The sequence below is a fragment of the Nyctereutes procyonoides genome, unplaced genomic scaffold, assembly GCF_905146905.1.
Source record: "Nyctereutes procyonoides isolate TBG_1078 unplaced genomic scaffold, NYPRO_anot_genome, whole genome shotgun sequence".
Lineage (NCBI taxonomy): Eukaryota > Metazoa > Chordata > Mammalia > Carnivora > Canidae > Nyctereutes > Nyctereutes procyonoides.
This window is the reverse complement of record NW_026575141.1, coordinates 4,112,673-4,238,006: the sequence shown is the minus strand read 5'-3', so window position 1 is coordinate 4,238,006 and position 125,334 is coordinate 4,112,673. Positions and strand designations below refer to the sequence as shown.

Below are 125,334 nucleotides of genomic sequence, written 5' to 3'. Positions count from 1 at the left end.
TTTAGAGAGGGGGTAGGGGATGGGGAACAGGAACTGTGTCTACAAGGTACGAAGCTTCAAACTCTGAACCAGTACCTGTCCTCCAGGACAGGGTGGTGTGGTTTTGGTGGGAGAAGAGATGAACCAGTAGGTTAAATCTAAGCCAATAAGAATAGCAACAAAAATACTGATAATAGGTAACGTTTAGAGAATGGTTGTTATGTGCCAGGCACTGAAGTAAGCATTTTATAAGGATTAATTATCCTTCACCAGCCTGCAAAATAGATATTTTCCCAATTTTGCAGATAATGAAACTGAGATTCAGGGAAATTCAATGACATGTCCAGGGTCACACAGCTGGTGAGCATGGGGGAGGTGGGTCTTGCCATGAAGATTATGTTTTTTTTTTAAGATTTATTTATTATTCATTCATGATAGACAGAGAGAGAGAGAGAGAGAGAGAGAGAGAGAGAGCAGCAGAGACACAGGCAGAGGGAGAAGCAGGCTCCAGCCTGATGCGGAACTCGATCCTGGGATTCCAGGATCGCGCCCCGGGCCAAAGGCAGGCGCCAAACCGCCGAGCCACCCAGGGATCCCCGAAGATTATGTTTTTACCATGATGATAATATGTTATCCATGTTCTTGATGGAGAGCAATTAGGCAAGAACTTGGGAGATCCAAATTCCAAACTGAGTCCAGAGACCAGAGAAAGACTGTTAATGGAAAATGGAGCCAAGAATCAGAGATGGGAGCAGTTAAGTTGGGGAGGGTCCCCACTGTTGAGTGGAGAGGCATTATAGAATCAGCTCACCTCATCTGCGGTGGTGAGCTTGGCCAACATATAGATAGATCAGGTGGGAACTCGGGCGTCTTTTGAAGTAAAGATGTATTGGAGGACATGGAGGAACTGGAAACTTGGCTGGAAGGGCTGGTGAGGCTAGAGGAATGAGCTTTGCACAGAGTGTCCAGTGAGTAGAGCAGTGAGGTTGGTGGCCAACGATGTGAGAGGAGAGCTGGAGAGGACACTGCCAAGGAAACCAGGAGCAACCACAGCTCTTCCCAGCACCACCCCTTTCTCTCAGGATGGAATAATATCTCCCGACAGATCCCAGTGTTTTCAAAACAGCAACCCATTCATAGATTGTGGAATCAATTTAGAGGGTTGTGACTAGCATTTATTAAAAAATAAATAGAAAATAACAGCGTATGGCACATAATAAGGGTAAGTATTGTTTTTGTTTCAGTCTGTGCATACTGAGTTGCAATGCAAAATGTGTTTCTTGCTCTGGTAAGATACAAAATAAAAGCCACTGCTCTTTATAGATTTCTTTATAGATTTTCTGTATCAGCCAACTCTTCTCCCTAAGTTAGTGAAGGCAGTCCTCACTCCATGCATTCCCCACTGTTGTGTGCTAGTACTTAGTAAATCTTCGCCCATACTTGTAGGATGGGCAAATGTCTAGATTAGTGAAAAGCTTGAATTAAACTATAGTACTTTAAAAGAACTTTAGGTTTATTATTTTCAAATAGAGTAAATGGAAGCCAGCTAACCAACTGTTGCCTGGTACTTAGGGGTAGGTTTTGCCTTGATGAATAAACAAGAGTAATTTGTAATTGACATTTCAAAGAAGGCTTAGAAACAGGCCTGCCTTTGTTTAAATCATAATTACCCTGTTTGTATGTAAAAGGATACTTCTAAAGCTTTTCAAAACAACTGGCTCTTTTAAGTAGATAATTATTCCCCATTCCAATCTTGTTTACACTATTCAGAACTTCAGTGAACTCTTTTTTTTTTCCATAGATAGTACAAAGGTTAACTTTAGCCAGCCCTTCCTCAAATTATCGCAAATTCCCAATTAGTAAATTCTAAACAGCATTTCCCTGTAACAATATACCAAAGGCTTGTATGATGTGTTCTTTATTGCTTTGAATAACATCTGACAAGTTTCCAAGTACCAGGCCACCTGGATATTCTCTGTCAGGAACATGTGCTCCCAGAGGTGCTGGGGAGGGTAAGAGGAGACATGAATTATACACAAACGTGCAGGGATGGGGAAGGAGAAGGAGACAAAAGGGAGAATGTGCCATTTATCTATCTATCTATCATCTATCTATCTATCTTTAGCATCTATTACATATCAACTGAATTGTACATTTATAGGCACTGTTTAGTGTACAGGAGAGTTGCACTTTATACCTAATTTAACAAAGCTGCAAATAAAATCAGAAGACTGAGGTGTTTTTTTTTTTTTTGTTTGCAGACTGGAAGTTATTAGACCTCAAGGGGTTGGCAGAGGATGGATGTATTACGAAAAAACATGATACTTGTCCTATTTTGAATAACTTATTTCTCACTGCAGATTTCAATTCAGGGCACAAAAGGACATGCATGCATGGAATACTTAAAAAAAAAAAAAAAAACTGGGATCCCTGGGTGGCGCAGTGGTTTGGCGCCTGCCTTTGGCCCAGGGCGCGATCCTGGAGACCCGGGATCGAATCCCACGTCGGGCTTCCGGTGCATGGATCCTGCTTCTCCCTCTGCCTGTGTCTCTGCCTCTCTCTCTCTCTCTCTCTGACTGTCATAAATAAATAAAAAAATTAAAAAAAAAACTGTTCTAATTCCAGGTTGGGCTCCTTTCTAGTTCTTTCTTACCTTTTATCTCCGGCATTTGGCCTCTTTCTAGATGGTTTCTCAGGCTGCCTCATCACCAGAGCCTGTTGTCTGTTATTGTCTCCGTTCAGGAGGGCATCCTATCACCGGGAAGTTTCATGTGTTTGAAATCTTGAGTTAGCGGTGAGAATGTCAGGCTGGGAGCCAACTCTGCTACTAATTAGTATAAATCAAGAGAGGGAAGCAGGGGGATAAAAGCCAGGTCCCAGAGGAAGGGGCTGCAGCCAGAGTTAGGAAGACTTAACAGGTCAGAGACTTGGGTGTGGGACAAAGGGTTTGGAGAAATGGTCACCTTGGGCCAGGGGCTTCTGGTCTCATCTCTGACTGCACCTCTCCAGGTGCAGAAAGCATCTGTGGGAGCCTTACCTTCTTGACCCTGTTATCTTGTCCTCAGGTGGTTCATGCAGGGGCATGGAAGCTGATTCTGGAAAGGTCAGTTTGCTGGTGGGGCTTTCTGAGAAAAGATTCTTCAATCTTCTAAAGCCCAGCACAGGGGAGAAATGGTCCCTTTTCATCTGGTGGATGATGTCTAGCCTGCACTCGATGGCTGCAATGGTGACCACTACCCGTGTCCCTCATATTAGTCCAAACGTGTTGGAGCAAGAATGTGAAAGAGACAAGGTCCTGAGCTGCTGAATTAACAAATTCTGGGGATCCCTGGGTGGCGCAGCGGTTTGGCGCCTGCCTTTGGCCCAGGGCGCGATCTGGAGACTCCAGATTGAATCCCACGTCAGGCTCCCGGTGCATGGAGCCTGCTTCTCCCTCTGCCTATGTCTCTGCCTCTCTCTCTCTCTCTCTCTCTGTGTGTGTGTGACTATCATAAAATAAAAAAAAATAAAATAAAAAAATAATTAAAAAAAAACAAATTCTGGAAACATCCTACTTTTGGACTTCTTTTTGGGCAAGAAAATTACCCTTATTGGCCATTTGAACTTGTTTTTCCTGTGACTTGCAGCTAATACAAGGTCTTAGGCATCTTCTTATCTTCTATGATTCTTACAGCAGCTCCTTTTTTTTTTCTTTTAAAGACTTTATTTATTTGACAGAGAGAGCAAGAGAGCACAAGCAGGGGAATGGGGGAGAGGGAGAAGTAGCCTCTCCACTGAGCCAGGAGCCTGACACAGGGCTTGATCTCAGGACCCCTGGATCACAACCTGAGATGAAGGCAGATACTTAACCAACTGAGCCACTCAGGCGCCTCTCCGTTTTGTTTTTTTAAGAGAGAGAGAGAGTGAGAGCGTGAGTGTGCACAAGTGAGGGTGGGGGGGCAGAGGGAGAGGAAGAGAGAATCTCAAGCCAGCTCCATGCCTCAGCGCTCCATGCCCTCAAGGCAGAACTTGATCCCACTACCCTGAGATCATAACCTGAGTCGAAATCAAGAGTAGGACTCTTACCTGGCTGAGCCGATCAGGTGCCCCTTTAAGAAGCTCCTTTTCCTAGAAGAGATACAACTTCAAATAAAGTGCATGTGTTTCTTTGATGGGGCCTGGGCTTGGCCTGTGATGATGATGGTGAGAGTTATTAATCGCTGAGAAATTCCAAGAGTTTCTTTTCCCCCTGATTCTCATGCATGTTGTATGGTGTGATCCTGCCTGTTCCCATCCCAGTTTCACCCCATCCACGCATGGATTCAGTAGGACTTCCTTCCTAATCAGAATCCCTTCCTTTGATTTTGGAATTGGGGCCAGGAAAGAGATCAGTCTCCAGTGACTGGACTTACAGAAGATTTTCAGGGTTAACATTTCCCCTCATGTACATTGGGAACCAGAGAAAGGAGGTTGTCAGTGAAGGATAAGAATCAAACCAACAGAGAAGGGCAGAGAGATGTCATGGAAAGTTCTGATGGGGGATCCCTGGGTGGCACAGCGGTTTAGCGCCTGCCTTTGGCCCAGGGCATGATCCTGGAGACCCGGGATCGAATCCCACATCGGGCTCCCGGTGTATGGAGCCTGCTTCTTCCTCTGCCTGTGTCTCTGTCTCTGTCTCTGTCTCTCTCTCTCTCTCTGTGACTATCATAAGTAAATAAAAATTAAAAAAAAAAAGGAAAGTTCTGATGGTTTTCAAGTTCCTGGTTCCAGTTAATTCCTAAGACCCATTTGTTTACGCACACAGACATCATACACTTCACTAGCAGATTCTTATAATAATTTCCCCTTTTTGCTTACTCTAGCTCAAGTGGGTTTCTATTACTGGAAACCAAAAGAATCATTAAAACGGTGGTGTGCTGGTAAACGTTTAACAATCGGCTCTGATTGTTAAAAGCCCTGATTTTGTAGCACTTGCTGATTTGCATGATATAAATACTCCCACTATTGCTTATTTCAGCGACCAAAGTGGCATCAGTGAATATGGAGTTAGGAAGAGATGAGCATGTTGGCCCTGGTGGACCAGTCTGAGATGGCTCCAGCATATCGCTGCCGAAAGAATAACACATATAGCACCCTTTGCAGAAAATCCATGTTATATAGAAGATTCAAGAGTATATACTGATAGTTGCTAAATTGGGAATAATACTGGAATTAAAAGTTTTTAATTAATTTCCGATGTGCAGAGTCTTGGGGCTCAGGGAGTAGAGCAAGTAGGATTAAGTTTTTAAATAATATTGAAAACATTCTTTTTTCAGTATAATCATGATTTGGTACATGTTCACTGGGACTCAGCAGGAGGTAAGGGGCTTAGACCAAGGAAGGGAAAAAAGGCTGGGAGTGCAAGTGGAAAGATGTGGAAGAAGATGACCTGTGTGAGGGTAGGATCCAGGCCTTGACACGAAGGAGAATGTCACCTTCTGTGGGTGAGGAGTGGCATTCTGGGCAAGAAGCCAAAGCTACCTGGTATCCCAGGTCACCACCAACAAAAGACTAAATGAGGTCATTTGGCTATCTCCTGTAAAATCTCCTGATCTGTCTTGTTTTTAAGTTTAAGGAGGGGAAAGCCTTTTGTTACACAATTAAAGGTAAACAGGTATAAAATGCATATGCAGGGTTGGAGCAATACTTTTATTATGAATGAGGTCAAATTAATCAGTAAGAGTAAGTCTGACATTAGAGCCTTCCCTCCTTTGGTGAGGGGAGGTTGCAGGATGTGAGAAAGATGCTTCCAGGGCTTTACAAAGCTCCTTCCAGCCTAATGACCTTCCCACACTGACTCCTCTAGCTGAAATGCTAGTCACTACTCCAAATGTTAGAATCTTCAAATGCTAAACTCCTCCTCAGTGTTAAAACCAGTTTCAGAGATCACCACTTCAGTAACATTTTCTGTGGCTCTTCCAGGAAGACTGGGTTCCCACTGTTGAGACCTCTGCTGTAGTGTAGTCCTGATCCCATCTTACTGTAATGAACCCCCATCCTTCCTCTTATGTTTCATGGTCAAATAACTGGATTTTTTGGAAATTATGCATTGATACTCCTAAACTTCCAGAACTTGAATTTTTGTACTTGAGGTCATGAATGAACATTTCAAAGAACCGCTTGTTTACTTTCAATGGCATTGATATCTTTGTGCATCGATGTTTATACATCTATTCAAATATTTAGTCCTTGACATTTATACATGGTAAAGCGAATGTGTTGACGTTAGTGATAAGAAGAGTAGATTTTATAAGGTTAGTTCAGTTGAGACAAAGCTGGAAATCATTAGACATCCTGGAAGTGGTGGATTTTAGCATCAATCACATACTTGGACTTAAGCCTGTTGACTCTGTTCATTTGTGGGAAAAAAGAGATAAAAATTAAAGAACACATATAAAATGCTGAAAAACATATTCCTGAAGAATATATCTGAAAGGTGATGTGGACCAATTCTGTATATAAAAATTAATTCCAGATGGAATAAAATTAAAAGATAAAACAAGGAAACCACAAAAGTACTAGAAAAAAACACTAATAAAATGTTTTCTAATCTCAAAGTTGGGAAGACTTTTCCAAGCATAATATAAATAAAATCCAGAAGCCTTAACAGAAAAGACTTTACTTGGACTGCATACAAATATTTAAGCTTCTGGAGAGAGAGAGAGAGAGAGAGAGAGAGAGAGAGAGAGAATGTCAGTAAATAAAGTGAAAAGGCAAAGGGAAATTGGGAACATTTTTGGAACACAAAATTAGAGCAAGCCCTAATATTTCCAATATATAAAGAGTTTTTAAAATAAGATAAAGCCAAATAAATGGTCAGCAGAATATATGAATAGAAAGTTCACAGAAGAGGAATTCTAAATGATTCTAAATGATATGCAAAAGGATGATCAACTTCACAAATAATTAAATACAAAATAAAAAGTATTTTTCTCATTTTAGATTGGCATAGGTCTGATGTTTGATGATACCAGTATTGGGAAAAAGCTATGGTGGTAGGAAAGAAAATTGATATAGTTTCTTTGGAGAGCAACCTGATAATATAAAAAATGTTCATGCTCTGTGACCTAGCAATCTACTGTCAAGAACTGATCCAACAGAAATATCCTTTCAGATGTACACACACACAAAATAGGTACATACTTAAGGATATTCATTGTAATATCGTATCTGCTTAGATTTACCAGGTTCTCAGAATCTGCTTTTTATTTATGTTTTATTGTTATTTCTTTAAGTAGGCTCAAGAGATCAAGAGTTGCATGTTCTACTGACTGAGCCAGTCAGGTGCCACCTGGAACCTTCTTTTTAAAAATGACATTTTTAGGGCAGCCCTGGTGGCCCAGCGGTTTAGCGCCGCCTTCAGCCCAGGGTGTAATCCTGGAGACCTGGGATTGAGTCCCACATTGGGCTCCCTGCATGGAGCCTGCTTCTCCCTCTGCCATTCTCTCTCTCTCTCTGTCTGTCGAGAACAAATAAATAATAAATAAATAAACAAGACATTTTTATTGTGTTGTTTTCTGATTAGAAGTACTTGGGTACATTGTAAGAAACTCACAGAACACAGTTCTGTTAAAATAGAAAACAAGTTCCATCCTAAAGATGAGTACTGCTAACAGTTCAGAGAGTATTATTTTCAGATAATTTTTGTACATAAACATATGTAATAAGATTGACACTTGCTTTCCAAACAACAACTGAATAGATTCAGATAAATATTTTGAGATATACTTCTCCTCACCCCAACTCTTACTATTTGCTATCTGAAACTCAGGAGCTGAATACATCAAAAAACTTAATATCCTTCACTATCTGAATTCACTACCCACATTTTAACTCTTGCTCTCTGAATTTAGAAATAAATAAATTTGGATAGCCAGGGATAATTGTGCAAATATTTTTTCTCTTACAAAAATTGGATTGTAATATATATACTATTCAACAACTTACCTTTTTTGCTATATTTGTGACACTATTCCACGTTAGTTCATAAAGATCAATCTTATTTTTTTAATGTCCACATAGTATTTCACTATATAATTATATCAAAATTAATTGAGTGAATTTCTTATTGAAGATCGTTTACTGGTAACCTAAGTATATGCACATGGAAAAGTGTCTCGATAATATATTTTTTTCTCTTCTCTTCCCACTCTAAGAGTGTATGACTGTGGATCTACTTTTAATTTAGAGCTACATGGTTTAGCTCTTAATTATAAGCTAAATTATAATTATATTTTTAACGTATGCATGTTTATCTAATCTCCTCATACACTGTAAATTATGAACTTTTTAAAAAGAGGTATTATCTTCACTTCTGTGTCTTCCAAAATGTCTATAAAACTGTTGGGCACACACTTCGGCAAAGCCTCAAAAAGTTACACATAGTGTTATCCTCTGACCCAGCAATCCACTTTTTTTTTTTTTTTTGGCAATCCACTTTTTAAAAAAACAATTTTAGAATATGATTTAAAATTTCGGTCTGTTTTATATCAACTGCATTTTTTTCTTATTTTTTTTAAGATGTTATTTATTCATGAGAGACACAGAGAGAGAGGCAAAGACATAGGCAGAGAGAGAAGCAGGCTCTCTGCAGGGAGCCTGATGTGGGACTCAATCACAGGACCTCAGGATCACAACCTAAGCCAAAGACACTCAACCACTGAGCCACCCCGGTGCCCCCATCCTTTTTACCTTTTGACCTCCTTCACCCAAACAATATTTTTATGTTAAAAAGTAAGTGGGACAGTATGTATGGTCTGTCTAAAATTTTTTTTTTAAGATTTTATTTATTCATGAGGGACACAGAGAGAGACAGAGACACAGGCAGAGGGAGAAGGCTCCCTACAGGGAGCCTGCTGCAGAACTCAACCCCAGAACCCTGGGATCACAACCTGAGCCAAAGGCAGATGTTCAACCACTGAGCCCCCCAGTGCCCCTGGTCTGTCTAAAGTTTTGTAAAAAGAGAAAATAAGCTGGTTAATATAAATACAGAAATTTTTTTTGGTGAAATATATACCCCACTGGTAACAGTCATCAGAGATAAGATTGGGACAAGGGAAGGTGGGCAACATGAGAAGTAGTTACTTTTTGTGTTATAGTTTTCAATAATGTCTGAATGTTTTTACTATGCAAATATTATTTTAGAAGCAGGAAAAAGTAAAAATAAAAAATATACAAAGGGGGATCCCTGGGTGGCGCAGCGGTTTGGTGCCTGCCTTTGGCCCAGGGCGTGATCCTGGAGACCCAGGATCGAATCCCATGTCGGGCTCCTGGTGCATGGAGCCTGCTTCTCCCTCTGCCTGTATCTCTGCCTCTCTCTCTCTCTCTCTCTCTGTGTATGTGACTATCATAAATAAAAATTTAAAAAAAAATATACAAAGGTACTAAAGAATGTTCCTTCTAATATGCTTTGAAATAGTGAAAAATTGGATGCTGTAAATAATTGGCTAAATAAGTTATAATACATCCATATATTGGAATACAATTCAGCTTTCCCCAGAATACACTTATCATGTCACGCTCTCAAAAATAAGGGGCACCAGTATAGCTCACTTGGGTCCTGGGATCATGACCTGAGCCGAAAGCAGATGTTCAGGCAGCCCTGGTGGCTCAGCGGTTTAGCGTGGCCTTCAGCCCAGGGCCTGATCCTGGAGACCTAGGATCAAGTCCCGTGTCAGGCTTCCTGCATGGAGCCTGCTTCTCCCTCTGCCTATGTCTCTGCCTCTCTCTCTCTCTCTCTCTCTCTCTCAGGAATTAAAAAAAAAAAAAAAAGAAAAGGCAGATGTTCAATCACTGAGCCACCCAGGCCCCCCTTAAAGTGTGTTTAAAGGAAAAATATTTTACACTGTTTTAGTTTTTAAATTAAAATTAAAATTAATTAAAATAAAATTTAAACATTCAGTTCTCCAGTCGCACTAGTCACATTTCAAGTGGTAATTATCCTCATGTGGCTGGTGGCTGCATTATTGGACAGTGCAGATGAAGAACATTTCCATCATTATAGAAGGTCTATTGGACAGTTCTGGTCTAGACATTGACTTGAGCTCTTGGCTGATAAAATCTTATTAATCTTTGGAGCCCTATTACTAAACAGTGCTGATCATGTAGGAGATATTCCATAAATGAAGGATCCATTCGTGGATCCTGAACTGGGGTTACCATAAATGGGAACCCAATGGAGAAAGAGAGGGGTGAAAAAACAAATCTTCATAGTTTGGCATTGGGTGGCTTTGTTGACTTCCAGTTGAGGAAGGACAAATAGTTATTGTACCAGAGGTCTTTTGAGCTTGTTGTTGCAAACAGTAAATGACTTATGGAGTCTGTCTGTTCTCCCCAGCTGACTTAACATAAAAAAAGAATTTGTGTAATGCCCTTTTAGATCTAAGCAAAGGCTGTCTTTGGAAGAAGGGGGTGCCCAGTGTAAACTGGATCCTACTGGGTCCACACAATGGTTGTCTGTTGGTAGCAGGAGGGGGCAGCAGAGAGCTGCTAGGGTGGTGAGCTCTGGGGAGCCCCAAGATACTCATAGGTGAGAAAATGGAGTATTAGAGTGAACTCAAATCAGGAACTCAAGACCAAAAGGAAAGCCACCTTAGTAAGCACAGGATCAAGAGGGATGCCAAGCCAAGTTGAGAACAAGGTATAGGGAAAGATGCTGGGGTCTGTAGTTTCCCATCCCACCTCAGAGGGAAATTTGGTCTGTTCTTGCTTTCTTTTATTTAAATTTTAAGCAAAATGAAGAAAATTAAAATTCTTGTTAACCACACAGAACTTTTGGCAATTTCTGTAGCCAAATCACTAGGTTAATTTTTGAGGGTATTTCCTTCCTATATTATTTTTACTTTTCCCCTTATATAATTTGATTGTGTGTTTTGTTTTGTAAGTGGTATGTATGTATATATGTATTTATTTGTAAGTGGTTTCTAAAAAAACCTTAATATTCTGTGAATATCTTTCCATGTCTTATATATTCTTAGTATTCTTGTACAACATCATTTAAAAATTAAATTAAGGTGTGCCTGCATGGCTCAGTGGTTGAGTGTCTGCCTTCGGCTCAGGTCGTGATCCTGGGGTCCTAGGATCGAGTCCTGCATTGGGGTCACCGCAGGGAGCCTGTTTCTCCCTCTGCCTATGTCTCTGCCTTTCTCTGTGTCTCTCATAAATAAATAAATAAAATCTTAAAAAAATAAAAATTAGGGCAGCTGGGGTGGCTCAGCGGTTTAGTGCTACCTTCAGCCCAGAGCCTGATCCTGGAGACCAGGGATCAAGTCCCACGTCAGACTTCCTGCATGGAGCCTGCTTCTCCCTCTCCTTGTGTCTCTGCCTCTCTCTCTCTCTCTGTCTCTCATGAATGAATAAATAAAATCTTAAAAAAAATAAAATATTTATTTTTAAATTTTTATTATTGAAGTATAGTTGGCATACAATGTTATATTAGTTTCAAGTGTATAAAATAGTGATTTGACAATTCTCTACATTGTGCTCACCATAACTGTAGTCATCATACAATGTTATTACAATATTATTGATCATATTCTTGGGGCGTCTGGTTGGTTCAGTCAGAAGAGCATATGACCCTTGATCTCAGGGTCATAAGTTTGAATCTCACATTGGTTGAAGAAATTACTTAAAATAAATATACAATTTAAAGAAGACAGTATTATTGACTATATTCTTTAGTTGTACCTTTCATCTCAGTGACTTATCTATTTTATAATCGAAGTTTGTACCCCTTAATCCCCTTCACCTACAACATGATTTTTAATGGTCCCCTCATCTTTGGTTGGTGTGGATTTGCTCTGCCTGATTAAACCAATTGCTAATTAGAAGACATTAGGATTTTTCCAGTTTCACCATTTGAAATAATATAAATACGAGCTAAATCTTTGTGCCTATCCATAACGATCTTCTTAGAATAAATGTTAGAAGTTAGTTGGACAATTAGGTAGTCAGGGCCAGAGTCCCCAACAATAAAGTCAGGACAGCTAAAATAAAACAGCACTGACATCCTGTTTTGCAGCTTAGACAGGATCACACTAACATTCTGCTCTGCAGCCTTTGCAGAAATGACTTCTGCAAAACGTCCTAAAATAAGACAATGAACCACAAAGCATTAGTCAATATCACAGGCAAGGAGCATTTAAGACAGAAGCCCCCGGATGTCAGCAGAAAAAGACCATTGGCATGTGGATATTAACCTAAGAGGTAGACAGATATGTAACCAAAGCCCTGATTGGCACGACTCAGCACACCCAATTGCTTAAGATAGTTCCTCAAAAGAGCTCATAAAAAACCTCTAAACTTAGAAAGTCCGGGGCAACCCTCTCGGGCCCTCCTCCCTTTCTGGGAGCTTTATATTCTTGCTCAATAAACTTTGCCTTGCTGCCCACCACTCTTCATGCTCTTCATGTGGTCTGCCTCTTTGTTCTTTGAAGCAGTGTGACTGAGAACCGCAGGCACTAAAGGCAGAGAAATACTGCAATAATGCTAGGTGTAGAGGTCCAGATCTATATGTTTTTGGATTCCAATTGCCAAATCCCTCTCTTGGAAGGCTGTAAAAGTGTACACTTGTCCATCAGTACCCGTTTTCCCAAACCCTCACCAGTTCTGAGTAGTATTAAAAATTTAAGGCAGCAAACAAGCATCTACCACCACCAAAAAACCCAACAATTTTGCCAACCTGATTGCTAAAAAAACAAAACAAAACAGCATCTCATTTTTAAAAATAGCATTTCTTTGGTTACTAGAGATATTGGACATTTAAAAAAATTGGTCCCATATTTGTGTGTGTGCCTTTTTTTTGTTATTGTCCATTTTCCTTTTTTTCAGATTTTTTTTTTTAAAGTAATCTCCACATTCAGCATGGGGCTCAAACTCACAACCCCGAGATCAAGAGTTGCACCCTTGCCCAAGTGAGCCAGCCAGGACCCCCAATTTATTGTCTATTTTCTACAAGATCCTTTCTTGTAGAGTTTTCTAAGTGCTGTCTACAGAATGAGGTTATTAATCTTTTAAAATATATGCTGCAACAAATAAATAAATAGTTGGAAATATTTCCCAGTTTACATTGCCTCTTCATTGTTTTTGCATGTGACTTCCCAAAGGTTTTATTTAAAATTTTTTTTATTATTTATTTTTATTTTTAAAGATTTTATATATTTATTCATGAGACACAGAGAGGCAGAGACATAGGCAGAGGGAGAAGCAGGATCCCTACAGAAAGCCTGACACAGAACTCTATCCCAGGACCTCAGGATCATGCCTCGAGCTGAAGGCAGACACCCAACCACTGAGCAACCCAGGCGTCCCTATTTTTTTTTTTTTAATAAGCTTTTTATTTTGGAGTAATTTTTTGGGACAATTTTACATTTAAGGAAAAGTGGCTGAGACAGTATGGAGAGTTCCTATCCACCTTTCACCCAACCTGCCCCAATGTTCCCTTCTTATATAATCATGGTGTATTTGTCCAAAAAGCAATAAATACCATACGGTTTTAAAGTTGCCCGTTCATGAGTGCCAGAGAAGCAAGCAACTTGTATCGAATTCATCTTCCTCTGATGGAAAATCTGGTTGAAAGTTTGGTTGATGGACATTTGGAGCACATTTTTTTCAGACATGATAATTTTGTGTATTTCTTGGTCAGAGTCCAGAAGTCTATGTAATTTAGAATATTCTGAAATTCGTCATTAAGAGTGTACTAACAGGGATCCCTGGGTGGCGCAGCGGTTTGGCGCCTGCCTTTGGCCCAGGGCGCGATCCTGGAGACCCGAGATCGAATCCCACGTCGGGCTCCCAGTACATGGAGCCTGCTTCTCCCTCTGCCTGTGTCTCTGCCTCTCTCTCTCTCCCTCTGTGACTATCATAAATAAATAAAAAAAAAAAATTATAAAAAAAAAAAAAAGAGTGTACTAACAGAGCAGTAGGAGTCTTTTACTATGAATAGTTGTTTCTACATGCCAAAGCATTCAGAGTTTTGATTTTGAAGGACTCTGGAAACTCTGTTGGGGGTTTAATCTCCTGTGGTTCCATTTAATCCCCACTCTCCCTGCTATCAGGCCGCTCACTTCCTGGGGTTAAAGGGCAAAAGTGGGAAGTGTGCCTAACATCATCCTTAATAGGAAGTAACATGCCATTAGAGCCTTTTCTAAAGAGAGCTATCATCTTTCTCTTTCTAAATTACAGCTTCCCCACTGATAGATTGATAAAGAAGCATTTGGTCTAAAACAGTCTTTTCCTAGAGCAGAGTGGAATTACCTGGGATAGCAGGACAGGACAGTGTCAGAACGGTGACCCATGATCTGAGCATGGAGTTCCTCATGTCTGCCCCACCTCTGATCAGCCCTGATCCAGGGCTTTGTGTAAGTCACTTCCCCTCTGGCGCCTCATTTCCTCATCTGCAAAGCAAAGGGGCTTCAATGATCTCTTTCTGGTTGGAGATTTCTCAGTAATTCTCAAAAACAGATTTTATTGGGGTTGATAGATACGTTTATGATGTGGATTGCTGTGATGGTTTCCTGGATGTTTATGCCAAAATTTATCAAATGGCATATATTAAATATAGGCAGTTTATTGTTTGTCATGTATATCTCAGTATGGCTATCTAGCCTGGATTTTCTCCAGTCTGTGCTTTCTCCTTCAATTTCTTTCTTTCTTTTTTTTTTTTTTTTTAAATTACTATTTTTGGGGCACCTGGGTAGCTCAGTGGTTGAGCATCTGCCTCTGGCTCAGGTTGTGACCCCGGGGTCCTGGGATTGAGTCCCAGATCAGACTCCCTGGAGGGAGTCTGCTTCTCCCTCTGCCTATGTCTCTGCTCTCTGTGTGTGTGTGTTTCTCATAAATAAATAAATAAATAGATAAATAAATAAATAAATAAATAAATAAATAAATAAAATCTTTTAAAAATTACTATTTTCATCCATTCCAGGGAATGTTCATTCTGCTTATCGCAGGCATCATCCTTGAGTCCTCTCTCTTCTGTAGACTGTCAAGGCTGTGTGTGGGGTCCAAGCTTCTCTTGAATGCCCACTGTGGCTCTAGGTTCATTTCCAGTATCCTTTTCAGGAAGTATCTTATCTCTAATGAATGCAATTCATTGGGTAGTACTTCTTAGCAAAAATTCCTCTTTGTTCGAAGGCGTGTTGTAAGGGCGATAAAACAAATTCTCACAGTGGAGGGTTGCCTGAGTGGCTCAGTCAGTTAAGCATCTACCTTCAGCTCAGGTCTTCATCTCCGAGTCCTGAGAATGGGACTCGCATTGGTTCCCTGCTCAGCCGGGAATCTGCTTCTCTTCTCTCCCTCTACCCCTCCCCTCTGCTCATGCTCTCTTTCTCTCTCTCAAGCACATAAATAAAATCTTAAAAACAAACAACAACAACTTCTCACAGTGGAACTTCCCAGCATGACATGGGGATGAGGAGGCTGCAGGAGGCTATGTGGAGGTGGTGATTTGCCATTCCTTTAACACCCCCTGGAAAGCATCCTTTCCCTAACTTCTTCCATTCCCAGCCAGGCATCAGCCACTCAGCACAGACTCATGATTCTTCCATGGAAACACTTTTGAGCCCATCTCATGCATTCCGTCTGCTACCACCTAGTCCAGATGCACCACTTTAAATCTGGCTTTCTCCAGGAAGCTCCTTACCTGGCTCTCTGCTTAGTGTCCCTGCCTTGAGCCCACTCTACTAGATGTATCATTTTCAGTAGTGCCTTCCTCAATCACGTGCCGACTCAGCAACCTCCTGAGGTTCTCCATTTCTACCTTTCATCAGGGGTAAACTCCATTTGGACTGTGAGGCCCTCACCATCAGCCCTTCTCATATCCTCTCCTATTTCACATTTCTCGCCATGCCCAGAGGCATGTCGGTCCAAGTAGGGCATGTTTCCTCCTGGACCCAGCTGTGTGCCACATATTTCCCAGGTCTGTACCTTTCTCATCTTTCCCTACCACCAGGTTGTCCTCAGTAAATCCTACCTGTCTTAGGACTTACTCTGCTCAGACCCCATCTTTTCTGAGAAGCTTTTAACTGATTCTCCAAGTACATTCATTTCAATTCCTATGACTACTGGTTACTTGCTAGGTGCTGGGCACATGAGGATGAATTGCAGCCTCTGTCTTCTCCTGACACCCAAGAGAATGAAAAACCAAGTTAATCCAGGAGTTTTTTAAACCAGAAACACCATATATATATGTATACCTTTCCCCTTCAAGTAGGTACTTGAGAATTTTAACTCCCGGATTTAAAGTGTGTGCAGAGGAAGAATTTGACATACAGAGGACAGAAGAAAATTTTCTTGTGTCTGTTTGTGGTTGATTCTTGCTGGGCTGAACACAATGTGTGTGAATGATTAAGTCCAATAAAGTATGATTCCTAAAATTAGGTTGTTCTATCTTTCTCTTTCGCCATGGAGAACAAAGTCAGATTATGCAGATTTATGTTTATAGACAAGGAAAGATCACCTTTGCTTAAGAAACCCTTTGCTTGGGGCGGCCCAGGCGGCCCGGGTGGCTCAGTGGTTTAGCGCCACCTTCGGCTTGAGGTGTGATCCTGGGGACCTGGGATTGAGTCCCACGTCCGGCTCCCTGCATGGAGCCTGCTTCTCCCTCTGCCTGTGTCTCTGCCTCTCTCTCTGTGTGTGTCTCTCATAAATAAATAAATAAAACTTAAACACTTAAAAAAAAAAAGAAACCCTTTGCTTAAAAATCAGAATATATGGGGATCCCTGGGTGGCGCCGCGGTTTGGCGCCTGCCTTTGGCCCAGGGCGCGATCCTGGAGACCCGGGATCGAATCCCACGTCGGGCTCCCGGTGCATGGAGCCTGCTTCTCCCTCTGCCTGTGTCTCTGCCTCTCTCTCTCTCTCTCTCTCTCTGTGTGACTATCATAAAAAAAAAAAAAAATCAGAATATATGATATCGTCTAATCTTCAAGAAAAAAAGAAAAAGCTCTAAAACATAGAAAGAAATTGGTGAAAGGTATACACCAAATGATTTTCTTCAGGTGGAGGAACTCTTGGTGATTAAATAAAATGCTTCCTTTTCATCCAAACTTTCTATAACAAGCAATTTCACTGTCATAATCAGAAAGACATTTTCATTTTGGGAAAAAGCACAGAAACAAGGACATCAATTTGGTAGAAATGCAGATGGATCACTTTAGAAACAGTCCAAAATTGAATATTAAAAGGCCTTCTGTTTTGTTTTAATATAGAGTGAGGACAGGAATGGGCCACCTCTACAGGGAGATTCAGCAGATGTGGACTGGGGGGTTGTAATGTTTCAGAGTAAACATTATAAAAATAAACAAATGAGCAAACTAATGGAATGTGATAGATAGGATGCTTGCATAATTACTATAAATGCTGTGCCCTTTTTTGTTTTTTGGTTTGGGTTTTTTTTTTTTTTTTTTTTGGTCTGAGACTCATAAAGGACTTTAACCTCAGGTCTATTAATCTGGCTTTTATCATTGGTCAGAGTTATTGGCACTTTATGTTCTAAATCATAAATACATGATTTGCCCTTGGTATGCTCTAGCAATTTTGTTTTCTTTCCATCAAAGTTTGTTATCTTATTGCAGGAATGGAAAATGTACGGACTGGTGATATCACACAGGTGGGTGTCTATAGCCTTGAGAATTTGACATGCAGGTGGGAATTTTACCATGTGGGCATTCACTCGAGTTCTTACTCGGCCTACAGATCAGCCTCAGCTGTGGGCACTATAAATAAAGTTCAGGAGTGACACTGAATTCTGGACTCTGGAAAGACCCTTGACCATGAAGTTGATCCTGGTTTTTGGTGCCCTTCTGGGGCATATCTACTGTCAAGAAACATTTGTGGGGTAAGTTATACTCTCTGGTGCCTATTTGAACTTTTTTACCTGAATCACAGAGTCTCACTGGATTGTTGCAGAATAATGGGTGTAAGTGTTCAGCATTTTCAGAGAAGTTCTCTTAGGTTTAGAGAGGGGATAGTGGGAATAACAGAAACGAGTGACCCAAGAAAGAGACGAATGACATCTAAAGGAAAAAAACAAAGTGAAATCTGAACACATGTACCTTATTTCTCTCTCCCCTGATGATCAGAATGTAGGATGATAGACGTGAGTGAAAATAAAGCAGTTTGGCTGAATGTCTCAGCACATCTCAGTAACTGATGGGTTACTCTCCTACCACGTCCTCCTGACCATTCTGGGCTTCACTCTCCACATCAGTCCTTGACCTCTCCATCTTCAGATCTAGTGCTCAGGCCATGGAACCTCATGAGGCGGGAGGATCAGGGCTGCAGATTTCAGCCCAAATCCAACACTCGTGGCTTTGTAGGTACTTTGCTCCAAAGTACTTTGGTTCCAAGATTCTGTGAAAGGCTTTAGGCAGCATTTCTTGAAGAGGGTTCCAGGGAATTAAGGAAGTGGTCAAATAAATTTGGCTCAAAGAAGTGGGTGGTCAAATAAATTTGGGAATTGGAGTGTTTAACAAACTATAGGATTTCTAGTGACTTTTACTAAATTGGTATGCATTGTAAATCTATAAGAAGGGATCTAGGTTGCTGCATTTACCCTTTTTTTTTTTTGATCATCAAACTCCTCCCCACTTTTTTTTTTTTTTAATGTGCTGAGCAACTCAAAGGTCTACTATTCCTTAGAACACACACCAGGAAATATTAGCCAAAAGCAGTATTTTTCTCAATGCCTTTCCATTACAAAGGAGGGCTCCTGGGTGTCTGCACTAACTAAAAGGAATGAGACTCAAATGGAAGAATTTTCAGATCATTTGGCAGGTGGATACTTGAAGGCAGAAGAGCCTTGAAGATCTTACACTCTATTACTTACATATTTTACTAGCATTCATTGGAAATTGCATGGCACTTGGTTTCAGAAGACCTGGGTTCTGGTCCTTGTATATGGCTCTTTGAACCAATCCTTTCCCCACTGCACAAATGCTCAGGGCAGTGACTCGGGAAGTCAGCCTACTTGGAGAAAGGATAGAGGAGAAGAAACCTCTACTGCCAAGGAAGGGCTATGCAAATACAGATCTACTCCCCAACTTTTTTTCTAAGGATATGTGTTTGCTTGTTCTGCAACTTCTCTTTCCTGCCAACGTGTCCTTGATAGCCTTTACTCCTCATTATGTGTGTTTATGGGTGTGTGGAGAGTACACCATGATTTTTCAGGGTCCCAATTTTCTTTGGTATAGCCCAAGCTTGGGCCACATGAATGGGGTTTGGAGATGGAACTCTAATACATTTCAGTTAACAACAGCAAAACATCTTAGGTCTACCCAGATGTGAATTCTGTTCCTTTTACAAGCTCCAAACTAATTATTCCACTTAAAAAAAAACCAAAACAACAAACCACCTCATTTCTGAAAAGCAGGAACAGACAAGTTTTAAAAGCTATTGCTTTATGACCAGCAGGTGTTATTTTATAAATAATTATTAGCTAAAGGAAAGGTAACTTTAATGGCAAGCTTCCTGCCAGGAGTAGGTACACCTCTTAATTATTATCTAGATACCATTTCCTTGGGGGAAATAAAGCCATTCTACCAACTCCTCGTTCTGAGGATGTGGGTCAGTATACGATTTATTAGTTTCTCATTTGTCAAAGAGGTTATTAACTGCTACATTAACCTCCAACACGCTGAGAGTAACAGGGGCAGAAAGCAACAGGAAACAATGTCCAGGTTTTGCTTTTAAGGTCATGTCTGTGGTTAATATTCTTAGGGACCAGGTTCTTGAGATCACACCAAGGAATGAAGAACAAATAAAACATCTGGTGGAATTGGAGGCTGAAGAACACCTTCAGGTATCCATCCTAGAGGGAGCTTCTGTTTCCCAAAGTCACTACTCCACAGTTAGAGACACGATGATTGGGATCTCTTACTTTGGACTGTACCTCATCTTCTCTGACATAGTGTGGAACACTAACTCATGGAGCTGGGGTACAGAAAACCTGGACTCTAGTTTCAACTCTGTGACACTGGGGAAGTGACCTACCTTCCTTGTGTCTCATCATCCCGTTCAGTCTGATGAGGATAAATATGCCATTCTTCTATCTCACAAGTTTATCATAAAAGTGAAAAGAGATCTAACGTGAAAGTTTTTTTTTTTTTTTTTTTAAAAGCTGTTTTTTTTTAAATCTTTATTTTTTATTTTATTTTATTTTTTTATTATTTACGATAGTCACAGAGAGAGAGAGCGAGAGAGGCAGAGACACAGGCAGAGGGAGAAGCAGGCTCCATGCACCGGGAGCCTGACGTGGGATTCGATCCCGGGTCTCCAGGATCGCGCCCTGAGCCAAAGGCAGGCGCCAAACCGCTGCGCCACCCAGGGATCCCTCTAACGTGAAAGTTAGTTTGAAACATTGCTGAACAGCTTTAATGCATTATTTCCATCCTAAAATAATTTACAGTATTGATATTGTGTTATGAAACGGATTCCTTGAATGTCAACTGTTGAAAAAAACTGCCATAGTTTAATCTTTGCCTTTGGCCAGTTTTAATATCTATCTAACCATAGGGGGACAAACAATATAACACATATGTCCCTCTTTAGATATTTAAAAACCCTCTTGCAACATCATAGTGGTTCTACAGTGATTCTGGTCTTGTGGGCTGGAGGTAGAATAGATACAAATTGATTTCTGGAAACCTAACCATGCTGTGCTGTCCATTTTCCTGGAATGACCCACTTACTGCCTTGGCCTTTTACTCCTTCCAGCTTGATTTTTGGAAACTACCCACCATCCCCGGGGAGACAGCCCATGTCCGAGTTCCCTTTGTCAGCATCCAGGCAGTCAAAGTTTTCTTGGAGTCTCAGGGAATTGCTTATTCCACCATGATTGAAGATGTTCAGGTAATTATCCCACAGACCATTCTTCCAGAGTCTTGCTGGTCTACATGAACTGAAGGTCCAGCCTTTTTTCTCCTTGGGTACCCTCTGCCAGGGGAAAAGACCTGTGGGTGCCCCTGGGGCCTTCCTGCAGGCTCGGCTACCCCTGTAGAGAAGGTAGGGAGGCACTGTCCCTCTCTCTTTAGCACTTGATGCAAGTGAGATATGGTAATAAAAAAAACTACAGGGAAAGGGCAAAACAATCTCTGGCATGAAATATAAAGTGCAAACGGAGGGGTGTTAGTTTAAGTAAAACGTTACTCATTTAATTTTTTTTTTTTTTTAAGGATTGTATTTATTTATTCATGACAGACAGAGAGAGAGGCAGAGACACAGGCAGAGGGAGAAGCAGGCTCCATGCAGGGAGCCTGACATGGGACTCAATCCCAGGTCCCCAGGATCACACCTTAAGCCGAAGGTGGCGCTAAACCACTGAGCCACTGGGGCTGCCCACTCATTTAGTTTTTAACTGGGGGTTAACTCAGGCCCTGGGTCCCAGAAAGATAGGAGCCATAACACAACCACGGGACTGTTCGTCATGCTGTATTTGTAGCATATGACTGGCCAGGAGGCCTGTTAGTGCCTCATCTGCTTTCAGGATGCTGCCAGTATAGGGGAAAGGCATAACCCCAGAGCCTGTAGGACAGGAATAGGATGCTTGGGACTTGGGGACCTGAGTGTTAGCATTTCCTTCACAATTGTCGATGCAAATGATGAATTGTTATAGACTATTCATAAGTGTGGCTGGTTTATCTTAGGTTCTGTTGGACAAAGAGAATGAAGAAATGTTACTTAATCGGAGAAGACAACGGAATGGTAACTTCAACTTTGAGGCTTATCATACTTTGGAAGAGGTGAGTGTTTTAAAATGAACCTCTGAAAAAAAAAATAAAATGAACCTCTGAGAAATGGGCTGTTTTCTCCTCTGATGACAAGGCTTTTACTTCTACCTGGTGATTTAATGGGAAGTGTTTCTGAACTTCTCCAATCTTCTCTAGGATTTCACAGCCACTATCAGTGTCACTGCTTTAAGGCAGGACCTGAAGCCCACTTGCCCATCCCAGGGGCCATTCCATTATTTGGAATTGTCTAAGACTGTCTTAAGTGAGCACACAAACAGCCTCTCATGCTGAGGAGCCTCTCCCCTCAAGACCCCTTTGCCGATTTCTGACCTGTGTGGCCCACAAAGCCATTTGAGAGCTAGGCTTCATGGCTGCCAGTGATGATGGAATCAGGGGCACCCTGACACCTCTGACCTTCAGCAGAGGGTGGGGTCTCCCAATCTGACCAACCCTCGGAGACCGAATGGTAGTGAAGTGTTAGGAGGCCTCCGTTGTCTTTCCTGAGTTTTGTTGGTGTGAAGAATGCCCGCTTCCTCCAGCTGGGTCACACACTGCCACCTGGACATCTGGGCAGGGCTGTACTTGCCTCTTTGTGACACGGAGCTTTTCTTGGGGTTCACAGGGGTCCATCTGCACCAAATGACTTGGAGTGGGGGAAGGGAGGGGAGGGCTGAAGAGATGGGGGTTGGAGGGCCACAGGAAGAGGTGGGGGAGTAGGACAGAGCGGAGAGGAGGAGTCTGGTAGGGGCACATCCCGCACACCAGACATCCCAAACACGAAGAGGCCTGAAACTAATTTTCCCCTCTGATTTATTCGGTGGCAAAAGCTGACCTGACCTAAACTCATCTGGGGGCCAACTCTGACCTGAGCTGACTGGCTACTCATTTGTTTCACTGCCAGAGATATTAATGTGCCTGCATATGGAGCGACGCCACGTCGATAATATACAATAGATGCTTCCTCTGAGCTTTCTAAAAAAAAAGAAAAAAAGAATTTTTTTTTAAAATTTGAAATCTGTATGGCCCCTCAGGGTTTCAGCGAAGGGATCATGAGACAGTACAGGGAGTGAGGGGGAAGGGGAGTTAAGACAGCAGAGGCCGGCGGCGGCGGCAGGGGCTGCTCTCGCGCCCCGCGCTCCCGACACGCGGCCCCCGCCGCCCCCGCCGCGCCGCAGCCTGGGTGCCGGGCCTGCACCGCACTCCGTCAGCCTCGCAGCGCGGGCCGCGTGGCCGCCCACCGAGGTGCCTCAGGGGCCGGCGCCTCAGGGGCCGGCGCCCCGCGTGCCCTCAAGCAGCCCCGCTGCCCTGTGCAGCGCCGGCCTCCACAACCACCTTTGGGGGGGGGAGGGGGAGGGGGAGGGCGGAGCAGGAGGAGCCCCGCCATGTGTGTCCCTCTGGGAGTGAGGGCGAGCCGGCCTGGGGCCGGGGAAGCCGCCCCTCGGGGATGGGCTGAGGGAAGCCACAGGCAAGGCAGAGAAGTGCCATTTTGTCGGCGGCACAAAGCCGGCACGAGCCGGCTCGGCGGCCACAAAATGGCGTCCCCCCCGCAGCCCCTGTGGAGGCCCGGGGCCTCGTGGTCTCGGCCTCGATGCCCGCGTCCGCGAGCCTGCGGCGTCCCCCGTGCGTCCCCCGAGGGAATGGAAAGGGGGAGCCGGGGAGGTCACTACTGGGGGCATCACGTCGCTCACTGGCCAACGTCCCGTGTCTCCGGTCTTACACATCGCAGATTTCCCAAGAAATGGATACCCTCGTTGCTCAGCACCCTGGTCTGGTGAGCAAAGTGAACATTGGCCAGTCTTTTGAAAAGCGGCCCATGAACGTGCTCAAGGTACACCGGTGCAGCTGGGGTTCCTGTCGAGGTCTCGAAGCGGCCGCCGCCAGCCCGCCTCCGCCGCCGCCGCCGCCGCCGCCTCCGCCTCCGCCGCCGCCTCCCAGCGCTTCCGCCCCCCTGCCCCGTCTCCTCCTAACCGGTCCTCGCTGGTTTTGAGTCTCCCCCTCCCCACCACCCCCCTCCCGCTTTCTTTTTTCTTTTTCTCTTTCCTGCGCAAGCTGACGCAGGTCTGCGGGAGTGAATTAATGCTCTCATCTCGATAGATTCGCTCGTAGGGAACCAGAGGCGACCGCGCCAATAGGAACGGAGGCAGGGGGAGGCGGTGCGGCCCGGGGCGAGGGGGGCGGACGGAGGAGGTGACGGGGTCCCGGGCGGGGGGGGGGGGGAGGAAATGACGAGGGCCCCGGGGCGAGGGAGGGACGGGGGGGCGCGGGCCCGGGTGAGCGGGGGGCGGGGGGGGAGCTAATCTGTAATTAATCAAGGTAGGAGTTCTCTACCTTGTGTCCCTTGCTTTTCTTTTCTTTTCTCTCTTTTTTTTAAACCAAGAGATTAAAAAAAAAAAAAAAAGCGCCAAGGACTTGCCTGAGCTGCATTTAAAAGCAGAAGCGTTCCTGCAAGCGTGCTGGAGGGAGGGCAGGGCAACTAAACTGCATAGGCAAATGCCCAGAAAGAGAAGGCATTTGTTTTTAAAAGGTGCTAGTTTGGAAAAGGTTAGGGTTTTACTCCAGCCTGTAACCTCTGACAGCCTTGGTGCTCATAGTTGCAAGCTTTTTCACTTTGTCCAGAAAAAAAAAGAGTGAAATTTATTTACCAGGTTTCCTAGAAAGAGTTTGTGAAAGAGAAAAAAAAAAGAGAGATAATGTCACAACTCCCTACTACATTTGGAAATGTTATGGCTGAGAACCAACGGACTCATTGGGACAGATGGATTTCTCCAGAGTGTTTCTCCCAAAGCAGACTGGAGAGAAGTGGTTTGCCTACTTTATGACACGGTGCTACATTTGCTAATATTTACTACCTATTTTAAAAAAAAGAAAAATCCTCTACCCTGTTTCTGTTTCTCCCACCCTGGGGCCAGGAAATCCTAGATTGTCCTCTCCCTTGGATTGTCCTGGCCTCCTTTTCCCTGGGGTAGCTCGGGGGTGAGAATGTTACATGTTTTTGAAAGTTCCCGGCTTTTTACAATTGAGCTCTTTGAAGGAAAAGACATGAAACACTTGTAACTAAAACTCTTGAAGCCCATGAAATGTAATTTTTAGCAAGGATTTGCATTTCTCATTTACCTTATCTGCTATGTTTAGAATGCAGCACAGAGATAGAAGTTGATGGTGCAAAAATAATCTTTTCCTTCCCATTTACTGATCCAATTGGCAAAGCCACTCTTCCAAATAAAACTAAGACAGTTAGATCATAAAATTTAGACTCTGGAAAGCACATCCAGAGCCTAGCATCCTGTTTTTATGAAGGACTCAAAAGGTTATCACAAGCATTTTTATTGCAAAAATTACACAATTATTGTAAAAATCAGAAAAAAGAGAAATGAAAAAGGAAAAACATCCCCATATTCCTAATTCCATGACGATGGGGTGATAGCTGTTAATATTTTGTTGTACATCTTGCTTTCTCTCTTCGTTCCCCTCTTTCCTTTTTTATGTCTGTGTGCGTACATATATATACATACATGAGCTAGCCTTTTAAAAGAAAAAGGCATCATACTATTCTGTAACCCATTTGATAAAATTTAGAACAAACGATGAACATACTTTTCATGTCATTACATTATCTGCAACGAGTTTCTTTTTATAAACATCGCAGGAGAAAAAGCCAATGCCCTCTTGTTAGCCTGCATTTAAAGTCATATTAAAAGCAAGGGGACCAGAAAAATCACGCGAAATAAGAGTTTATCTACAGCATCACTGTCTGCACCTCTACACCTCCTCCTTCTCTCTCCATCACGTCAAGTACTGAAAGAGGGACAGATAGGCCCCAGGGGAAGAGAGGGGGGACAGGAGCCCGCAGCAGTGGGAGCTGTTCACGTTTCCCACATTGTTTTACAGTTCAGCACTGGAGGAGACAAGCCGGCCATCTGGCTGGATGCCGGGATCCACGCTCGCGAGTGGGTTACACAAGCCACTGCACTGTGGACAGCAAATAAGGTCATTTTTTCCCCCTAAAATTCCTCGATTATTTTGACTTTCTGGGGTTAGGCTCCACCTAACCACGCAAGGGTCTTTGTAGAGCCTTTCTTTGTGTAGGCAGGAAACAGGCCCATTCAACCTTTTTTGGGATTGCGGTATTGCTGCAGCCAGCACGCTGGCACTGTCCCCGGGCCTGCCGGCCACTGTGTGCTCTGTTAACAGACACAGCCAGAAGAGATTGAGAGGGTGGTAAGTAAGGACCCCAGGAGTCAGATTTCAGTATAAGAACAGAGTAGAGAAAAATTGCTTTGCTGCCTCGGGCCTTGCAGGCTGAGGGACGATGTGCTAGAAATCTGTAAAATCACCAAAGGGGCTCAGATGGAGAATATAAACAGGTGCTAGAAGACTTTCCTTTGCCCTGCAGATCTAAAGTGAAATTGGTTAAGGGTTTCTGGGTTTTTCTGAAAATTTTCCAAATCTGATTCTTAAGTCAGAGTGTCGCAATACCTTTCTTTCACATGTTCATTGGAATTAGAGTCAGGACGCTGGGCTGGGTGTGACCTAGACTGGTATTGCTTAAGTAATTCAAAAATGACACGCTATAAATCAGAATGTTAATTCATGAGCAAAGGAAATCAATCCACATCAGATCATTCAAGCATGTGCAGCCACGTGCATACTGACTGATACATTTTTCCCTTCAATTAAAATGCAGTTACCTTTAGGGTATTATGAAATGGATATTTAACAGTTGAATAATAATGCCTTAGGATGGCTGAGCACAGGAAATGAATAAATTTTAATCCAGCAGAAACTTCAACTTTACTGCAATTGATCGCAAGTAGAAATTTAATTCCCCAAATGGAATTTAACCGGTTCTCTGTAGCTTCAGAAAAGTCTCTACACATTTAAGTAATCTGTTGTTCGTTGTGAGTACTTTTGGAAAGCTAGCCTGTGTGATGATGAAGGAAAACTGAAAAAAATGTCTTTGGTTCATACATCGGTATAAGCCACATACACCTTTGCAAAATGCTTTCCCAGAATGAATAGAAAGAATTCTACTTTTGAGAGAGAATGGATAAGTGATATCTGAGTTTTACTTAATGTCAGTAAATGATTTTGACTGGAAATAAAAATATAGACTCTGGCATATTAAACATCACGGGAGACTGGGAGGTAGCCCTGGCAGGCTCTCATTGACCAGTAGTGGTATCTAGTTCATGTTTGAAAAAAACACATTACCTTAATACTCCATCCTGTGTTCCCTGGTGAAAGGGGAGTGTGAAATTGACATATATGTTGTCTCTGCTCAGATTGCCTCTGATTATGGAAATGATCCATCCATCACTTCCATTTTGGACACAATGGATATCTTCCTGCTGCCGGTCACAAATCCTGATGGATATGTGTTCTCTCAAACCAAAGTAAGCCTGTACCTTTTTCTTCTTCAACAAGAATTTATGGAGATGTGTAGGAACTTAAAAAACAAAAGTAACCTTTCTGTTCTGGATTTACCATAAGTGGGATGCGTAATTTCTCAGTAGTAGCCCTGAACTGAGGCACAGAGTGGAGTGGAATAATCACCTCTTATTCCAACACACGATGTCTTTACATATTGCCTCGGTCAGAGCCCATTTCAGCTGTGAGGCCGGGCTATTAGAGCTCAGTGTTCACCGTGAGTCACCTAGGAGATTTGTTCCAGTTCTCTCTGCATTTTTTTTTTTTTTTCCTGTGGTGGGATTGATGGAAAAGAGGAGGCGGATATTACCTGCTGACAATTAGATTGCAGTAGGATTTGGGTAGGCAGTACAACGTATTTAGCGTTTTACTTACAATCTGGAAAAGAAATCCTCTGTAATATCACTAAAAGAAATTACGTAGTATTTTTCCCCCTTTAAAATCTCATTACGGAACACCATGGTGGTAACTGTGACCCCACGTATATTCAAAGTGAATAAGAGCTTCAGGTTTATTTATGGAGAGAACTGATGACGATAGTGTTTTTCAACGTGTGTTCAGAAAGAACTTGTACTCATCTCATGAGATATCCTGTGAATAGAGGCTCCACGGTCAAGTTTGGGAAGTTCCGCCCACTGTACCCCCATCCTGGAGCAGCATTAAAGAACGCAAAAGAATAATAATAATAAAAAAACGTTAGAAGTGCTGAGGTACATTAGCCAATTTAGCTCTATATCTTCCTGAAATATTCTATTACAGAACTCTTGTTCTCTCCCCACTTTGTTGTCGTTGTTTTTATTTTTATTTTTTATTGTTAACGTTTAATAGAACTGGCGTCCTATAGAAGACGGTTTGGCAGGTATTGATCTGAGGAGATGGGGGATTATTTACTTCTCATTTCGGTGAGATGACCAAGAAGCTCCTTTCAGAACCCTGTAGGAGGACTATTTGACACCTCTGCCGGCAAGAGAGATTAGTGTAATTCCAAAGGGGCCTTCCCTGGAAGGAGCAAGGGAAATGAACAGAATTCTAAAGGGACTTTCTCATCAGGCCCAGTGACTGTCTTTCTCTTTTGTCTGTCTTCTCTTTCTGTTGGATTTTAAAGAATCGTATGTGGCGGAAGACCCGGTCCAAGGTATCAGGAAGCTTCTGTGTCGGTGTTGACCCTAACCGGAATTGGGACGCAGGTTTTGGAGGTGAGCGCAGGGACTTGCCCCCAGGGACCGCCTAAAGTTGTCTGGCCAGCTAGCTGCTTTGCAGGGCTCTGCAGTGCTGTCAGCCTGCTAAGCCCATTCAGGATTGAAGCCATTTAAAAACCTATTTGAAAAACACTTAAGTAAATTCCCTTCACAGGCACGCAGCTCTGTCACAGATCTCTGAGCAGCATTTAATATATTTTGTCTCACATCTTAGTTTTCCCACAAGCTGTAGCCCAGCTCGGCTTCACTTCTGAGTTTTCAGAGCAAAGACTTGGCGCAGTGGAGGGAGGCCTTAGGAAGGCCTGAACCAACCACTAGAGGGGGTTAGGATCTATTCAGATGAGAAACATTACATCATCTCTGGATGTTTCGAGAAAGAAAACTAAAAAGAAATACAAATAGGATTAAGGAATTGATTTTCAAAACAGATTCAAAGAGAAAATATTGGCTTGCTGCTCTGGTTTTGTTGACTTGTGCCCCTAATTTGGGGGGGGGGTTCAGTGGCAGCCTGGTTTGGGGGCTTCTTTATGCTTTTAGGGACCTGTTAAAACTCCTGTGTTTCTCTAATCACAGAATTGATATTTGTTTGTTTCTTCCTCATCAGGTCTGGTAACAGTGAGGTTATAAACTGTCTTTTTCACTGTACTATCCCTAGTATCTAGTACAGTGTCTGGAACATAGAAGGCAATCACTAAATATTTGTAAGACGAATTAATGAGTTATTGAACCAAGAAAAGACCCACTCGGGAATTGTGACAGGATATGGATGACTGGCAAGTTCATTCATTGCTTTTATAATAGTTTTTTTAGCATAGGAAAAAAAAATCAAAGCATCAGATCCAAAATACTGAACAATACTCAGGGATTCAATGTCAGATATTTTTTTCTTGAAGTGTTATTATTCTTATTAAATGATCTTGAAATAAAGTGACAGGTTGTATTCATACTTTGTCTATATCATTTAGAGACCCTGGGGAGTCCCAGCCCCTACCAGTTCCCTAGAAGTTTCTCTAGCTTTCAGAGCCCTGGCCAGGCCACAGTGGACCACTTTGGTGGTCACGAATAATTCCAGTTGCTGAGAAAATCAGGGCCAAAGGTGGCCTGTTGTCAAGTGCACTTGTGATTTCCTCACTGCAGAAAGGGTGTCAGAGGTTCCTTGCATTTATGGCTTTGTGATTTAGAAGTACAGATGCATAGAATCTTCTACTCTTGGACACTAAGAATTGGAAGAAATCCCAGAAAGAGAGCTTGCTCAACTCCCACCCAGTGCAGGAATTCCATCTATAATGTTAAATCTAGCTTTTCTTCCAACAACTCCCACAGAGAGGAGATGATCTAATTTGATAGCTTTCTGCCATATAGAAGAACCGTATTTCTAAAGAAGAGAGATGTGTCCAGAATCACTTCAGTGTGGCCTCCTGTGCCCTTAGATAGCAACTCAATCTAATGCAGGGACAGTCTTGCTGATTTTCAGAAGAGGAACTTTAGTGATGCACAGTAAATGTATCCATACAGCATCTCCTTAAAGGTCACTGTTCCTACTGGACTTCTTTTGCATCCCATCAGGGCCAGGAGCCAGCAACAATCCTTGCTCTGATTCCTACCATGGACCCCATGCCAACTCTGAAGTTGAAGTGAAATCCATAGTGGACTTCATCAAGAGTCACGGGAAAATCAAGGCCTTCATTACCCTCCACAGCTATTCCCAGCTGCTCATGTTCCCCTATGGGTATACATGTACCAAGTCAGATAATTTCGATGAACTGGTAAGTTTCTGAAATGCCATTTTAGCTCAGCCACAAAGATCCGTTGTGTTGGACAAGTAAGTTTCAATGGGGAAATCAGGTACTGAGATGATGGTGTACTAGTGACAAGTTACAAAGATGAATAGGTCCAACCACTGAGAAGACTGTGATACAAGCAGGGGCTTGAAAGACTGGTTATGGACTTTCCCAAGTGACGTTTCCTTGGGAAATAGAATTCATGAAATTACTATTGCCTTAATCTAGATGAGCAGGCGCCTAAATTTGACTATAAATTCCCAGGATGTGCTTTCTGTTGCTTAGGAAATAACTACTTGAATTTGGACCCAGGAGGGTGGGGGGTGTCTTGTTTTTTTTAAGATTTTATTTATTCATGAGAGACAGAGAGAGAGAGAGGCAAAGACACAGGCAGAGAGAGAAGCAGGCTCCATGCAGGGAGCCCAATGCAGGACTCGATCCCAGGTCTCCAGGATCACCCCCTGGACCGAAGGTGGCGCTAAACTGCTGAGCTACCCAAGCTGCCCATGGACCCAGGGGTCTTAGATCTGTAGTCAGATGCCCACAGATGCTGAATGCTAAATAATACTGTCTCCCAGTTCTTTGCCCCATACCTTCCTTGTGCTTTCTGCTCTGTGACCTGTCTTAAATGCTGCACAGGTGTGTGATGTTGGGCAACAAACACTCCCTTCCCTAACTTGCTGCCTTCCATCATCTTTCCTGTTTTGGGAATGAGCAAACTGGTGACAGTCTTAAGTCAGATGGCAACATCTCAGAGGGCTTCTTACGGTTGAACCAGAGCTATCCCCAGCTGAAGAGAATGTGCAGATATTCCCAATTTGGCTTTTAGGCTTTGTTTTTGAGACCCATGTGTTAGAGATAAATCCTGAGATGGGACCTTTTGGTCAATTTATTTTCAAACATGTTATTGTCAGCAGCTCCTGACATAAATGGAATAAATTATTCCCATTCAGGTGTATCTTTCATCTCATCTGTTGCATGTTAGCCTTATAGGGCAGATTTCAGGGTTTTGATGGTATTACCACCCAAGGTCAAATCAGGGGAAAAAAAAACCTTAGGATTGAAAAGAAACTAAAAGGTACTTTGAGTAGATCTAGATGACCTTCAGTTATCTAAACCAGATGTTCCCATCTCTGCCACATTGTCATCTAGCCTGTGTTTGTGGACAGTTTCCCACCTCCCAGGGGATTCTCTTCCATTGGGGCTGATTTGATTGTTTGAGGTCTTCCCTATAGAGAGCCAAAGCCTTCTCCTTACCTTTTTTACCTGCCAGCCCTGGTTTCTCTTCTTGCTCCACAGAGCAAGTGTATTTTCCTTTGTAAAGAAGCTAATGCATTAATCACTTGAAGACCAGTAACCTGCTTCTCCTGGGTTTTTCTGTATCCCTACTGCATACTTGGCAGTGCCTTCAAGCACTCCTAACGTAGTCCCGAGTTCCCTCACCATTCTGGTCGCTGTTTTCCGAACATGCTTTGGTTTGTCTGTGTTCTGCAAAGGCAGCTCCCAGAAGTGAACGTGAAACTTGTGTTGTGGGTTAACCAGCACAGAGCAGAGCATGACCATCACCGCCCTCATCCAGACCGTGCACTTCTGCTTAAACAGTTGAGGGTCACATTAGTTTTTTGGCAGTAGCACCATGCCGTTGACTCATGTTGGGCTCATTGACAACTGAAACCCCCAGGCTCTCTGAGGATTCTGCCGAGCCAGGTTTCCCCCATCTGGTAATTGTACAGTTGTTTTCCTGGACCCAAGTTCAAGACCTTACATTTATCCCTAGCAAGGACAGTAAAGCCTCAATCAGTCAAAATTGGAACCCTCAAATAATGGAAAATATTTTGCTGAGCTCTACTTCTTGGAAAAAGAGACAATCATAGGGAGGTAAGCCAATGTAGGGATCTATTTAAAAAAAAAATCAACTTCCCGGGTACATCCTGGGGTCAATACGTATTCTCTTTAGCCCCTACTGCCATCCTACCCCTGAACCAGGAGAGCTGGTGGCAAAATAATGACCTCAGTGTATGTTATTGCAAACACCTGGATGACTAAATAAACAACAGAGGTCTTCATGTTGTATTTTCAAAGCCAACAGAAGTGAACTAATGAAATAAAGCTTGCTTCGTGGTGAAAATGACTGAAACGAAAGAGCATTATGCTTATGTCTCAGTTAACCAGAGAGGCCCAGTTAATCAGACAGTCCCATTCTATGTTCTGCTCTTGGGAGTCCATTCTTTGAGAAGCAAATGTCATCCATCTACCTTTTCTTGGTTCTCTTACTCTAGAATGAAGTGGCCCAGAAAGCTGCCCAATCTCTGGCCAGCCTGCATGGCACCAAGTACAAAGTGGGACCTATCTGCTCAGTCATCTGTAAGTATCTAGTGTGTATTTACAAATGACCCACTAAGTGGGCACCATGCGATTTGGGGCCAGAGCCTTTTAGTGCCCTGATGTACAATGGATAGGTCTTTATGCATGGCATCCAGCCCTGCCCAGTTGCCCTCCATGAGATACTGCATGATATCTGGAACAGAGAGCTTCCTAAATATTTGAGCTATGTGTGTGCCTCTCTGCGTGTCCTGATCCCTGCAGCTCACTGTTGTTATGTGGAATCTCTTTGCCTAAAAATAAGCTTTTGTCAAGACTCAGTCCTAAGTCATTACTTTTATTAATTATTCCTTTCTTGTCTAAGAGGGGTTTACACCCTGAGTTAATGCCATGGACTGGATGCGGGGATGACTCTTTAAAAGGACCCAGATATTTCAGGGGATAGACTTTGTTGCAGCCATTTGTGCACATAGAATGTGGGGAGACACAGGGGACACAGGGGAGAACAAGTCAGGAATACCTCCAATGTCAGGAATAAAGCTAGGGAGCCTGCTCTCAGAGGCTCCCCTCTCCCACAGTGGAGGGATAGAAACAAGAAACAACTGAGTGCTGTGGGAAATTGTAATGCACCCATTCAGATTGTGAGTCTGCCAAAGGAATCTCCCCACTTCCTTATGGACAAACCCAGAAACTCAAGACACCCCAATTAAGTGCTCAGGAATCTCCTAGTGCTTCCACGCCCATGGACCCTTTGGAAACAAATGCCTCCTATAGGCACTCACTCTATTCAGCACACTTTTATTAAGCCTCTACCATGCAAAAAAAAAAAAAAAAAAAAAAAAACCCTCTACTATGTGCTAATCATTATGCCAAGTACTACAGACATAGATAAGTCACAGAAAACTCACTGTTTAATGTGGGAGATGAACAGGAAGACAAATGAACGTCAGTATGCTGTGTGCAGTTGTGGGCTATACATGGTACAAAAGTGTTAGAAAGTTAGAAGGATTTGACAGTGGCAGAATCAGGAAAAGCTACATACAGAAGAGGGCAGAATTTTGATGGTTGCTCGCCAAATAGTAACTGGAAGGGAAAAGAATGGGTCATTCTGGCTCTTTACCAGTGCGGGCAAAGGCACAGAAGTAAGAAACTGCATGATGGGCTCTGCAAACCACAAGGGGGTTTGGGACCATTGAAAGAAAGTGGGAACAAAGGGAGTGGCATTTGGGTTTTTGGATGCCATGTTAAGGTGTTTAAGATTTAACTCTAAGGATACTGGAAGCCATTGGAGTTTTCAGCAGGCAGTGAGTATGTTGAGGCATTCTGTTTTATTTTTATTTTTTTAAAGATTTTATTTATTTATTCTTAGAGAGAGAGAGAGAGAGAGAGAGAGGCAGAGACACAGGCAGAGGGAGAAGCAGGCCCCATGCATTGGAGCCCAATGTGGGACTCGATCCCGGGTGTCCAGGATCACGCCCTGGGCTGAAGGCAGTGCCAAACCACTGCTCCACCCGGGCTGCCTGAGGCATTCTGTTTTAGATGAAACACACTAGCAGCAGTGTGGAGGCTAGAGTGTGATGGGTTGGAGTACGAAAGTCCTACAGGAAAAGTAGGACTTGTTCACAGGAGGAAATGGTCATCTGTGCTAGAGCAGTGCCACTGAGGATCTAGGGAGACGTTAATCAGGGAAAACCAGAAGGCTTTTGTCACTCATTAGATGTAGAGAGTTTCTCACTGAAGGTCATCAAACAGGGCCGTTGACAGAGGGAGACCCCCCAGAAGTTGAAGGAGGGGTGACATTGGAGAGAGAGTGCGTTCAGCTCTGGGCAAGTTGAGGTTGAGATAACGGTAGTGTTTTCAAGTGGGGATGTCTCATAGGCTTTGGGCTGCATGGCCCTGGGATTTCTTGGAGAGAGAGAAAATCTTCAAAGTAGTTGACAGGATGGTTGGAAACAGGAGAGCAAGGACATCACTTGGATTGGGAGGAGTCTTGGATGGAGGAGGGGAGCAAGATGTCAGACAGCAGAAGGGGTGAGAGAGGGCCACATAGTGGGGCTGGGCAGAGGGCCCAAGAAACCAGTTGTTGGAAAGGAGGCTGTGGTTAATAATGATGAGAGGCTACAAAAAGGTCAGCTGTGACAAGGACAGAACATTTACCACTGGATTTTGCTTATTGGTGACCTTAACCAGAGCAGTTTCATAAGCATGGTGAAGAATTATTGGAGGACCACATGGGATAAGGGAGAGAGGAAGTTTGGTGACTAGACTGCTCTTTGGGGGAACCTAGATGAGAAGGGGAGGAGAGAGGAAAGGAGAGTTTTAGATGTTTGAGATGAGAGACTTACTTATTGGCTGTGGGAAAAAGACCAACAGCGAGGGAGAGGTGGAAGATGCAGGAGAGAAGAAATGAGCAAGGCAGTGCCTTTGCAGAGTTGGGGAGAGGAGGAACAAGAAAGAGTCAAGCAGAGGTGGGTAAGTCAGGCTTGAAAAGGAGGAGCAAGTCTGCAGATGCTGGAGGCACCAGCACAGCTACATCTGTAAGGAGGGTGGGAATCTAAAGGAAGGCGCCCTTATTAGTCATGGTAATCATGGTGACCTTGGAGTAATAGTTCACTTACCGTATCTATAACAACTGATGGAAATTCCTAAACTACTGATCATGAAAGTTTGGGTGTTTTCCAGATTATAGTTTTTCTTTTCTTTTCTTTTTCTGCTATTATGTTACATTTAAAATACTTGATGGAAAAAAGAATTCTAATAACCTTCATATTTTATGTTTCAGTCTCATAATTTTGTTGATGAACACAAATTTATTTATCTAGTTGTTATCAATGTCTATGTTCTATTTTGTGTCCAGCCTTTTTCAGTTAATGTTATTTCTTGTACAGTTCTATGCATTTCCATTCTAAATGTTTGTTATTCCAGTAGATAGCTCTATCCTGGTTATTGCTCTATCCTTTGTGTTATTTGCTAAATGGTGCTGCTCCATGTTGGTGCAGACATGTTGGTACAGACTTCTTTTTCTTCTAGATGACATCTTTGGTGTATATTCCCAAGGCAAGATTACCAAGTCAAATGGAATGAACAGATTTAAAGTTCTTGTTACATATTTTTTAGAATATTCTCTGGAAGGCTGATCTGCTTACAGTTGCCCCGACCTTTTAAACCATGTTCCATGTGAGATTGTCCTCCCCTTTGGCAGAGGAACCTCCAGGGAAGAGGGCCCTCTGACTGGTGGTGCCGGGGAGGAGGCCATGATGGCCACTGAAAGCGGAGGAATGCATGTTTTCTCTATTGGGCAGCCTCGAGTGGAGGCTGGAGCTCAGAATGTCAGCAGAAGGGCATTCTCTGTTCTCCACATGGGGTCTTGGCCATTTTGTTACAAGGAATCTGGTTTTCCACCTTTCTTATCTTAGGCATGTGCAAGTGAGACCTTGGGAGGCTGAGCTTTAGTGTGCTTTTCTTGGTAAGGTTATAGATATTTTTTTTTTTAAGATTTTATTTATTTATTCATGAGAGACAGAGAGAGAGAGAGGCAGAGACACAGGCAGAGGGAGAAGCAGGCTCCATGCAGGGAGCCCCATGTGGGACTTGATCCCAGGACTCCAGGATCACGCCCTCGGCCAAAGGCAGGTGCCAAACTGCTGAGCCACCTAAGGATCCCCTATAGATATTTCTTATAGGCAAATATCAGACAGATATAGGGTTTGCTGTCTGATCTTTCAGAGCCTGACCATTAATGATCAAGCAAATTCTGGCTGCATCTTGCCCAGAGCTGACTCTGTTATCCTTGATTCTGGCCTAATGGCAGCTTGGACAAGTACTGCTTCTAAGAACAAGTCCCAATTAAGTCCTTTTTGCCACCTGCCCTAGATTGGCATGTAGCTCTGGGCTGAACACCTGTTTCACTCCACCCAAGAGGTGGCTGGGCTCCTGTAGTGGGTGAGACATTTCCTGGGTAGCTTCTCACCTGGAAAGGGCTCTGAGTTGCTGCACTATGATAGGTGTTTGGTCCAGGAGAAGTTACTTGAGTTCTTTCTCTGAGAGGTAAAGGCTGCAAAAACCCAGACCTTGGGGATAGAGGCCTGGTTTTGAGTTACAGTTCTGCCACTTTGGAGCCAAGTAATATTGGGTAGGTCACCTGTCCTCCCTTGTTTTTGTTTTTTTAATCTGTGAAATGGGTTGTTGGGAGGCTCAAAACATAGGATGTAGAATAAAAGTGTTCACTAATTATAAGGCACTTTATAAATGTTGCTTGTTAGGATTACCCTCCAGGTGCCTCTTATCCTTCATGTGGTCCAACTTTTTTGATTGGATCCTAGTGGTTTATCAATAATGGTGGTTACAATCACAGCTGAAATTTATTGAATGCTTATCCTACATACTTTATCCCAGTTCCTTCACTTAATTTTTCAGAGTCTCAGTTTCCTTATCTATAAAATGGGAATAATACTGGTATCTACCTTGGGACCCATGTGGGGATTAAATCAACCAATTTAGCATAGTACTTAACACATTTAGCAAGTACTCAACAAGTGTTGGAATCATACATATAATATTCTCCCATTTAATTCTCGCTGTGAAATAAGTACGGTAGTATTATCTCTTATTGATAGATGAAGCCTTTGGGATTCAGAGAGGTAAGTGCCTTAGGTCACCCAGTTAATGAGTTGCAGAATCAGGATTCAATCTGAGGCCAGGGTTCTGTCTACCATGGACCTCTTAGTCGGGTAGGCTGTGGGCAGGTAGTGTAAGTTAGTAATTTTGGTACCCAGGAAGATTCAGTTCAAGTCAGTAATCATTTGGGTGAAGGCAAAGACACAAATCACAGGCATTTATTGCGTTAGTTTACAATATTAACCATTAATCCTACTTCTTCCTGGTACAACACCCTGGTCTCCCCTTCTGTCTGGCACCATTCTTAGGGGCTAGGTGACTTCCTTCATTTCTGCCCCATCTCTTCCACTTGACCTCTACCTGCCTTCCGTGGGAGGGGCCTCAGAACCCATCCATTGCTCAGCTCTTCTGAGTCATGATTGCCCTAAGTTTTTGTAGGCTGATGCCACCTTCCTTTATCATCTGTCACGTCAGCGGCCACATATTACACAGGTGCATATTACTTTATTGGTGTAACCCATCATGTATAAGTGCTGGGTATATTATTTGATATCAGAATAAAACCTACTCCACCCTTATGCTGAAAGTTCCCTGAGGGCAAGGGCCAAGTCTCTTACTCTATTTGTAATCCCTCCTCTCCCACGAGAGAAAACAATGTCTACCTCTAGCACTCCTCTAAAGAAGGAAGTGGTGAGGCCTCCTTAAGGTGTAGAAGGTGCCAATCAGGAGAGCAGGCAGGATTCCAAATGGGTGAGTGAAGCCAGAAGCTCCTAAAAACACCAAAGGAAGTCTAAGTATAGTGTCCATTTGAATAATACCTTTTGCTTTTCAAATTAACCTTGTATTTTGTCATAAGCATGACCCTCTGCGAAGCTATCCCTGCTCTCAAAGTCCATGCAGAGATGCAGAGGGGCCTGATTTATCTCTGGTGAGGGTGAAGCCTAATAGGTTATAAAGCTGGAGAGGCTAGGGGGAATAGCATAACCAGACTTTATTCTCATTTGCCCTTCAGACCAAGCCAGTGGAGGAAGCATTGACTGGTCATATGACTATGGCATCAAATACTCATTTGCCTTTGAACTGAGGGACACGGGTCGATATGGCTTCCTCCTGCCGGCCAATCAGATCTTGCCCACAGCTGAAGAGACCTGGCTTGGCTTGAAGACAATCATGGAGCATGTGCGGGACCACCCCTATTAGGGCTCTGGGGAATAAAGACCATTAAAAGCTCTTTGGTTTGAAGCAAAGTTGGGTTGTGATTATTCCTTTTTCTCATCCTGATCTAGAAGCACTATTTCTTTGCTTTATGTTATCCTAAAACATAGCAAGCCACTGAACTGTACCTCTCCATCTTTAAAGACAAACAAACAAATGAAAAAAAACCTCATCCTAAGCCAAGGGCTCCCAACATTGTTTAAAGTTTTTTTAAAAATTGTGGTAAAATATACACATCGTAAAATTGACCATTTTCACCATTTTAAGTATGTAATTCAGTGGCAGTAATACATTCACAAGGTTGTGCCATCATTATTACCATCTATCTCCAGAAGTTTTTCATTATCCCAAACTGAAACTCTGTACCCATTAAGCAGTAAATCCCCATTCTCCCTCTCCTCAGTCCCTGGTGACCTTTATTCTTTCCTTCTGTATGAATTTGCCTATTTCAGGTATCTCATTATAAATGGAATCATACGGTATTTGTCCTTTTGTGACTGGCTTATTTTATTTAGCATAATGTCCCCCAGATACATCTGTGTTGTGGCGTGGGTCAGCCCCTTCACCTTAATAGAGTAGCATTTTGGAGTTAGGAAGGGACTTTCAAGTTTATTTACTTAATAAATACTAATTAAGCAACTACATGGTACCATACAGTGTCCTAGGTGCTATATCCTCTGGTCCCATTGTTGCTTTTGGCTTTCTTTCCCATTTCTAGTATGCTGCATTATAAAAACAAGTGGAGACCCAAACCAATGACAGTCATTTCCTCCTGGCTGCCCCATCAAACCTGGGTCTCACATTCTATATAATTTCTTTTTAGGCATTCACTTCCATTAAGGTGTGAGAGTTTCTTCGTGTTGATGGTTTTCTTTAGGAGGAGAAGGCGAGAAGTGAATTTCAGCTTCCCTAGATAATTCTGAGTACTTAATTCTTTACTTCACATTTCTTGCAGATTCAGCTCTTAGCTTCTCTAGTTACTAATTTCAAAGCTGAAATCTATCTCAGAACCCAGCCTTTGACTTGGACCAGGGTGGGCGTAGGAGTTCAGTTTCAGTGCTGGAAGGATGAAAGAGTCCTGATAAAGCCCCCAGCTCCATAGTTCCTGATGAAGAACCCAAACTTACTTAGGCTTCTTTGAGACCTGTTTTTGACTAGGGCCTTGTCAGTCTAGCAAAGAATCATGCTAAGTCATCCCCTAGTCCTTGATATCTGATTGAGTTCCTCATCCTCCACGTTTGATGACTTAGCCCTTGGTCTGCTTTTGGCAAGAACCCTGTGAGTCCAGTTAAACAAGAAGCCCCCCACCCTTGATGTATCCTCTCAGCAGTTTTCCATCTACTGACCCCTCTCACTCTGCTGTCTTTTCTGTACTTGGAGTTGAACACACTCTCTTCTGTTGTGAGAGCTCTATTGCAATAATCTTGAATAAAATCTTCCTTACAGTTTTGACAAGTGTTGGAACAATTTTTCTTTAACACTCTCAACTATGACTTTTGGTTGTATCCACTGCCCTTGAGCAAGAGCAGAAAAAATGATATAGACCATGGGGACAGTGGGATGGAGGAGGCTTTGGGCTTAGGGCTCTGAATTTGAGGATTTGGAGCTCCCAGAACACACTCAAAGGCCTTAGAGTCCCTGAAGAAGCTGTGGAGATCATGAGTGCCTTTCATTTATCCCGATAAGATGTGGTGGAAAGGACACCAGACTCAGAGTCTAGCAAATGTAAGAAAGCCTCATTATTAATAATACCATTAAACCTTACCTTTACTCAGATCCCAAAGAAAACTGATATTTTATACACATTAACACTTCTTCCTATCTCATTGACCTCATGTATTTCTACTTTTTTAGTGGAGTCATAAGAGTTAGGTGTCAGATTCATGACAGAAGTTATAAACTCACTCTGACTTGCTCTGGTGAAACTCTCTGATAGGGCTTACCAAGTGTGTGGTCTTGGAGTTTTGGAGTTGGCTTGAGGTTTCCTCTGCTAGTCTTCACTTTTTTTTTTTTTTTTTTTTTTTTTTACTCTAGAGGTAACTCCATTTCAGGTTTACAATTTGGTGTCTCTATCAGGATAAATTCTTTCCAGCACTGTGTGGGACTTCCCTATTTATTGAAAAAACACTATTTAAATACCAAGCAATGAGCAATATGGCACCCTTGGCACAAACTTTTCCAGCCTGAGGAGCATGTTCCTGATCTTGTAAATCAAGAGGCTTGGCCTTTATCACTCAAAAGGAATGGAAGAGGCATTGTAAGGGCCTGCCTGACACACCATCACAGTTGCAAGGGTGCTTGGGAATCACATTAGCATTTTTGAGGACATGAGTCTGCCTCAGATTTCATATAAATACAGCTTGACTCAGCCACTCTGTGACTGACACTCTTGGGACATGAAGTGGATACTGTTCTTTGGGGCCCTTATTGGGCTCAGCATCTGTGGCCGAGAAAAGTTTTTTGGGTAAGTTCCTTTTGGACTTACTATTATTATTGTTACTTGATTAGTTCAGTGATATGGGAGCCAGATGGATTTGAAAATGAATGGCTGATTATATCTCAAGTGGTGTTGGCATTGGAAAAGAAGACATGAGCTCCTGTCCCAGTTCTACCCTGTGTCATCCTGGGCAAGTTCCTTCTCTCTCAGACACAATCATATCTGTGAAATCAGGATTAGGTGGCCTGCATAGTTCCTCCCTGGCTCCCTAATCTCCTACCAGTTCTTTTACTCTCTAGTTTTTATTTCTGGGGTCAGTTCCAGGCCTCTCCTACTTTCTTACTTCTATATTATGAATTACCAAGAACTACCAGAAATTGTTTTTAATTTTTGCCATGTTTAGGGGAAAACCTGGGTTTTAGGCTTTTTGATTTCACCTTTTTGTTAATGGTGAAGGCTTTGTAGAGCTGGTACTTTCTCTCTCTCTCAAAAAAAATTTTATTTATTCATTCATTCATTCATTCATTCATTCATTCATTCATTCGAGACAGAAAGAGGCCGAGATACAAGCAGAGGGAGAAGCAAGCTCCCCATAGGGAGCTGATGCAGGATTCGATCCCAGGACCCCAAGATCACTGATCCAAAGGCAGATGCTCAACTACTGAGCCACCCAGGTGCGCCTATAGAACTGGTACTTTTTCATCAGTGTTTGGGTCATGGGGATTCGATAGGTCTTGCCTAGTCACAGTGGTGAGAATTAACATGTTAAGTATACACCTGTACACCTTGTGTACATGTGTATGTGTGTGTGCATGTACACACATGCCCAACATGCTCCATGCAGAATGCATTGCAGAGGTTTGCAAAGGAGAGGACATTTGAGAGGTAGGAGAGATGAAAGGATGCTGTGGTCCCCTGCTAGATTGAATTCTAAGAACTCATTACTGCATAATGCTTTGCCATTTGCAAAGAGCTTTCATGTGCATTATCTTTTGGATCACACAACAACTCTGCCAGGCAGGGGTGTTATTTTCCTCAATTTAAACATGAAAAAACTCAGCCTTAGAAAGGGTAAGGAACCTGCCCAAGGCCACTTAGCTGGTAAGTGGGGGAGCTGGAACTCTGAAGGCAAAACCCATATCCTTTTGCTATAGCACAAGTTAATCTCCAGATAGGATCCTCTGTCTCACAGATATATTTATATCTGTTAGTTGACTCTCTAATATGCTCTCTGGCTAAAGGGACTTTGGGGTTGTTTATTGAGGTAATTACTTATACGAGATTGAGTAATTTTTATGGTGATGACTTCTTCTCACACCTGGTGTCTACTGTCAAATAGCTCAGAGGGGTTAGGCATAGCAGGTGGCCAGAGAAGGAGATTTTTCCACAGGCAGCTCAGCAGTAGGTATGTAATAACTATGCTTGCTGCCGTGTGGGCTGATGCATGGAGCTGTCAGGCTCTCACTGCAGCTATTCACATGGCTGGAAAAATCTTTATTTCTCAGGATACAGACTTCTCTTACAATGTAGAGGACACCTGAGTTGAGACAGCTGGGCCTGGTGTTTGAGTGCCCACCGCTGGAGCTTATATAGAAAGGGCTGCCTGCGTGGGCTAATTGCAGATGGTTTTAACCAATGGGTCATCCTCTCCCCAAAATCTGGTCTCACCCTATAGTAGGGAACCCAGCAATGGTGGTGGAATCCATCCTAGGGTTCCTGACATGTCCCAGACACTGAGCTCAGTGAACATTTCTAGCAAGGGGAAGCTGGCCTCTCCGTGTGTTCAAGTGGTGGGAAGCCAGGGCCAGGTTGGCTAGGAGGGGGCACGGCAGTGATAGAGATGAAGATGATGGATTTTCCCCACCCTCACCCCCTAGCTTTTGTTTCTTCCACCCAGCTCCCTGCTGCCCCCAGCATCTCCTCTGCTGGCATCTTCTGCCGCGGTCTTCAGTCATCTTAAGGATGGGACGGTGGCCAGGGTGCCTAGAGGTACGAGGCAGGCAGAATAAAGGAAGTAGCTGCAGAACCGGTTGGGGCATCAGCAGTAGCTGGCAGGCAGTTAAGAGTTCTGTGAAACTGAGTCTTGTGGTGGCTGCAAAGCCCAGTTGGGGAGCTAGGTGAGATGGGCACAGAGAACAGGACACTTGGCTTGCCCTCATGGCAGTGAGGGACGGATGGAAGCTCAGCCCCAGGGGCCTGTTGACTGTTCAGAACGTGGGATGAGTGTGAGGATGAGTGAGAGGAGGTTGCCAGCCATCCTGTTGGCAGCAGCTGGGTGGCTGTAGGTATGGGGGGTGGGGCAGAGTTAACAAGAGCACTGAGAACACCTGTGTGGAGTAGCAGGGGTAAGCACGGCCACTTGCAAATTCCAATATATCCCCTTTCCCAGATCAATCTTCCACTTTCAGAAAGAGTTTGAGACCTCTGAATGAGTTTCCAGATGGCAGAAATAGGTTGTTTTCAGCTAGCCACACTCTCAGGACTGGGAAAGGGCATTTTTCAAATAGAGAAGGACAATTAGGGCAAGAAAATGGCAGCCCTTCACCCGGCACCTATTTATGTTCTCTCTGCTTCTAGGTTTTTGTTTTTTAAAGATTTTATTTATTTATTTGAGAGACAGAGAGTGAGAGAGAGTACACAAGCGGGGTGAAAGGCGGAGGGAGAAGCAGACTCCCTGCCCAGCAGGGAGCCTGACACAGGTCTCAATCCTGGGACTCCAGGATCATGACCTGAGCCAAAGGCAGACACTCCTTGCACTGAGACACCCAGGTGCCCCTGCTGGGGTTTGATGGGCTCACGCTCATGAGATCTGTCAACCCCCTCACTTTTTAGCGCCATCTGAAGACTGTCCCTGACATTGCCTCTGGGTTAGGGAAAACCTCAATGGTGAGGACAGTTGGTTCTAAAGCTTGGGCATGAGATCGCCAAGCAGATAAGGAAAAGAGCTGGGCATTGGGCAGAGGGAGCAGCATGGAAGGGCATAGTACATGGTGAATTTGGGATTTCAGTGAGGCTGGAGCTAAGAGGGTAGAGGAGGGAGTAGGTGGAGGAGAGACAAATGGAGAAGTGCTCCAGCCCTTCCACTCTGCCTCTCTGCACTCTATAGTTGTATCTTTATCCTTGGTGGCTTGGCTGATAGGGCATGATGAAATGTGCTGTGGATTTACTCATGCTCAGGGCCAGTTAGATCCACTGGGTTCCACTATCATGGATTATGCCCAGGAGTATGAAAGTTCTAATGTGAAGTTACCACTCTGGAAACAGTAAAGCACATGCTCTGGGAGCATGTGTAACGTGATGTTCACACTCTTGAGAGCTTCTTATTCTTATGTTCCTCTTTTTTTCTCTTCCTGTTCCTTTTCCCTTTCCTCCTTTCTTGTGTTTGTTCTAGTCAGTGCTGTATTTTACAGATGCCTCATTTTGCCAACAGAGATGTCAGTGCACAGGTGTGCTTTCTAGAACACTCATTTTAAAGACCCCTCTTTTTCTGGAGTATTGGGGGTGGCTTGTAGTAGAGCATAAGTTCGGCAGATGGGCCCTGGTACTTAGCCAGGAATAAGGATTTCCCTTCTGTTTTAAACCTGTTCCTTTTTGGGAGGCTGCTTGCCTATGTCAGGGAAATGGTAGTTTGACTCCCCATCTTCATAGGGCTGCAGTTCAACTGCTAGCAAGCCTTTTGGGTTCAGACTGAGACCTACCCAGCCAGTGGCTTCTCCAGTGTAGCCTCAACAGCTCCCAGGGGTTGTGCTTGGTGGCCCCCCTCCAAGGACCCTGTGGGGACTGGATATGCTGGGAGAAAGTGAGCCCTTGGCACTGGCATTTCCCCCAGACCTGCCACCTGCAGTGGGAGCAACTCATCAGTAGACCTTGCCTCTTTGGGGCCGGACTAGACCCCCTGGAGATTGTCTAGAACCTCCCGGAACAAAGTAAAACCCTGAGAGTCCCATCTGGATTGGGCCAGTTTTCCTATGAGAAGATGCGGATCTGCCACGTGAGGCTGCACATTTAGCTCCCAGTGACAGAATCATTTTCCCTGTCAACAGGTCCTTCAGCCCACAGCCCTCTCCAGCAGCTCTTCCTGCATTCATTCCTGTAAAGGGATGACGCATGTGACAGCGTAGAGTGCGGATTCATTCGGGCCGTCACCTAGCAACGGCCTAATGGCTCCCCTGGCTCCCTGAGCCGGCTGAGAGCACAAAGGCAGCTTTTCAGGCTTGGCCTTCTCCCACCCACACACAGGACTTCGGGGGGCCTCTGCCCCTGCCACTGCTGCGGAAGTTAAATGGTGGAGATGAAGCAAGTCCGTGACAAACAACAAGGGGGGTTCGGGACTGGCCGGCTCCCTCCCGGGCCTTCTCAGGGCCCCCTTGGGAGGATTGAATCCCAAGTCAGCCCCAGCACCCTAGCTGGTATTCGCATTTGTCTAGAGTCCTGGAGCTGAAAGGGATTGCAAGACCACCCAGCAAACAGCTCACCCTCCAAGGATGGAAGATCTATTCGCTTTTCCAGCTCTCTCCAGCATGGACCCCTCAGTACTTGCCTTTGACAGTGAAGAAGTGCTTCTTTATGTCTTGAGTTAGCTTTGCGTGTAACTCAGGAACATTCCTTTCTGCAAAATATATATGTTTTTCATTATAGAGTAATATGACCACATTACAGAAAACAGATACAAGGGGAAAAAAAGTCATCCATAATCCCACGACCCGGACATAAGCACTGTCAGCATTTGCTATATTTCCGTTGTCTGTTTTTCTTCCAATGCATCTGCTTTTTCCATACTTGTAATCATGGCATACATACAATTTTGTGTCCTGCTCTTTCACTTAATATTTCCCTTCAAGTTATACTATAAGCACTTTTTCATATTTGCCACGTAGTCTTATTTTTAATGGCTATACATTATAACCAAAGACTAGACCATTTCCTCTCATTCGGCCCAGTTATGTCTGGGACAAGTCGGCTTGGGGTTTATTTGCCAGCTGCAAGCTCACCATTATCTTGTTTTGTTTTGTTTTGTTTTTCTTTCCTCCAGGGACCAAGTTTTTAGGATTAATGTCAGAAATGGAGACGAGAGCAGCAAACTAAGTCAGCTAGTGAATTCAGACAACCTTAAGGTACCTGGTTCTTCTTAGTCCTCTTGGGTATCTCTGACCCGGGTGAGGGAAGACTCTTGCACCACTGACATTTTAATGCTCCTGGAGAGTTCTCCTGTATAGTCCTGTATTAGTCCACATGTGCTTACATGATTGCAAGGCTTGATGGGGACAAGTGCTGGAGATCACAGCACTGCTGTCCTGGGAGATGGGTGGCCTCAATGGGGGACTCCATCTTTCCATCTGCCACTGACTTACTACTTCTTGGCCTCTGCCAGGTATTGCCTTCTGGGCAGGCCTGACCAGACACAGCTGTGAAATGGGCCAAGTTTGCCCTTGGGTGGAAGCCAGCTCCTCAGGGATCACCCTAGCTTTTGGCAGTTGTTCTAGAAGAATGAATCCATTGTGCCTCTTACCTGAACTGTCCCTTAACCTGGTTTTATTTCTGTTCTCTTCAGCTCAACTTCTGGAAATCTCCCTCTACCTTCAGTCGTCCTGTGGATGTCCTGGTTCCATCTGTCAGTCTGCAGTCAGTCAGATCCTTCCTAAAGTCCCAGGGCTTAGAGTACTCAGTGACAATTGAAGACCTGCAGGTGGGTAGGCCAAGGTCCCTAACTGGTCTTGCATAGGACAAAGCATCCAGAGTGGACCTGAGACGTGTGCAAGTCCTGGTCTCTTATCCTTCTCCATTTTATAGACAAACTCGTTGAGATCCATGGACAGAAGGTACCATAACTTGTTAGTGGAACATGTTGTAGTAGAAAAGGTATACATAGGTGAGGGAGCTGGACAGAGCTGGATCCGAATCCTGATTTGGCTATCAGCTGTGTGACTTGGGGCAAGCAATGAATGTCTTGAGCCTCTGTGTCTTCATCAGTAAAATGGTAACAGCGATACCTATTTAATACAATTTGTTGAGAAAATTAAATGATTAAGTGTATGTGAAATGCCTGACAGTACCTGGTCTGTCATAGATGCCCCACAAATAATCAAGCCTCTCTCCCTTTTTGTATTTGAAGTCAAGAGGAAAGAAAAATGGGGGGGGGGGCGGTGTTGGAGACCAGTCATAAAAAGCATCTTTTGAAAAAAGAAGGAATGTCACCAGTAGTTCTCAGCGGAGGGAACATCACCACCCAAGCCAGACACCAGCCTCACGACCTGTATATGAACAGCAGGACAGTGTCTGGCTCATGTTCTCTCCTTCACCGAGGTAGGTTATGGACTAATTGGTGATTTGGCTCGGGAGTTTCCTGATGGCGTGAGCAGCTGTGAGCTTATTAATCATCCTCACATGTCACAGACATCTGCCAGGAGCCTTCAAAGTATGAGTGGTTATAAGAATTTCTTTGTTTCTGAATGGTTTCCCAAGCTGTGTATTTCAGAGGCACTGGATACCAGATGCGGGCTGATGTCTAGAGAATTCATAGTATAGAATAACCAAATAGCACATATGTTACTTTTGGGGAGTAAGTGGGTTTTGAATGGGGTGATGTACGTTGGGTGCCAAGAAGTAAGCTTTTATAGATATGTGGAAGAAATCTGACCCCCTTTTTGCACCTTGACATTTGTGTGCTGAGGGTGCTGCCATCCATGGCCAGCTTGTGCCAAAACACGGCAGAAACAACATGAACCTCCATCTCTGGTGGGTCACTTCACAGCATTGCCATGTCTGTTTTAGGCCCTTTTAGATAATGAAGATGAAGAAATGCAACACAATGAAGGGCAAGAGCGGAGTAGTAATAACTTCAACTATGGGGCCTACCATTCTCTGGAAGCCGTAAGTGTCTCAGAGCAGGTTAAGATCCAGGTCATCAGCATCCGGGGTTTTGTAACTCCTTTCCTTACTTCTAGGATGCATTAGCCCTTAGCACAATACCCTTTCAGGAAGGGGCTAAAATGTGAACACTTCAGTTTCTTTGTAATTCTTGGGTTGTTTATCTCCCACCAGCACCTAAGAGCATAGTGAAACACAACTGAACATTTTCTCCTACATGCATCCTTCTTTCTTAAGGCAACCCCTTAAAGAAAACCATGAAATAATTACAATCATTTCCATCCTTGTAATTCAACCTTCTTATACCCCACCATAATCCCTGTATTTTACTCACCCAGATTAAAATGTTACTTATTCCACGCAAGTAGACAAGTGGTTATTTCCAAGGTTAACCAAATATTTCCACTTTATTTATCATGATTACTTATAATGCATATTTGTTCTATAATGTGTTTTGGTGCTGTGTTTAGTTAAAAACCACTTTATATAGATGACTGACTTTCAAGGTAAGACAACCCTTTCAATAAAAAACTTGGAGCAGAAAAATTTAATATGATATTAGAACTTGAGGGAATCAAGAGGGGCTATAGAATGGGACTGTATCACATATCATACAGTTTTCTTACAATCCTCAATGTCTTCTGCAATAATCTGGAAACTCTTCTAGCTCAGAACAACACCTCAAAACAAAATTGTTATTCTCCTTCGTATATCTGCCTACATGTTGTTCTTTCTATCCAGAGATGGGGTTCCTGGCATGCTTTTTGTGAGGCATATACTTCAAGTTGTTTTTCTTCTAGATGAGGGATTATTTCCAAGGTTGACCAACTGTTTTCACTTCTTTCCCATGATTGTCAGTAGCTTTGTTTATTGTGTACACTTCCAACCTCACTGCCCCTTCATCCCTTTTGTGACCAATGACATATATCTGCAAAACAGCTGGATAAAGTTAGGAGTTCAGTCCAGGGCCATGGACAAAAGCAGAGCTCAGGGCTCACAAGGGGATCAGACCCATGACGTTAGCCTCCTTAAGGTGAGGCACTCCCTAGCTGAGCTAAGCGGTTGCAAATGTCACCCAAGACTCCAGGAACTCCATCCCCTCACCTGTCTGCTATGGGAGCCACACTTTCTCATGCACTTGCTTTTGTTCTCTGGCTTTAGGGGTCACTGCCATCTGATTGCAGCTACCCTACCCTGTTCCCTGTTCCCCAGTGAGGCCTTCTGCTGTGCTTCAGTGTACCATCTCCCTCTTGGCTTGATCACACGCAGTTCTTTCTAAAAACAGCTTTGAAGAGCTCTCATCCTGTAACCGCTTAGGCCTGCTTAGGTCTCTGGCGGGAGTCTCATGTCTGTCTCAGCCAGGGTTTCCAGTTTCAGTTTTCCCGTGTGTTGTTGTGGTTGCCATTATTTCTGTTAGGTTTCCCAGCAGAGTTTCTTCCTAATGTCTGCAGTGTGAATTTGGACCCCTCTTTCCCAATATCGCTTTGGTGTTTTAACTTTTCCTGGGTGACTTTCTTGCCTCTCACGGCTCAGAGTGGGCATCTGATTTTTTTGCTTCCCTTTCTAGGGTCTGTAGGTAGAGTTTCCAGGGCCAGTTCTCAGCTCTCAAGTTCTAGCTCCTTAGTCCACGCTGGGTCCTGGGCCCTCTGTTGCTATTTCTGGTCTGCTGTAAACCCTCAGAGCCTAAGGCAGAGATCTGGTCTTGAGGCTCCATTTTCTGCCCTATACCAGCTGGTTAGCTATCTTTTCAGTTTCTTCTTTCTTGATTTTTAAGAAATCAAGTTTCTCCTTTCTTGATTATTGAGCTTGGCTGTGAATTATTTTCATTGTAGTTTATCTGGTTTATGTATGTATTTAGGGGATGGTTTCTTGCTTCGGCTCAGTCTGCGATATTGACTGCAACTCTGATAAACCATGGAAGCTGGAATTTTACTCAACGTTGATTGCATGTTTTTCTCCTCTGTAAAGCTCCCTCTTCTACTTTTAAGGTCTAAATACACATTTATTTATTTCCTTTTTTTGACCCTCAAAAGGTTTGAGCAACTAAGAAGGATGAATTCTATTTAAATCAAGATTTTTTTTAGAAATTGAAACCAAATGGAACCTTTTGTAGCTATGATTTATAGCTCTTCATTTGTTCTCTTAAGGCCATTAGAGGAATCTCCTAAGTGGGGTGCTTGTACAACAGGGTGTAAGCAAGGTGCTTTACTGGAATGGAGGAAGAAACAATTACAACTCCTATTTATGTTCTGCATACATTAATATTTATTATTAATGCAACCATTTTTGTTTCTTTGTTTTATAATGTATGTCTTTGTGTGGTACATTATTCCAGTGGTATGCATAATATATATAAGTAATATACATAATATATGTACATTATAAAACAAACATACACACACACACAGGATGTATGCTAATTAAAAAAACTGATGAAGAAAGTGATCAAAGGTTTGGAGAGGACGTTTTCAAGAACTTTGGCTAAGGGGTGCCTGATGGCTCAGCTGGTTAAGTGTTTGCCTTTGGCTCAGGTCGTCATCCTAGCATCCTGGGATAGAGTCCTGCTCAGAGGGGGAGCCTGCTTCTCCCTCTCCTCCCTTCTTATGCTCTCTCTTTCTCTCTGCTTCTGTCGCTGTCTCTGTCCCTTGCTCTCAAATAAATAAAGAAAATGTTAAGAAAAAAAAGAGAACCTTGGCTAAATGGGGCGAATGCTGATTATCCAGTCTAGTATGGCACAAAGGACCACACTTCTGGAGCAGTATGTATACACAACTCTTTCTAGTTTAGTGGCCTATAATTTTATGGAAAGATAAAATGTATTGTTTTCTAGAATATTGTAGAAAAGGATTCTTTAGGCAGTTCTTCAAGAATAAGTATCCCATGACAAAATTTTTAAATGCCCGAGTTCACTTTTTCATGCTTCAGATTTACCGTGAGATGGACAGCATTGCCAGAGATTTTCCTGCCTTGGTGAGCAGGGTGAAGATTGGGCATTCATTTGAAAACCGGCCCATGTATGTGCTGAAGGTGAGGCCTTAGGCTCTTCAAGGAACCTGACTGGACTCAGGTACCTGGTCCCTTGTGACCAAGACCCAGCCCCCAGCCCTCTGAAGGAGGCAACTCTTTAGGATCTCCTTGACTTCAGGGATATGGGGGAGACATTTACTGGGGATCAAATTTGGTGTGACAGTGTGTCCTCTGTTTGTACCTAATATGGAAGGAGATGGAAGGAGCCTATCCTGTTGCAAGTTTTGACTAAAAGGCAGGATCAGTGTGTGTGTGTGTGTGTGTCTAGTGGGTGAGGGGTAATGGGGATGCGTGAGGTGGGTTCAGTTAGTATTCCAGAAAGCTCTCAGGCTTTTTTTTTTTTTTAATTAATTAATTTATTTTTTTAGCTCTCAGGCTTTTGCTTTCATTCCTACCTCTGTAAAGCAAGACAAATTGGGTTGATTCTACAGAATCTATTCTGCATTTAGGGGTACTTTTTGGAAAAGCAATCTGGGAAGCTAATTTTAGGGTTGATGTGATTTTAAGCCCAGCCTATGATCCTTGGCTGCACAAAGCCTAATTTCTAGATATTTCTAACAGATTCAGGTCTATATTGGCAAAAGAGGTAGAAAATTTATGGCAGGGACATAAATTATATAAATAATCTGGCCAACTGAATAAAAAGGAATTTGGAGATATTAACCACGGGACAACTGATGGTGCTAAGAATATGTCAAATCCCTAGCTTCATATAAGTCCTGAAGAACCCAGACTCGTAGCTAGAATTACCAGCCAGAGGAGATTTGCCACCGAGCTGGTCGCTCTGAAATAATCCACATAAATTTAGATTATTTGCCAATCTGATGGAGACTCTGGCTTCATTAGCACCACGCTCTGACCCAAGGCGGTCTGACCCCACGCTAAAAGGCAGGAGCCAGAATTCATTTAACGCCATTTACAAAGAGCTATAGTGAACCACTCTCTTCCTCCTTTTAAAATCGAATTCATTTATTGCATCAGCTAGAACAGGCCAGTTCATGCACCCTTGTGTCTCTCTCTGTTGAGATACCATTTGAGGTCTTTCAAGAGATATAATATTATCTCTAATCACACTAGCATGATAATTCACAATAGCAATTGTTTCCCCTTCCCATTTGCTTCCAACCCTGGAGCGGCTGGAGCTGCCTGGAGCTGCAACTGGGCCTCGCCAGCCCACCAATTAAGCTCCCTGGTCACGGATAAGCCTGATAAATAGATGGTGCCCTCAGGAACATTTGGTCTCTGAATTATCTTAAATGGATTAAATGAATAGGGGTGAACTGGGGAGAGGAGAGGTGAGCAGAGACATGGGCAAGAGGGTCACTTTCTGGCCTCTTTGTCTTTCCACAGTTCAGCACTGCAGAAGGCAGGCGGCGGCCAGCCATTTGGCTGAATGCGGGCATCCATTCCCGAGAGTGGATTTCGCAGGCCACGGCAATCTGGACTGCGAGGAAGGTCATGTCGCCCGGTATTAGCCGAGAATTGTGGTGGGCCCAGGGTGCCCCTGTAGGGTCTCATGAGGCTGGGCTTGGGGGATGAGGTGGGAAGGCACTCTGCACAGACACAGTGGGTTGGGGGCCTTTTCAGGTCAGAGAAGCAAAAGGTCACAGCCCCTTGGTCAAGCCGCTGTTGGCTAAATGACAAAGTTCATTCATAGTAGCGAGAGCTAATGAGCTGCAGAGGTGGCCCTGAAACTCTAACCCATAGTCAGCACCACAGGAAGGGAGTGGAGTCCTCTTAGCAGCAAAACTCCGATTTAACTTTGCCTTGGGCCGTGCCCTAGCCCTCCAGATCCTCAGGGTCCTCATGTAGTCTCCCATGTCCCTCTGGAGAGTCTGCTTTAAGGCGGCACTAGGGACAGGAGTGCTGCACGTGGAGGATTTATTTTCCCTGCCTGTTAGCATGGGGGCGCAGAGCCCCCAAAACTGTTAGGACATGTGACTCTTCCCTCCCCTGTTCCCACCCCCTGGAAGGAATGAATGAACCAGGCAGCCCCGGACTTATTGCAGTTGCTGTCCTCATGAAGCCACATTTCCGCAGGGTTTGAAGGGCTCCAAGAGCTTTGCAGAGAGCTATGTCTCTGAGGGTGACAGGGAGTCTGCAGAGGGGCATCTGGAGAAGATGACATGGGCTTAGACCTTGCTGGCCAAAGCATAGCTGACAAGCTTCTGGTCTCTGCTTAGATTGTATCTGATTATGGGAAGGACCCAGCTCTCACCTCCATCTTGGAGAAAATGGATATTTTCTTGTTGCCTGTGGCCAATCCTGATGGATATGTGTACACACAAACTCAAGTGAGTAATTCTGGATGAGCTGGGCTTGAACTTAAGAAGATTTTGTTGGGAATCCTCGCTGTGCTACCTAAACAGTTGCGTGAACGTGGAGAGAAGGCCCATGCATGTGCATGTTACGAGCTTCCCTGGGCTCTTGTGTTTCACTCATTCTCTGAGCTGAGAGTCACCAGGGAATATTCTTTCTTAGAGAGAATAGTCTAATGAACTCCCTATCAGGGATCTGGAACAATTATCAACACATTACCAATCTTCTTTTCATTTCTTTCCCTCCCACACAGTTTTTTTCCTTTTGTTTAAAAGCAAATCCCTGGGGATCCCTGGGTGGCGCAGCGGTTTAGCGCCTGCCTTTGGCCCAGGGCGCGATCCTGGAGACCCGGGATCGAGTCCCACGTCAGGCTCCCGGTGCATGGAGCCTGCTTCTCCCTCTGCCTATGTCTCTGCCTCTCTCTCTCTCTCTCTCTCTCTCTCTCTCTCTCTCATAAATAAAAATTAAAAAAAAAATAAAAGCAAATCCCTGACATCAGGTTATTTTACCCAAAACATCTTTAGTATGCAACTCTGGTTGATGATAATTAAAACAAAACAAAACAACAACAACAAAAAACAAACAATACACCACTGTCACTTTTTAAAAATTAATGGAATTTCTTTAATATCATTTAATTTCCCCAATTATCTTGTAAATGTCTCTTGAGTGTGTTTGTTGAAATCAGTACCCAAATAAGGTAAGTACCCATATTTGGTGGTTATGGCTCTGCAGGCTTTTTAAATCTATGGCAGTTCCCCACCCCCACCACTCACATATCTTTTAAAAATGTCACTCATTTGTTGGAGAAACCAGGTACATTTTCCTGTAGAATGTCTCACATTCTGAATTTGCCTGATGGCTTCTTTGTTGGGTGTCATTTGTTCGTGTATCCCCCGTATTTCCTATTCACTAGCAGTCAGATCTTGAAGTTTGATGGGATTCGGGTTAGGTTTTTAGGTAAGAATAAAACAGTCGCTGTGCACTTCCTGTCATGCCAGTGATCATTTGGGCATATGATGTCTGTCCTTTTTCCTGAAGCCAAAAATTATTCAGTGGGTTCAGGTGGTATCAGGCTGGTTTTTGCATTATAAAGTTCTCATTGGGGAGGGCATTTTGGGGGGAGTCCTTCTCTCTGAGCCAGAAGAGCTGAGCCTCCTTTCTCTGGGAGATGAGAGAAGACTGCTTAGTCAGTGAGGACTGGAGCCCTGATGAGCCTCCAGGCAGAGCTGCAAGCAGCTTGCCCCATCTGTGATGCCCGCCCTTTCATAGACCTCCAGAGAAAACCTTCACTCCTCCTGACCCATCTCTGAATGTTTGTTCCCTACTTGGTGGACTTTTCAGAACCGATTATGGAGGAAGACACGGTCCTTAAATCCTGGAAGTGCCTGCGTTGGTGCTGATCCAAATAGAAATTGGAATGCTAGTTTTGCAGGTAGGTTGGGGAGGTGGTTTCCAAACCCTGCTGTCCCTGGGGAGCCTGATCCTCAGGGCTCTGAGCTGGCGGCAGGGGGGCCAGTTTCCAGGCTGGTTCCATTCCTGCTACGCTGAGAGACTTGGGCCAATCCCTTACGCTATGTCTTGGGCTTTTTTGTTTGTTTTTAAAAAATTTGGGGGGCGGGTAATTTTGGAAAAGAATTATTCAGCAATTCTTGTTCTCCTGAAAGAACACTAGTATTTATTTTAAACACTGTTGTAGTCTTAGATATATAGATCCTTGGCTTCTATCCTGGTCATCCCTGCTTCTCCTGGGCAAGTGACTGGGTGGGTGGAAGGGCTCCTGGTGGTAACTCAGAAGAGAGTGGTTAGTTCTGTTACCCTAACAGAGCAGATCGTGTGATGTGGTGAGGATTCGACCTCAGCAGTTTGCCCTTAGATGTGTCAGTGTGATACTCAGCCTTTTGAGGCCACTGAAAGGGCATGAGAATGAGGAGACCTAGCTATCTAAACATTATCCCTACAGTAGTGCCCACCAGGGGCCAACTGCTTTTCTGTGTGTTACCTTATTTTTTTTGTCTGACCCAGGGAGTGAGTTTTATTACCCGAAATGAGACTGTTGAGGTTCAGAGACAATCTCAGGAGCTTGTGGTCGGTCAAGAGTTGAGAGTCTAACCTCACCTTGCGGTTCCAGAACCCTGTAGGGCTCTCTCACTTTTCACAGCTGTGCTGGTGTCCTGCCTTTAATGTACTTTTACTTGCAAGCTTGCCTACCACATGGACTGTGGCGGGGAGAATAATGTGCCTGTGGAGAGGAGCTGTTAGAAATGTGGGAACTGAGGGCATCAGAGTTAAGTCAGATCTTCCCACAACTGGGGCCGTTTTACACACATGCCAAATACCTCAGGGAGCTATGTTGTGAAGTGGTACAGAAGGCAATATTTCTAAATACCTGTCAAATCTGAGACTTTAGCCACAACAATAGATTATTTTTGGCAGCGCTTAGCCATTAAGATCTGAACCAAGAGAATGAGTTGACACCAGAATAAATGGAGTCATTTTCATTATTAATTGGTATTCATATTAATTGTCTAGAATACTTATTAATTACAAGTCATTGTCAAGTATGATATTAATTATTTATGACAACTGTTAGTGATGCACTACAAGGTCAATTCTATCCATTTAAAGGAGTCCTTCCAGTTTTCCTCCTCAGCTGTGGCGGATCCAGTACCCTTCCACTTCTGCACCCTCTCCACCATGTACATGTATCGCAGATCAGGCTCGTGGGAGGGCTTCTCATATTGACTTGTCCGTTGCCAGCACCTTCTGCCCTTCCTCTGGGTTGAGTGTCCTGCATTTCTGCTTCCTTGCCCATGGATTTATGTTTCTGTTTGGGCCATCCCCCACAGGAGAGGGAGCCAGTGACAACCCTTGCTCTGAAATATATCATGGACCCCATGCCAATTCGGAAGTAGAGGTGAAATCGGTGGTAGATTTCATCCAAGGACACAGGAATTTCAAATGCTTCATTGACTTGCACAGCTACTCACAGCTGCTGATGTATCCATATGGGTATACCATCAAAAAGGCCCCAGATGCTGATGAACTGGTGAGTGATGGGCTGCCCTCCACCTAGTAGTGGGCCTGCTTGGCCCTTGGGTACTGCCACAGAGGTCATTCTGCAACTTCTAGGGAAAGTCCAGAAGCCTGGACTTATTTTATTAAGGGCCTGGTCTTCTCTCCCTGCCCTCAGACCTACTGGGACAGGAAGAAGACAGTTCTCATTATTTCTGTATTTGCTGTCAGTTTCAAGAACTACACCTGATCCCTGCCTTTCCTTCTCAAATATTTTTCTGACCAAAATGCATTATGGACCCACCACATGCCAAGAACTGTGGGTGTCATTGTGATGGGTATGAGGGAGGTTCTCCTCCTTCTGGTCAAGGTAGTTTAAGTAGGATGAAGGCTGCAGTCTCGGGATGCTCTGCATCACATACAGTGACTTGCCCTAGGATGTGAACAGGCACTTATGATGCACTGGACTGGAGCAGAGCTGTCAGGGTGACTGCAGGTTTCTCCCTCCGTGCTGGTCTGCTGGAGAGCACCCTCTGCCCAGGGCTGCAGCTGGCCTAGAAACCTCCCAGCAGATTCAGGGCTCATGCTAGGTGTGGGCTAGATTCTGGTCTCAAACAGGCACTCTGCATAGGGCACATCCATATATGGTGGTCCTGTCTCCACCTCCACTCTGGGAACACCCGACTCTTAGAAGGTTTTCTCTGGAACATACTTGGCCTTCTCGTGTGTTCACGAACATGACATTCCCATCCCTCAGGATAGGTGAAGATGGTAGTGTATTTACTAGATTGGGTTGGTATGCAGCCCTACGCATCTCTGTGCATCAGGCTTCGGAAGCTTTGGGGGAAGGGCCGAGAATCTTCCACACCATTGGCAGCACAGAACAGCTGTGGGATGTCAGGCTGTGGGATCCATTCCTTCTCACTCCACTGGTTCCCCCTTCTAGGACGAGGTGGCGAGGCGTGCAGCCAAAGCTCTGGCTTCCCTGTCGGGCACTACATACCAAGTGGGTCCTACCTGTACCACTGTCTGTAAGTACTCACCGTATGTATTTGTTTAGAAAATGCTTTGTGAGGAAAGTTGAAATGAAGTGGGAGAAGAGCTGCGAGTTAGGCTCACTATGTTGTAGTCTGATTGTTTTTGTTGTTAGTGATGGACTGAATTTGCATCCAGTTTATGGGATGATAGCTGCTGTAGGTGGTCATCTCCCTCAGTAGCATCACAACAGACATGCTATCTGTCGTGTGCCTGTGCTTAGTGAAGTCCTGCTAGTATGCTGAAGTCTGGGTCCCTTATATTCCATGAAAGGTCCTGATAGAGTTTGTCAAAAATTCCTCAAGCCCAGGGTGCCCAGGTGGCTAAGTTCAGTAAGTGTCTGCCTTTGGCAAAGGTCATGATCCCAGGGTCCTGGGATTCTTGTTGGGCTTCCTGCTCAGCGGGGAGTCTGCTTCTCCCTCTTCCTCTGCAGCTCTCCCTGCTTGTGTTCTCTCTCTCTCTCTCTCTCTCTCATATAAATTAAGAAATCTTTAGAAAAAAATTCCTCAAGCCTATCATTCCATTTTAAAAGGAAACTCACATTTGAATAGGCAGACCGAGGTGGTGGTAGTGGGGGTGGAGGAGATTCCCTCACCTTCCCATCAGAAATAAGCATGTATTGGAGCATAGTGTGCTGTGAGCTGGGGTCCTCTGTGCAATGGTTAGCGTCAAGCCAAAAAAAAAAAAAAATCTCCCAAACAAAGACTATCAAGACTCCAAACCTGAAGGTGGTCTTGAGGCTCATTACCTACAGTTTTAACCCCATTTTGAGGAAATACCCCTGCTTTGGTTTATCACTGAAGTGTTTCATCTGAGCATTTTACTCTGTTCCATGAAGATACTTCCAGTTTCTTTATTCTAGGAGCCCTGATCTTTAAACTTAAAGATCAAATGGAAGAAGGTTATAATTTTCCGAGAGTCTAGCTATCAATAGGAAAAACAAACAAACAAACAAACAAACATGAACATGAGGAGCACGGTTCTGACACTTTTATTTTTTAAAGATTTTATTTATTTATTTGAGAGAGCACAAGCAGAAGGAGTGGCAGGCAGAGGGAGAGGGAAAAGCAGGATCCCCACTGAACAGGGAGCCAGACATGAGGCTCAATCCCAGAACTCTGGGATCATGACCTGAGCCGAAGGCAGGTGCTTCACCAACAGCCCTCTAGGCGCCCTGGTTCTGACACCTGGAGAGCGAGTGCCTTCCTTTCTCTGCTAATGCCTCCTCTGTAAGTAATGTTCTAACAGTCAGTCGGTCCACCCTTAGAGCCCCTGCAAACTTGCTGATATTTCTGTCCTCCTCCACACCCTAACTCTCCTATTCAATTGCTTCACCCTCAGCTCTCTGTTCCCTTCAGGCTTCCTCTTCTGGGAAGTTTCTCCACCCCCCATCCTGGGTGCTCCTGTGTTCTCTGACCTCAGCAGTCTTGTCTGTGTTGCCTACACCTGATGTTGGTGTTTGTGTGGCTAATTGTGGCAACCATCCCTTAATTATCGATGGTTTATTATTATTAGTGTTGTTAAATGGGAACTTCTCAGAGAAGAAACACATCAGGAGAGTTTCTCCCTCCTCTGCCTCATTGGTGAGAAGTGAGTTTGGGACTGCAGAGAGCTGAAGAGACTTGGTGAGAGTCCTTTGACGAGGCCCTCTCAAAAGGGCATTGTGGGTCACCACAGCCCTGGCTTTTGGATCAAATACCAGTTTAAAGGATGGCCTTGTCATCCCACATCAAACACATTTTTCCTAATGTAAGCTGTGCCAAAATCCGGAGATACTTGTTGGATTCCTGCAGAACAAGAGGAGGAAGGCTCTCTTGAGTGTTGTCCAGGAGATATAATATTTCCTAAGTCTTTCAAGAGTGCATCTTCTGTATTCTTTAAAGGTTTTGTCTACCCTCCTTGCTTTCTAAAAATGTAATCAATTTTTGTAGAATAACAGTCTGATTCCATGGATTATTGTATGTGCTACGTGAATAGTTGATGTTTGTTCCTTCAAGTGCCAGACATTTTCTTAGATTAACCATTTTTGCTGAAAATAATATTCAAAAGAATTTTACACTTCCTTGCCTTTTTAAACAAAGCATGTACAAGGGATTTAAGCTCCTTTCTTCATTACAGAGTGGCCTTCTGAACATTACTTGTTATGTCCTGAAGGCCTTCTGTGCTGTATTGCATTTTCAGTCCCTGTGCTGGACAGCCTTAGGCCCATTTTGCTTCTTTAATTCTTGTGTCTACTTTTTTAGAGTTTTCATGTTTCCTTCCCCTGGTCAGACTTCCTGCTTTTAGGCTCCCTGCTTCTAGAAGCACTCTCCTCTTCTCTTTAGTACTAAGGGCTTGGACACAAGTTCTTTGGGCTCATTTGACTTGTGGATAGATCGTTAGTAAGAAGGATGTTCATGACAGCACTGTTAGTCATAAAAGCCTAGTGAGCACCTAAATGTCTGTCAGTACAGTAATGAATAAAAACACATTTGGTGCATGCACACAATGAAACAGTATACCTCCATTAAATGAGTGAGGTGCATCTATATGTGCTAATAGGGAATAATCTTCAAATATTAATTATAAAAATAGTGTGGTTTTTATTTTATTTTAATTATCTATTATTTTTAAAGGATTTTATTAGAGAGAGAGCATGAGAGGGAGTAAGCATTAGTGGAGGGAAGGAACAGAGGGAGAGAGAGAAGCAGACTCCCACCTGAGTGCCAAGCCCGAAATACAGTGTGTTTTTAATAGTATGTTCCCATTAATGTTAAAAGAGTAGCTAGACTGCAGTGCCTGGGTGGCTCAGTCAGTTAAGCATCTGCCTTTGGCTTGGGTCTTGATCTCGGGGTCCTGGGATCGAGCAGAGAGTCAGCTTCTCCCTCTGCTCCTCCCCCACCCTGTTCATGCACTCTTTCTCTCTCAAAATAAATAAAATCTTAAAAAAAAAAAAAGTAGATAGACTTTGAGCAGGGACCCAAAAAAAGTGAAGTGCAAGAACTTGATCACTTTGCTTGGCAAAGGACTTCTTGCCTCCTTCCTGAATTTAAAATGTGTTCTGAAATACTTGAGCTTGCCATATAAATAACCTCTAGAAACTTCTGGTGCCATTGTCTGTTTTTTCATCCAGCATTTTCTCAGGGTAGAGAAGGACTATGAGAACTGCACAAGAATTTCAGAGAGTATAGGAGAGTCTGTTTCATAACTTCAAAGGGCATGTCATCACAGTAGAAGCACCATCTCTAGAAAAATCAGAAGTGCTATCATGAGAAACAACTCTCAAGAATGATGCGTAAATAAAAGGACCCATGTTTTCATTTAACAGACATGTACTATACTAAATGGACTGGAAGGAGGTTGAAGAAAGCATAGGCTTTTTTCAGCAGATGGACTTAGGTTTCAATTCCATTCCTGCCATTTTTCTGTCTATATTTCCTTAGATAAATTACTCATTCTGAGCCTGGATTTCCTCATCTGAAAAACAAGGACAGTGATATCCACCTCACTGGGTTTTTAAAGATTAATGAGGTCATAAATGTAAACCTTCCAATATAAATAACTGGCTCATGGGAGATGTTCAATAAATGATAGGTGCTATTGACATCATTATTTTATCATTCAGTGTCATCCACACTTTGCACTTTTAGTCAGTTTCTGCTCTAGTAGAGTTTGGCTGGGAAGAAGCAGGAAAATGGGCCTCTTTACTTTCCCCAGCCTTTTGGCAAAGGGAATTCCCAAGGGCTATGCTTTCTTTCTCTGTGTGTATCAGTTATCTCTTGCTCTGTAAAAAAGTTATCCTAAAACTGAGCAGCCTAAAATAATAAACATTTATTTTCTTCCACTGTTTCTCTGGGGTAGGAATTCAAGAATGGCTTTACTGGGTGGCTCTGGCTTAGGGTCTCTCCTAAGGTTGCTGTCAAGGTGTCTTCTAGGGCTAGAGTCATTTAAAGGCTCAACTGGGCTGGAGGGGTCTGCTTCTCAGGTGGCTCACTGATGTGCTGAGTAGTGGCAGGAGGCCTCTGTTCTCTAACACCTAGACCTAGATATAGGACACTGACCATCCACACACCCTGATGCATGGCTTTCCCTAGAGCAAATGATCTACAAAAGAGCAAGGTGGAAGCCACAGTATTTATGATCTAGCCTTGGAGGTCACACACCATCATTTCTGCAGTCTCCTGTTAATTACCCACGTCAGGGCAGCCCCACTCAGTGTTGGAGGGAACCACACAGGATGTGAAGACCAGGAGATAAGGATCATTGGGGCTGTCTCAGGGGCTGTCTATCACACTCTGTGAAGATTGGTTTTAAATGATCACAAGGAGTCTACACAGTGTGTTAGTGGCAAGGTGGAAATAAGGATTTAAAAATCTCTTGGTTTGAGACTAATGAAGATGTTTGTCATATAGAACAGCATGAGACATATGGATCAGGCCAGTGTTCATGTGTTGTAGGCCTCATGACCTTCAGAAAGAATTATAGATCCCTAAGAACCCGAGGCAGGCAGATCTCCTGACATCTGCCCATCTAACCCTGAAAGGAACTGGGATTTAAAGGTGTTTTCTTTTCTGACTTACAGATCCAGCTAGCGGGAGCAGTGTTGACTGGGCATATGACAATGGTATCAAGTATGCATTCACGTTTGAGTTGAGAGATACTGGGCACTATGGCTTCCTCCTGCCTGCCAACCAGATCATCCCCACTGCAGAGGAGACCTGGTTGGGCCTGAAGACCATCATGGAGCACGTGCGGGACAACCTCTACTAGATGAGGAGCCCCACTGTATCACCAGTTACTTCTCCCCATGTATGCATGCTCGCTGAAGCCACTATTAAAGAGAGCTTCTTCTTTCACGTGTGAGTCAGAGCCCTCTGGCTTTGTGGGGAACACAGGTCAGCCCCTCTCCAGCTCTCATCCTGGAAGTTCATATATTTTTTTGGCGCACCTGAGAGAAGCCCTCCTGCCCTGCTGCTGTATTTTGGTCCTGCTGTTTCACTGAGTCCTTTGTGTGCCCTTCCTTTCATGTCATTGGTTGGGCAGGCCACACTTAGGGGTCACTCCTTACTGGGTGGCACGTCTCTACCTCATTTTTAGAACAAAAAGATATTTAGGATGGTTCTCTAGCCTTGTCAAATCTAGCCAGGCTGGTGACCTTGTTCTGCTGGGGCCTCACGGCAGACGCTGTCTGTGGGCAACAGTGCCTATCTTTGAGATCAGTCTCAGAGGTGACACAGAACTTCCTTTAATTTATCACACTCCTCCTTAAACATATTTGTCTTTGAAAAATAAATCCTGTAGAGTTATCAGTAGAGGCCATCTTCCCTTTCTTTTGGTTTTTGTTTGGGGTCTGAACACAAAGGAGTGGATCATGTCTCATCACTGGGCTCCAGAGTCCCAGACGTAACAATTCTGATCACATTCTTCCCTTTGTTACACTGTGTAACTGGGATTCCAGAAGGGGATCTATGTCACTCTAGATACTTCTCACCCAGGAATCTTTAATGAAGTGGTGATCTAATAGCAGGATTGCTAAATTATCCCCATCTGTCCTAATGGGCTCACCTCTACTTTGCCTTTTGAACTCACTTCAAAGATCTTGCCCTCACCCTACAGGTTCTAAATCACTTCTCTGGCCTGGATACTCTCACTGCTCTGGCACATTCCTGTTTGTGCTCTGTTGTTCTTTGTGTTTCTGTCACCTGGCTCTTCTTTTGGTCTTTAAAATCCTCTTATTCCATTTTGCATCCTGGACCATGTGCATCAAGATGGAGCAAGGATTCATCAGTCAGGCTTCTCTTGTTCCATTCCTCCTCAGCACATACCGTCTGCCCTTTTTTTTTTTTCCTTTTTTCAAACATGTCTGTAAATCTTATCCCCCTGCCTAGGATTTGTGCAGCATCTGGTGTGTGCTTATAAGCCAATAAATATTCAATATGAGTCTCACGATCATCTCCTATTCTTCACCTTCACCTGAATGGAATCAAGCCATGGTTTTGAATATGCAGCTCTTTATAATGTCAAAAGTCAATTTTAATCCCTGTCTGTATTGCATGATATGTAGGAAGGCCTTCTCTCCATCAGGCCAAGGAGCCTCCAGGGCAGTGTTACCTTGGTGACTACACTCTGGTCCTGGGTGTAGTTCTTAGGTTTTCAGCTCAGGAGCTTGATATTCTCAGTGTCCATGTTGATTAGACTCAGGGATGCTGACTCACGCCCACAGAGCTCAGATGAGGCAGATGATAAAATCAGAATACGGATTTATTAATTTACATCATGGCATGTAACTGTTTAGTGGATTGGATCCTCACGTCAGTCTGCACAGTACATTCTCTCCCTGTAGGCGAGATACTGGGAAGCCAAATTATAATCAGAAGGTTGTTTAGTGAGCGGGGCGTCAGAGCAAGGAAAGTTAATTACAGTCTATGATTAGAATTTTTAATGGTATCCAGCTCTAATAGCATGATATATCCAATTCTTTAACCAGAACACACCTGCCAGCCAGCCAGCTGGTCGCTTGTGCTGGCTAGTCAGGGTTTCCTTGGACTGACAATACCCCCAGTAGGCATTGCAGTGCTTGCCTCTGTGACTTGCCTGTAACCTGGCTCTATTTGTAGACCTCCTTACCTCCAAGACTGAGATTGTCCTTTAGATCCCTTGAGAGAAAGATTTCTTAAACAATACTTCAAAAGCCATAAAGAGAATATCTGTGACTATAATAAAATTAAGAGCTTCTGTTCAGTAAAAGACACATAAAGAAAGTGAAGAGAAAAAAAAAGTGAAGAGTAAAGTTATAAACTAGAAGCTATTCACTATATTCATAATACACACAACAAAGGGCATATGAAGCACTCCTACGACCAATAAGGAAAGCACAAATAACCAAGAGAAAATGGACAAAAGCCATGAGCAAGCATTCACAGAAGAGGAAACAGGTGTATCTGGTAAACATGAAGAGAGATGGTTACTGAGCAAGGATGTACAAGTCAAGACTGCAATGAGATGCCATTTTATTCTCTTTCTATTTACAAAAACCAAAACGTTGGAGAGGAGGTGGATGATAGGATCTCTTATACATTATTGGTGGGCATATGAGTTCATAAAACCACTTAGGAAAATAGTTTGGCATTACCTTCTAAAGTTCACGCCATATGGTCTAGCTATTTCACCCCAGGCATAAACCCAAGAAATTCTTACACATATACAACAGGAGACATATAAGAGAATGTGCACAGCAACACTGTTCATAATAGCAAAAACCTAAAAACAACTCCAAAGTCCACCAGTGGAAGAATGGGTGAATAAAGTATGGTATTTTCACATACTGAAATATTATACAACAGTCAAAATTTAATGATTTCCTTTCTAGTAAGTTCCAAATAACTGAACAGAATATAATAATTCCTTTTCAGGAAGACGTACAAAATTTGATAAAACTGTATAGAAAGGGAAGGATAGGATACATGCTCAGACCCCTTTTCCTGTTCAAGTGCACCGATTCCCAGCTGCTATGAGTGTTGGCTGCCAACAGCTCAAGGCTCCCTCCCTCTCTGGAGAATTGCTGTTAGCCAAATAGAAGCTGACTCACACAGGAAGCTATGCACATGCTTTCTCTATATCACCTCCCCAAATGTCAGCCAATTGACTGACTAACTTGGGGGCGCAAGCAGCTAATCTTTTGCCTTAATGTAGGGTCACACTGTGGTGCAGTGTGGGCTGCAGAGCTCTGAATACCTTTTCCAGCTGATTTCACATTCTTACTTAGCTTTTTTCCCCTGTCTTGTCTTGCTTCCCCAACTCCCCTTCTCCTGAGAACTCCCTCAATAAATCACCTAAACAAGAATCCCATCTCAAGCTCTGCTTCTAGGGAAATGGACTTAAGACAACAGGAAGTGAAGAGCCTGGGATTCTGAATGATGATTACCTTAGATGGGAAGAGACAGGGGGTGAAATAGGGGCCAGGGTTCTATGGTTAGATTCAGGTTCTGTTTTTTCGGGTATTTATTACCTAATTAAAAACAAAATGAAACAAACTAACTCGATAGCTACATAAATCATAAGAGAGAGCATGGATCAAAGATGAGCATGCCATTACCTGTGGATTATGATTAACCTATTTCTATGGACTTGAAATCTAGTTATTAAAATGTTCATAAAGGGGGGGAATCCCTGGGTGGCTCAGTGGTTTGGCGCCTGCCTTTGGCCCAGGGCGAGATCCTGGAGTCCCGGGATCAACTCCCTCATCAGGCTCCAGGCGTGGAGCCTGCTTCTCCCTCTGCCTGAATCTGCCTCTCTCTCTCTCTCTCTCTCTCTCTCTCTGTGTGTGTGTCTACATAAATCAATAAATAAATTTTAAAAAATGTTCATAAAGGTACAGATTTTAACAGAAAAAATGTTTTACTATTCAGTATGCATTTATTGAGGGTCTAGTGTGTGCCAGGGACAGTTTTAGATGCTGGCAGTGGATTGGCAAACAAGAAGACAAAATTCCTTCTTGCATGGAATTTCATTGTAGTTGGAGAGACAAAGTACTCAAGAAAACAAATTTAAAAATTTTAATTTAGTTAATAAGAGCTGCCATAAATAAAAAAAACCTTGCTGCTGGAAGGACAAAGATGTGTGGTGGCGGGGCCTCTTGATTGGAAAAGTTAGAGAAGATGGTGTTTGAGCTTGTGGTATAAAATTACTCTTAACTCTCTTCTTTGTATTCTTTTTGTACTCCCCAAACCATATGAAAAGTGTAGGTTATATGTTATTATCCCCATGATACAAGTGGAAAATCACAAGAGCACTGTGTTTCTTGCCTAAGACAAATACTATTTTCTGTTCTCTAAGTGAAGACCCCACCGAAAAAGAGAAAATTTGAGCTGTAAACATTCATGGACACAACTTAAATTTCCGAAACATGCTTAAGCTTGAAAGGCTTTCATGCCTCATTCAATCAGTCTCTATGAATTTTTTTACTATTAAGGATACTGATGAGGTTAGAAAAGGGATAATCCATTGATAATGGAAAAAAGTATTCTGAGGGTTTTGTTTTTTTTTTTCCCAGTACTGGGGGTGGGAATGGTGTTTGCTGAGCCTTTCCCAAGTCTTACACCTAGTCTTGTTGGTGTCCAAAAAAAGACCTCTATGACATAGCTGACAGGGTGAGGGATACAATCCATGGCTATCGATGAGATTAGCTGTCATCTGTGTGCTGCCCACTTGAAATCAGAGCCACCCGTTGAACTGCAGCCCCCTGAGGACTGACAGACAACATCCACTTCTGTCTTATGCGTTATAAAATGGTGAAGAGCAGCAGGATAGCCCAACTCTTTTGCTTGGCCGTGTGTCCTTGGGCCTTGCTATAATCTCCGGGAGGTCCAGTTTCCTTATATTTAAAATGAGAATAATGGTACTATTTATAATAGCAAGAGAATCAAGAGATTTTCAATAAATCAGGAGAAATTAGTATGCTGAGTATAAAGGTATGAAGCACCTTACCTGGCAACAGAAGTTCTCAGTGTGTGTTAGCTTGAATTATCATTCTCACCAAGTGGTAGACATTCATTTATGGATCAGGTGGTTGGCATTTCCCCTTTTGCCTTTAGATTTTTCATGAGACTCAATGGCAAAGATCTCAACAGTTCCCAGAAAAGTGCTCATTGGATGCTAAGTCATTTTTAGTATTACTTGGGTTTTGAAATATTGGGGTTCTTTCTTTGAGAGTGTTCCCATGTTAAGTAATATTGATGCCCCTTTCCTGGGTTAATACAAAGGATTGTTGCCTGAAGCCTTCACAGGTCCAGCTTTCAAGCACGACCATCAAGTCTATGGGGTCACCTTTGATTTTTACAGGTGCTGGGAAGACCCTGTTGTACATCTGTTGCGAGTGAAGTCGAGGGTATGTTCCAGCTCTGGAATGTCCTATATAGGTTGCACTTCTTTTATGTCACTATACTAGGACCAACTATGAAGAGCCATTTGTATTGTTATCATCATCATCCTTATCTTTCTGTTTGATGAATTTTGGACCTTTGCCAAACCACACAGCTTGTAATATAAATTCACTCCACTATCTGTATTGAGCCTTAAATCATGAACACCAGCTGTTTCTCGTATTTGAAGTAAAGCTCCAGGTGTATTGGGGGGCATCCAGAGAGCACAGTTTTTTTCTCCTCAACAATGTATGGGTACTTTGGTGTGGCTGGGCAACTTGCTCCTTTAATGTGAAAAGTGAATCTCGTAGTTTTGTGGGGGTTTTTTTTTCTTGGTTTTTGTTTTGTTTTTTGTTTTTTTAATCTCCTACAAGGTGAGTTCAGCAGCTAGTGAATATTTGTTGATTTGATTTGCTGCAGGGGCAGCAAGTTAACAATTGCATAAGCCATACTCTCAACAAGTTCGGGCAGCAGGAAAAGAGTACTTTTTCTGACCAATCAGTGGAATTCTGGAAAGCAGTTTGGAATGCATGTGCCTAAATTCTACGAGAGATAGAGCATAAATTACACCTTCAGAGATAAGAAAGACTTGATATTGGTTACATTGCTTGAATTTTTCTAATGATTTATAGTTTTAAAATGCTTTTATAGATATTGGATAATTAAATTATCACAACCACCTGGTGATATATGCAGGATGGCTATTACTATTCCTGTTTGATGAGGAATCTGAGTTTTAAAGAGGTGAAGTAACACGCCCACAGATGGAAATGATTAAGCAGATTTTCAGGATTAGCCCTATAGGTTGTTGCTTAGGAAGTAATTTGAATACCTTTAAAATGCACAGCTTTCCTCTAGCCCTTCTGATCTCGCACCCCTATATTATCTGCCTGGCTCCTGAAAGCCATGTTTCCCATTTTGCAGTGATAAGAGGAGATGCAGCGCTCCTCTCTGGCTGCCCCGGCTGGCTGATGATGACCACAATTGAGGGGCATTGCATGTGGTTCCTGTGGGTCTGCCTTTCTTGTACCCGTGCCTGAGATTGCCATTCAGGCAAATCATAGGGTATTGTTTTAATTATTATGAAATATCTAGAATGGGCCCCAAACACTATTTCCATCCTTTAGGCCTTTTGGCCCTTTCATAGGAGTTAGACAACCCATGGAACCACCAAACCCCATCTTTAACTATTAGCCTCTCAAAATTTGGATGACAAAATGTCTCCTTCTCTGAACAAGCAAATAGATATATTCTTCTTAAGTATTTAAACAACTTGGACTAACCTTAGGAGATCATTAACCTGGATTTGGGGCTTATAATTTTCTCAAGGGCAGAGCCAAGGTTTTATTTATTTTGGATCACCAGCGCCTAAGCATATACCGATGCATCATAAAGACACACTGAATGAATACCTGCAGTGGTGTCAATTTCACGTCTGATCCAAAGCAGCCCGGTGTTTTCTTTCCACTTAGTTAACTGTCTGAGGCCAGCTGCCTTCCTCGCTCTGAGTACATTGCCACGGCATTGTTCTTTTCTGATGGATATGGGAAACACACAGGTCAGGGAAAGCAAAGCCCTGCTGCTCCAATTTCAGCAAATCTCTGTTAGAAAACTCAGAGACTTCCAGGCCCAGTGGAAAAGGAAGGATGACCTATCTTATCATCGTGAAGTGGTATTTCTAAAAACCCTTTCAGAGGCCGCTGTTGGTGGACAGGTATTAACTTGTTAAGGAGGCATGTCAAAGAAAAAGGCACCAGATCTTCCTTCCTTCCCTCCCTCTTGCCCCAGGGCCATCAGTAGGATCAATATTTAAGGGGCATGTTTCTTTGTGTCCTCAGGCTCCCTGGTGCCTGGCAAGTCTAGGGGCCTTCCATTTGCTCTGGAAAATAAATGAGGGACTTATGTAGCCAAAAAGATATTTGATCAGGCTGGATAGTGGACATGTTGCTAGGTTGGGGAAGGCCTGGTAACGAATTGCGCTGGCCCTGGGAAAGGGCGTTTCCCCTCCTTGCCAGGGCTGCAGGGTGGTGGAAGGGTATAGGTGCCTGCGCCAAGGCCTCAGAGGCATCACAACCTTTAGAAATGAAACCAGGAGAAGCCCCTGGGTGGTGGAGTCGTTAAGCATCTGACTCTTGGTTTCTGCTGGGGTTGTGATCTCAGCGTCGTGAGATGGAGCCCTGTGTGGGGTCCCACACTTAACACGGAGCTGCTTGAAACTCTCTCCGGCTCTTTGTGCCCCATCCCCCTCGCTCTCTTTTTCTCTCTCTCTCTCAAAAAAAAAAAAAAAAAAAAAGTAGGAGATTAGGAAAAGGCAGTCCAGACATACTTCCCTTACTCCTAATAGGAGAAATAGTAACAAGTTGATCAGTGTTTTTCCTGAGTCGCTCAAACTCGATGGGGCTTTTCCTCCAGCAATATTAGGATTTTACTTTTTATTTCTCTGACACTTGGATCCAAATCTGTGGACTGTTCCCTAACTTACCTTCATCAATATATGAGCAACATAAGGTTCAGAGTAAAGTTGTTGCTTAGGACCTAATGGCCTGCCCTGTGTTCTAAATCTGTTTTTTTTTTTTTTTAAATGCAACCATTCTTTTTTTTTTATTATTTTTATTTATTTATGATAGTCACAGAGAGAGAGAGAGAGAGGCAGAGACACAGGCAGAGGGAGAAGCAGGCTCCATGCACCGGGAGCCCGACATGGGATTTGATCCAGGGTCTCCAGGATCGCGCCCTGGGCCAAAGGCAGGCGCTAAACCGCTGCGCCACCCGGGGATCCCCTAAATCTGTTTTTCAAGTGTCTGTCAGTTTCTCACGATCTCAACACCCCGGGGGTATTTCTGTGGTCCTGAGAAAGGATAGGCTTCACTCTTATTGCAAGACCCATTTCTAGAGGCAGGCTGCTTTCTCCTTTCAGACGTGATAAATTCCTGAACATGTATGTACATAAAGCCCACAGTATGAAAGTCTAGCAGGAGACACAGACTACAATGAGAACTATATTTCCAGCGAGCCAGCACCTTTCTACTCAGAGCTGAATGCCAACATCAGGCTATACCAGGAAGCTTGTCACCATCTCTGTTCTTGCTCTGACCCTACTGACTCAGAATCTGCATTGCACGTCATATACCCAGCAAAGTTTTGGAAGCAGCAAGCTAAACATAAATACTACTCATTACTCCTCACTTCATAATCTTTTGGACAGGCGGTTGCCATCCTGCCTATGCATGAGAATCACCTGGGAGCTACTGATACTTGAGTGGTTACAACAGTCTGGGATCGGTTACAATAGTCTCTGGATGTTGGTTCTGTAAAAATCTGCCCAGAGATTTTTGGAGCAGCCGAGGCAGAGGACCACTGTTTTAAACCCAATCTCCAGTGCCATCTCTGCAGTGTCCTCTGTGACAGTCGGGAGACAATTCTCCATGGATCTCTTACGTTTCTGCATGTCCAGATCATACCAGATTTGAAGAACAGACATCATAAAAGATTTCGGGTTCCTCCCCTCACGGTTCCTCCTGTGTAATTCCTCCTACTGCCTGTCCAGATGTCACCTGGCCTTCTTCTTGGAAAATGGGGCCCGAGGTCCTGGCACAAATTACATGCATTGCTATGAATAACAAAGTCCTTTGTCTCTGGCCTGGGATTTTGGTTTCTTCTGCCAGAGTCCATGAAATTGTGGCACGCCAACGTATCAGCTTGAAGGTAGGACACAATCTTGAAGCTTTCACGGTTCTTGACAACATAATAATAATAGTTTCGTTCTCTTGACCAAATCAATACCTCACTACCTGGTTTGATCCAGCAAATGTCCAGGTGAGGCTATTTCCTTCCAGAATGTTTACCTCCATCCTTAGCTCAGTTTGCATCAGATTTACCTCAATTGTTTAATCACGGGTGCTAATAATTTTGGTTTACGTTTGCCACCAGTTTTTACAAAATGTGGGCAAAATGCACAACATTGTTGTTTAGATGAAACCAAAAAAGATGTGAAGCTACACTGGCAGATCGCCCCCCCCCCCACCTGTGGTCCTCCTATTGGTGTATAGAAGTCTGCTGCCGCAGAAGAGACTGTATTCAGTATACACAGGAATGTCCCCAAATAATTGATGTCCGTCAAAGAGAGCCTGAAGTTAACATGTACCCAGCATTCGTTTAAAATTCTTGATCCCAGGGATCCCTGGGTGGCGCAGCGGTTTGGCGCCTGCCTTTGGCCCAGGGCGCGATCCTGGAGACCCGGGATCGAATCCCACATCGGGCTCCCGGTGCATGGAGCCTGCTTCTCCCTCTGCCTATGTCTCTGCCTCTCTCTCTCTCTCACTGTGTGCCTATCATAAATAAATAAAATAAAATAAAATAAAAATTTAAAAAAAAAAAATTCTTGATCCCAAAGGCCTGCCAGAGGAAGAAGGAACTGACTCCTTGTGACAAAAAGGAACGGCAAAGATGAAAATCCCCACCAGATACCAGGTTCCAAAAAGAGAACCTTGATGATAGCAGTGCTCAAAAAGCAGCTTCCCCCCCACATAGTACATTGATATCAACGACAGTGAAATTCTTTGATGTCTGTCAACATTGATTTAAATAAATTTTAATCAAAAAATCAGATTTTGCCATTCAACACAATGTAAGAGGAGAGGCACTGTAGAAACAAAAGGAGAGGCACTGTAGAAACAAAAGCATGACAGTGTGAGGCTTTTCAAAATAAATCAGTTCCTGAGTATTAGGCCATTATTCTTCAGATTTTTTTAATCCTGCACCCCTTTAATGAAAAAATTGTTAACATGTCACACTCAACATACATTATTACATATTTATAAATTCTGTGTAAATACTGTTGTACTCTATGTATTTTATAAAACACAAAAATTGAAATAAAAAAGGATGAGATAAAAGTACACAAAAGTCTTATTTCTTTCCTCCCCCCAATAGGAATGAATGCTTCACTTTGGAGATGATTGAATTTGATTGGAGTGCTTCTAATACCTGTCCCTGAGCTATATTTTTTATTTTTTGAAAGATTTATTTATTTGAGAGAGAGAGAGAGAGAGAGAGAGAGAGAGAGTGTGTGTGTGTGTGTGTGAGAGAGAGAGAGAGAGAGAGAGAGTGCAGGGAGGGGCAGAGGGAGAGAGAGAATCCTCAAGCAGACTCCCTGCTGATTGCAGAGCCCTACATGGGGCTCGGCTCCATCCCATGACCCCAAGATCACCACCTAAGCAGAAATCAAGAGTTGGACACACAACCAACTGAGCCACCCAGGTGACCCAGTGAGGTATATCTTTAAATATAAAAGAGACAATTCAGTGAGAACACTTGCTCTATGGAACCTTGTAGTCCCCCCAAACCTATTATTATTATTATTATTATTTTGGCCCTTTCCGGAAAGTTTGCTGTCCCTTGACAGGGAAAATGTCTGGGTCATATTCCTTTTCTTCCACATGGTAGGGACTTCATAAGCTCCTCACAGGGCCGTATAGATAGCACTACAGTCCAAGAGACTGGCCCTGTCTGTAGCTGTACCCAAAGAGTAGGAAGTGACTTTTTGGGTGGTGGCTGCCAACCTTCCATGTTGCTGGGAGCAGGCTCTTGGGCTGTAGTCTTGGCATCTCACAGTGATCATTAGCTGGGTTCTGGGAGGCCAGACCCTCAGCCACAGGGTGGTGGGAACTGTGGGCTGGAAGCCAGAGCATGTCATTGGGGAAACCCTCAGCCTCATAGACACTAGGTGGAAACAGGCAGGAGCTCAGTGTTCCCTTAGGGGTTGGCTGGACCAGTAGGGAAGAAAGTGGGTGTAGTGCAGTTGGCAGGAGGCCAGCTGGGTGCCCAGTTGAAGGCAGCCATGTAGCAGAGTTGCCTAAGAAGCTGTTACCAACTGTTTGACCTAGGTTTGGGGTTGGACACCAGTTCTGAGGGAGGAGAAGGCAAGACCCTGGTATTGGAAAGCTCCCTTAAGGATGACACCAAGTGAGGTCTATGGTTGTGAGTGGTGGGGAATGGAGTCCAGTAACTAAAAATGGGGAGCAGAACAGAGCAAAGGTTTGGGAGCTCTGAGCAGATGGAGGCAGAGCTGGTGGCACAGGCAGGGGTGAAGGCCTAGGAGGCAAGGATTTGTTCCCCCAAACTTTGGGCAGTCATTGGAATAAGGGAATTAGCAAATCAATCAATAGGTAGGCAGGTTGTAGGCAGTGGCCTGGGCTATAAAATGCAGGGCTCCTGAATCACATAGGTGAAGAAGACACAGCCCCAGCCCACAAGGAGATTGTTTCATGGTTAGATTGATGCTCGCAAACAAGCAGAATCTATACAGTGTGTAGTGGTGGAGGGAGCACAAGGCATGATCAGTTAAGTTGAAAATATGGTCACTTGGCTATGGCTTCCCGGGGGGGGGGGGGCAGTGTAGGATTTTGAACGATGAAGTGGATTTGGAAACTCCAGAGCAGCATTACCCACCTTTTGATGGGTTATTGTTTTCTTAGATTTTTGCTACTCAGTTTCCTCAGAAAGCACCTGCCTGGCATATTTCTGGAAGGTGGGTGGGATAAGCCTGTTTTTTGTTAATTAAATCACATTTTGAGTGTACCAGGGGGAGCTGGCTATATTAAGAAACTGTGGTAAATCCTCTTATTAATCAAAGAATCGTTTTGTAATGTGAATGATGACACTCCTGTTTTTCTGCGTTTTAAAATTACATTTGATATATTTATTTCCATTAAACACCCAAAGGGGACTTTTGGAAATCAAACATAATTTAGTTTGGGAATCTTATTTGTAAATATTGGAGTACCTCATGCTGTCTCTGGAGACCCTCAGGGAGGTCCCCAACCAAAGTGGGAATTAATACCTTTCATGAAGAGGGATTCAGGGCAAGAATCAGATTTCCTGTAACCTCCCCACCCCACTTTGGCTAGTTAACTCCTTCGTAACTTTACCTAACTCAACTTAAATGCCCCCTTCTTGTGAGCTTCAATATTTTTGTGTTGGTAAAATAGGCATCATGTTAAACTACCTTTATCATTTTTAAGTGTACAGTTTAGAGGCATTATGTCCATTCACATCATTGTGAGACCATCAGTTCAATCCACCCTCCAAAATTCCTTCATCTTCCTCAATGAAACAGTGGCCCAGGGAAACACTAATTTCCAGGTCACCCCCCACCAGCCCCTGCAAACCACCCTTTTGTTTTCTGTCCCTGTGCATTTGAGTACTCTTGGTATCAAACTCTGCCATTTATTTATTTATTTATTTACTTACTTACTTATTTAATCATTAATTTATTTATTTAGAGAGGAAGGTGTGGGGAGGGACCCAGAAAGAGAGAGAGAGAGAATCTCAAGCAGATTCCACTCCGGGGGAGGAGCTCGACCTTATGATCCTGAGGTCATGACCTGAGCCAAAATCAAAAGTTGGATGCTTAACTGACTAATCCACCCAGGTGCCCCAAACTTCACTATTTTAATTGGTTATGCAGTACAGTGTTTAAAGAGTCAAATTGTTTTATAAGACTTGTTATAAAAAGCAGCCAAGCAGCCAAAGAAGTTCCTCCCTCCCACATTTTACTCTCCAGCAACAATCATATTGAATTCTTTCAGTCTTGATGTTCACATCCATAAACCTAGGGAAGGTGCTTATATTGCTACTTCTGGATTTTTCTATTATAGGGCATTTTCTATTGATTTCTCACTATGAAAAATAAGAATTTAGCTTTCCCATAATTTCTTTGAAATATGTTTTACTGTGAAATGTATCTTATATAGGAGAGTCTGTATCAAACTTCCATAGCTTGTTAAAAATAAAATACTGTTTACTTGTTCAGCTTAAGAACAAGAATGGAGGGCAACCCGGGTGGCTCAGCGGTTTAGTGCCTGCCTTCAGCCCAGGGCATGATCCTGGAGACCCAGGATTGAGTCCTGTGTCAGGCTCCCTGCATGGAGCCTGCTTCTCCCTCTGTCTGTGTCTCTTCCTCTCTCTCTCTCTCTGTCTCTCATAAATAAATAAAATCTTAAAAAAAATCACTTAAAAAACATAATAAGACTGGGCAGTGTTAGAAGCCTGTATGTGCCCCTCATTGTGCTCCCTTCTCTTTTCCAGATGAAACCAGTAATCTGTGCTAATAATTTCCTTCCTTTTCCTTATAATTATCCTGTGTGTACATATTCTTAAACAGTCTATTGTTTAGTGTTATCTGTTTGTGAATGCATATAAATGGAAACATATGGTATGTGTTTTGATTTTGCTCCTTTCACTCAGCTTTATAGTTCTGAGGTTTGTGCTTTGGATGCATGTAGCTATAGCTGATTCATTTTCTCTACTCCGTTTTTTTTTTTTTCTATTTTAAAGATTTTATTTATTTACTTATTCATGAGAGACATAAAGAGAGAGGCAGACATAAGCAGAAGGAAAAGCAGACTCCCTGCAGGGAGCCCAATGTGGGACTGATCCCAGTACCCTGGAATCATACCCTGAGCCAAAGACACTCAACCACTGAGGCACCCAGGTGCCCCTGCTCTGTTGTTTTCTATATGAATACAATTACATCTCCATTTGTTCAATCTCGTCTAGATAACTGGTGCCCATGAGCAATAATTTCTCTAGGTGACATGGGCAGGAGTGGAATTGTGAGGGCATAGGTTGTGCAGTACCCTTTCAACTTCACTAGGTAACGACTGTTTTCCAAAGTAATCTTACCAATTTAAACTTCCATCAGGTGTGGATGAGAGAGGCTACTGCCTCCTTTCCTCCTGCCATCCTTGCTAACACTGGGTATTCACTGACAATAATTTCTGCCAATTTAGTTGGTATGATATGGTAATTTTATTGTGGTTTTCATCTGCTTTCCTTTGATTACTTCTCATTTTCATATTTTGAAAAGATCACTTGTGAGTCATCTTCTGTAAAATGACCTTTTATATCTTTTACCCATTAAAAAAATTAATGCACAGGTGTTCTTTATATATCATGGATATCAATAGTTTACTGGTTGTATGTGTTGTAAATATGTCCTCTCAGTTTATTTTATTTTATTTTTTAAATTTTTATTTATTTATGATAGAGAGAGAGAGAGAGAGAGAGAGAGAGGCAGAGACATAGGCAGAGGGAGAAGCAGGCTCCATGCACCGGGAGCCCAATGTGGGATTCGATCCCAGGTCTCCAGGATCATGCCCTGAGCCAGAGGCAGGCGCCAAACCGCTGCACCACCCAGGTATCCCTGTCCTCTCAGTTTAAAGTTGGCTTTCTGGGATCTCTGGGTGGCACAGCGGTTTGGCGCCTGCCTTTGGCCCAGGGCACGATCCTGGAGACCCGGGATCGAATCCCACATTAGGCTCCCGGTGCTTGGAGCCTGCTTCTCCCTCTGCCTGTGTCTCTGCCTCTCTCTCTCTCTCTCTCTCTCTCTCTCTGTGACTATCATAAATAAATAAATAAAAAAATAAAGTTGGCTTTCTACTCTCTGTCAAGGATTGTAAGAACAGAAGTTCTTAAAATTTATTTTAATTTGGTTGATTTTATCCATCTTTCCCTTTCCGGGAATGTTTATGTTCTTTTTTCCATTATGTCTTATTTACAAAAATTATTCACAATCCCAATGTCAGAAAATATTCCCTATATTGTCTTCCAAGTGTGTTATACTTTTGACTTTTACATGTGAATCTTTTAACCTACCTGGAATTGATTTTTATATGTGGCACAATAGGGATTTAAGTCCATTTTTTCCATCTACATCTACAGTCATCCCACAAACATACATTGAATAGTCTATTTCACAGTGGTCTGCTGTGCCAAGTCTGCAAAATTGAAGTTTCCAAATATGCTCAGATTTGTTTCTGAGGTCTGTTCTATTTATCTATCTGTGCCAATACTGTAGTGTCTTAATTACTATAACTCTATAATATGTTTTAATGTGTCATGTAGAAAGCCCTCCCACTTTGTTCTTCAGGATTGTCTCAACTCTTAGGACATTTGTTTGTGTTTTTTGGTATACGTTTCTATCAGCTTATAAAGTTTTGTGGAGCTGTTGGACTTTTGACTACAATTACCTTGCATCTCTGCAAGTACATGAGCACTTAAAGATATGTACATAAGGGATCCCTGGGTGGCGCAGCGGTTTGGCGTCTGCCTTTGGCTCAGGGCGTGATCCTGGAGACCCGGGATCGAATCCCATATCGGGCTCCCGGTGCATGGAGCCTGCTTCTCCCTCTGCCTGTGTCTCTGCCTCTCTCTCACTCTCTCTGTGTGACTATCATAAATAAATAAATTTAAAAAAATTAAAAAAAAAGATATGTACATAAGTACATGAAGATAAAACTGCAGAATGTCCAAGACAAGATCTTCAAAGCAACCAGGGGTAAGAAAAAATCGCCTGCTAAAGAACAGTAAAGAGACTAATTAATTACCTTTTAACAGTAAAAATGGAAGCTGGAAGACTGTAGGAGAATGTTTGCAATGTGCCGAGAGTAAAACAATAATCAACCTGGAATGGATATCCAGTTAAACTCTTTTAAGAATGAAAGCAAAATAGGGGTTCCTGGGTAGCACAGTCAGTTAAGTGTCTGGCTCTTGGTTTCAGCTCAGGCTGTGATCTCAGTTGTGAGATCCAGCCCTGCTTTGGGCTTTGAACTCAGCATGGAGTCTGCTTGAGATTCTCTCTCCCTCTCCTTACCTCTCCCATCTGTGCTGTCCTAACTACCTTGCACCCAAATAAATAAATAAATAATAAATCTTAAAATTTTTTTTTTGAAACAAATAGAGAATATCACTAAAGGAAAGTTTCAAAAGATATACTTCAAGCAGAAGGAAAATGACCCTAGATGTTCTCCTCGGAGGAAGATCAGAGACTGGGCTTAAGAGAACTCTTCCAGGGGAAAGTTTGCTTACCTCTCAGGTGTCTGGCTTTTATTCCTTTTTGGGATCTGTAGATTCTTACCCTCATGCCAAGTCAGTGATACGTATTAAAAATTATTAAAGTATTTTATCCAGCATTTTCTTGTTTCATGTGGGAAGGATTGTTTAGGTATCTAAACCACCCACCTGCAGGATATGAAAGTCCTCCGACAGAACTTCAGGATACTCTCACTGTCTCCTCAGTCTTATGAAGTCCATGCTACCTGTCCTCATGGCACATGCACCAGCTATATTTTTACAATTATTTGTATGCTCTTTAAATTCATTGTCTACTCACCCTATTAAAGATCTAAGGGCCAGGTCTGTATTGTTCTATTTTATTCCCACAGCTTAGCAAGTGCTTGGCACATAGCAGATATTTGGTAGACATTTATTGAGTAAATGATTAGAAGAATAATTAATTTTGAGTGAGAAGCCTGTATTAGGTATTAAGTCAAGCACAGCTGTGTGTTTCTGCTTCAAATCCAGCCATTGGAGGCACGGCTTCGGGGCTAGGTGAATTCCCACAGAACTCTGCTGTGTAATGTGATAGCCATTAGCCACCAGTGGCTGTTTAAATTATTGGAATTAATTAAAATAAAATAAAATAAAATAAAACATTCAATCCCCTAAACACACTGGCCACATTTCAAGTGGCTAGGGGCTATCCTATTGGCCAGTGCACACAGAACATCTCCATTATTACAGAAAGTTCTATTGGAAGGGCTGCCATAGCATTCTCAAGAATTCTGAAGTGCTCCCTCCTCTCTCTTTCTCTTTTGCTCACTCTTGATCTTTCTGTCTCTCTCTCTCCCTACCCCTAAACCAAAAATACAGGAATAGTTGTCTTATTATTAGTGACTTAAATGATGCTTTTGAACAAGAAGATGCTGGATACTTTTGGTGACTAGCACCATCCCACTTTTTTTTCTTTTAAATTCCTGAGCTATTGTTTACTAGTACATTCTTTTATTCCTATTTCTACTAGAGCTGAATGTTACTTGGGTGGAAAGCCTAATTGCTTTCTTCTCTAGGTCCTTAAAGCCTTTGCTAATGTTTATGTCTGAGAGTTCCCAAAGCCAGGGTTCTAGGAGAGTTTGGCATATCTGAACAGCTGAACCACAGAATAATGGAGTAGGTCCGGCGGGGTGTGGGAGCAGGGCATCCTGTCAATAAAAGAGCTCCCCTCTCTGCACACATGGCCAGTTAATTGGCCATTCTGGGAAAGTATGGATGGGGAGGAGGGCTTCTGAGAATCGCCAGTGACAGTTAAGTGGCCTTTTGTTGACGTCCTCTGCTGAACAACTTTGTTGGATTTAGCCTCTGCTTTTTCCTCTGCCTCCTGTGGATTTTCTGTTAGGTTCATTTACCATTCAGGCATCATCTTTCATTCTCCCCTTCCAATATGACTGCTTTGTGTCCTGGCCTTGGCTTTATTCCTGCTCTTCCCAGACCATAAAGGGGGCTGTGTGGGGTTTCGGCAGGATCGAGAAATTGACTCTTCTGTCTGTTGAGAACCATAATGATTGCAGTAACCTTGGTGTCTAGCAGAGGATGCGCTACCTGCGCCAGCCTGATGGCGATCAGCTGAAGATAGAGGAAAGGAGTCTTCACTGAATTCCTTCTCATGCTATAGATCTGTTTCCTCGGTTCCCTTCTCTGTTCCCTCCTGTCCCCCTCCCCCCTCCCCTACAACTGGAATCCTGGTCTAAGAGGCAGCTGTGACTAAGAGTTAATGCTGTGAAATAATACTGTGAAATAATAATACATTCTGTTTTTACAGGCTTGACCAAGCCAGTTCACCCAAGTTGTCTCACCTAATACCCAGCCCCCCACCCTACCCCCACCCCAAACCCCTGTGAGGCAGGGAGGGGAGGTATTATTAACCCCATTTTACTGATGAGTAAACTGAGATTTAGAGAGATTAGGGCCGTTGCCCTCGGTCTTTCAGACAGGAAGTGAGCACACGGTCTGTCTCTAAACCTTGTGTTCTTTCTTTTGGTGGCAGTGGCATCTGCACCCTTATGTGTAAGGAGGACATGGCCCAGGGGAAGTGTGAGTGAATGGGGAGGGAGAAGGAGAGCATAGGAAGAGAGTTCAATGAGGAAGGAAGAGAGGAGTGGTTTCCTTGGGCTTCTAGCTGTTCTCATCTTTCTGCCTAGATGGAGGATTTGATGTTTACCAGAGGCTGGCCCAGCAATCCTCCAGGAGGAAAGATAGCTAAGAGCCTCGTCTTCCTCTTTCCCTCTTTCCTCTTCCCAGGCGGGGATTTGCCTAGCAGTGGGGAGGGGTGGCCCTAGCTTCCCCCAGGCCCTGGGTGTGGGAGTCACACGCCAGGTCTCCCCAGAGAAAGCCTAACACCCGTTCTCAGGCCGGGCCTGCCTGCCTTTAGGTGCTGCATTGTCTTGAGGCCCCCACCATGCCTGGACGCGAGGAAAGCCCCTGAAGCTTGCCTGAAGGAAGAAGCATGCAGGGTACCCCTGGAGGAAGTGTGTGCCCTGGCCTGTCCCCTCTGGACAGGTGGACACTCCTTGTCTCCAGTTTTATTATGGTAGCAGCTTCGGGCCAAATGAATTTCACAGGGTGAGTGGCTGCTCCTTAACTGAGGGGGGGGGGGCAGCGGGGGAAGGCTGTCGAGAGTTTGGGGACCAGGTGTGTGTGGAGGGGAGGGAGGTGGCTATCCTACTGGGACCTGGCCAAAGTGGAGGGAATCGGGACCTCAGTTCCCATTCAGGTCCTCAATCTCCCATGCCCATGCTCAAGGGCGGGACAAGCAGCTGTATCATTGTCCCTCACCACATGAGTTCTTAATCTGCGACCCAAGGGGAAGTTTCAGGGCTCCAAGAATCCCCCGATTCTTGATTATATGTAAGATAGTTTGCATATCTACTTTTCTTTCTGGGGGAGAGGTTTATAACTTTCCTGATTCTTAAAGAAGTGAGTAACCACCCAAAGACTGTGTGTCCCTGCCATAGGGATGCAGTATTGTCCTCCTGTGAATAACAGTAAGCATCTTCCACTCAGGCCCTCTAGGAACATGTTTCTCAGCCTTCCGAGATCACTATTCCATGATGTCTCCATCACGGTGATTAGAGAGGGGCTTCATTCTTCCCGATACCAGAACCAGCCAGGGAGGGAGCAGGTGCCATTTGGGCGGCAGAGCCAGGATGTCACAGACAGGCTGCTGAATTGCACAGCCTCACAGCCACTCCAGTGGGATGGGAAGGGGCTCGGCTTCCTCCCTAAGGTCACGAGAGACTGAGCTCCCCTTCTGTGTCCTCAAGCTCTTGAGAGAAGGCTGGAGAGGGCACAGGATTTGGACAGACTGTGGTTCCAGCCCTTGTATGAAGAGCACTTGGGGCCTCTGTTGATCTCCCCTGACACTGTATCTATTCCTTCCTTTCACCCCTTCATTCCTTTTGTTCTCCAGCCCTCATCCATTCCTCCTATTCCTTTTCTGTACTTCCTCCCCCATCTTGGTGCTGGGTTCATCTAGTCCCTTAGGTGGTCTGTCCTTGGGCCGGAGCAGCCCCTCTCCCAAGCCGAAGGATTGTGTGCTTCCCAGAGCAATGTGTCCTGCTCAGAGTTCTCTAGCCTTCCAGCCTTCCTGCCAGGTGCCCTCGGCCTGGTGTCTTCTCACTCAGCCTCCTCCCAGCAGCCCAGCCTTCCAGGAAGCTCTCTCCACAGCTCCCTCTGCCCTCCCTGTGTCCTTCCAGAGACCAGGTTCTTCGAGTCTTGGCTAAAAATGAGAAGCAGCTTTCAGTTCTCAGGGATCTGGAGGGCCTGAAGCCCCAGAAGGTACGGACTCCTTAGGGCTGGGGAACACATTGTACATTCTCTTATAGTGGCTCGCACCTTCTGCCCCCTGTCCTGCTCCTGCCACCCCCAGCCTGCCTGCCCTGATAGCTCTGCCAAATATCACAACGCTGTGGAAAATCAAATGTGGCTCTTCTACAGGAAAGATTGGGAACACTCTGCCCAGAAAGTTGGGTGGCCCTTCTTGGCTTTCTCCTCTGTCCTAGATGGGGGGCTATTGCAGACCCTGTCAGAGGCCACCTCACAAGTGACTGGAATGCCCTAAAGCCACACAGGAAGTACATATGTCTCCGGGTGGGATGCCATGCAGTGTGCAGACTGGACACATCTGTTTCCCAACTGAAATGGCTTAGCTTGGCAAACCTGTGTTTTATTTGGGTTTGTCCCTGTCAGGCTGAGCATTTGTTTCCGAGAACATTTGTCCTCTGCAAGTATTCCACAATGGAAAACATTTTCTTCAACTGTTATAATAGAAGGGTTTCGTTTGAGGACTGTTGAGACAACCCGATATTTCTGGAGGTGGCCCAAAGCTCTTGTCGTGATTTGTTTGAGTACCCCTATCTACCGGGACTCATAACACTTTATAACAGTGCTCTCCATTGTACAAATTGGAAAACAGACGTTGCATTTGGATGACGTGGGAATCCGGATTGGGTTCCTCATGCCTGTCCAGGGTTTGAGGGCAGCGGTGCCTCCCTCTTCTGACCACGGTTCTTGTCCATGTTAATGCCCTATATGATGAGCTGGCTTGCTTTTAGCAACCATTTAGGGCTTTAGGAGTCCAAGTGAAGTTGCAATGTGTGGGTTGAGGCTGAGAGATAAAGGTACTTGGAATTACAGAGGGAAACTCAGTTTGGGGATTTTGTTTGTTTGCCTCCGTTTTCCTGCTTGGCGTTAGGGTTTTCATTTCGAAACTGGGGCCCTTTTAACTGTGTAAGAGAAGAAGATCACCTGGCTAACCAAGATGCCTACAGGATCGGGAGGAAGTGTGGTCAACGTGTCTATTTTCCTTCCCTTTGTGACCAAGGTGGACTTCTGGCGTGGCCCGGCCAGGCCCAGCCTCCCTGTGGATATGAGAGTTCCTTTCTCTGCACTGAAAGACATCAAAGCTTTCCTGGAGTCTCATGGCCTTGCTTATAGCATCATGATAAAGGACATCCAGGTGAGGTCCTGCCCCAGTGCCACAGTAAGGGACCAACCTTCCACGTGCCTTGCTGGTTTGGGCCTAACATGGAGAAAAACAAACCAGAGCCAACAGGCATCTTGTTTCTGGGGTTCCATCTGCATTCTTGTGAACCAGCTGTGGAAGGAATGAAACCTTACACTTCCCAGAGAATATTATTTAAGTCTAGGCCAGAGTCCATGGGGGGACTAGTGTGGTGATGGCAGCCACTGTGGGCGAGTCCTCTTGGGGAGGGATTTGCAGCTCACAGCAACGGAGGAGTGTGGGGAGGAGGGAGACAGAGGAAGTAGCTCAGGTCTTTCCTAGGCATGAGGGGAAGGCAGCTGTGGACAACTACCTTGGCTTTTCTGACCATCGTGTCCTTGCCATGTCTTAGCCATCCAATACCAGAGAGCTCCTTCACTCCAGAGAAGTGGGCAGAGATGAAAGAAGCTGACTGTGAGCCTGCTGTGGTTTCCCTCCCAACATCAATACCATGAGGCTCTAAGTACTGGGTACCTCTCCTGTGCAGGATACTCCCAGGGGAATGACTTTGGGAGAGGTGGCTGCCAACCCGCCCTCAGGTAGGGCAGAGGGAGCCTTCCTCCAGGCCATGCCAACCTCCCCACCCCCACTCATCAGTGCCCCTTCCAGTCTTTTCTGAACATTATAAAATTTTATTTCCATTGTTCTGTCTTCAAGGCTATCCCAAGGAGCCTCCTTCTTAAAGCTGTCCTTGTGGGCAGAGTGTGCTGGTTAGGGCTCTCTGGCTGCACCCCTCTGCACATGCTGTTGTGCACCTATAGCTTCATATCCACATCGCTTCCTCTCCAGCCACGCTGTGCTGCAACTAATCTCTGAGGGCTCTGAGTGTGGGAACAGTCTCCCTGAGCACACACACTTGACACCACATGCCAAGGGATCAACGCATTAGGAGCATTCCCTTCCCATACGAGCACAGGGCTGGGCCCCTTCAGTCCATTCAAAGACCTTATGTGTTTGCCACTCAACATGGAGGGGTAGGCTCTTTCTCTAATTAATCCCCCACAAACCAAAATGGGGGAGACTCCTGCAGACAAGACACGGTACCGCATCAAAAGAAATAGCACTCAATTCTCATTTTTAGCCCAAGCCTAAATTTTGAAGTTTGCATTTCCCTACTTCTGCCATGCCCTGGAAACCCCACAGCATTTGGCAAACAGATATGGAAAGGTCTCTCAAAATTTCCTGTTGATTTCCACGCATCAGGAATGGCTCCAGAGGTACCTCTGAGCCTGCCCCCTGGCTCCTCCAGAGCTGTCGTCCTCATTCTCCTCAGCCTGTCCTCTCCTGTGACCCCTGGCCTGGAATCCCTCTCTGTTTGGGGGGGGGGGCTTTATACTCCCTCTCAGGAAGATGCCTTGGACTCTCAGCCCTCCGCCAGGCAGGGTTTTCACCACAGACTGGCTCTGTCTGCACTGCATCAAGCTCCAATTGTCAAACTTAAGATCCCATTTTGGCTTAGAGGGAGCTGGGGGTGGGGGAGGCTGCTGTGTGGAGTTGATTTGTGGTGATGAGGGGGAGGGTGTCCAGGAGGAGAAAAGCTCAGAGGCGCTAACAGGAGGGGAAGGCTTTGCACCACTCAGGTGGTTGGCGTCCAGCCTTATTTTCAGTTATTGACGCACAGGCCAAATTTCTTCTGAATCTTCCGGACCTTCTCAGCCCGCAGTATTTGGCATAGTGTCTCTTGCTCGGTGGGCGCTCAACTGTCTCAACAATTACTCTATTGGCAGGTTCAGAAAGAGCATGCCCAGACAGAGAACTTGCTATTATGTTGGTCTTTGTCTCCAGAGCCCCCTCTCCCGAGCCCCTTGCCTATCTTTAGGGGCTGAAATCCTAGCACCTACTATAGCACCTGCCACTCATTTGGGGCTTAATAAATGTTAGATGAATGAATGGATGCAAGAAAAGGAGAGAAGTAAGGATGTGTTTGCTGGACAGTACCACCAGGCTGAGAGGGAGCTGGAAAAACCTCAATGCAGGCTTTGGCTTTGGCCAGAGGCACCAGAGATTTTTGAGGAAGGAAAGTGTACCCCAGCCTCCACCCCGCCCCCAAGTTGTGATCAGGAGGCTGCTTGAGGTAGAAGAGATGGGTTCCTTCAGTCCACTCGCTGATGCCGAGATGCCTACTGTGTGCAAGGGGCAGACAATATAAAGAGAAGAACTCTGGTCCTGTACCCAGGAGCCCGGGGTGGGGTGGGGGTGGGGAGCGGAGGGAGTAAATCAGTGATTACAATGGAGTGGATGAGTGTGCTGACGGAGTGCAGCAGGTTGCTATGGGAGCGAGGACAAGAGGCACTGCACGTCGCGCCTCTCAGAAGGCAGTAATTACGGCGCGGTGCGGCTGAAGAGCAGGCGAGGGGGGACCTGGAGGGGAAGGGGGCCCCCGATTGGCGATGGCCCGACCAGATCACAAAGGCATCCTCTGCTGGGTGAAGAGGTCGAGATTTGATCCCAGAAATCGTAGGGGAGCCATCGGAGGGCTCTGACATGATCAGATTTGCATTTAAGAAAAATCCCTCTGACAATGACAATGTTGAGTTGGGGACAGGAGCAGGAAGAGACTGACAGGCAGGAGGGTGCTGAGGAAATTGCAGTGGGCCAGGCAAGAAATTATCTGATTCAGAGAGAGCTCTATTTGCATTTAATTTTTCTTCACCTCCCCCTTTTTTTCAGCCCTTTGGTTTTGGTGTGGTTTCTTTCTTTCTTTCTTTCTTTCTTTCTTTCTTTCTTTCTTTCTTTCTTTCTTTCTTTCTTTCTTTCTTTCTTTCTTTCTTCTTTCTTTCTTTCTTTCTTTCTTTCTTTCTTTCTTTCTTTCTTTCTTTCTTTTTTCCTCTAGGATGAGTCACCATGGAAAAGCTTCACTTGAGCAATCAGCTCTGTGGATTTTAATGGCTTTTTTCTGATTACAAAATTAATAAATATTCATGTTAGATAATTTGGAAAATAGGGGAAAGCACAAAGGAGAAAACAAAAACCACCATGCTCTGAGCATCTAGAGCAAAACACAATTTAGTGTAAATATTCCTTTGCCAATTCCCCCCTTCCCTTACCGGATCATTCTCATTAGCATACAGATATAGAGTTATTTCTCTTGCCCTGAAAAAATCCACTCTTGATCCCTTCCCCTCACCTCCAGCCATCACACCATTTCTCTGCTTCCCCATATAGCAAAACCCCTAAAAAGGTGGACTATACCTGTCATCTTCATCCCTCACTTTGGGTGGACTGTCCATCCCTCACATCAGCAAAACAGTCCTTGATGTCATCACCCACAGCTCCTAGATCCAACTCAGTGGTCAACTTTGAGTTCCCATTGTTCCTTCACTTTTCAGCACAACTGGTCACTTTCTCTTCTTTTGAAATATGTCCTGTCTTGGCCTCCAGAATGCTGCACTCTCTGGGGTTATCCCATCTTACTGGCTGCTCCTTGCATGTTGTTTTCCTGTTTCCCACCTCTGTCCTTTGACCTCTCCTCTATCCCTTTGTCCAAGATCATGGTGTTGAAAACCTTCAGCCCCCTGAATATTCTCATACTTATAGCTCCAGCCAGACTCCCACATCCGACCTGAACTGCAGCCCCGCACCTATATCCCACCACCTTCTCCACATCACCTCCTGCCTGCCTAATGGACATCTCAAACTTCACTGCTTCAAACTGAGTACCCCCACCCCCAGCCTGCTTCTCCACAGCCTTCTCCATCTCAGGAAATGGCAATGCCATTCTTCTGGTCACTCAGACAAGAAGCCTGACGTCATCCTTGACTCCTTTCTCACATCCCACATTCAGTTCATCAGCAAATCCTCATCAGCTCTCCCTTTGGTATCTTACTATTCTGTGCTGCCACCCTGGGCCAGATCACCATCAGTTCCACACCTGGATTATTCCAAGAGTTCTGAACTGCTCTTCCCAGCACCACCCTTGCCTCCTTGTTACCTAGCCTTAAAACATATTCAGAGGGGTCCTTTGCAATTATTAGTATTATATATTATATCCAATTATGTCACTTCTCTGCCTAAAACCCTCAATGACTTCCCAACTCAGAGTAAAAGCCTTAAAATGGCTGTTAGGTGCCACATGATCTATGCCCCACCCCCACACCACTGACTGCTCTCCCCTCGCTCACTCTGCTCCAGACACTTGCAACTCCTTAAGGTTTCTTGAACTTGCCTGATCCATTCCTGCATCAAGGCCCTTGACTAGAGTCATACCTCAGGGCCTTTGCACTTCCTGGTCCTTATGACTGGAATGCTGTTTCTGCAGATATCTGTGTGACTTAGTCCCTCACTGCTTTCAAAACCTATTCACAGATCACCTTTTCACCTTATTTTAAACTGTACCCTTCTTCTCCTACATTCTCCAATTCCCTCCCTCCTTTCACTGCATCACTTTTCTCCTTGACACTTACCACCTTCTAATATCCCATCTAATTTATGGCATTATGATGTCTATTGTCTGTCTACCCTGCCAGACTGTAAGCTCCATGAAGGCAGACAGTCTTGTTTCGTTGGCTGTCACATCATTAGTACCCAATGTGTGCTCAACACTCATTCACTGAAAAGAAGAGATTAAAAAGTGGCCATGATGGTGGCTGGGGTGGGGTTGGACGGCATCTCTTAAAAGGAGAGGAGGCCAGGCAGGGATGAGTGGGAGAAGGCAAGGGAGGGAGGGAGCAGTCATGGGCAAGGATCCGAGAGAGAGGCAAAGTCCCCCTGCACCAAGGGGGGACAGAGAGAGAAGGGCTGGCCCTTTTGTTGGTTCTGGGAGGGGGCCAGTTGCTGATCGACACCCTCAACAGACCGTTAAAGGGTGCCGTCCGCCATCCAGGTCCTTCAGACACCACTTCTCTCTGGAGGAATCCAGGTTTTCGGCTCATGCCTGGTCATGACTGTTCCATCGCAGAGTCCTGGAGTTACCCCAGGAATTACTGTTTGCCCTGCCATCCTCCTCCTCCTCATCATCATAGCTACATGCCAGGCAAGGTGTCAAGCATTTTACACTTATTAACCATTCTAATCCTCACAAGAGCACTTTAAAGAATGTGTACATGTGATAACTTTAGGAAGGCACAGAGAGATGAGCACTCTGGTAAACCGAGGCACCAAGAGATTAGTGACTTGCCCGTTAGTGATGGCGTCAGGATTCAACATGAGGCAGCCTGGCTACAGGCCCTGCACTTGCTGCTCTTGTGCCCATCTGCTTCCTCAGCAGCTGCCATTATTGTTGGTGTGGGTGGTTTTAACTTTGCCTCCTGGGCGGTGGAGTCACCCTTCAGCCTTGATCTCTGAGGGGGTCCATTCCAAAAACCCCAGATCTGTATGTAGCCACCAGCATGGAAGCGTGGACGGCAGTTGCTGCCCGCCAGGCAGCTGCTACTGCAAATGTCAGGCCTGGAAGAGAAGGCCAGGGACATATGAGCAGAGGTGATGCTGTTGTCCCAGAGCAGGGGGTGGGTGGGGGGTGGGGTTGGGCGTTGCTGAGATGCTCCCCGTCCGCTGTTACCTGGAGTGGGGTCCATTTCCCGGGTGTGGTTGGAGCTCAGCTGCCCATTCCCTTCAGGCACCAGCGTCACCTCCCCGGGGCACCTTGCTCGGCCCTCATGCCCTCTCCTCTATCCTCGAGGTGCTCTTCTTTGCTCTGTGTTCCCGGCCTTCCTCACCCCTGTCATAAATTAATTCACACCAAGGTATTACTTTCCTTGTCAGGTTATGGCTTCCAGGGAGGCAAATGGCTGACTTCGGAGTTGTTTCTTTTTTCCTCTGAGAAGACTTGACAGGGCTGTAATTAGGCTTCCCGAGCCTGTGGCAAGACCGCATTCTTAGTTCTCCCATCTCCTTCCCTCAGCCCGTGAAGGGAGCAAACATCTGTGTCTTTTTCAGGCCAGGGCGGATTAGTGTTCTTGGAATTGGGGCCCAGCTGTGAGGCCTGAGCATTCCCAATTTGTAAGCGGGTGTCAGATCCATTCACAAGCCTGTGAGGGTGTTTGGAAAGTGATTTGTGGTGTGGTGCCGATTTCCCATTTGCCCCCAAGCTATTCTGTGGAACAAAGAACAGTCTCACTGGAGCTGTGTTCTTGTGGGTGTCCCTGGGGTGTGTGGGAAGAGTTGGGTCCTCTGGTCCGGTCTTCCACCTTTACCCACTGCCTCAGGATCCCTGGGAAGTCGGACATAGGGGCCCTTCATTCAGATGGGGCCAGAGTGGCACTTCTGGGGGGCACTAGCCCAGCCTGCTTGCTCCCCTGCAGCTGCTCGCCACAGCTGGTCGCACCCGGCCCAGAGTGATGGGCACACATTGGTCATGGTAGGTTGCTGAGATTTCCGTTGGTTTCCTGGGAGAAGACAAGTCCCTTTTGTTAGAACTTCCTGGGGTGGTGCTTGTGCCAGCAAGGATCAAAACTCGTCCAGTCTTCCCTCACTCAACCAGCAATGCCAGCTTTGCCCAAGTAAGAATGTCCCCAGCCCAGCCAGTTAGGGCAGAAAACATTGCAATCACAATTGCCTAAGGTGCACTGGGTGCTCCAAAAGAAAAGAAAATGAGGCCCAAGAACTTGATCTCCAGTTCCATTTTTAAATCTGGGCACTTGAGGGTTGTGAGCAAGCTGACTGGGGCAGCAGGGTGAGTGGTCACTGGGTGGTGACCACTGCAGGGATGATGGTGGGTACGTCTCTTCCGGCCCTGCCAACACTGAGAATTCCATGGCTTCTACTTTATTTTTGCCACTAGGGGTTTTTATTTTTGCTTTAGTATTATTTATTCATTTATAAGATTATACTTGTTTTAGTATAAGCATGTTGCCAAAATGTAAAAACAGAGAAAATTTTCAAATTGCTTAAAATTATCATAATCTTTCCATTCCAACAGACATTGTTTACATTTTGGTCTTTTTTGACATTTTAGTGTCATGTTTTCCAATGCTCGGGGTATTGCTTCTTCATTATTTTAAAACACTTTTTAATTGCAACAGTAGTATGATGGACTTTTTTTACCTGTTGTTAACATTTTACACATTTGCTTGCTCTCTCTGTATGTACACACATATACACATACACACACAGATAAGAATACAGTTGACCCTTGAACAGCATGGGTTTGAACTGTGTGAATATACATGTTTGTTTGTTTGTTTGTTTTTATAAAAACAGTACAATACTATAAATGTATTTTCTTTTCCTTATGATTTTCTATTTTTAAAAAAAGATTTTATTTATTTGAGAGATAGAGCCAAGCAGAGGCAAAGGGAGAGAGAATATCTTAAGCAGACTCCACGCTGGGCATGGAACCCAATGCCAGGCTCAGTCTCACAACTCTGAGATCATGGCCTGAGTCAAAATCAAGAGTTGGATGTTAAGCTGACTGAGCCACCCAGGCGCCCCTCCTTATGATTTTCGTAATATCATTTTCTTTTTTCTAGCTTGTTTTATTGTAAGAATATAGTGTATAATACCTATAACATACAAAATATATGTTAATTGTTTATGTTACTGGTAAGGTTTCTGGTCAGCAACAGGCTATTAGTAGTTAAGTTTTGGGGAGTCAAAAGTTATATGTGGATTTTCAACAGCATAAGGGTCAGTGCACCTAAACCTCTCATTGTTCAAAGATCAACTGTATATACCTGTAGATATGTGTATCTATTTTTGCGCACGCATATATATGTTTATCATGTATATTCTAAGTATGTGTTTATTATTCTTACTAGCCTTTGTTTTTTTTTTAATTTTTATTTATTTATGATAGTCACAGAGAGAGAGAGAGAGAGAGAGAGGCAGAGACATAGGCAGAGGGAGAAGCAGGCTCCATGCACCGGGAGCCCAACGTGGGACTCGATCCCGGGTCTCCAGGATCACGCCCTGGGCCAAAGGCAGGCGCTAAACTGCTGCGCCACCCCGGCATCCCTAGCCTTTGGTTTTGATAGCTAGCCAGCCCTAAGGGACCCAAGGCTAGGACTGGGGTATCTGCGTTCTTATCTCACCCCTGCTCCTTGTTGGCTTTGCCATTGAATCCCTTCAACTCTCCAATCTGGTTTATCTCTAAAACATGAATAGTTAATTCCTGGCCTGTTATTTGGTCATCTGACCAGATCAACAGAGATAATGAGGAGAAGGATGCCTGGTAAACAAAAAGAATGCTCTGGCCTGAAGCAAGGCATTATCAAGACTGACTGTGTCCAGACCTCAAACCAGGGTGACTCTTCACCCTTTGTAGTGGAGGGGCCCAGGTACTTCCCATGCTGCAAGTCAGCACAGAATCCTGAGATGTCTCTATCCCTGGGTGCCAATGTAAGGGTATGGGCTTGGGTGAAGGGCACCTGCCTAACTCACTGAGCCTCAAGCTGGGAAAGGTATCCCAGAATGATGTGGAAGGGCAACCCAATCCAACTATATGCCCTCCCTATGGTCAGTGGGAAGTACCCCATGAAGACTGGGTACCAACCTCAGATAATACCAATAGGGACAGCAATAAAGACATTGCTTTTGGCTCACTTATACTTGTGTTTAAGAGGCCATTAAGATGGTGAGTAAAACACTGTTGACACATTAATCCCATAATTATTTGGAGCAGCTTAGATCATAGCTGGCTTTCCAAATGGTCTGGACATCAATCGTTTAGGCTACTCTCTGTGGGTAGAGCGGATGTTACAGGTCAGGGGAGCCCTCTGCTCCTCTAGGGGGGCCAGTGTGCATGGATCAGCTTGGGGCTTGAATCAGCAGTGTTCTGAGAGGTCAAAAGCAATGTTGGCAATAGATCATGAGCACTTTTCTAAGACATTTTCATATCCACCGTTACATTGTGTCCTATGAGATGGGCAGGGCAGGTATTACTGTCCTAATGTTCATGCTGAGGAAACTAAGGCCAGGTCTCCACAGCAAGTTGGTGGCAGATGTGGTACACAGCTCTCTGGACTCCTCACCCCGTGCTCATTGGGGAAATGGTGGCGTGAATATCGGCTTGCCACACGGAATCACCCAGCAACTGTATCACCTCCTGTTGTGCAGCTCACACTCTGGTGGCTCATTCACCTGTGTCGGTGCTGTCTTTGTGCACAGCCAGCTGAAGCAGGGCTCCTAAGGAGGCACGCCTGGCCTAGTCCTCCCCTTCCTTTCCAGTATGTGCTCTTATCTCCTAGGTGCTGCTGGACAAGGAGAGAGAAGCCATGGCGAGGTCCCGCCGGTTGGAGCGCAGCACCAGTAGCTTCAGCTACTCCTCTTACCACACTCTGGAGGAGGTAGGTCTCCCCAGTCAGACTCTGGGATCCATCATCCCTCTGGGCTCTCAGGGTCTCCAGACTCAGGCAGAGACTCATGAAAGACTCCGAGGTCTGTGGGAGAGAGAACAGGGTTGCTTCAGTTGGAGAGAATTCTTGATAACAGTTACAGGCAGCTAGAGGAGGCATGACTGGTTGTGACTTGTTTATAAAGGAGAACATAGATACATCCAGTCCAGAAAGAAACTCAAAGCATAGGTCCCACTTTCATGTAAAGGACGTGGTAATATTGATATGGTCCACTATGTTATCATCATCATTATTCTCCCAGTTTCACATGGCCTATAAGAGAAGATCCATTTTCCCCCATATATTTGGTAATTCAGTTATATCCACTGAAAGAGAAAGGGAGAGGATTAATATGGCCTGACAGTATTTATTGGTATCAGAGACAAATAACCCTGCCTTCAAAGGGCTTAGAGTCTAAAAGGGCCGGGAAGACTAAAAAGCACTGCAGGATCTGTGGGGTCTGTCAAATGGCCTGACTGGGCCAAGAGAATGGAAGCAAGAGAGACTTCCACCCCGAGAGAGCCTTGCAGGCTGACCCTGGGGACTGAGCAGGTGAGTATGTGCAAGGGCTTAGTTCTGCGTGTGCTGAGTTGCCTGTGAATCCAGGCTGACAGCAGCCCATTACCTTAGGCCTGGTGGGTATCTTTGATTTGTGCACTTCTCCATCTGGGCTCTTCTAGATCCTCAAGGGAGGTGGGAAAGCATTCAGGAGGGTGGGATGAGGGAAGGGGGGTACCTGGGGCGGGGGAGACCCTTGGTGTTTGCCTCTCCCTGCCTAACTGCCTGTCCGATAAACTTCATTCCTGTCAGATATATAGCTGGATTGACAACTTTGTAACTGAGCATTCAGATATTGTCTCAAAAATTCGGATTGGCCACAGCTTTGAAAATCGGTCCATTCTTGTTCTGAAGGTAAATAAAAGCTGGCAGTGTTGGCCACTAGACTCTACAGTGAGAGCTTCTGGCATAAGATTGAACTTGTGTGGGGCCGTGGCTGGCTGGGAGTTTTAGGGACAGAGAAGATGTGTATACTCCTGCCCTGAGGTGACCCACAGCTCTGGGGTTGTGACATTCAGGGACCCACCCTCATAGATATGGACAGGTGACAGTATGATGACCTGGCGTGTCTTGGGTCAGGAAGTAGGTGGGAGGGTTGCTAAGGAGATGGAACTGCAAGGTGGCAGTCATCACATTGCCTTTGGGATGTGAATGTGGGGGAGTTGGCATTCTCTCTGTTCCCTTGGTTTCTTCATCTGTTAAATGGGAAGAGAGGTAAATAGAGGCCTCATTTACAAATGACTGAGGTCATCTGGCTCAGGCAGCCCCACAGATAGGCCTGAGTCTGTGGGGAGACACCCCCAGCCCTTCACAGGGGCCACTGGAAACAGAGTTGGGTCAAACTTGACAGCAGCGATGCCCTTGGTCGTGAATGAGGCAGGATAGGTAGGAGCATGGAACCAACTGGGAAACAATTCTTAGAATGTGCCCTGAAGGGCGCTCAGGAGTGTGGACTGCACAGGGCACGTGATGTCCAGTTCTCAGAGAGATAAGTGCTGTCGCTCTCAACAATGCCCTGTAGGGTTCTTCCAAAGGGTCAAGCATCCATCTCTCACTTGGGACTGACCTCCCCAGTGCCTGCTTTGACTTCCCCCAGGGGCTGTCGGTGTTCTCTCTTTAATGTTGTGTAAGACCTTTCTACTCAAAGTGTGGTCCTGGCGCCTCAGCGGCGTCTCCAGGAGCTTGTTAGAAATGCCCAACCACAGACCCCTCCCCAGACCTGCTAAGAATCTGCATTTTAGTAAGATCCTGGGGGATTCATGTGCCCTTTAAAGTTTGAGAAACCCTTCAAGTCTGGGAAGCTTCATGCTTCTAGCTGGATCACTGGGCTCTCCACGCGCACTTGTACCACTGTGTCACCAGGGTCCCACACATGTGCACTTGGTGGACTTGTACATAAGTACCTGCACACACAGTCCCCCTCTTGGGTGCGTAAGGCCACCCCAGGCAGTGAGGATACACCTGGGGCCTCCTTCTGGGAGCCCAGGGACAGCCCTGTAAGCTTTCTCAGTTCCAACTTGTTTGGGACCTGGTGCTTTTACTCAGTTCAGCACTGGAGGTTCTCAGCGCCGGGCCATCTGGATCGACACCGGAATCCACTCCCGGGAGTGGATCACCCATGCCACTGGCATCTGGACAGCCAAGAAGGTCAGCACCAATGATGGGGGTGGAGCAGGGGTGGGGACTATTTGACTATTTTAGGGTGCCTCCAGTTGAAAAATTATACTTGTTTAAACTCAGGGGCTCTCTACCCTCCTGTCCTTTGGAACAGCTGCCATGTGCTCTGCCCTTTTGCAGCATAGTGCCCACATCTATCCTCTGCCTTCCAGTTGTCCAAGCCTTTAATTCTGCACAAAGAATGTATCTGATGGCCCGATGCCACCCCTGCCTGCAGCCACTGGCTGTGCAAATGCCCTGACCTGCCTTAGAGGAGAGCGCAGCAGTGCCTACCATCCCTCTGCCTGTACCCACTCTGCCCTTGCTTGCAGATTGTCAATGAATATGGCAAAGACCGCACCCTGACAAACATACTGAATGCCATGGACATCTTCATGGAGATTGTCACCAACCCTGATGGGTTTGCATTTACCCACAGCATGGTGAGGGCATTTGGGAAGGAGAGGGTCAGGGGTCAGGGGTCAGGGTCAGCTCTAGGGGGATGCAGGAAAGGTAACTGCAGCTTTGGAAAGCTGGACTGAGGTTCCCTGGGGACTGGCCCCTCAGGGTCTCCAGGTGGAGGGAGGGTCTCTCGAAGGCAGACAGGTAACCCTGATCCTGCAGCTCTGGCTCTTGCCTTTCCACCCTTGCCCTGCTGCCCGGGAAGACCACTGTTGTCAACCTGTGTCTGTCCGCAGGCCTCTCCCCACATTCTGGCTTTAGCCATGAGCTGATCCGCAGTTCTGACCCAGCCTTATGCCAGCCCCATCCTGCCCTAGAGAGTCCTTCCCCTTTGCCTTCTCTGTCCCACCAGACCCGCCTTCCTAGGACAGGATGTCAGAGGCTCCAGCCCTTGGGAAAGGGGGTGAATGTCACCTGCCCTGGGTTTTTTTCAGAACCGCCTGTGGCGGAAGAACAAGTCTACTCGACCTGGAGTCTTCTGCATTGGTGTGGATCTTAACAGGAACTGGAAGTCGGGCTTTGGAGGTATGGCAGTCGGCTGGACCTGGGGCTGGGCTGGAAAAGGCCTTGATCCTTGGCACATCTCCCACAGTCACGTTATGTGGACACATAATTTGGGAGGCAGTGTAGTTAGGTAATGCAAGTGAGTCATGGCTGGGGACAGGCAAGCACGTGCTTCGGATGGGCCATGTGATACAGGAGAGGTGGCCCACGTGTGGTAAATGTATGCATAGGCTCCAGCTTGGTGGGAAACACGGGAAACAGCTCCCTGCATGGAACTAACTGCAAGGGTCGAGTCCTAAATATGGCAGATAGCCTTCAGGTTGTACCTTCAAGAGGTACAAGATGGTCTTGCTAGTTGTTCAGGACTCAGAGTTTAAAGAGGCCCCCGGAATCTTTCTAGCCCTTCCTAATAGGGAGCCCACCAAAAGAAAATGCCTCCAAACTCATTTCCTGAGAGCCACGACCAGAAATTTGCCCTTTGGGGAGGCAGAACAATAGTTTTAATATAGAATAAGCCAATTTCTTATCATCAACACTGACTTGAGGCTGCTGTGTATGCGTGTGTCTGTGTTTTCCCAGTTGCTTTGTAATTAATCCTGGGCTGACGAGCTGCTGCAGATCTGCAGGGTCCTGTTGTTCTGGGCAGAGGTGGACAGCTTCCTCCCAAGTTCCTCGAGTGTTCTTCCCAATGATCTCCCTTACCATGCCAGGGGCCTAGGAACTAGATGGGGAAACGGAGGCCTCCAGAAAGCCTAGAGACCATGAGGAATGCAGTCGTTTGATGGTGGGATTCTGGGTCTAGCCAAGACAGGTTGCAAGGGTACAGCCTTCAGGCTCTGGATGCAGCACCAGGTATCCTGCGTAAAGTTTGACTCTGCAGGAGAAGGTGCCATTGCTGTTGAAAAGCAGATCCAGAGATGGGTGGCTAAACTAATGAGATGGAACATTCTAGATCTGCCCATCACTTTGAAAATCTGGCATCTTTCAGTCTGTTCTCATTGAAAAATAAGCATCTGAAGCATCCGGAGGGAGGCTCTTAGCTTGTGATGTGGGGGTTGTCTGAGAATCTGGCACTGTGTGTGTTGCTGCTTGTGCAAGGGAACACAGCTGTGTAAAAACAGACATTCTCACCTCCAGATGACCAGACACTTGCCTCATATGGGCATTCACGTGGGCCCCTCAGAACTGGTTGAAGCCAGTACCTGTGGACCCCCAAGATAGACCAGCTAGGGAAAGGCAAATGATCTCTTAAAGAAAATAACTTGTGTGTGTTTCACCATGGGGGTGGGAGTGGAGTGGGGGAATCAGTATATACACAATGTAACAACAACAACAAAATATATGGGGGAAAAAAGCCCAGAGGGGACTAAAACCTCCCATAATCCCCCTACCCAAAGATTACTGTTTTTAATAATATACCATGTCCTTCCAGAGATTTCCCTTTGCTGCAAATTACATTTTCAGAGGAGGAAAAATAAATAGCTAATGAATCCATTAGCAGGTACTTGTGACACAGGCAGGCTCAGAGGACTTGGACTGTGAACGTCAGAGAGAGGCAGGCAGCTAATTCCCATTTGGTCAGGGGAAGATTAGTTTATGCTGCTTAGCTCAAACCAGAACTAATGGCCTGAAGTGTTTCTCCATATTTGGGCAAAGCCACCTGGTCGTTGGCAGGGGAACCACTCTCCATGCGTGGGCTGCAAACGCAGACAAAGCTCTCAGCCTCCCCTGCTCTGCTCATCTGTTGCTGTTTGTCATTCATCAAGTGGAGCAGGTGCAGAAGCTCCCGGCAGACACAACAAACAGGGCTACTGTCCAGCCTGTGGGGCTCGTCCTCACCCTTGCTTCCTGCAGGCACATCCCCTTCTAAGCAGGGTCCTCACTCCAGGAGGGACCTGCAGACCAAGGAGGGATGCACTGCCCGGTGACAGAACTGCCTCTGGCCTGCCAGTGGACAGAAATACTGTGTGTCTGGGTTGGTGACTCAGGCAGGAAGATTTTGTTTATGGTTTTATCATTGCCTTAATTTAATTGCTGCATAATGAGTAATCTGTAGACCATCCCTCCCACTCATGCTGCCCTTCCCTGCACTCTCGGGGAGGACTGGTTTGCTGCAACTCTAGCGCAGCATCTCAGCTGGTCCCTGGGCCAGCTCCCCAGCTCTCTGGCCACGCGCTGCCTTGCAGGTCTGGGGTGGGTGCTCTGGCATCCTCAAGAGGATTCAGAAGTTGGGGTGATCCCTGACCTCTGCATCGGGCTTGTGTACAGTCATTTCAGGGAGGAGGAGGAGGGAGAGGAGAAACTGTGATGGTTCTTTCCAAATGTGTTGCTAACCCACAAATCTTGACCAGCCCACAGCCCAGCCCTCCATGACATGGCCCTTGGGGAGGGGAAGAAGACAGAAGAGGAGGGTGAGAGGAAGAAAAGAGATGGAGAGCAAAGAATCTAGGAGATGGGAAAAAATTAAATTTGTGAACAACATAGAAGCTCAGCTCCTGTCCCTAAACTGAGGTCCCCAAGAATTGTCAAAGGCTCTTTACATCTGTGGCTCTCAGGCCAGCCTCAAGCAGCTCTGAGGATCTGTTCGCTCTTTTTCTGGCCCCGAGTCCATGTTGCTCCTGGGGCCATGGTTGTGGCAAATCCTGAGGAGATACTAAGTCTGAGCACTCAACTGACCCAAGCCTTCTGCCTGGCAGTGAACGGTCAGCAGAGAAGGGTCAGCTCAGAGGGGTCGCCGCTTGTAGAGGAAGCCAAGGGTGGAGACCTAGCGTTTCCTCTGAAGGCAGCCACTGAAGCAGTCCTTTTCTATGGAATGGGTCAAGACTTAAGCAAAGGACAAGTCGAGGGTGTTCTCTACAAGGCCCACAGAGTTGCTGAATCATGGTGTGGCTGCACTCCTCTGATGTATTGGACTAGAGGATGCAGTAGTGATAAATGCCCATCCAAATCTCAGTGGCTCCATGCAGTAAAAGTTTATTTTTCACATACATGAAGTCCAATGTGGGTAGGTAACTTTCCTTGGCAGCTTTCTTCCAAAGATTCCTCCAGCTAGAGTTTTTTGCTTCCAACCACAGAGACAGAAGAGACTGTGGGGAAGTCATGCCTGCTCTTAACATCCTCAAATGAAAAGTGACACATCGTTACTGCCCACATTCTCGTTGGTCAGAAGCAGTCATATGGCCTCGACCAAGCTGCAAAGGAGGCCAGGAAATCTCGAAGAATACCTGGCTATTTTGTGAGCATTAAGTGTCTTTCCCAAACCCGGGAATTTGAAACCTCTGAGTGCTTTTCTTTTTCTTCCAGGAAATGGTTCTAATAACAACCCCTGCTCAGAGACTTATCATGGGCCTTCCGCTCAGTCGGAGCCGGAGGTGGCTGCCATTGTGGACTTTATCACTGCCCATGGGAATATCAAGGCTCTGATCTCCATTCACAGCTACTCTCAGATGCTCATGTACCCTTATGGCCACTCACTGGAGCCTGTTCCAAACCAGAAGGAGTTGGTGAGACTGGCTGCCTGGGGTTTGGAGGAGGCATCAGGCAGACCCCCAGAGGTTCAGGCCCTCACTCTGAAACAAGGATCTGGGCCTGTTGACCGTGTGGTAGGGAGGAGGGGGAGAGCTTGTTGTTCTCACATGTGGTCAAATTCAATGCCAGAGCCACTGTGCTCCCTTCCCATGGACTCATTCAACTTCCAGGACTCCTAAGTTCTTATTTTTCAGCAGTTGGTGAGGGTGTGGGAGTGTGGGGAGCCCCAGCCTCACCTCTGGACGTAATCTCGCAGTACAATCTTGCCAAGGACGCAGTGCAGGCCCTGTATCAAGTCCACGGGATCGAGTACATTTATGGCAGCATCAGCACCACCCTCTGTGAGTGTGCCTCCCCCTAGCTGCTGCTGTAGGTGTCACCCCCACCTGGGGTCAGGAGGTACAGGCTCTATGCTGACCATCAGGGCTGGCTGGCCACAGGGCAGTGCCGGAGATCTAACCGGGCTGGGTCAGAGCTGGTTTCCACATCTGAATAGAGAGATGAGCAGTGGTACCCAGAAACCGGCAGCTATTTCTCTGCAGCATCCATTAATGTCCAGCTCCCAGTGTCTGGCTTATTGTGATGTCCCTTGAAGGAGAAGATCTCCAGTGTGGGGGCCTTGAGGAGCTTTCTTTTTGGCCAGGGGCAGAGCAAGGGGAGGGTAGGCAGGGTGTGGCCCAGGTTGAGGCTCGGTCCGGAAGCTTGTTGTTGTGTGGGGTGGGTTGGGGTTTGGCTCCCAGGGCTAGTTTCCGCTCAGGATGCCTCTGCACTTTAGGCCCACACCCTGTTCTTCCTCTGGGGGGCATTTCTTTGCCCTTTTATATCCAGACATGGCCAGTGGGATCACCGTCGACTGGGCCTATGACAATGGCATCAAGTACTCCTTCACCTTCGAGCTCCGGGACACGGGGCGCTACGGCTTCCTGCTGCCGGCCTCTCAGATCATCCCCACGGCCCAGGAGACGTGGCTGGCGCTTCGGACCATCATGGAGCACACCCTGAATCACCCCTACTAGCAACAGCACTGAGGGCAGAGCGGGAGCGTTCGTTTCCTACCCCCAGGCCTGAGAGGCTCTTCCTGAAGCCCAAGTTGTATATCCTCTTCCCCACACACTTACCCTGGCCCCTTAGCAAATAAATACGAGTTTGAACAGGCTTGGCGGCCTCTGGTGCTGGCCACCGATGCCTTTGGGCAGCTTGAAATGCCTCTTCACACCTCAGGAATTCAGGAGGCTGAGGGGGCTAGCAGACCTCGTATTTCTTCCTCCTGCAATGTTCTCCAGGCCCAGAACAGATAACTCAGTGTCCGGGAGCTGCTGATAGACACATTGTCCCCTTGGTGTTTACACTCTAAGATGATCCCGGAGGGGACAATGTTTGAGCAAAAGGATTAGGTCTCCAGTGGTGGCGTTTCTGGCACCATGAGGGATAGGTGGGTACAGACAGGTGACTTCGTCCACTTCCTGTTTCATTTCCCATACTGTGTAGACAGGCAGGGGCATATTTCAGTGACTCCCATTTAGAAGATCCCATTCATCCTCTAAGGGAAGACTGAGCACCCTCCCAGTCTCCCCTGGTCTCGGGGGCAGAGTCACAGCCAGTCAGGGGCAGCACAGCAAAGCATCACACATCCAGGAAGAGGAATCCTCTTTCTCCTTTATCCATAGTCACCATGGTTGTCAGGCACCGAGCAGTTAATCCAGGGCAGGCATTTACTAAGTAAGGACTCTGTTTAAAGGAGAGAAGGGGATGATATTTTGAGATACAAATGAGGTGCCCTCCACTGCATCCGGAAGCTCCTTATAGCTTTTGTCTTCCTCCACCTTTGGGGAGCAGGGATGGTGGGCCTATTTGTCCTGCCCACAGGGGGAGGCAGGTACTCTGAAGAAGCCACATGGGTTTGTGTAAGTCTGAGGCAGAAAACAAGACTTTCATTCACAAGGGCCAGACTTTTGTTGTTTCTGTTGCAAAAGAAAAGAATTGTGGGACCCGTGATTTGGCCCCTGAGGACACATGGCACAGGGTTTTACTATAAATCACATATAAGATATGGAAGAAAGCAGGGTGAAATAAGAACAAGTCTCCCTTTCTACCCAACCTGTAAAAGAAGACAGAGGTCGACTCAGTGGAAGGCGGGGATCGGCAGTGATCAAAACTCTCATAAGTAAGGCCCATGTCCAGTGTGGCAGCTGAGCAGCAGACTGAGGATGGCTAAGTAAGGGGTCTAGACAGGTGATTAAAGTGTACCTGTGGGGGTACCCGTACTGCTGGGCACATCCGAGCAGCACAGCTGTCGAGAGCGCTAAGCAAAGACATGGTGAGGAGGTCTGGGGTAGAGGCAAGAAGGTTGAACCCAGGGGCTATCCCATCAGTGGCCATGGTGGCACAGTGGCCAGGGGATACCTGTGCCTACGACCAGCTGTGCCATGAGGATGCCTGAGGAAGTCACTGAGGTAATGAACACCTGAAGAGCCCAGATCTCCTCCAGGGGCAGAGCCAACAACGGAGGAGGAGAGTGTGCCAGTTTGGGCTGCAGTTCCTCAAGAGAGGCGGAATTGTTTTTGAGCTGGAAGTGATTTGAACAAGCTAGAATTTCCAAGCTCAAGTTTTCTCTATTAGTGGAAATACAAGGCCATGGGCTGAATTCGTATAAGCTATAGGTAAATAAAGCAAGTTATACCTTTGCATACTTGAGTCTGTGATTGTAACTTTTGTACCCTCTGCGCAAATATTTTCACTTCATCCTCTTGGGGAGGATATTACCAGTATTAATAAGCTTGTATTTCAGATGAGGAAAGCATGCTCATGATCTGGAGAGGTTTTACAGGCCACGCAAGGCCACACGGATGGGAAGTGGTTGAGGTAGATTTGAACTTGGGTTTGTCTGACTCCCAAACCACTATGTTGCCATTTGTCCAAGTGTGACCTGCGGCCACACATGCAGCAGAATCCATGGAGAGTCATTTAATGTGAAGATCGTTGGGTTCTGTTCCTAGACTGAAACAATCTCTGGGGTGTACCCCCCCCAAATCTGTATTTTTACCATCTGCCCCAGGAGTTCTGAGGCCCCTTGAAGGCTGAGAACCACCTGCTGTCCTGCCTCCCAGGAGAACATATTTGAGTCTTCTTGGGGAAGTTGGGGCTCACAGTCTCCACTCTTTGCCATTATCCATTAGGGCTGAAGGTGGTTACAACAGTGGGGAGCTGGCCATCCTTCTCCAAGCTGTTCCCAAGGGGCTGCCTTGACCCAAGCCTAAAGCAGCGTGGTCTGTAGACTACCGGCAGCAATACAAATTCTGGAAAACCAAATTCTCAGGCCTACTGAATCTGAATCTCTGGGGATGGGACCCAGGTGATGCTAATGCCACACTGAGAGGCACTGCCCTAGGGTCAGGAGTACTGGACTCTGATGATTTTCTCAGTAACAACAATGAAAATAATAAGCTTTTCTAGCACTTACTATGTGCCGGGCATGGTTCCAAGTGCATTACAGGGTTCAACACATTGCCTCCTCACAGCTCCAAGTAGGATTCTTACTGTCTCGATTTTCTGATGAAGAAGCTCAGGCTCAGGATAGTAGCTAAGGGGCACCCACTACTGAGTGGCAGTCCTGGGACCTGAGTCATGCCCAGAGCCCTTAGGACCAGGGCCAGGAACTTCCTCTTACAGCTATGTTGGCAAGACTTGTGTGCAACCAATAGACTCACAAAAGTTGGAGCTGAAGCTGCTTTACAGAAGGGGGTCTTTTTGAAAGGAAATTTTCTCTCTCTCTCTCTCTCTCTCTTTTTTTTTTTTTTTTTTGGAAATTTTCTCTTTAAAAATCCTTCAATAATGGGATGCCTGGGTGGCTCAGCGGTTGAGCATCTGCCTTTGGCTCAGGTCATGATCCTGGGGTCCTGGGATCGAGTTTCACATCGAGTTCTCTGCAGGGAGCCTGCTTCTCCCTCTGCCTGTATCTCTGCCTCTCTCTCTGTCTCTCATGAATAAATAAAATCTTTAATAATAAATAAAAATCCTTCAATGACTTAAAATATTCCCCTCCCACACTCCGCCAAAGGTGCTGCCTGGCTGGCCCCTGCGGACCTCTCCCACTTTGCCGGAACCCCTTCCTCATGGGCCTCCTCTTAGTCTCTTCCCCATTGGAAGCCTTTGCATGTGCTGTTCCTTCTTTCTGGAACATTCTCTCCTCTCACCATTCCTCCATATGGCTCACTTCTTAAATTTTTCCCTTCAATGTAATTTTCTTACCGATCCTTCTAGGACCACCCATTAGAAGTGGATCTATTATTCTCTTTTCTGAGATTACAATGATAATAATTAATTGACTTCTTTGCTCCTTTGTGTCGGCCCCTACGTTGGCTGCTCTGTGAGAGTAGGGACCACGTTTGGGTTATCCAGCCTCACTCAGTTCCTGTCAGGTACTCAGTATTTATTGAGTGTTTCTCCTCCTGGGCCTTGTACAGATTAGTACTAGGTTTACCATCAGGTGACAGAAACCCACCTTACTGTGGCTTAATGGATCAGGCTTTTATTTTTTTCATGTCACAAGTCACCTGAGGTGGGCGGATCAGCCCACCTGGCTGATTGTGACTTTTTTTTTTTTTTAAGATTTTATTTTTTTGACAGAGAAAGGGAGCACAAGCCGTGGGGAGGGGCACAGGGAGAGAGAGAGAAGTTGACTCCCCGCTGAGCAGGGAGCCTAATGTGGGGTCCCATCCCAGGACCCTGAGATCACAACGTGAGCTGAAGGCAGACGCTTACCCGACTGAGCCACCCAGGCGTCCCTGAGCATGACTCCTTGATGTAATGGGGACCCAGGCCCCTCTGGCCTGCTCTGTTTTGCCACTCTGCTGTCATTTCCACCCCATCGTGTGACCGAATTCCAGGCAGGAATGGCAGGCGCAAAAAATGTGAGGCGGCAGCTGAAGCTGAGGTGGACCATCCGTGGCCTTCAACTTACATTTTATTGGCTGGGCTGCGTCAGGTGGCCATGCTCAGCTGCAAGGGAAGCTGGACAACCGCTCTAGCTGAGCACACTGCTGCTGCCCCAAGTAAAATGAGAGTTCTGTTGGGAAGGAGAACGGGGAGAATGGATATTGGAAAGACGGCCAGTGGTCTGCTGCAGCCTCCCTGAATGGGGAGCAGATCTGAAGGGGCCTCCGAATCCATTTCTTGGTTCTAGTTAATCAAGTGACTGACTTAAGGATTAAGCCATAGAACTTTCCAGGGTCCTTCAAAAACTTCTAGTCTCGGGATGCCTGGGACACCGCTCAGCGGTTGAGCATCTACCTCCGGCTCAGGGTGTGGCCCCTGCGTCCTGGGATCGGGTCCTGCTTTGGGCTCCCTGATGCCTACGTCTCTCCCCATGTCTCTGCCTCTCTGTGTGTGTGTCTCTTATGAATAAGTAAATAAAATCTTTAAAAACAAATAAATAAAAGCTCCTAGTCCAACCTCTCTCATCTTACAGTTATAGAGACTGGGGGTCTCTGGATGACTGGACTTCTGTGAGGCCCCACATTAACGTAATGGCTGAGAGAAGACTAAAGGCAGGGGTCTTCCTCCTATGACTGAGGGTTCTCCTCAGCAGGCCCAGGGAGGTGAGGGCTGGAGGGGTTTAAGTGTATCAAATAAAAGCTGAAGAGTTAAACATGCAAATTTCAGAGACATTACAGAATAATCTCTTTTTTCACAAAATCCAAACTTTTTTGTTTTTCACTTCTTAGGTATATAATGCTAAACAGGAGTTGAGTTTTTGTACATTCTGCTTGGTGTTCTTTTTTTTTCCTTCTTCTTTCCCCTTCCAACAAACTGCTCTTTTTAGGTATGTTTTTTCATCGTTTTCACCAGTAAAATTTATGAGCATTTATTTAAAAGAAAAAAACATCGGAAAAACTGAAGAGAGAGAAAGAGTGATTATACATATGGAAAGCTATAAAGAGCCACAGTGAATGTGTTGCGGTTATTGCTTTCTTAAAAAAACAAACCAGGCAGGCAGCTTGGAACGTGAAAGAGTCCTGTGTGAGGGCAGGCGGTGGCAGAGGCCCAGAGTGACGGGCCAATGGCCGGGGGCCAGCGAGTGCCCCGGAGCCTGCGGAGCCGTCAGCGGCCCCCGCCCCGCGCCGGCCCCAGAGAGAAAATGACTTTACCGAAAACGTAAAATTCAATTTAAAAAGGCTTCTTCGGAAAAAATAAGAAGGCCCGACAGCCGCTTAGTGCGGGCCGAGGGGATCCAGCGAGCGCCGGCCCCACCCCGGTCCAGTCAAACCATCTCCACTTTGGGGGGCTGCGGGGGTCAAGTCATGCTCTTCTGTCAACGGGGGTGTCCTGGAGACAACTGTAACCCGTTCGGCCTTCGAATGTTCTCCCTCCCCGAGTATTCGGGCCAGTCGCGGGGAATGATAACGTGTCTGCAAATCCGTTCTTTGGGCTCGTCCTCCAGCCTCTGGCCGCTCGCTGCCCCCGGCCAAGCCCTTGGCTCCTCCTCCTCCTCCTCCCGCCCCTCCATCGCCTGCCTCGACTCCCCCCAAAGCACAGCTGAGACTGCAGGGTAGCATTTCGCAGAATTTTCCTCGGGGCTGCAGGAGGGCAGTGCGATATAGAAAGTAAAACGCTTCAGCCCGCCCCGGCTTGGGAGGTGGCTGCTGTCCCTTTGTGGAGACCCCCCAGGCCCCCGCCCAGCCTTCACTCTCCTTGGCCCTCTGCTCCCACGCCCCCTCCCACTCCCCCTCTTAGTGATGGGACTTTCCTGCTTAGGTCTTCTCTCTTCCGAGTCTCTGTTCTTTTTTTTTTTTTTTTTTAATACTTTCTTTTTATTTATATGATAGTCACACACACAGAGAGAGAAGCAGAGACACAGGCAGAGGGAGAAGCAGGCTCCATGCACCGGGAGCCCGATGTGAGATTCGATCCCGGGTCTCCAGGATCGCGCCCTGGGCCAAAGGCAGGCGCTAAACCGCGGCGCCACCCAGGGATCCCCCGAGTCTCTGTTCTGAGAGTTGGGCTCGACCTGACGTCTGCAGACCCGCTGGAGGCTTCTCTCTCCAGGTTACCAATTCCGCCGCCCTTCCCGGCCGCAAGCTTCAAAGCAAACAGCTGCTACCGGGCTCTCAGGGAGGAAAGCAAAGCTCAGAGCCTCCTGCGTCCTGCGTCCAGCCGCCCGCGAAGAAGCCCCAAGGTCCACCGCCTCCCACCGCCGCCCAGTGGGCCTCGACCCCCCAGCCCCTCCACCCGCGAGCCCCGGGGCCCCCGGGGCTCTCCTCCATCTGCCCACACACCTGGAAGGCCTCTCTCTACCCTGCCCAGACCTGTCACCAGGGCTGTGATTTGTTTGGGGGTGAAAACAACGAATGTCCTGGAATCACAACGTGTCACAGCCAGAAGGGGCCGCAGAGATCATCCGTGATGGTCGGGATGTGCAGTGAGCTCCCTGAACCATACAGTGGCCGGTGGCGCTGTGCTTGTGGGTGGCACCGCCTCTCCCGTTTTGCCCTCTTCCGTAGCTAGAGGATGCCTCTGTGTTAGTTGTGGACCCTCTTCAGGCACAGGTGACAGAAAGCCAACTTGATACAGCTCGAGGGGGCAGAAGTGGAGTTAGCTGGGGTGGGGTGTGGTGGCTAGACCCAGCTGAATCACCTGGCCTCGGAGCTGGGAAGGCTGGCCCCTAGGGAAGGACCGAGGTGCTGTTATCAGCAGGAGGCTGCCGGCCGGGAAAGGGAGCGATGTCCATTACAGTCCCCCGCCGAGCTGCCCAGAGGCTCATGGACTTCTCCTCCCATATACACGACTGTGCCCCAGACAGCCTTAAACACACTTGCCAAAGTGAGAACAGCTGAACACTCATCCAGCTACTGCATCCGGCCATTTTGACTGCGCTGATTTGTGTTGTCGGCGAGGACATCCCTCGTTCACTGTCCTCCTTTGATCCCTGATATGGGCATGGACTGAATCTCCTGCCTTTTTAACTGCTAGGTTTTAGTTTGGGGATCTTTAAGGACTGGCTTAGAGCTTCTGTTTACCATGTTTGGACACTCTCTGGCAACAAGGTTGCTACGGATAGTTGTCCAGTGTGTGCACTGCACAAAAGCATTCTGCTGAGAGGATGAGGGACGATGTCTGCCCAGAGGGAGAAGGATGCCTTTTTCCATTTCACATAAAGTCTCCCCTAGGCTAAAATTGTACTGTCTTCTGACAACACAAGCACTTTAAAAGCTTAGTGAGCCTGGGTGACTCAGTCAGTTGGGCATCTGACTCTTGATTTTGGCTCAGGTCATGATCTCAGGGGTCGTGGGATGAAGCCTCACATCCAGCCCTACACTCAGCGCAGAGTCTGCTTGTCCCTCTCCTGCTCTTCCCCTCACTCACCTGCTTTCAGATTTCAAATATACAAATAAAATCTTAAAAAAATAATAAAAGCTCAGTAGGTACATCTCATAGAATGCTTTTTACAGCCTCAGTGCTTTTTACAGTCAATAAAATGGAAATGTATATTCTTTCTTTTTTATTTTATTTATTTATTCATGGGAGAGAGAGAGAGAGAGAGAGAGAGAGAGAGAGAGAGAGGCAGAGACACAGGCAGAGGGAGAAGCAGGCTCCATGCAGGGAGCCCGACATGGGACTCAATCCCGGGTCTCCAAGGATCACGCCCTGGGCCAAAGGCGGCGCTAAACCACTGACCCACCCGGGCTGCCCCTATATTCTTTCATACATATAGTTCAAAGCTGGGGTAACAGACTTGATGATACCCAAAGAAAGGTGTCTCCTTCTCAAGAGTGGAGAAACATTTTCTAGAAGCTTCCTTGCTGGCTTTCCTTCACTTCTTCTTGGCCAAACTGGGTCAAATGCCTACTTCCGAAATCAATCACTTGCCAAAGACAATGGGATTCCTCAACTGTCTTAAAACAACCTTGGAATTTATTCCTGGGCTGGGAACGGGGTGACTTTCCTGAGAGGTGATACCGCCTCTAGGCTTGTTCAGAGGGGAAGAAGGGAGGGACTCTGGACCCTGCTCCACGTGGTTACAGCAGGCCTTCCACTGTCTGCCTTCAGGCCTCTCGCCTGTGACCTTTTCTTGAATCTGGATGCCGGGCTGGTGGCTTCTCTCTTGTGCTAATAGGTCTTGATGCTCTGGGTACACTCCTAGTTTTCTGCTTCATGGCCTTCATCTTTGCCCTTGCTTTGGACCAATGGGAAACGAGCCCCCGTGGAAAGGCAGGGCTGTGGCCTTCTGCCCCAGGTTCCATTCTAGCAAGTTGGTCTTCACCAAGCCGCAGTTTTTAGCTTCCTGAGGTGCTTTGGAGGGACCCAGGGAATTAGGCCTAGCCTCCACCTGAGGCCCAAAGTCCTCTCCTGTTGTGCTTTCAGCTTCCTGCCAGTGTTGGCCCTAATTTTAGCTTGCAACATTGAATCGATCTTTTCCAACCTTGCAAGAAAATAGATTACACACTCTTGGCCACCTTGCTGGCCAAGATTGCAGGTTGGAGGCTTCCAGAGGCCTGCTTGGCGGGGCTGTGCCCCCTCCCCACCCCAACCCCGGCCCCTTTCTCCAGTGGGCTTATCTCTTCAGGAAGAAATTCACAGAAGGCCCAAGAAAGAATTAGCCAACACCCCCGAATGTGTGTGGCCTGCGTGAAACAGAGTCAGACTTACAGGACAGCTCTAGATTTAGAAATACAAAAAGAAATATTGTTTTCGTAATGCAGACTGAAGGAACCTTTCCCACAGAACCTTTTTCCCTTGCTGAAGCACAGATCTGAAAGCTTGAGAACACTGCAGGGGACTAAGAATTGAGGGAGGATATGAAGGATGACTGAGGACGGTTCCTGGTCTGAGGAAACTTAGAGTTTCACTGGGGAGACACACTAAGGAGGAGCAAATGTGAGTTTGTGTTCAAGCGCTGACTAGTGTAATGACCCCCATTCCTTCCTCTGCCTTGTGAATCCTGCCCTTGAGACCTAGGCCAAATGTCCCCTTCGTGGTGAAGTCTTCCCTGGACCCTCCTGCATGGGCTGGTGGGGTGGAGCCCGCGGCCCTTCTGGGGCCCTCCATCCCCCGTGCCACTCAGGTCTCTTGCAGTGAGGAAAGCAGCCCCAGCAAGCCTTCTGCTCACCTAGTCCTGTCTGGGCGACAGCTTCTTGTAAGACCTGTTGCAGAACTGACTCGTTAGTTGGTTACTTCTGTCTTCTGCCCTGGTCCGTGGGCCCTCTGAGGTCGTGTACAAGTCACTGGGGAGCCGAATCGACTGGTGGCCCCACCACAGGGCTGTGACAAGGCCACACATCCCCCAGGCCGTGCCCAGCCAGTGACTGCATGACACAGCTGGGCACCGGCCTTCCCAGGGGGTGCGGGGCTCCCCTCACTGCAGCACTGGCTCCAAGGTTTCGTGTCGGCCTGGCGCAGATGTTCTCAGAGCTGCTCCTGTCTGAGCTTCTCCTGCCCAATGCCTCTCTCTCCCTGCTCTCCTCCCTCTGCCTCCTCCATCTCCTTCCTCCCTCCTTCCCCATCTCTTCTTGCTCCTCTCCTCTCCTCTCCCCTTCCTTCACCCTCTCCTTTCTCAGGTGTCAGACCTGCAGCTTGGTGGCAAGTCCCTCCTGCCTCCTCCTCTTGCCTCTCCTGTATCCTTCAGGGGCAGTTCTCCCCCGAGAATCTCCTGCATGTCCCATCCTGCCTTGGAGTCAGCTTCCTGGAGGAGCTGAGAGAACACAAGTCAGTGGGTCACTGCCGTTCCTCCAGTAGACCGTGAGCTGGCTGAGATCAGGGACCTGTGTGTCTTGGGCATCATCCCAGGGCGGAGCACAGTGCTTGGCCCAGAAGAATGGATAAGCCAAGGGGTGAGCCTTCAGAGAAGGGGCAGGAGCTCAATAAAGAAGCCAGAGGAAGATTCCGGGAGGAGGTGGGCCTTGTCTGGGGCCTGGAGGTCAGGCAAGGGTGCTGGAGAGGAAAGAAACAGTCTTCATGGAGGCTCAACATCTGCTGAGGATAGGTTCAGTGTTCTCTGGTCTTCTCAGAGCTAGGCTCAGGAGAGAGTAGGGGGTAAAGGTAATGGGGTGGGTCACCCTGTCCTGGCACCAGAGGGCTGGCCAAGCAGGGGGTGGGATAGGGAGGTGGAAGGAACAGATGGAAACCAGAAGGGGCAATCTTGGCTGTTGTCAATGTCCAAGCCTGAGGCCCTGACACAGAGCAGGGCCCCCGGATGGTGCTGGGTAATCCCCGGGGACCCTGTGGATTAGGGCGGATTTGTGCTAGATGTTTCTGCAGTGAGCTCAGCATCCAGAGCCAGAGTGAATTCCAGTTTCTCCTGTACACTGTGCAGTCCCAACAGGGGTCTGGCCCTGCTTCTTACCACCACGCTGTGTGCTCAGATGACATCTGGTTATAGTTCCCATCAAGGGCGACCCTAAGCCTATAGTGGTGGGGACGGGGAGGAGGGTGCACTGGTGAGAGTTGGGTTCCTGCCCCAGCTGCTGCTGCTGTGCCCTGACTCCCACAGAGCCACCGAGGCTGGGCGGAGAGGGGCTGGGAAGTGCCCTTCAGGGGGCTGTACCCCCAAGGAGGGTGTGCCTGGCACAGGGGAGGGGCATCCCAGGATGGCCAGTATGGTGAGGAGCCAGCAGGTACAGGAGCTGGATGGGGGCAGAGAGCCCCAGCTCACTCTGTCGCAGGAACAGAAGGCTGGCCCTTAGAGTGAGGGAGAAGGGGACACCTCACATAAGGCTCCAGCTGGCGTGGCTGCTCCGGAGCCTGGCTCCGTCTCCACTGCCTGGTCAGCAAACAGGACTGAAGCCCAGGTGCAGGTACCCGGGGCTGTGGGTGGCAGGGGCCCAGCTGGGAGGCCTCCGGCCCCAGCTGACAGCTCAGGCTGGCGCTTCATGGCCAAGGCGTTGAGGTCTGGCTTATCTTCCCAGCTGCCGGGTTCCCTGCCACTTTATCAGGGTGAGAGGGTGAGAAGGTGTCAGAGCTCAGGACTCTCACCCTCCCTCCCCGTGGGACAGGGCCCAGGTGCAAGGGGGAGGACGACGCTCAGGCACAACCGGAAGTCCTCTGACCTGGGAGAGTTTAAAAGGCCCCAGGACCTTCTCTCAGCCTCAGTTGACATTCCCAATTGGCTACAGCATGAGGGGGCTGCTGCTTTTAAGTGTGTTGCTAGGGGCTGTCCTTGGCAAAGAGGACTTTGTGGGGTAAGAGTGTGGAGAGAAGAGGGTGCTCACACAGGAGAGGGGAGGACGCGGCCCCCAGCCGGCATCTGGAGGCAACGGGCAGGCTGACTTATGGGAAGACTCCAGAGAGGAGCAGACCAAGACACCCCGGGAGGCAGGCTGACCAGGGACCAGGGCTAAGAAGGGGTCCGGTCCCTCGAGACAGGCTTCCTGAGGCCTGGAGAAATCTGAGCTTGAAGAAGTTTTTAGAAGAGGAGGTGGCTGGCTTTGGAGAGACAAATAGAGTCTAAACTGGGATGGGGATCGCAGCTGCGACCAGAAGGTCCCAAGGAACTTAGGCTTCCCATTGCTAAGACCCTTCATGCTTCCTTCATCTCAGCTAGAGGATGGAGGCCCAGCCTGGCAGTTCCAGGCTGCTCCACGTCACCCTCCTCCCACCTGGGGACTGTGAATGGCTATTTGGGCTTGCTCAGGTCCTTAATCTCCCCTCCTCTCTGCCCAGGCACCAGGTGCTCCGAATCTCTGCTGTAGATGAAGCCCAGGTCCAGAAGGTGAAGGAGCTGGAGGACCTGGAGCACCTGAAGGTCAGAAGGAGGGGGGAGTCCTCCCAGAGGCCCCAGGGTTCCTTGCAGGCCAGCTGGACCCACTGCAGGATGCCACTACCCCCTGGGGCCACCTGAGTCCTGGGCCCTGTCTCCTCAGCCGCCCAGAAAGGACCCATGGGACTGATCCCTGTTAGGAAATGATTTAACCCCCACCCTGTCCTGGTGCCAGAATTTTGCTGCCCTTGAGCATCGGTGGGGAGGAGGGATCCTTTCCAGCACTTCTCTCTCCCCCACTCTCTCGGAGCTCCTCCACGGGCTTCCTGGGCCGTTTCCGTGGCCACGGTGGGCTCCGTCCAGGGCACCCCCCCCCCGCCCCCTGCCGCCCCCCCCCCCCGGCCCCCCGCAGCCGTAGGGGAAGCTCGGGCGCCATCGGCTCACCACCGCGATGCCTGCCCTTGGCCTCCCCAGCTGGACTTCTGGCGGGGCCCTGGCCGGCCGGGCTCCCCCATCGATGTGCGAGTGCCGCTCCCCAGCAGCCAGGCCGTCAAAGTCTTCCTGGAGGCCCACGGCATCGGGTACACCGTCATGATCGAGGACGTGCAGTCACTGCTGGACGAGGAGCAGGAGCAGATGTTCACCTTCCAGGCCTGGGCCCGCTCCACCGACACCTTTAACTACGCCACCTACCACACCCTGGAGGAGGTGAGGCCTGCAGCGGTGGGCGCTGACCCGGGGGCGCGGCGCCTGCTGTGTCTCGAGGAGGCCTGGGTGGTGGCTCCCCGGAATCACAGGGCTCGCGGCGGGTTGGCTGATGCAGCTGCGAAGGGGGGCACCCCGGTGCCTGGCCGCGGCGACAGCTGGAGCCCCCTCCTCTCCCTTCTCAGATCTATGGCTTCCTGGACTTGCTGGTGGCCGAGCACCCGCAGCTTGTCAGCAAGCTCCAGATTGGCAACAGCTACGAAGGCCGTCCCATCTACGTGCTGAAGGTAAGGGCACCCGCGTGAGAATGCTCACGGCGCACGTGCCAGGGCACCCACATCCGTGTGTAGGCCCCGTGGGTGAGCCCGCGGCCCCGGAGGACACGGTTACACGAGCTGCCCGTGCTGACGTTTGGAAAGGGCGGAATTTCTATGCTGGTCTAGCCGTATGCATCCCTGTACACACAGAATTCTTACATTTTTAAGTGACTCAAGTATTTCCAATCAACTGCCATGTCGTGGGAAGTATCCCAGAGTCACAGTAGTCTGGATAAAACGGTTTATTGTGATTCGCCACAGAGAACCGTGTATGGGCAGCCGCAGCAAAGGGCAGGGCCCAGAGTTCTGGCTGAGATCTATTTGCCCCAAGGTCAATATGAAGGCTGGAGGCCAAGTCCCGCAGGATTCCTGTCCAGACCCCCACCCCCCATCTGAGTGACGGCCCCACAAACGGAGCCTCACTCTGACATACCTGGGGAGCAGATGGCCTCTGGCCCGGGGATGCTCCTCTTCAAGGAGCTGAGACAGGACCCCCACTGGGTCTCCCTGTGCTTCTTGTCCAGTTCAGCACGGGGGGAAGCAAACGCCCTGCCATCTGGATCGACACAGGCATCCATTCCCGGGAGTGGGTCACCCAGGCCAGCGGGGTCTGGTTTGCAAAGAAGGTAAGTCTGGGGAGGGGAGGGCTCTCCCTGGTGGGGCGGGTGGTCAGGGCCCACGGGAGCCCTGGCCTCCCCTCTCATCCAGAAGCAGTGATGAAGGGGAGCAGGTGTTCACTGCGTTAGCATGGCAGATGCCTGGCCTGACCCACTCTGTCTGTCTGTCCCCTAACTCCTCACCAGATCACACAAGACTATGGCCAGGACTCCACACTCACAGCCATTCTTGATTCCATGGACATCTTCCTGGAGATTGTCACCAACCCCGATGGTTTTGCCTTCACTCACAGCAAGGTATAGGTTCTCTCCCATTCTTGGGGAGAAACAGGGAGAACCTCTGGCCTCTGAGTCCCATGAACTACTCACCCCTAACCTCAACCCCCAGAAGTTGAGGGAGGGGCAAACAGACCTGTCTTCCTAGACCAGGGTTCTCATCCTTGGTATTCTTGACATATGGGGCAGAGAATTCTTTGTGTGGGGGGCTGTCCTGTGCATGCAGAGTGTCTAGCATCATCCTGATCTAATATTTAGGAGATGCCAGTAGCAAACCCCCCCCATTGAGAGAGCCAAAAATGTCTTCAGGTAGTGCCAGATGTCCAGGTATGGGGGGACACAATTGTCCCCTGGGGAGACCACTGCCCTGGACCTTATTTTCCAGCTTTATTTGACTTTTATGGCAGGTGCAGCATGCTCCAATCTAGCGTGTAGGGTGGGGGCCACCTCATGCCTTCGTTCCCAGCCATAGCACCCTCTGGCCAAACACCATCCACCATCCCCTCTGTTCTCCTTCAGCCAAGAGCCTCCTTTGTGGACCTTCCCAACAACCAGTTGGAAGTGGTTTCTGACCCATGCTAGGTCCATACCTGTGCTAGGATCGCGGTGCTTCACATTGGTTGTGGCCACTCCCTGCGGGCCCCCAATCCCAGCCCAGCCCGGTGACCCACAAGTGTGTGATTCCTTCTGCAGAATCGCATGTGGCGCAAGACCCGATCCCTCACTCCGGGCTCCGCCTGTGTTGGAGTGGATCCCAACCGGAACTGGGACGCCGGCTTCGGGCGTAAGGCCCAGTGTGATTTGGAGGCAGGGCCAGGACCCCCAGGGTGGCCTCTTACCCTCCTGTGTCCCAGGCCCGAGCCTCTCCTGCCCCAGCCGAGGGCAGAGTGACAGAGGGGGCGGATGGCAGCCTCTCCTGAGGCTCTCAGTGAGATTTCCTTGTGCCTGGTTGATAGAAATGAATCCCCCCCCTACTCTCTGCAGCCCCCCCCCCGCCCTGGAATCAAGGTCTCAAGTCCATGTAGGGGTTTTCTGGGGTAACTGCAGCTCCCTCCTTCTCTGGTCCCTTTACCGCAACAGTGGGTCTTGCTCGAGGAGCCCTGCTTCCCTCCCGGGGCACATCCATCAGCTGCTGGTTATAAAAGGCCTTTGGCCTCTCCTGCATCCCAGGGTCGGGCGGGGGGGCCCTCCTGCCTTCCCCCGCACCCCTACTTCCATACTTTATGCTGTGCAAGCCGCACAGCTTGGCGTAACGGATGCCGCGCACCCCTTCTCCTCCCGCAGTGTCCGGAGCCAGCAGCAACCCCTGCTCAGAGACTTACCACGGCAAGTTCGCCAATTCCGAAGTGGAGGTTAAGTCCATCGTGGACTTTGTGAAGAGCCACGGAAACATCAAGGCCTTCATCTCCATCCACAGCTACTCCCAGCTGCTCCTGTATCCCTACGGTTACAAAGCAGAAGCGGCCCCTGACCAGCAAGAGCTGGTATGGGCCGGTCCCCTGCTTGCCCTCCTATGCCTTGCACCCCTTTCTCCCGTGGACCCCCGATGGCTTGGGAAGACCTGCAAGGCAGGCTAGCCTCATTCACTGTCTGGGAAACTGAGGCACAGCACAGTTGAGTCACCTCTGCCACATGCCAGAGCCAGAGGCTAGACTTGGAGCTGGTGCCCTAAGATCAATTTGGAGCAGCGGCATGGCCAGAGGGTGGCCAGAGGTGGAGACCAAAGTGCCACCGTCTCCAGAGGGTGGAGATGGAAGTGCCAGCCAGACATCGTGTGGGACTGGAGGACCACGGGGCCACCGGCCTCCCGCTCTCTGTGGAGAGTTGGGCTTCCCTGGCCTGACCCTGCGCTTCTGGGGGCCTGGTGTCACCGGCCGTAACAGGCATTTTCTGCAGGATCAGCTGGCCAAGTCTGCTGTGACAGCGCTCGCCTCTCTGTATGGGACCAAGTTCAAGTATGGCAGCATCATCAAAACAATTTGTAAGTGGGTGCATGGTCTCTGGGGCGGCACCGGGAGGAAGCTTAGCTGGCTTTTCCTGCCTGAGGTAGTGTCCTCCTGGAAGAAGTACCCAGGGGTGCCTAGCTGTGGGAGCGCGGGCTCTCAGCCGTGCCTCGGTGAGCAGTGGGGCCCTTTTCTGACATGAACTTCATCTTCTTTGGTACCTTGTATCAGTTCCCCTGAGAACATTTGTTCCCTTGTCTTGGGTTATGTCCAGCTTTATGGAGGGACTGGAAGGTTCTGCTGATATTTCCTTATCACCAAGAAATTCAATTTAAAAAATTCAACCTAAAAAATACTCCTCTTCTGGTGCCTTTCAATTAGAGAATATATTCCATCTTCCCCCCCCCCCCCGCCCCCAGCTTACTTGTACATGCAATGCCCCTGGGAGGAGCTACTGCAACATCAAAATGGAATTAAGTCAGCAAATGTTTTTGAGCACCTACTATGAGAGAGAGTGACAATAAACATGAATAAATCATACAGTATGTTAGGTGATGAAAGTTAGGGAGAGGGGTGCCTGGGGGGCTCAGATGGTTAAGCGTCTGCCTTCAGCTCGGTCATGATCCTAGGGTCCTGGGATCCGAGCCCTGTATTGGGCTCCCTACTCAGTGGGAAGCCTGCTTCTCCCTCTCCCTCTGCCATTCCCCTCACTTGTGCTCTCTGGCTGTATCTCTCTGTCAAATAAATACTTTTTTTTTTTTTTTTAAAGAAAGGGAGAGGGATCCCTGGGTGGTGCAGCGGTTTGGCGCCTGCTTTTGGCCCAGGGCGCGATCCTGGAGACCCGGGATTGAATCCCACGTCGGGCTCCCAGAGCATGGAGCCTGCTTCTCCCTCTGCCTATGTCTCTGCCTCTCTCTCTCTCTGTGTGACTATCATAAATAAGTAAAAATTTTAAAAAAATAAAAAAAAAGAAAGGGAGAAAAAGAAAAACTAGAACAGGGTCAGGGGAATCAGGGATACTGGGCATGGAAGTTGAAGAGGTGGGTAAAAGGGTAGGCCTCATTGAGTCAGTAATATTTGGGCAAGTGCTGAAGGAAAATGAGGAAGTGAGCCTATCTTGGGAAAAGAGCCTATCTGGGGAAAGAGCCTTCAGGTGGAGGAACCTTCTAGAACAAAGGCCCTACCATGTGACCTGGACTGTTGTGTTGAGGGAATAGCAGGAACAACATGGAGCCCCATGTGATGGCGGAGGGTGAGAGTGCATGAGAGTGCATAGGGTCAGGTAGGGTGGGGGCAGATCTCCCAGAGCCCCGAGGAACACCAGTTTTCTGGCCAAGAGGCTGGAGTACTGAAGAGGCCGGGCAGGGACAGAGGTGGGAGGACAGCACACACATACCTCCGCCCCTCCTCCCCGAGTGCCAGGTTTTAGCAGGTGAGTGGGCCACAGTCTTAGCTAGGGCTGGCTTTGCTTTTGGACTCCAGGCCTTGTTTGGAAATGGTTTCAAATTGCATCAAAGTTTTTTGCTTCATTCACTGTTGTCAAATTAAATTCTAATATGCAGCCGCCTCCTGCATCCCAGCCCGATTCAAAGCAACTTCATTACCCACCGTTAATGGCAAATCTGGGCAGAGTTTTTTCCAAAAAGACAGTCAAGGGGCTTTTACTTTGCCTCTGGCCCTTTGCACTATCTCCTGCAGACCAGAGCCCCAGGGGACGAGTCCTGGTTACTCAAGTGGGTAACTCTGATATATTTGGAGGTTTGACCAAAGCAGCTGTAGGAGGGAGGTGGTTTTCAGGGCGGCTTTCACAATTGCAAGAGCTTTCTTGAATCCCCCCCCTGTGCTAGGAGAATCATCGCTTGGCCCCTCTCTGGGCCTCTAGAGCTGAGACCCTTTTGGGGAGCCGCTTGGGAGGGAGCCAGGCTGCTTGGTCAACAGCAGGCACTTACTGGATGCTGACTCCAGTGAACCCTGCATGAGGCTCGGGGCTCTGGACCATGGCCCAGCCCATATTAATGTGTCAAAGTGATTGACCTTTGCCCTCTGGCATCTGCTCCTGCCCTAGACCAAGCCAGTGGAAGCACTGTTGACTGGACCTACAGCCAGGGCATCAAGTACTCCTTCACCTTCGAGCTCCGAGACACGGGGCGCTACGGCTTCCTGCTGCCGGCCTCTCAGATCATCCCCACGGCCCAGGAGACGTGGCTGGCGCTTCGGACCATCATGGAGCACACCCTGAATCACCCCTACTGAACTGGCCCTTCACCACCCTCCTCTTCCTCCTCTCTGGCCCCACCCATGCAGCCAAATAAAGTTTGAACGTCCATGGATCAGAATCCGGGGGCTTGCGTGTAGGAACATATATGGCCTGTCCGCCTTTCCAAGCTGGGGCAGAAGTGATTTAGTTCCTGCAGGCCTCGCTGGAAATGTGTGGGTGGCTGGACTAGATGACCCCTGAATTCCCCTGCATTCCAAGGTCCTCTGAAGTTGTATCCAAGTGGCATTTGTTTTAATTAGACCACTCTGAGCTCAGCTCATCAGTAGGGTGATTTGTTCATACCTTAGTGGCAAGCAGCAGCCACAGCTGCTAACCAAATGCCGGGCACCCCGCAGTGGTGAGGCATTCGGCTTGTACAATAGCAGAGCTAGTTGGGTCCATTTATCTACAGAAGCAATAATTCTGAGTATGGGATGGAATAATCCTGGTGGCCACCGCTGTCCCAAAGAGATACTGCAGCAGGCCAAGCAAATTTCTATAAAGCAAAATATGGTCTCCTGCTCTTGAATTAAATCAGAAGAAAACAATTAGGTTCAATGAAATAATTTACTGAAGATAGAGAACAAACCCCAATCCCAGAACATTTTGTTAATTGTAGTACATCACCAAGACTTTTGCTTTTAGGGACAAAAGTAGCTTTATTTTCATACACCACGTCCTTTCTAGCATCCTTCCGCACACGGTCTCCACTTCCTCTCCTGTTTCACTCACCACCACTCCCTTACCATTTGCAAAATTTCTCAAGTATAAGGCTCTCCCTTTGATAGTCTCCATAGCTCCTAAAACTTACTGGCTTTTCTCCTTTGGCGTGGGGATCTTGATGGCTGTGATATCACCCTTAGTGCTAGCACCACGGTACACTGGGTATCTCAGCTTTTTTCAAAGCAAGAATCTACCTTGTGTTTCTTCCAATTCTCTTCAGATGCAAATATGGAGCAGGGGGTTACTCCTGCAGACATCACTGGGAAGAGGGTGAGGGTGTGTGTACAGGTAGCTCCCCAAAGAGGGAAGCTGGGGTTGAAGATGGAGGCCTTCCCCTGTGTGAGCCAGGGAGGTGTTACAGTGCACACAGCTCCAAGGACTTGAAAGTCTTATCTTTTCCTCAGGTCAAATGCTCTATTCTTTGTTTTTTGTTTTGCTACCCGACATTTGAAAAAACAAAAAGTATGAGGGAGACTATATGTATAGTATAGATAAAATTATACATATGTAGGTTTATGAGGCAAGTAAAATGGTGTTTCAGTCTTTTTTTTTTCCTCAGTCTTTTTTTTAAAGATTTTATGTGTGTGTGAGAAAGAGCGAGAGAGAGAGCATAAGCTGGGGGGAAGGGCAGAGGGAGAGAGAGAAGCAGACTCCTCCTTGAGAGCAGGGAGCCCAATGTGGGGCTCGATCCCAGGACCCTGACATCATACCTGAGCTGAAGGCAGACTCTTAACCGACTGAGCCACATAGGCACCCAAGTGTTTTAGTCTTTACAGAAAAATGATTTTATAACACTTCAAGTTATCTTTTGGGAAACATTTCCATTCAATCTTTGTAGATAAGCTGAAACCCACTTTAATGGCTCAGTTTGGACAAATAAAAAGCTGATCTTATTTTTTGCTTAAGATGGACAAACAAAAATTATTAAGTTAGCAAGGACAGTATCTTACAAAATTGATTACTTAGACTTCAAGGATAGAATTGCTTAATTCAAAATAATTGTGCTTCCTGATAGCGGGCACCACTTTGCTTGGCATTCAATCTCCAAAACCACCAAAAGTAGTTGCATGCCCAGTAAGGACTGAGTGAATGTTTTCTACTTTTACTAATGAACAAACTCATGAATTTTATAATCTGTATAGTGTAGGCTTCTGAGTTATCTTGAACTCCCTGACTTGTAGTTGAGAAAGTGAGGCTCCTGACAAGATAAGGAATGAACACCAGAATGAAAATTCCATGAGGGAAGAGATTGCATTATTTTATTCAACACCTAATCCCTGCTGGTTGGCCAAATACATGGCACATACGAGGCACCTAATAAATACTTGTTAAATGGAGACATGGAACTTGTTAATACTATTTTTTTTTTTTGTATTTTGAAGTGCAGGAAGAGGTTTACATTTTATTTGCAGATGTATATTTTTACAAATCTGTGGGTAAAAATTTCATTTAATTAACTTATTTATTTTTAAAGCTTTTATTTATTTATTCATGAGAGACACAGAGAGAGGCAGACACAGGCAGAGGGATAAGCAGGCTCCCTCCGGGGAGCCTGATGTGGGACTTGATCCTGGACTTCAGGATCCCACCCCGAGCCAAAGGCAGATGCTCAACCACGGAGTCACCAGGCATCCCTAAATATTTTATTTTATAGAAACATAAAGTTAAAAGAGAAAAATAATTTTATAAAATATTGCAACATATATGGAAAAGCATTAAAAATCTTGAGGGCAAAAGAGTTCTTATGAGCAAAAAGGGTTAAGTAAAGAGGACTACCATTTCAAAAGAAAAATAAGCAATTCCCAAAAGAAGAAACAGAAAAAGCCAATAAACGTATGAGAGATACTGATCCTGAGTGATTTTTTGTACATTAGACAAAAGCAAAGGGATCATTTTTCTGCCATCAGATTGACAAAGAATAAAAGGACTGACACCTCAGTGTTATCAAGAGTATAAAGAAATAAGACCTGTCATATACTACTGGTGTGAGGATAGATTTACGCCACCTTCCCGTGGGCGGTAGTGGGGGTGGCAATATAAAACAAAATTTCAAATGTATTGTTGCTTTGACCCAGAAAGTCCACTTGGAGAAATTTAGTTTATAAACATATTCGGACAAGTTCAAATACAGGTATGTACAAGGCTGTAATAATACAAAATTGACTGAAAAGGAAAAGAACCTATATAGATACCAGTATTGATACCCCTATGACATGTTTAAACAATGGAATATCGTGAGGCCACCACAGACTGTGCTGACATTGGGGAAATGGGTCACTAATACTAAGTGAAAGAAGCCAACAATAGGGTGGAAACATTCTAAAACAGGATTGTGGTAATTGTTGCACAACTCTGTAAATCTGCTGAACATCACTGAATTGCGTACTTAAAAATGTGCACATTTAGATTTTATAGTATGTGATTTACACTTCTATACAGTTGTTTAAAAAAAAATAAGAACTGGGTTGCAAAATAGTATGTTGGGTATGAATCTCATCCTTGCTTGAAACACACACATACACATATACACAATGCCGGGAAGGATATATCCCCCAGTAATAACCGGGGTCACCCTGGGTAGTGGTGGTAGTAGTTTTCCTTTTTTCTGAATTTCTTGCAAAAAGCTTTTATAATCAGGAGGAAAAAAAACCCTAACAAACAACTATTTCAAACACACCAATTAACCTGTGAATAAAGTTATATGGAATCAACTTAACATCAAACATTTTATGCCCATCTTAATCTGTGCCCAGATTCTTTTTTATAATTTGCTTCGACTCATCTCTTCTGCTCTGGCATCCTATTTCACCATCTTGCCCAGAACAATGTGTCTTATCTTCAGAAAAATTTATAGATAGAGCTGGAAGCAGCTGTGTTTCTACCAAGGGAAGAGGGTTCTCCTGCTTCCAGTTGGTGGCTGTTCCCTGAGCAGTCTGCCATAGCTCAGATGAAAATCCCCAAGAGCCCTTTCTGCTCACATTCGGTTCCAGCAGCAATCTGGGGAATTGATTATGCTAATGCCTAGTCTCCGGGGCTTTTCAAAAATCTTTGTCTTTAAATGAACTCATTTGGCTTTTGTCGTACACCGTTATATCTGGTTCTCAATGTGGCCTGTGGGCCGCCGGTGGTCCATGAGATTACTTCAGGTGGCCTCTTGAATTAACACTCAGAAATACACGTGTAGATTTCTGGTTTTGGCTTTAAGTTAAAATTGAAATGTCATTGAACACAATCCAGATATGACCTCACTGGTCCCTCATCCAGTGCAGTGCTATTCATCATCTCAGCAAGTATTTTGCAAGGGCAAGTGGGGCTAGGTGGGTTTGAGGATGCAGAAGGACTCTTGCTCTAAGGACAGAAACATCATTCTGTGAACATACTCAGCTCAAGATACTACTTATGGTAAACTGATATAATCAACCGTAACGTTCAAGTTGGCCACGTGAAGGAAGAACTCCGAGCAGGAGGCACAGAGTACACATCAAATCTGGAAAACTGTCAAAAGGTCATGAATTTCCTCCCAAAGCTTTCAGGATCTGCATTAATTTGGCAATTCAAATTGTGAGCATCACCTAACAAACCCAGAGACCGAGACTGCCAAATGTTTATTGCCAAATGCAAACGAAGAAAATTAGAAGTCTTCTGCGCAACCGCAGTAGTGTCATTCTGCTACATTTTCAGAAGCGTTCAGGGGAACAAGCGCTCAGTGAACACAGCCAGAGACGTAGGTTGGCCCCTGCTTCCTCCCATAAGACCCAGGCCTGTGGCCAGGAGTCAATTCACCCAACTTCTGTCTCAGCCTAAATCAGAGATGTCACCAAAGAGGAAAGAAAAGATCAGACACAAATCATAGCAATATGGTTTATTAACTGAATAGTTTGATCTATGGAAGCAGCCCATTTCTTCTCCAACAGTCAGGTTAAAAGTTTGGAACTCCTTAAGTGAGGCCTCATGAGTGTTCATTTCGACATGCAACAGATCTCAGAGACCCTGGTGCATCTGTCCTTGAGACAGGTCCCTGGACACCGACGGTGGATTTGTGGAAAGGACATGCTCCTGGGAGCAGATGTGCCATCTCTGACTTCCTGTTGCCTTTTGCGCTGGCCAAGGAGGATGGCTTGTGGTGGGAGCTCAGGTGATAAGGAGGGAAGGGAAGACGACACCCAGGGGAAGGTTACATTCACGTTGGTGAGTTGCGGGGGCGTCACAGAGGGAGGGGGAGGCTGAGGGAAGCAGGGCGCCCAACGGCCCAACCAACTGGCTCGGAAGCCACAGCTCACAGGCAGGCTCCTGGCTTCTCACCTGTTAGCTCAGGGGCTCGGGCTCCAGGCGACTTGCTTAATTTCCACCTGCTTCTCAGCCACATCACCTGAAGATGGGGCACCCACCTCATGGGATTGTTGTGAGAACTGAATGAGTCAAAACACATATGGAAGAGTCTAGGAACACTGCCTAACAGAGTAAGCTCTCCACGCGTTTGCTAGGATTATTATCTGGAAAGCTTCAAGATTTGAAACAAAAGAGAAAAAGAACCCGCTTTCAGATGGGGATGGTGTACAACCTGTGTCTGATGAATTCTGAAGGCTACTTTCAGCCAGGGGGTGGGGTGAGGGGACATGAAAATAGGCCTGGCTGACTGTAGACAGCCAGGGTAATAATAACACCCCTAACAGCTCTCAGGGTGCCCCCTGCAGTGGGTAATCTAAAAATCTCCAGCTTGTGAATGCCTATCCTACAAAAGCAAAGGATGTACATGGGGACAAAAGATAACGAGCTCTCTGGGTCTCAGGGATGGCAGGCCAGCATTGAGCGGCCACCATAATGGGCCCTACATCCCCGGTTTCAGTCTTGACAGGTTCAATTCATTTATTCATACCCACTTACTAAAGGTCACTGTCATATCGCTGGTGATTTTCACCCTCTGGGAGCTTATAGTCAAAATAATGTAGAATAGAAGACGTATTTGCATCCTTTGAAAAAGGTAGTCCATCAGTCAATAGTGGCCTATTTAATAAGTGGCCTCTATTTGCCATGCGTTTTACCAGATGCTCCAAGATGTTACACAGGCGAAGAGAGTTTGCTTCTGCATTCAGAACAAAGGCAGATCAGCTTCAGGGAGTGAGACTTTTTAAGGGGATCGCAGTGTGACAAACACAGTTTTGTAAACACACATAAAATCATGCACTGTTTCCTGTTTTGTCAGAATTCAATGCCAACAAATTTCCACCATTATATTTTCCATGCTATAACTGATTTATGTATCAATTTAAGGACACCACAATAACAATGTCAATAATTACTACAATTTTAGGTAAGTATTACTACCCAAATGTATTCTGAACACTATGGAAGCACAGTATAGGAAATAATATATTTGTTAAGCAAAAAATTAATTGAACTGCATATAAGCATATCATTGTGCCCACATAATTAAACTGATGAATTATCTATTATCTATGTGTCTGATGTTTCTTGTAAAAGAAGAAGAAGAAGAAGAAGAAGAAGAAGAAGAAGAAGAAGAAGAAGAAGAAGAAGAAAATTATGGGAACCATATCTTTGAAAGAATTGTGAAGAATCTGAACGCATAGGAAAGACACTGACAGCATTCTGCAACCAGGGAAAGAAAGGCTCTCTATGATAATCATGGGGGTAGGGCAAGGAGGGAGTTGTGGATGTAAATCTAGGTGGACAGAAATTAATTATCCTGCCCCTTGCCAAATGTCGGATAACATAAAGACAGAATCTATAACCGATATGTAACATGACAGAAACCAAAACCAACACAAGAAAAATTACCTGCATCTTTCTTCCTAGCCTAGGACTCTGATTTCACTGATATTCCACTAGGGAATTAGGGAAAAGAAGGTTTTTGTTTTGTTCTGTTTTCTTGGTGAGTGGCCTAGAGTCTTAAGAATTTTTGTATAGGGACACCTGGGTGGCTTAGTGGTTTAGAGCTTGCCTTCAGCCCAGGGCATGATCCTGGAGTCCTGGGATCAAGTCCCACATCGGGCTTCCTTGCATGGAGCCTGCTTCTCCCTCTGCCTGTGTCTCTGCCTCTCTCTCTCTCTCTGTGTCTCTCATGAATGAATAAATAAAAAATCTTAAAAAAATAATAATTTTTGTATAATCTCGATAGCACCACAGGGAAAGATCCCTCAGCAGCTAATGAACACTACTTGTTCTCTTATAATTCTGATTTACGCCAAGTCCAATATGACTGCCTTGATTCTGGTTTTTCTACTAAAGGTAAAATATAAAATTACTTTGAGGCCATTTGCATCATTCCGCCTTTCAGTAGATTAAACCTGGCATTATTACACCCCAAGATGTGCTTTTTATTTTCGAATGAGTAATGTAGCTTCCCCTCCCCACCCCTCACTCCTTTTCTTACTTCCTTGCCTTTTTTCCTTTCTTCCTGATACACACACCTTTAAAGCACGGAACGTATTATTTAGACTCTGGCCATCACCGTTGCTTTGGTAGAGCTGCAGCTGTACATCATTAAAGCACCTACCATCGTGAGGGTGGGGCGGGGGGAGTTTCACAAGTTCCCAGGCAAGGGCAGCCCATCAACCCCTGGAACACTGACGAGAAAGTCCTGCTGTGATGTGCTTAAGGGACAATCAGTCCCTGCCTGAGCAGGAGGAGAAACCCAGGCCTTCTGTGTAGAGGGCTAACGTCTCCTACCCTAGCTGGAATGATGTCCTGATTTTCTTTATACAAAGAATATGTGCCTTCTTGGGAGATGCAGTTAAAAGAGGTATGCTCTCAAATCACCTCAGTCTCGCGGCTCCCCCAAACCATCTCAACAGAGAGGAAGAGAGAAGTCGGCAGATCTTGGCATATTAAAAGCAAACAACAAATTAATAACTATGTCCTTTAATCTTCGACATCCATAATTGCACAGAATACCACTGATCACTTAAATAATACATGTCAGTTATTCTAATGAAGAAGCTAGTAAAGCAGAATGTTCGAAGCAATAACCTAACCATGCAAAAACTATCTGCAAGTGGACACTTAACACAGAAAGAGGAGAATCAGAACAGG

General features: G+C 46.0%; 4 protein-coding genes across 4 annotated transcripts; all 4 read left to right on the top strand.

The window, feature by feature from the left end:
• The first annotated feature begins 17,766 nt into the window (after positions 1-17,766).
• On the top strand, positions 17,767-38,307 carry CPA2 (carboxypeptidase A2). Its single transcript, XM_055307354.1, has 11 exons — positions 17,767-17,831; positions 19,712-19,793; positions 20,708-20,842; positions 21,637-21,732; positions 23,447-23,548; positions 25,609-25,707; positions 27,003-27,113; positions 28,253-28,343; positions 29,913-30,112; positions 32,407-32,491; positions 38,079-38,307. Exons 1-11 carry the CDS (start codon positions 17,767-17,769, stop codon positions 38,264-38,266), a joined length of 1,254 nt encoding a protein of 417 aa, XP_055163329.1. The 3' UTR covers positions 38,267-38,307.
• A 2,347-nt stretch (positions 38,308-40,654) lies between these two features.
• On the top strand, positions 40,655-61,816 carry CPA4 (carboxypeptidase A4). The gene is made up of 11 exons (XM_055307388.1): positions 40,655-40,745; positions 45,751-45,832; positions 46,270-46,404; positions 47,490-47,588; positions 50,511-50,612; positions 51,963-52,067; positions 52,796-52,906; positions 54,276-54,366; positions 55,781-55,980; positions 56,893-56,977; positions 61,543-61,816. The coding sequence occupies exons 1-11, from the start codon at positions 40,678-40,680 to the stop codon at positions 61,728-61,730; spliced, it is 1,266 nt and encodes a 421-aa protein (XP_055163363.1). The 5' UTR covers positions 40,655-40,677; the 3' UTR covers positions 61,731-61,816.
• Positions 61,817-79,747: 17,931 nt separating this feature from the next.
• CPA5 (carboxypeptidase A5) lies at positions 79,748-100,067 on the top strand. The gene is made up of 12 exons (XM_055307467.1): positions 79,748-79,810; positions 80,148-80,338; positions 81,472-81,553; positions 82,599-82,733; positions 91,901-91,999; positions 92,858-92,959; positions 94,151-94,252; positions 94,594-94,704; positions 95,158-95,248; positions 98,531-98,730; positions 99,012-99,096; positions 99,584-100,067. The coding sequence occupies exons 2-12, from the start codon at positions 80,223-80,225 to the stop codon at positions 99,769-99,771; spliced, it is 1,311 nt and encodes a 436-aa protein (XP_055163442.1). The 5' UTR covers positions 79,748-79,810; positions 80,148-80,222; the 3' UTR covers positions 99,772-100,067.
• A 10,547-nt stretch (positions 100,068-110,614) lies between these two features.
• Positions 110,615-117,634, top strand: CPA1 (carboxypeptidase A1). The gene is made up of 10 exons (XM_055307517.1): positions 110,615-110,928; positions 111,410-111,491; positions 111,921-112,154; positions 112,337-112,438; positions 112,993-113,094; positions 113,272-113,382; positions 114,055-114,145; positions 114,646-114,845; positions 115,258-115,342; positions 117,370-117,634. Exons 1-10 carry the CDS (start codon positions 110,864-110,866, stop codon positions 117,555-117,557), a joined length of 1,260 nt encoding a protein of 419 aa, XP_055163492.1. The 5' UTR covers positions 110,615-110,863; the 3' UTR covers positions 117,558-117,634.
• The last annotated feature ends 7,700 nt before the right edge of the window (positions 117,635-125,334 follow it).

What these genes read in the sequence shown, in the direction of transcription:
- CPA1 (XM_055307517.1), top strand. Translation starts at nt 110,864, where the DNA reads ATGAGGGGGCTGCTGCTTTTAAGTGTGTTGCTAGGGGCTGTCCTTGGC. An exon ending in GGCAAAGAGGACTTTGTGGG is followed by an intron (nt 110,929 to 111,409) that starts GTAAGAGTGTGG and finishes CTCTCTGCCCAG; the next exon opens with GCACCAGGTGCTCCGAATCT. An exon ending in CCCCTGACCAGCAAGAGCTG is followed by an intron (nt 114,846 to 115,257) that starts GTATGGGCCGGT and finishes CATTTTCTGCAG; the next exon opens with GATCAGCTGGCCAAGTCTGC.
- CPA5 (XM_055307467.1), top strand. Translation starts at nt 80,223, where the DNA reads ATGCAGGGTACCCCTGGAGGAAGTGTGTGCCCTGGCCTGTCCCCTCTG. An exon ending in TTGCATTTACCCACAGCATG is followed by an intron (nt 94,705 to 95,157) that starts GTGAGGGCATTT and finishes GGTTTTTTTCAG; the next exon opens with AACCGCCTGTGGCGGAAGAA. An exon ending in CTGGAAGTCGGGCTTTGGAG is followed by an intron (nt 95,249 to 98,530) that starts GTATGGCAGTCG and finishes TTTTTCTTCCAG; the next exon opens with GAAATGGTTCTAATAACAAC.
- CPA2 (XM_055307354.1), top strand. Translation starts at nt 17,767, where the DNA reads ATGAAGTTGATCCTGGTTTTTGGTGCCCTTCTGGGGCATATCTACTGT. An exon ending in CCATGATTGAAGATGTTCAG is followed by an intron (nt 20,843 to 21,636) that starts GTAATTATCCCA and finishes GGTTTATCTTAG; the next exon opens with GTTCTGTTGGACAAAGAGAA. An exon ending in ATGTGTTCTCTCAAACCAAA is followed by an intron (nt 27,114 to 28,252) that starts GTAAGCCTGTAC and finishes TGGATTTTAAAG; the next exon opens with AATCGTATGTGGCGGAAGAC.
- CPA4 (XM_055307388.1), top strand. Translation starts at nt 40,678, where the DNA reads ATGAAGTGGATACTGTTCTTTGGGGCCCTTATTGGGCTCAGCATCTGT. An exon ending in CCTACCATTCTCTGGAAGCC is followed by an intron (nt 47,589 to 50,510) that starts GTAAGTGTCTCA and finishes TTCATGCTTCAG; the next exon opens with ATTTACCGTGAGATGGACAG. An exon ending in ATGTGTACACACAAACTCAA is followed by an intron (nt 52,907 to 54,275) that starts GTGAGTAATTCT and finishes TGGACTTTTCAG; the next exon opens with AACCGATTATGGAGGAAGAC.